The 144,179-nt window shown below is 44.0% G+C and overlaps 1 protein-coding gene across 2 annotated transcripts; it reads right to left on the minus strand.

Moving 5' to 3' along the window:
- Positions 1 to 16,330: 16,330 nt before the first annotated feature.
- On the minus strand, positions 16,331 to 85,352 carry SKI (SKI proto-oncogene). 2 transcript variants are annotated; one of them, XM_083163330.1, is made up of 7 exons: positions 83,939 to 85,352; positions 23,839 to 23,958; positions 22,986 to 23,101; positions 22,534 to 22,799; positions 20,495 to 20,796; positions 18,948 to 19,178; positions 16,331 to 17,623 (listed from the first exon to the last, which is right to left on the minus strand). In XM_083163330.1, the coding sequence occupies exons 1-7, from the start codon at positions 84,851 to 84,853 to the stop codon at positions 17,435 to 17,437; spliced, it is 2,139 nt and encodes a 712-aa protein (XP_083019456.1). In that variant the 5' UTR covers positions 84,854 to 85,352; the 3' UTR covers positions 16,331 to 17,434. The 2 variants fall into 2 exon arrangements, with proteins under 2 accessions (XP_083019456.1, XP_083019455.1); XM_083163329.1 differs by having other exon boundaries at positions 22,528 to 22,799.
- Between the last annotated feature and the right edge of the window lie 58,827 nt (positions 85,353 to 144,179).

A 144,179-nucleotide genomic window follows, 5' to 3' on the forward strand; every position in this document is an offset into this window, starting at 1 on the left:
TATGAAGGAGAAAAAGCACCCCAAAATCTGTGCCCCAATTTCTCCCGAGTACGGCAATGCCTCACATGTGAACAAAAAATACCAGTTGGGTGCATGGCAGGACTCAGAAGGGAAGGAGTGATTTTTGGATTTTGCAGCACAGATTTTGGTGGAATGAATGGTGGGTGCTATGTTGCACCAATACAGTGGAACCCCCCCACAAGTCACCCCATTTTGCGAAGTACACCCCTCAGGGAATTCATCTAGGGGTATAGTGTACATTTCAAACCCCCAGGGGTTTCACCAATTTTGATACAAGTGGGCAGTGAAAATGAAAAATTACATTTTTTTACACAAAAATGCAGTTCTGGCTCAACATTTTTCATTTTCAGAAGGTATGAAGGAGAAAAAGCACCCCAAAATCTGTGCCCCAATTTCTCCCGAGTACGGCAATGCCTCACATGTGACCAAAAAATACCAGTTGGGTGCATGGCAGGACTCAGAAGGGAAGGAGTGATTTTTGGATTTTGCAGCTCAGATTCTGGTGGAATTTTGGTGGGTGCTATGTCGCATTAGCAAGACCCCCAAAGCACCAATACAGTGGAACCCCCCCACAAGTGACCCCATTTTGCAAACTACACCCCTCAGGGAATTCATCTAGGGGTATAGTGTACATTTCAAACCCCCAGGGGTTTCACCAATTTTGATACAAGTGGGCAGTGAACATGAAAAATAACATTTTTTTACACAAAAATGCAGTTCTGGCTCAAAATTTTTCATTTTCAGAAGGTATGAAGGAGAAAAAGCACCCCAAAATCTGTGCCCCAATTTCTCCCGAGTACGGCAATGCCTCACATGTGACCAAAAAATACCAGTTGGGTGCATGGCAGGACTCAGAAGGGAAGGAGTGATTTTTGGATTTTGCAGCTCAGATTCTGGTGGAATTTTGGTGGGTGCTATGTCGCATTAGCAAGACCCCCAAAGCACCAATACAGTGGAACCCCCCCACAAGTGACCCCATTTTGCAAACTACACCCCTCAGGGAATTCATCTAGGGGTATAGTGTACATTTCAAACCCCCAGGGGTTTCACCAATTTTGATACAAGTGGGCAGTGAACATGAAAAATTACATTTTTTTACACAAAAATGCAGTTCTGGCTCAAAATTTTTCATTTTCAGAAGGTATGAAGGAGAAAAAGCACCCCAAAATCTGTGCCCCAATTTCTCCCGAGTACGGCAATGCCTCACATGTGAACAAAAAATACCAGTTGGGTGCATGGCAGGACTCAGAAGGGAAGGAGTGATTTTTGGATTTTGCAGCACAGATTTTGGTGGAATGAATGGTGGGTGCTATGTTGCACCAATACAGTGGAACCCCCCCACAAGTCACCCCATTTTGCGAAGTACACCCCTCAGGGAATTCATCTAGGGGTATAGTGTACATTTCAAACCCCCAGGGGTTTCACCAATTTTGATACAAGTGGGCAGTGAAAATGAAAAATTACATTTTTTTACACAAAAATGCAGTTCTGGCTCAAAATTTTTCATTTTCAGAAGGTATGAAGGAGAAAAAGCACCCCAAAATCTGTGCCCCAATTTCTCCCGAGTACGGCAATGCCTCACATGTGACCAAAAAATACCAGTTGGGTGCATGGCAGGACTCAGAAGGGAAGGAGTGATTTTTGGATTTTGCAGCTCAGATTCTGGTGGAATTTTGGTGGGTGCTATGTCGCATTAGCAAGACCCCCAAAGCACCAATACAGTGGAACCCCCCCACAAGTGACCCCATTTTGCAAACTACACCCCTCAGGGAATTCATCTAGGGGTATAGTGTACATTTCAAACCCCCAGGGGTTTCACCAATTTTGATACAAGTGGGCAGTGAACATGAAAAATAACATTTTTTTACACAAAAATGCAGTTCTGGCTCAAAATTTTTCATTTTCAGAAGGTATGAAGGAGAAAAAGCACCCCAAAATCTGTGCCCCAATTTCTCCCGAGTACGGCAATGCCTCACATGTGACCAAAAAATACCAGTTGGGTGCATGGCAGGACTCAGAAGGGAAGGAGTGATTTTTGGATTTTGCAGCTCAGATTCTGGTGGAATTTTGGTGGGTGCTATGTCGCATTAGCAAGACCCCCAAAGCACCAATACAGTGGAACCCCCCCACAAGTGACCCCATTTTGCAAACTACACCCCTCAGGGAATTCATCTAGGGGTATAGTGTACATTTCAAACCCCCAGGGGTTTCACCAATTTTGATACAAGTGGGCAGTGAACATGAAAAATTACATTTTTTTACACAAAAATGCAGTTCTGGCTCAAAATTTTTCATTTTCAGAAGGTATGAAGGAGAAAAAGCACCCCAAAATCTGTGCCCCAATTTCTCCCGAGTACGGCAATGCCTCACATGTGAACAAAAAATACCAGTTGGGTGCATGGCAGGACTCAGAAGGGAAGGAGTGATTTTTGGATTTTGCAGCACAGATTTTGGTGGAATGAATGGTGGGTGCTATGTTGCACCAATACAGTGGAACCCCCCCACAAGTCACCCCATTTTGCGAAGTACACCCCTCAGGGAATTCATCTAGGGGTATAGTGTACATTTCAAACCCCCAGGGGTTTCACCAATTTTGATACAAGTGGGCAGTGAAAATGAAAAATTACATTTTTTTACACAAAAATGCAGTTCTGGCTCAAAATTTTTCATTTTCAGAAGGTATGAAGGAGAAAAAGCACCCCAAAATCTGTGCCCCAATTTCTCCCGAGTACGGCAATGCCTCACATGTGACCAAAAAATACCAGTTGGGTGCATGGCAGGACTCAGAAGGGAAGGAGTGATTTTTGGATTTTGCAGCTCAGATTCTGGTGGAATTTTGGTGGGTGCTATGTCGCATTAGCAAGACCCCCAAAGCACCAATACAGTGGAACCCCCCCACAAGTGACCCCATTTAGCAAACTACACCCCTCAGGGAATTCATCTAGGGGTATAGTGTACATTTCAAACCCCCAGGGGTTTCACCAATTTTGATACAAGTGGGCAGTGAACATGAAAAATTACATTTTTTTACACAAAAATGCAGTTCTGGCTCAAAATTTTTCATTTTCAGAAGGTATGAAGGAGAAAAAGCACCCCAAAATCTGTGCCCCAATTTCTCCCGAGTACGGCAATGCCTCACATGTGACCAAAAAATACCAGTTGGGTGCATGGCAGGACTCAGAAGGGAAGGAGTGATTTTTGGATTTTGCAGCTCAGATTCTGGTGGAATTTTGGTGGGTGCTATGTCGCATTAGCAAGACCCCCAAAGCACCAATACAGTGGAACCCCCCCACAAGTGACCCCATTTTGCAAACTACACCCCTCAGGGAATTCATCTAGGGGTATAGTGTACATTTCAAACCCCCAGGGGTTTCACCAATTTTGATACAAGTGGGCAGTGAACATGAAAAATTACATTTTTTTACACAAAAATGCAGTTCTGGCTCAAAATTTTTCATTTTCAGAAGGTATGAAGGAGAAAAAGCACCCCAAAATCTGTGCCCCAATTTCTCCCGAGTACGGCAATGCCTCACATGTGAACAAAAAATACCAGTTGGGTGCATGGCAGGACTCAGAAGGGAAGGAGTGATTTTTGGATTTTGCAGCACAGATTTTGGTGGAATGAACGGTGGGTGCTATGTTGCACCAATACAGTGGAACCCCCCCACAAGTCACCCCATTTTGCGAAGTACACCCCTCAGGGAATTCATCTAGGGGTATAGTGTACATTTCAAACCCCCAGGGGTTTCACCAATTTTGATACAAGTGGGCAGTGAAAATGAAAAATTACATTTTTTACACAAAAATGCAGTTCTGGCTCAAAATTTTTCATTTTCAGAAGGAATGAAGGAGACAAAGCACCCCAAAATCTGTGCCCCAATTTCTCCCGAGTACGGCAATGCCTCATGTGTGACCAAAAAGTGGCAGGACTCAGAAGGGAAGGAGTGATATTTGGAGTTTTCAGCACAAATTCTGGTGGAATGATGGTGGGTGCTATGTCGCATTAGCAAGACCCCCAAAGCACCAATACAGTGGAACCCCCCCACAAGTGACCCCATTTTGCAAACTACACCCCTCAGGGAATTCATCTAGGGGTATAGTGTACATTTCAAACCCCCAGGGGTTTCACCAATTTTTATAAAACTGGGCAGTGAACATGAAAAATTACATTTTTTTACACAAAAATGCAGTTCTGGCTCAAAATTTTTCATTTTCACAAGGAATGAAGGAGAAAAGCACCCCAAAATCTGTGCCCCAATATCTCCCAAGTACGGCAATGCCTCACATGTGACCAAAAAATACCAGTTGGGTGCATGGCAGGACTCAGAAGGGAAGGAGTGATTTTTGGATTTTGCGGCTCAGATTCTGGTGGAATGAATGGTGGGTGCTATGTGGCATTAGCAAGACCCCCGAAGCACGGTGAAATTATGAACCTAATATTCCATAGATGTGTGGTATATTTTAAAACACTCCTTTATACATAGGCCGGGTTTGTCGGGGCAAGTGTCACACTGGAAAATAGTTTGCTTTCTTATTCCCTTTTTATAGCAAACTTTGCACCTTTTTTGTGTCCTGCCCTTTTTTCCAGTGGAGGGGATTTCATCAGGAAAATGCTGCCCTGGTACAATACGGGGGCCAGTACTAGAAGTACTGGGGCCCTCTGCCTGCTGGTTCCCAAATATTAGGCCCTTTATGACTTCCTCTTGAAAGTGCATAAATGTCCCCCTCTGGCCGGTAGAACGGAATAGCACGTAAGCGTTATACAGTGCCATCTGGATGATATACACGGCCACCTTCTTGTACCAGATTTTTGTTTTCCGCAGGGCACTGTACGGCTTCAGTACCTGATCTGAAAGATCCACTCCGCCCATGTACCTATTGTAATCCAGGATACAATTAGGTTTTGAGGTGTGGGTACTGGTACCTCGTACAGGGACGGAGGTGGTACTGTCTCCGTGAATTGTTGTCAGTATAAGGACATCCCTCTTGTCCTTATATTTGACCAACAACATATTTTCGTTGCATATTCCCCTGCTTTCACCCCTTCTCATTACTTGGGCAATGTGCGTTTTTGGGAGGCCTCTTTGGTTCTTGCGCACAGTACCGCAAGCTGCTGTACCTCTTGAACCAAGGGCCTTAAACAGGGGGATGCTAGTGTAAAAGTTATCCACATAGAGGTGATAACCTTTATCCAGGAAGGGGTGCACTAAATCCCAGACAATTTTCCCACTAACACCTTTGAGGGAGGGGGGGCATTCTGGCGGTTCAATTCTTGAATCCTTCCCTTCATAAACCCTAAACCTGTGGGTGTACCCTGAGGTGCTTTCACACAGTTTATACATTTTTATGCCATACCTTGCCCTCTTACTGGGAAGGTACTGGCGGAATTTAACCCTTCCTTTAAAATGTATAAGGGACTCGTCGATACAAATAAATTTTTCAGGGATGTACACCTCTTCAAATTTGGCACTGAAATGATCAATGACCGGCCTGACTTTGAATAGCCGGTCAAAGGTGGGATCATCTCTGGGTGGGCACTGTGCATTATCGGTGTAATGTATAAATTTAAGAATTGTCTCAAATCGAGTCCGGGTCATGGCCATACGGTAAAATGGAGTACTGTACAGAACATCTGTACTCCAATATTGCCTAATTTCTGGCTTTTTTACTATGCCCATATGAAACACCAGACCCCAAAACGTCATCATCTCTACTGCATCTACAGGGGTCCACCTAGCAAATGATGACGTGGGGTTTTGAGCAATAAACTGCTGGGCATATAAATTAGTTTGGTCCACCATTAAATTTATAAAATCATCAGAGAAAAATAATTTGAAAAAGTCAATTTCTCTGAGACCTGTGGAATCAAATTGGATTCCTGGCATGGCCAAAAACTCAGGAACCTGGGGCTCAAAATTGTCTGGTGGTGGGGTCCATACGAGATCAATTGTTGGGGGGGGGTCTCAGCTGCTCTACGGGGGCGTCTTTGAGGGGGTCCCTCATCACCAGAGGAGGAAGAGGAGCTTAAGACGAATCCTTCAAATTCCCCGCTTGCATCACTGGCTGTGTCAGAGTCAGAGGCAAGCATGGCATATGCCTCCTCCACTGAATACATTCTCCTGGATGACTGGGAGGACATTTGGGAGGACATTTGGGATGCCATTTTTATTTTTGTGTTACTGGTAGTGAAATGTTTCAACACGTGTATAGTGTAGGGGGGGGTACAAACTTTATTTCAACCTGGGGGGAATGTAGTGTGTAATGTGTATGTAGTGCAGAAAAAAAAAATACTTTATACCAAAAAAAAAAATTGAAGGGGTTAAAAAAAAAAAAATTGAAGGGGTTAAAAAAAAAAATTGAAGGGGTTAAAAAAAAAAAAGGTCCTGCGCCAAAAATTGAGCACAGATGTTGGTCAGTAACGTCTGTCACTGAACAGCGCTCAAAGGCAACAGGAATTTGATCAAAAAAAAAAAAAAATAGATCAACCCTGTGCCGAAAAAGCTGATCAGTGATGTACGTCACTGATCAGCGCACAGTGGCCACAGGACACCCACAAAATCACAGTGTGTAAAAAAAAAATTAAAAAAAGACCCCACAGCACCCACAAAAAAAAAAAAAGGTGATCAGTGATGCGACACTGATTACCAGTGAGGGGCAGCAGGTGCACAACCTTTGGTGCAATTGGCAGCAACTGACAGGTATATATAAAAAAAAAAACCTCGGCGCCCCCAAAAAGTTGCTGATCACCTCAGATATGGTGATCAGCACAAAAGGCGGGGGTAGCAGACACAAAATATACACTCTCTATCACTCTCTGTCACTATCTCTCTCTATCTCTCACTATCTATCACTATCTATCACTATCACACTGCAGCAGCAGCACTGACAGTTATATGTATAAAAAAAAAACTGCACCCCCAAAAAGGGGGGGTAGCAGACACAAAATATACACTCTCTATCACTCTCTGTCACTATCTCTCTATATCTCTCTATCTCTCACTATCTATCACTATCTATCACTATGACACTGCAGCAGCAGCACTGACAGTTATATATATAAAAAAAAAACCTGCACCCCCAAAAAGGGGGGGTAGCAGACACAAATCTCTCTATCTCTCACTATCTATCACTATCTCTCACTATCTATCACTATCTATCACTATGACACTGCAGCAGCAGCGACATTTATATATAAAAAAACCCTGCACCCCCAAAAAGGGGGGGTAGCAGACACAAAATATAGCTCTCTCTGTCACTATCTCTCTATCTCTCTCTATCTCTCTCTCTCTATCTCTCTATCTCTCTATCACACTGCAGCAGCAGCAGGAAGTCTCAGGAAGTCAGATCCAGGAAGCGTCCAGCACGCTACAAGCAGTGATCAAGTGATCAGGTAAGGTATTTGCAAGGATCAGGTAAGTATTAGCAAGGATCAGGTCGGTATTCACGGCAGACAGGCACGGTGACCGTTCTGCACGCTATTCCAGACCGGAATGGCGTCTGCAGCGCAGTCACCGTTAGTTTAAATGTCGCGCCTTGGCTGTGATTGGTCCGTGGGTCCCACGGACCAATCACAGCCTTGGGGGCAGGTGGGGTGAGGGTGGGGTGAGGTGTCATCGTCACCGATGACCCCCTCATGCCCCCTGACGCCCGGCGGTGATTGACACCTGTGTTACCGAGCGTCTGATTCGCTGGTAACACAGGAAAACGCTGTAATTGGCTGTTCACACTGAACAGCCAATCACAGCGATCGCCGACGGGGGGGCGACATCGCAGCCCCCCCTGGGCATGCAGGGACATGTCTGCTGTCAGGGACAGCAGACATCGTCCCTCTGTCACTGCGTCTCGAGACGCAGTGACAGTTTAAAGTCATGACGTACATTTATGCCATGTGTCGGGAAGTACATCCCGGCCATGACGTAAATGTACGTCAAATGTCGGGAAGGGGTTAATGGAAACATCTGTCTTGAACATATGCATACCTCAGAAAATGGTACCTACATGCCTTCGTAGGTGTGATCCGGTAGACAACAGCTGGGCAAAAATATGCAAATATAACAGGATTTATATTGAGATGTCCACTGACGGCATCTCTGAACCACTACTGTGTACAAATACACAACCATCAGATGCACATCGGTCACACATTGACCTTCTGAGTAACCGTATGGTCATGCAGCACTGAAGCTGAAAGTAAGATGATGGAACCATATAAACGGAGTACAGGATCACAGTCACAAGCTGTACCATGCCCAGAAAATGGTTGTGACCCCGGAGTAGGATGATGATACAATGACAAGCCTTTATGAGGTGTTTTTTATTATGTTCAGATTAGCTACAGAGGCCAAAATATGTAATATATCCATAACATCCATCTTTGGCAGAAAATTCCTAAGCGCTCAATTGTCATGGTTACTGTACTTCTTGAGACTCCCCATCTATCACTGAAGAGGGACTTGAGGATTACGAACTATGGAAAGGGCCAGCAATGGGAGTACCCTTTAATAAAACTTTGGTCTCCCTAGATCCCGCACTGTCACTATGCTGATAGTGTTTTGGCTGTGGGACTCGAGATACCACACTACAAAATTGGCTGCAGTTGTCTAATAGCATTTAAACATGTTTAAAAAACAGGAGACCTTAAGATTCTTAATCCTTAGCTGTTACTTTGTTTAAAACTATGTTAAATTGGAGCAACTAATCGTACCAATGCCATGCCACAAATATAAATTTGCTTACCATGTACATTATATACTTATGACTCTTGTAAGTATATATTTGCTCTGATGTTTATTTAGCTTTCTGAAAACAATAAAAAACACATTAAAAAAAACCCCAAGGAGATCTGCCCGGTGTCCAAGATCGAGGGAACAGGACAGTCAGTGGAGGGTACACTCTTGTTCATTGTCGGACATACAGGTCATAGATCTCCAAATGTGTACCCAGCTTTAATGTAGGCAGGTTAGAGATGAAGTGGCAGCAGGGTCAGACCGCCCATTACAACAGGTATGTGCTTGTGTAACGCACCACAGTGAGGAGGGTTTCGGGCAGCCTGACCATACCCTTAGCCTACCTGGAAGCCCATGCTGCATCACCAGCTCTGGCGACTCCTACCGTGTTCCCTTCTCCACCACGGCTCCCTCTAGTTGCCGAGCGAGAGGATGCACATACAACCCTTACTACAAATTGAGATGCCACAATGCAGGAGTATATTGCCATGTTCCGGTCACCCCTGCTTCCCCAGTCATTCACAATCTCCCGGTCACCACTACCTTCCTGCCACCAATGCCTCTCCAGTCACAAACACCATCTCCATTACCCCTGCCTTCCCATTTCCCACCATCTCTTTTCACTCTATATCTCCTTTAAGATCCATACACACTGGACGATTTTGCCCAGCATGTACGGACAGCGATGATGTAAAAAAAAATAATCGCTAAGTGCATACACACCAAGCGATTTTCACACTGGGTGAATGGCTTTCCATAACAGGATGCTAAAGAAAGCCAATCAGTATGCTGGTAAAACCAGCAGGCGAGCGGTGGCTGCTGGCGATGATGCAGGAGTGTGCATCAGGGCTCATCGCCTGCCCATACACACTTGGCAACTTTGGAGCTGAAAAACTACAAAATTGACTGCTTTCAGCTCAAAATCTCACAGTGTGTATGGGCCATTACCTCTGCCTTCACAGTCCCCTATTTTTTTCATACTTAATAAAAAAAAAATAAAAAAAAAAATAAAAAAAACACGTGGCAGTTTTGCTATACCATATTTTTGATGTGTCCTATGGTTTCAAACTTTATTAATCTTTTAATTTGTTATTTCTGCACTTATAGTTATCAGCTTATTTTACAGAAATGTAAGGCCTTCCTAACTCCTAAATTTGTTTTCCCGAGTCTGGCATGCCAGACGCAGATGTGTTTGGAAAGTTTTAACGTTTCTGAAACACTGGTTGCATGTCAATCGAGCAGACAAAAAGGATTTACAGATGTGCACGGAGGATTGCACAGAAGGCCCTGAAAGATTGAATATATATTGTGAAGACTATTATGTCCATCACAAAGGACTCGCATGCTGGCGTTTGACCATACATCCGCCCGAGGGGCAAAGCCTTGCGTTCGCTGCATGGTGAACACAGCTTGATGTGTAGTTAAAATAGGTATAATTGATATATGACCAATCAAAAATAATACAAGCAGTGTTCATGATCGGTCATGTTTGGAAAAAAGAAAGCGTCATATAGAGATAAATTATTCTTATTTTAACCCGTGTATAACCTCCATTCACAAAGTGAGGAACAACGCAGTGCAATATGCCATGTGGAGTTGCCAAGGTCTATGCACCCCTAAGAGCAGGCAGCCTTGGAGCATCTCATGTGTACACCAAGCTTATCCCCCTTTGTGTTCTATGCATTCAAAAAGAGGACAGAGGCAGGGGGCACACTGAAGGATGAGATAAGTTCCATGGAGATTAACCTCTATCATTTAATAGGTCAAGAAGGAATTCACGTTTCCCAGCTGTGTAACAGAGTGAGTGATTTTTATTGCCACGCTTCTTTATTACCATAAACCTCTGGTCTTCACTGTCCGTTGTTCAGCTGTTGTTTAACCACAACATGAAGACTAAAAGGGGCAAGTATGGATTGAAAAAGTTGTAGTCAGACATCTAGAAAACCCATAAACAATTAACAAAACATTCAGAGGAAAACAAACCACCCCTTAATTTTTCGATTTCCTTTTCAATAACCAAAACACACAAGCAACCTTAATTTTCTGGACAAACATTTTATTTTAAGTAATGCATCTATACACTGTACATTCAGTCACTGTGGTATATAAGCATAGCTATTTTCATACATAATCTCATAAAGTCCTATATTTTACAATATTAACTGTGATGGGAAAGTATTTAAAAAAGAAAAAAAAAAAAGGAACCAAGTACACAGCGAAATAGATAAATATGCTAAGCTTTGTCTTACTTTTTTTTTTAATCAGGCATTTATAAACAAGAGAGCATACAATAATTACATAAAAATAGTTCTAGAATAGTTGAGTAAGTTTTTAATATTGTCATTAGCAGCAGCATAGGATAAAAAAAAAAAAAAGAAAAAAAAAAAAAAAAAAGAAAATGTGTTGAAATGATATTGGCTATAAAATATGCAGATGTTTTTCTTCCTCAATGGAAAAAAAAAAATTGTCATTCTTGTGAATTTTTCTGATACAAAAAAACTCCCTCTAAAATGTGAGAAATGGATGAAAAAAAAAAAGCGGTTTTATAATACAAATACTTTACAATGAAAATATGGACAAAAAAAAAAGTGATGAAAAAAGTTAAACTACTTTTAAATTGTAAAATGTATTTTTTTTTCTAACATATTCTTCATAGTTAAAACACAACCAATTAAAACCAGACAATTAGCAAGTAATAAAGAGCTTTCGAATAGGGAGAGGGGGACAAAACAAAAAAAACACCATAAACACTTATAATACAACTGTGTAAAATGAAAAACAAAAAAAATAAAAAATAAACTATTTACAAATAGGATTTCCTTTGTACAATTGGCTAGTTTGATGTTTAAAAGTAGATGAATAAGAATTATCTGCTAAATAGATATGTTATTGCTGTTGGTTTATGTTTCCCTTTATATTTTTTTAATTATAGAAACATTGTTATTAACTTGAACGTACATATATGAAAGTAATGCTTTTTAAGTAGAGAAAGTTGTAGAGTCCTCATGAATGGGCCAAGCAGTAATAAGCGTCAAACAAAAGATAATTCACAGCAGCGCAGCAAACAGTACATAGAAATTACACAACAGACCCCCTGTGCCAATGACAGAACAACTCAGATCTGGGGTTCGTCTTCACAAGAAAGTGGTAGCATGTGCTGGACTGAACAGGTGTCATTCAATGTACAGGCCCCTAATGCCTGCTGGGCCCCTCAGATCTAAGCCAGCAAAAAGTTTTGTCCCGATCTAGAATACAAATCCCCAGAGCATTCCAGAAGAGAATTTGGAAAGCTAAAAAGCAAGTCTAACATTGTAAACACAATATATTCTGAGGAACGAAATAACAAATGTGTGTAGCAGCAAAACTGTTAGTAAGGCAAACAAGAGTATATGGTAATTTAATAAAACTTTACAATGGCTTTACATATCACATATAGATCAGATAGTGAGTGCGATTCGCAAATGTCCAAATTTTTTAGGCGTTGCCTATGAACTGTAGAATGGTGTAAGATTTTTATGCAAAAAATAATATATATATATATTTATATATGTATTACACGGACATAAAACAACTTCTGGACAATGGTAATTAAACTAAGAAAAAAAAGTTAGCATAAAATAAAAACAAGCATTGATCTGTTGATTTGTCGTGGTGCGTTTCAGAGGCTTAGACCACAACGTCATAAATTACATTAACAGTGGTAAAGCAAAAGACAGGCCAGCATGTTACATACACACATTTATATATATATATATATATATATATATATATATATATATATATATATATATATATATATATATATATATATATATATATATATATATCTTTAACACAATAAAAATATCTGGCTAGCCATAGAGATGGGCTGCCTACGAAACGAATTATGGCATTTCAATAAGAAAACATCCTGTTTAAATCCAAATGTATTTTGCAAGAATTCAAGTGTTTTGTAAGCTGCAGATGATTACAGCAAGATTATGGCTTTTTCTTTATTTTTAAGTGAGACCTACCCACCCCCACTTCCTCTACAAATAACATGAAGTATTCAAAGAATACTGCTGCCCTGCAATGAGAACTCATGCAACGTCAAGAGGCCTTTAGATTAATCCAAGCGAAAAAGGCGATTTCTTGCGCCTTGTATTGGGGCAACTTTTGCACTGACATTGGTGGGAAAGTTTATCTGAGAACTGATGCTATAAACAGATTTCAAGGCACAGACATCCACAAGGAAAGAAGGCACGGTAAATAGTGTCCTGTGTTTATGACCAGTCCAACTGATGCCAAAACTCAAAATATAGTCGCTTCATGGAGAAGACAAGTAACTTGAAACAAATCAACCACTTTATAGAACCCTTAGACATCAGTCTAAATACAGCGGAGTGCACAGTTTCAATGTCACTTGCAACATGTTAATGTTAAAAAATGCTCAACCAGCGGGGTCTACTCTCTGTGTAATCGCTATTCGCTGCTATATATGTGCACTGCATAATGGAAACAGACAATAAAACAAGACCAGGCAGCTGAGATTGCAACCACCTTCTCTCCACCGTAAAAAACAAAAAGCCAGTGTAGTGGTGCACCTGAAAAACCAAAAATTGTGGTACGGTAAAATGTATTATAAAATGTAACTACTAATTAATGCCCTTACTAGATTTATAAAAAGGTGGCAGAAATTTACATTGCATTCCCCTTCCACCCCCTACCCCCCTTTCAGTTTAATAACCATAAAAAAAAAAAAAAAAAAGCCAACTCCTAACAAAAAATATGCCGACATGATCATCACAATTTTTTCTTCATTGCACTTTATAAAAAGGAGAAAGCATAAACAGCTGCAGGATTTAATACATGCAAATGTGATGCAGGACCCTCCGGTACCAACGGCATTTGGGAAAACTGCTCAGAGGACTGTACAATAAACCTTGTTGTAAAGCGGTTTCTCATTGGGGGAAACATGACCTGTAGCACAGCCTTTATGTAAATACATTCTATATGTTGAGGAACCCACTAGCAGCAAAAGGGTGAGCCCCAAGAAGACAATGAATTAGGTAAAAATATGTATTAAAAAAAAACACTTGAGACGCTGCTTCATTGCATTGTGTGTGCGCAGAAATAGGTGACCAACCCAAGACAATGAGTGGATATTATCAAAGGTGCAGTGACATTGTAGGCATAAATAATAAGCAAATAGCCATGAGAGTGTACTCTAGCAAAGTTTTAAGAATGGCTAAGAAAAAGTACACCTCCATAGCTTTTGGAAAGAACACTGGACTTTCAGGCGACATTGTGCTGCTATTACCAAGGCAAGTATGGCAGCCATTTTTGGTGCCCATCAGGAAATACTTGCATTAATATGGTCATCCTGAAGGTAAAATAGACAATCTGTTGGTCTTCCTACTTTAAATATTGGCTATATAAAATTTTTATATTGCTGAAGGCCCTTCCTTCAACTAGACAATCTTAAAAAAAAAAAAAAAAAAAATTTGTAGGCTATTCGATTCCATCACTTAAGGATTATGTAAGGAGATTCCGCATCTCAGAGTGGCATTGCACCTTTGAAATGACGCAAAGGGTTGCTCGTCGGCCATTAAAAGATGAACCAATACCCTCAAAAGAAAATAAAAAACCCAACATCTGCTTAAAATACCAGGGATGAAAAGAAAAAAGGGGTTTGGTGACAATTAAGACCAGACTTCCGCAGTCTCTTAAGCAATGTATCAATTACTTAAGTATTTTATTATTATTTTTGTTATTATTATTAGTTCTATGTATTGTTAATTATGACATCTTTTTTTTCCATTAAAGAATAATTTTCTTTTTATTACACTTTTTAAAAGAGCGGTTAGTAAACTTTACAATAGAGTATAAATATTTCCTGTACATATGTAGCGTGAAAGCCCGATAAGTAATTTAACAACTTTTAAAATGAAGCCTGAGGACGCCTCACGGACATATTATTGAAAACAACATAAAAGAGGAACCTGAAGTGGCAAACAAGAGACACGTTTTTAGTATCGAGGCGCTTGATCAGATGATGATTATCTGATTACAAAAGCTGGACCAGTAAGCACCACAGAGTGTTGAACTACAAGTAACAAAATGACCAGCGCACCACAGACTAAAAAGCTACTTGCTTGCAGGGCATTATGAGACAAGTAGTTCCCCACCTGCTGGAGATGCACAGGATAACCGGCACCAAGTCACACTATAACCCTGTCCATCTTCGAAGAATGATTACAGATGAAAAACCACAAATCACAACGTAGCCACATCTCTGGGTCACAACTTTCATACACACGTGGAACCTTCATTCGTTCGTTCAAACTGAAACCTTTTTAGAGACAAGAATTGTCCCATCTTAACATAATCACCTTCCAAACCTCATCCGAACATTAATTTAACTAAAAGAACAGTTACCCTTCCATAAAACAGTACAAGCCATCGCATGTCAAACACCCAGGATGGTTTAATTGGCCAAATCAGTACCGAAACTTTTTGGACAGGCTTTAATTCCAATGTAATGAAATACTCCCCAGCACCAGAGCTGTAATTTGAGTATAGCACACATCCTCTTTAATTTTGTATGCATATTGTTACCTGTAATGCATATGTCCCTTTGTATGTCAAGACCTATACACATCAAGATGATCCCGCCGATGCCGATATTGGAGGCAGCGGGATGGGCACTGGCAAGTGCATACACTTGCTGATGCCACCAATGATGGAGCCGCGGTGTGGGAGGACGGTCATGCAGCACCGGTCATGCAGATATTTTGTGACCAGTAGCTAGAAAACTACTGTAACATGCAGTTTCCTTAGTAATATGCAGCTGCGAGATGCATATATTAGCCAATAAAGTAAAATGCATACTTTGTGTATTCAAATGCTGAGTGGTACACAGTGGTGTCCGGCGTTGTGAGCTGAATGACTACAACTTCGTGACATCACCGCCCACAAAAAAAAAAAAAAAAAAATCAGCCTATATGTAAATGCATTTTGCATACGGGGTATTTTACTTAATGTGACTTCTGGCACACCAACTGTTCAACTGTTAATGTGACCATACAGATTTATCTTCAGATCTGGCTGGTTGGAACAAACACCTGGTAATATCTGAATGACAGTTTGGCAGTTTTCCAGCATTTCCAAGCAACTGGTCAACAGTCATTTGCTCTCATCCATAACCATGTTTTTGTTCCAACCAGCCAGGTCTGAAGCTAAATCTGTAGGTGTATGGCCAGCTGCATTGTGTGGGATATAGACCAGCAACATCAGGAATAAAGAAGGCTGTGCAACCTGATCAATAATCTGCATTTAAAAGAATCAATGTATGAAGCTCTGTCAGTAAATGAAGGTTTTGATATAGCTACATAAATGGTTAAAAAAAAATGAGATTTTACTTGTGTGCAGAGATACCCAAATTACAGCTATTAGTCTGGGATTGTTATCTTTGGTGGCAAAACAGTGTTTACATCACCTTTGTATTCAGCATTAGCCAGTGTGAGCAGTAGCAAAACACTAACATATAGGTGTACTTGAAGATTAACTACAGAGTCACGCCAAAATAAGACAAAAAAAAAAAATTCAAAAATATATATATTAAAAAAAACAAGATGTAACCAATTTTTGAATCTGATTAAACAGTTTAGAATATAGAAATCCTCTGCTCTTTTCAGAAACTTTTAACCATCTCTGCACGAATCTTCCAATCTGACAGTTTCCTTTCTATGTGTAACGAGCTGTAGGTTGTGCACTAGGTATACCCAGATAATCATTTTCAATGTGGAAGTCAATACTGCGCTTAACAGAATGAAAATATATATATTTTCATAAATTTTTTTTCTTTTTTAAAACATACACACACAGAATATTTCCAGACAACAAAATCTGATAGAGGCCACTTTATGCAGCTGAGTCTATAATTAACAGGGTTCAAAAATTGATGGCTTGCTACCAATACATTGCACAGTCGACGTGAATATGGCGTTAAAACTGAGGGTGGGTTGGTTGGTTCCAGCGAAAGGGAGGGGAGGATTTATATAGTTGTAATAAGCCTGTAACAAGTCAGTTAAAATTGTGCATTAAAGTTTGTTTCATTTTTACAAAAATCAGATGCCCCCCCCCCCCCCTCTGTTTTCAATATCGAGTCTTTACAAATGTCCTCATCATTTTAATATATTTTGTTTTTTTTTTATATTAAATAGCTTATAAGAAAATGTAAATCTCAAAATGTTCCAGGCAAGCGTAAGAATGATTTTATTTAAAAAAAAAAGGACTGATCATGCTTGCTTTTTATTTTTTTTTTGCCTTTTTTTCTTTAATCTTCGACTGTAGAATGCTGCTGTTCCATCTTGTAGTTTATGTGTAGAAAAAGTTGTGAACCTAAACGGCTCGATTTTATAAACACTCTGTCTGAGGCACAGTAAGATGTTGTGCTGTGTGGGTTTCAAACGAGGCATAGTTCAGTGCTTCTGTTGTATAGGGTAACTTCTTCCCCTCCGACTCTTGATAAAAAGTTTATATTTATACGTGTGCGCTCACTGCACACACTCCATACACTCACACATGCACCTATTCATGCATACATCGGGACAGCCTCCTCCTCCTCTTCCTGTGCATATACGTAGAATTTGTATATGAATAGATAAAAGGTATGTTTTTTTAGTCTTTATTTTTTTTTTTCCGCTTTAATTTTCAATATCTTTTCGTGTGTGTTCGGTGCTGGAAAAGTTGCTGGGCTTGGCCCAAAGTTGTTCTTGTAGATCTTTCACAACTTTTTCTAAGTGTTCTCTGGCTTCCCGCTCGTGTACAAGATCTGTCCGCAGTTTATCTCTGTCGCTATCTGCGTGCTGTAGTTTTGTTTGCAGTTCTTCTATCTGAAATGAGCAGTGCGGGGAAAAAAAAATTAATATATACATATTAAACATTTCATACACTGGCAAAGCTTTACTATGCAACATGTGAGCTATTTCCATGTAACCATATAATCAGTTCATTTCCAATTTAAGAACAAGGTTTTCCAGATCGCCGGGTGAAAAAAAAACATCTGACCATAATAGAATTAATGGTATATTGCGTGTTCACAAAAACAAAACCCCCACATCTGATTTCGTCACCTGAAGTTAAATACCTCAAACATTAAATACTAATTAATCACGACCTTTATAGCAAAGGAAGCAAACTAAAAGGACACTTCTGTAGTAATAAATACAACATGCTTATCTATCCGTTATAAAAGGATGCTGGTTTACTGACCCTCTCCTGACCTTGACAGAGGAAGTAGTGTGTCCCTGACTGCAGCCTGTCAAACAACATGGAGATAATTCCTGCACAGGGTAAAAGTATATTTATTTTTAAAGTACTGTGCCATGAACCCAGTTGCACTGGAACCTTCCTCGGGATTTTGGTGTATGCGAGTCGGACACAGTGGTGCTTTACGCTTCCAAGGTCTTGCTTACCTTCGTATGTGTAGTGCCCTCTACTACAGTGATGGCTAACCTTGACACACTCCAGCTGTTGTTGAACTACACATCCCAGCATGCCCTGCATCAGTTTTACTATTTGGCCATGCTAAAACTGATGCAGGGCATGCTGGGATGTGTAGTTCAACAACAGCTGGAGTGTCAAGGTTAGCCATCACTACTACTACTAAAAAAAAAACACACATACTGGTAATGAATTTAGCATCCCAGAGAAGAACCGGGTTACAGTTTTTAGGAAGCTGGAGGCTAGGCTAGGGTGTACCTCGAGGCAGTGTCACCAGAGACACATGCAAGCTAAAAATACAACATAACAAGCCAATATTTCCAATATGCACCCAGCTACGGCTTGGTCATTTAGACTCTGTGGAAGCGAGCTGCAGGTAACACCCATTGTACAGTTCTCACTGCAGTCATGTTTAGTCTGGAGGCCTCTTATCAGCTTGACGCTGGGGAGGAAGCCCACATCATTTCCTGGTTTGGCATCAGCAGAATCAGTCTACTCCCCTTCCCGTTATTGACTGAGTATTTTCAAAGAAACGCAAAATGTTCACTTTTCGTCACCCTATTTTTTTCCACTGCTGGGGTCTTAAGCAGTTGTTTTTGCAAATACATCGCTTATATCAATGTGTACACTGCCAAAGAAAGGATAAGGGGGAAAAAAAAACACACCACCACCACCAAAACTACAATGAAATCCAAGTTTAAATGTTTTGATTACCTGGGCTGAGTATTTAGTCCGTATCCTGCCAGCCTCACAGCCCTTGTCGCACACTCTTATCTGTCTGGCCTGCTCCAACTCCCGTTTAAGACGTAAACGTGACTCGTTGGCCTCTTTCATTTTCTTCTCATTCTCTGCTCTTAAACGTTCGATTTCTTTTCTTAAGTTGCGTTTTGCCTCTGTTGCTTCCCTTAACTTCTCTTTCTTGGCAACACGGAGGAACTCCAGCTCCTGAATGACAGAGGGGAAAAATACTTAGCACCGACTAAGAAACACCCAATAGGGATCAGAATAGGAGCTCCAAAAACATTTAGATGTAATAGAATGGTGTAGTAATACAATGGGTAACGTCAATAAGCGGCTCATTCTGCAAGCAGGTGTAGCTATAGGCTGTGTCCATAGGGCTGCATACAATAATCCATGTGTCCAGAACAAGATCAAGCCATTAGGGGGCCAAGTTAAAAGATGCCATTGGCAGAGTTTCCACGTGGTTACAATGGCAAGTCGTCACCCGCTTGCAACCAAATGAATTGGCTTTCACGGTCTCAATATAGTTTGGTGTCAATACACATTCGAGTAGGTCACACTTATGGTACCCACTGACTTATTGTCTTGGAGCCACAGAGGCTGCAAGCAAAAATGTTAAGAGTTTGTCCGCAGGGGTGCCGTTGCCGCCATTTAGAAACCGCTGCAGCAACAGCAACTCGCTCTATAAATTGACTGTCATCGAGAGTAGGCCATAGATATTGAAAACCAGTTCACCATTAAAGTACTGCATACTGGTGTAGATACCTTTAAAAATCAATTAAAATTGTTCCAGCAACAATTCCAAATCACAACGTTGGAATTCACATAATGGAGAAAAAAAATGGGAGGACGTAAACAGAACCAGAAATTAGACTTCCTGTCACTCACTGTTACCAATACGCACAGCATATTTCTGTTCAGCAACACCCTGCAGCTAGGTCATGGGAAATCCTTTTTCCTTTACAATAATCTGACATCCTAGCCAAGCCATTGTTAACTCCGATGCACTCCTGACTTTCTCTCAACCAAAATTAGGAACTCTGTAGAATGGGGAAGGAAACTGCCACGATTCATCTTGCAGACAGCAAGGAACAGAACAGTCTCCTGTCTGGGGCAAACGCATCAGAGGACAGGTATTGGACAGAATTAAAAAAAATTCAGAGATGCAACGGATCACCCAAGCCGTGATGCAAAGTGTGCCATTATCTCCAGAAACGGTTTCCGCGATGGCTTCCTTTGGGCTACCCCAGAAAGGAATGGGCACGGAATGAATCATTAAAATGGGGTCGGAGAGAAAATTCATCTGCATGGGTCACAGCTTCTAGTTTATTTAAATACATCTAACAATACATTTTATATTAGGAGTTTTAGAGTAGGAAGGAGGGATTTGTGCTGCCGAAGGCAATATTACAAAAACATCCTACTCCGTAGTATCAATTTTACCTTCAGTACCAAAGCGAAACCATTACCAAAAATGTGAATAACCAGATGGCATTAACGGGTAATTTGATATTTATTACCTGTTGAAGGCTTCGTTTGGCCTGTAAAGCAGCATTCAGTTTCTCTTCCTGTTTCACTCTCATTTTGACTACTTCATGAAGGAACTTCTCTTTGGCTTCCTTTGAATCCAGACCACTGTCCAGGGCTTGCCTTAGGTGCTCCAACTCTGCCTCAAGTCCGCTGCTGTGGAAGTCACCGTGAGGCGTCACCTCAAAAGGAGGGTTGATCACAGTTGGGGCTAACATGCCCGGGGAACTTAACTCCTTGGCGGAGCTTGAGGATGTGAAGGAAGGAGAAGAGAGCGAGGAGAGCGAAGAGGTAACTAAAAGGATAAAAATAAAACCAAAAAAATCAGACTGATCCTTGCATACTCAAAAAGATACAGTCACATACAACTTGCAATTATAGTTTGTCAACTATGCTGGACGAGGAGGGGTGTATTAAAGCAGGGGCGGTGTAATGGTTAGCATTACTGCCTCACAGTACGGAGGTCATGGGTTCGATTTCCACCATAGCCGTAACTGTGTGGAGTTTGTATATTCTCCCCGTGCTTGCGTGGGTTTCCTCCAGGTACTCGGGGGTACCTACCCCTCTCCAAAATATGCTGGTAGGTTAACTGGCATGTACATGTGATAGGGAATATAGCTATATAAATAATTAAGTAAGGAAAAAAATAAAAGTAGTGCGCACAACATAACGCAGGATCACAGAGCACCAGGATATTCATGGAACTGTAAAAATATAATCTCTTATAATGTACAAGTCAGCTCCAGTTCCTACATATACTACTACAACCTATCATAGGGCGTACATGACACAAAGCGTGATGACCTGCATTTGACCTAAATGATTCATTTCCCAGGCAAGGTGATACCCGGCTGTAGAACAACAGCAAAGATTAAGTGTTGGAACTCTACTCGTAAACATAAGCCATTTAATCTTTGATCTGTAACTTTAATTTCATCACCCACGCCATATGTGTAAAGCAAATATCTACAAGAATTTTTTGTTGTTTTTGTTTTATGATGTTCCCTAAAGGTGTGTACACACGCATCAATTTTCTTTCGATTTCCCCAATTCTACCCCCTTTCAATTAGGCCTTTGTGTTCCATTTGATTTCACATTGGATCTGCGCTTTTGCATTCGCTATCAAATTTGATTTACATTCAAGGCACAGAGTACACATTTGATTTACTGGATCGAATTTGACACTTCCTTGCCTACGCAGTTTATTTTTGTTTTTGATATAGAGAAAACAGGAGCTTGCATCGAATGCGGATCGGAAGTCTTAAAAAACGTTCGATTTTGATTCGATTTTGCTTCTATAAGCGAAATCAGATCAAAAACCTGTCAAAATTGAAGCGTGTGTACAACCCTTTAGAAGATAGCTGTACAGCAAGTCTAGACTGCCATATTGCATGAAAATTCAGCTTCAGATAGTAAAGAATATAACACATAGGACGGGGTGCACTAACATCCGCAGCACAACTTTGACAGCTGACGCAGAGATAATTAGCACAGATGCACTAACATATGTGATAATTATCACAAAGGAAAGCTGTAGTTAAGAGCTGTCCTTTATGGATGTGGCTGGCAATGTGCAGTGGGTTCCGGCGGCTCCCCCCTCCTTCCCTTACCTGGCCAGATGAAGCTGCGGGGCGGGTTTTCTTCATCCGCCCTCCACCCGGAAGAGGATGTACAGTGCAGGGAGGAGGCGTCACTGGTCCGGGCAGCACAGCGCTGTGCTGCCCGGACACAGGTGAAGGGGTCGTCGGGGGTCCATTCGGGGCGGCAGTGGGTCGTGGTAGAAGCCCATAGGCTTCTATGTGGTATTGCCAGTTTTTCCGGCGATGCTCCCCGTCACGGTAACCCGGTGGTGGCGTTTAAGTGCATCACACAATGCAGTAAAAACCCTGGTAACTGGGATTTTACTGCATTTTTGCATTAGTGCATCCCCCCCCCCAATAGAATGGGGTTCACGTCTATTAAAACTTTGGACAGCAAATTAAGAAGCAAAATAAAAAAAGAGTAAATAAAATGAAATTCAACTCACACTTACATTCTTCTCGACTTTCAACTTCAATCTCCGTTTCAGATTCCTTCTCCTCCTCCCGAACTGTTGAGGGAGGCGCTGGTGCCTCAGAGCCTGGGGGCTGTTCTGCGGTAGGCCGCCGTTTCCGGGACTGTGCAGGGCTGCCTGATGCTGGAGTGCTTCTTGGCACAGCAGGGGCACAGAGAGGGCTTGTGATGACTTTTTGTTGGGCAGGGGGTGTCAGAGCAACATTTGGAGCAACCAGGTTCTCAAAGCTCTTATAATTATAAAAACTGTAACAAAAAAATAAATATATATATTTAGATTTTCTAGTGAAGGACTACTACCGCAAAAAGCAAAAAGTTTTCTACAAAAAACTTATGTAGCGTAAGTGGTTCTAAGAAAGTAATGAAAGAACCGCTGGCTTAAAATAAAAACAAAAAAAAACCACAAGTAAAGTATAATAAAAAAGTATTTACCTATCTCTGATCAGGGCAGGCAGATGAGTCGAGAGCTCCTTCTCATTTGCTGAAATGGCGGGGGACCAGGGCCGGAAAGCAGAGAGGCGCTGGCGTGGGTGAACATATCCCGTGTTCTATGGGTAAAGATAAATGATATATAAAACACCGCTACCGTGATTTGAGGACACTTTCGGTACAAATGTAAAAGACCGTCCTAGCTAATATTTTTGACGAGAATATTTTGCAGTCGCTTTCGACAAGTTAAATAACACAATTTTTGTAATAACTAAATGTTCACATCACAATAGGAAGACTATTGCAATAATAATAATAATAATAATAATAATAATGTCAGGAGTTATATGGCCGGTTGGCTTTTTCACCTGCGCCGTACACCTGGCCGGACACATGACAGCCTGTAGTTTTTGGCTGTAACTTGTATCCACATTCATTATAATCAGTCCCTGTTTTACGTCCCTTGATCCCTCCTTAGGTTGCCGTGTTGGCCCTAATTGCTTAGCAACTTTCACTGGAGAGGATGAGCCGGATTAGATTTAAAACCCGGTGCAGTTGTTGCCTGCCAATAAATTATATGAAATTTGCAAAAGATCCTGTCGGTTTATGGGATGGGGACTTTGCAGCGTCCCTGAGGCATTGGACAGCCACTTACCTCATCCCTTACATGTGCCAAAACACTTTTTACAGAGCAGGAAAGGACGCTTTCCAGAGTAGGTAGACATGGCGTATCAAAAACACACTAGAGCATTGTTTCTATGACAGCTAGAGGAAAACACCTAACGGCACAACTCTCCTTCCTCGTCGAGCAAAACCATGTTACATAAGAGCGTGAAACACAAACACACACACTTACTTTGCTGGAGTTCGACAAATTCCGTAACCAACTAGACGATTTGTCTTTCTCGGTAAAGCTTGGGGAGTGGATGATGGAGTCCTCGGCTTTTGCCTTTTTAGCGGCAGGTTCAGAAGAAAGCTGAAAGAAAAAATATGAACCATTGACATTTAGGTTTTTTCATGTTTTACTCCTATATATCAGTGCTCCTACAGAGGATTCTCCAAACATTCACATGAGCCCCCCCATCCCTATGCGTCCAAACAATGTACCACTCGGTTGAACATTAACCCATCAGCGTGTTTCTTTACTGTGCGGAAGAAACCCTAGTGATACCAATGTGACCGCCACACTGGTTATACCCCTTTCACATTGCAGCTTTAACACGGTAAATTGCTGTTTTTTTACAGTTTTAAAACGGGAACAGCTGCAGTGTGAAAGCTCCATTGTCAATTTACTGGTCAAAGAATACCGGTATTTTGAAACGTGTTAAAAAGCAGGATCCTACACGTTTCTGTGCCGTTTTCCCTGCAGTCTGAACAGCTCGGAAACTGTATTTGCTACAAAGATAGGTTATCTCCCTGCATGATCCCCGCCCACAAGCAGGAAATAAACATTTAAAATGACATTGTATGGCTTTCTATGGGTGAATCTGAAAGGTACAAAAACGGTATTGAAACTGCAATATACCGTTTGCAACATGCAATATGAAAGGGGTTTAACTGACTTTTGACCCGTTTTAAGACACATTTACAAAAACGGGTTGAAAGCAGGTTTGCAATGTGAAACCAGTATTAAAATATTTCAGTGTGGTCATCTGATGAAGAGTGCAGCCTCGTATACCTGACTATTTCCGTAAGACACGATTTTGGTTCAGCTCCTGTCCAAATCAGATTTACTCAATTTACAGGTCCCACCCAGAAATATACCCATCATTGTTATACATAGAAAAGCTACAGAATATAGCCACATCTGATTTGATAAGGCAAACCGAATCTAGGAAGGTCTGGGTGCATTATACGAATTAAAAAGGGTTAACTATCCTTTGCTGGCACTAAACGATTATTCACCGCACAGAAATCTTTTTCCGAAGAGCGTTGACCTTACGAGACGCCAAATATGACTTCACTGTGCTACCGATTTTAGCAATGATAGAAATGGAACTGGTCAGAATAAGTGCCCCCCTCTAAACCCGCCCTTAAAATGACAAATGTCTGATTTTGCCAGCACATAGAAGGAATATTTTATGTGGTGTGAATCAGGAACAGCATGAACAACGCAGACCGTGTTTATTTGTAATGGTTGTCATGCAGATGACTTCACTCTACCACAGCTGCACTGGATTCTGGGTAACATGCCAAATCCTGCTTTGACTTTTCCACAAGTGGTTTGACGCTTGGACTGTAAATCACCCTAAAGCATAGAAAATACCTCCTGGCAAGAGCAGTATTCCCTTCAACACACTCACCGAGGTAAAAACTACATGGTGACTTGTGAGCAGGTGTGGAAAATTCTCCTTTAAAAAAAAAAAAAAAAAAAAAAAAAAAAACACACACACACCTCTTACACTTCTAATGGTGGATGACGCAATGTAATCAATTTGGGAACATAAAAGCTAAATGGAAAGATACAAAAAATCATGTACCGTATATATAGCTAGAAATACAAAAAAAAAAAAGTAGTCCCAACTGCACTGTTAAAACATATTCTAAAATAAAAACCACCAAAAGGAAACCAATACAATTAAAGTTTAAGATTAAGCACGGGAAATTTTAGCATTTTGTTCAGGGGGATGCATGACAGGATATTCATACTATAAGCCCATGCGGGCTGCTTTTTGGAAATACCTAGCAGCTTTTCAGAGTAAAAGAACATGCTAGAGCAAGCCAATGGAAGGATTTTAGGAAGCAAGCCTAAACAAGCTACAAGAAAAGCCTTTTCACCAAAGGAAGGCTGACATGGAACGGTGTGGGTCAAATAAGTTTACAGTCTTGGTTACTGGCTTCTCAGCGCCACCTGTAATTACGTCTGAGTTGTAGATAATAGCAACAAAGACCACAGCGAGAAAACACAGATTTGAACCAATGACCTCCAAGTGGAAATCTCTATACTCACAATGGCAGAAGTACACTTTACAGGGAAGCCTGTTATTAAACTTCAACAACTTAAAGTCGTGGCTTGGCGCCGATAGGGACCAATGTTCTAAAGATCAGCAAAAAAAACGATTTCCATAAACCAGACCGTGGAAACCTTGTGATCACAAGCCAACCAATAGAAGAATTCAACGAGGTGGCCATCTTCAAAAATTACATTCTGCTAGGAACTGTAACAAGCTTTGGAAAGAGGGTCATGAAAAGCCAAATCACAGCCATTTACCTTAGGCACCTTCCTAGGTTCTCCTAGTGGTAGTGCCCTGGGAGGAGCAACATAACACTGCATAGTCACATGCAAAAAAAACGATTAGCCTCCAAATTCAAACACTTCCAGGAAAAAGGGTGCCAAAGTCACATTTTTGTCAAAGATTTTTTCTTTTACAGTATTAAAGTCTTCCTGTTTTGGTACAATCTTGAGTGCAACGTAAAAGGTTCTCACCAAGAGAAAAACCACAATACTAGGCGCCTGTCTGATAGTATTTATTTGCTTAATGCAAACCTCAGAGTTGTTGACTTTATTTTTCTTCCTCTTAAATGTCAAAAAAAGTGCTAGACTTGAGTATCAGTTGGGTATGTCAGCGGTTTATCAAGCAAGAAGTCCAAAAGTGATAGACAGAGAAGGTATTCCTATTACAGAGTACATGATTTTAAGCCCAAAGTTCGGGGGTGGCTGGTTTAAACCAAATGGTATTTTTTCTATACGTTATGACTGCAGGAAGAACACCAACATCTAACATTTTTTTTTAAAGCCTATTGTAAGGGAATCCCTTGAGTTATTCCACATTATTGTTGCTTGTGTTCTTTCAGTAATCTGAAACAATGCAGTAAATAACTCACACCAGACATATAGGGTGGCGATTAAGATGAGGTGCTAAGTCTGCCTAGCATCAAGCTTCTCCACCAACATTCGTTAATCCGAATGTATTTCCCATTATTGAACAACTACTGACTGATGAATCATCTTCAGCTAGTATAGAAAGTTTTTCTTCCTTTTGGTTTAGTTCATTCGAAGCTTTGAAACAGACCAGAAACTGAACAGACGTCTAAACTAGTGTTTTAATTAAAAATGCTTAATGCCAGTGACATATCCAATGCTTGACTCGTATTCAGTATGAAATCCCGGCGTTCAAAATCACGACGCCGGAATCCCGACAGGGGGGGGGCGACGTGGATCGGGAGGGGGGACGTGGATACATATATATATATATATATATATATATATATATATATATATATATATATATATTCTGATTGGTTGCTATGAACAACCACCCATCTTCAATAGAACTTCTACCTTATTATATTATTAATAATATATTAGAAAGCACAAATACAAAAAACATGGCTGAGCAGCGTTTCACAATTATTATAACAAAGGGGATTAAACTTTTTTCATTAAAACTTTAAAGCAAAAAAATAGGTACTTATGTAATATCTGGGCTCCCGTTTTTCTTATGAGACCGCGACCCCTCGCGGGGCTCGCTGCGCTCGCCACGCTTCGGGCACGGTGGCTCGCTGCGCTCGACACACTATATAAAATCAACTCCATGCGGAATTGGATAGTAGGGGTATGAAAAAATGGGGTGCATTTAACATGGGAGCCCAGATAATACATAAGTACCAAAAAATAAATAAAAAAATGGTACAAAACAAAAAAAAAAGCGAAGTTTTCTTTTTTTTTTTTAAACCTGTTTTTTTTCTCATCCGACCCTGCTACAGTTGCAGCTACCTATGTATAATTTCACGCACACGAGAAGCAGATTATCAGGTCTATAAAAGTAAATTTATAAAAAAATTAAAATAAATTTGAAATAAAAAATAATGCAAAACAACCGATGGGTTTTGTAAACAAAATTTGTTCTAAAAAAAATTAATGGAAATTTAAAAAAAATAAAAAATCCAGGAATCCGCCTCTTGGAGGAAGACACAACATAGCATGCAGCTGCTTCCAGGCAAGCGGTGTCTGGATACCATTGTACTAGACAAAACAGACTTCACCACTAAACTTTGAGAGGCAGTGTGTGTAATCAGAGACACTCGGTGTCTGAAGTGTGGATGAGACGGCAAGAGAAAACAATGGTCCTATTTAAATGATGTTCCTCGACCTAAAGCCTCCCCCTTCGCTCTGTACTTTGTCCCCAGCTCCTGGTCCTTTTGTAGAGTTCTGTGAGCATACATACAGTGTATAATGCAACTGTAAGCTGATAGCAATACTGTTCCTCTGCACTAGACAAAATTAAATATTCACCTATAGTAAAGTGTGACTGAAAGCAGAGCACCATTTCCAATCAAAAACATTCCAAAAACTGACATTGGGCCGTTACACTAAAAGCAAAATCTAGCACTACATACAGCAGGGATGGAGAACCTTCGGCCCTCCAGCTGTTGTCCAACTACACATCCCAGCGTGCCCTGCAAAAGTTTGAGGATGGCCAGACAGCAAAACTAACAAGGCATGCTGGGATGTGTAGTTCCTCAACAGCTGGAGGGCCAAAGGTTCCCCATCCCTGACATACAGAAACAGTCATCATATGAATGTTCCCTGGACATTTCCCTTTATATTATGGATGCCTAAAAATGATGCAGAAGAACTGGAATAGTTTGTCTTCTAGGAATTTTCCAGGCCGTAACAGCTTATAAACACAACATTTTTTATTTAATTTACTAAAATCAGCTTTTATTGAGCATTTATAAAAGCAGAAGAAGACTTGTAAGTTATTGCCATAGGTTACAGCCAGCAAGCAAAAAATAAAAAAAAAATGCACCCATCTGATACTTCTAGCTGACTGCAGAGCAAAGAATGTTATGTTGGCATTTAGAAATCATAATGAGTGTTAATAATTTCCTTCTTTAAGAAATAGTATCTGTAATGAGTAATGTTTCATAGGGAAAACCTTTAAAAAAAAAAAAATTCTCTAATATAATACAGGTTTCAATAGTGAAATGCTCCGGTGCCTTCTTCAAACTTCCGTTCAATGTAGTAGTAGTAGTACAAGAAGCGGCACTCACAAGACTTCTCAGCAATCTCAAAAAGTAGGGGTTTATTTGGAATAAACCCCTACTTTTTGAGATTGCCAAGAAGTCTTGATATTGCATTTTTTCTACAGGCACATCCTAAAAAAAGACACGCCTGATTTAGAACTGCACCCACAGTAGCAAGTGATATATAAAATTTTGCGGATGTGCAGGCTATTCCGGAGCCAAGTGCAAAGATTACATCTCTACTCACAAAATTATTGGGTGTAAAGAGGTAATTGGGCATGAGCAGGTTGGATCTCTGCAGTGGGTGCGCAGACAGAAACCTAACTGGTCAGAGGATGAGTGTACAAGTGATCTGAGACCAGACAGATCTCGGTGTGCAAAGGATAGGACTGCTGTACACTTAAGGTGTGAGGGATGACTGCCAGCATCAAAACTTGATATCAAAAGGGTGAGATTCCCAGTTCTATATTCGCATCAATACTAATGCAAGCCCACGTTTGAAACGCACCGAACGAGACATACAAGGCTTCCGGATGCCGACAGGCATCACAAATAGAATAAATGGCACAAAACTGGATTTTATTTTACCTCCTCTTGTACTTTGACTACTCCAGGCACAACTCAGGATTGCTATACATACATGCTTTTTATTTTATTTTTTACATAAAGGAAGGAAATAACCGTCTCTGAGCAAGCTGGAGAAAATGTGTGATCTTGGTGGTTTAAGTTGAGTCATCATTGCCAAGTCATAGCTGGGTCAAGATAAGAGACCACCAAGAAATAGTTAGCTGGTGAGCTGGTAATCTTTATGGCATCAGATCTATTCAGATCTAGATCTCACACAAAAAGAAAAAAAAAAAAAAAAAGAACTGCAACTGGCAGCATAAAATGACTGCTATTTGAGATGTGAAATGTAATAGCAGACAAGTTGCATTTCCCATGGTCTCAACTCACTGTATGCATCCAATTCAGTGCTGCGAAGAGCAACAGTGAAAGACCAATTTACACACACAGCAGTGATGTGATCCACATTTAACCTAAACCATTTAGCTTGAATAGGAGGAAAGATCCAACTAAGCACGCGTTACTGCAGAGGAGTGTCGTCCATCTTCACTGCAGTCATCAAGGCCTGGTATCTTTTGGTTAGATGGAATTGTAAAGTGATACAATCATTCTGATCGGCAGTAGGAAAAAATATCATCCCCAAACATAACTGCTGACAGGCCTTGGATTTCATTTTTTTTTTTTACCTGGATGTTCAGCTAATGGACATTAAACGTATTGATTTGGGATCAACAGAAGCCAGTTTAACCTGCATTACAATCCTGTGCTTTCCCGAAAGCATTAACAAATTACACAGTAAACTTCATGCTTCATATATTTACTCTGGCCAATCAATATATTTCCACTGCATACAACCAAGGCAGCAGTTTACAGTTAAAAGGGGGAAAAAAAACCTTGCGCTTGGAACTTATTTAACTCTCGGGGGGAGTGTAATAGGGCGTACAGACGAATCGATGTGGTCTATTTTTTCTATTAGATTTTGCTTATAGAAGCAAAATCATATCGAAAGGAACTCCAAAGCATTAGATTTTGATCCGCAAAGCTGCAGCATCGAAATCAAATAGAAGAATAGACTGCAGGCAATAACACATCTCTGAACTATGGTCTAATTCAAATGTGTACACTGCCCCGTGCGATTCGATCGTGAACGAACCAGGATTGAATAGCAAGTACATTGCACAGCGTGTACACTGTTTGTGTGCCCAAATGGTTGCTGATGGGGCACGAGGGCACCCCAATACTCATCAGGCACCCATTATTAAATCTGTATCCCCCCCTTATACCCTTTTCACATTGCAATGCTGTATCCAGCGCTTTCACGTTAAAGCCAGCTCAAACAATTGATAAACCAGTTTGGTCGTCATCCAGGAATGTGATCCAAGACTTCATATCCATCCATTATAGAAGATGATAAAATTGACAGAATAGGGAAAAATCTGTTTGTCTCCTGGAATTACAGGGCGATAATCACTCCCCCTGTGAATGCCATCTTATTTGGCATTATGGACAAATTCCATTAGGGACAACTGGCAGCTAATACAAAAAAAAAAATTATCGGTAGAGAAATTTTATATGAAGGATGTGGTGCAACAGTACCAGACGCATAAATAGAGCGAGGAAATCTCAAGAAGCTTAATTACTTTAAATTATCAAGACTTTGGAAAACTCCACACGGCTCGGACAAAGCTAGTCAACCAATTACAGTCTTAGACATCCAAAGCCTCTTTAGCCGTCTTCTGGAACATCACGTGTGCACTGTACAAGATGCTGTACCCAGGGGGGGGGGGGGGGGAGCCTAGCTGCTAGTCTCCAAGCAATTATCCTATGCAGCACGGAAGGATTTCATTTTTCCCTGTGCTTAAAGGGATGGGACTTGTCTTAACAGGGTTGCGGGAAAGCATTTAGGTGCTCACTTCATGTGCTTAGACACACACTGAACAGCTTCTTAAAATCATACGGCAAGCTGAGGCTCGTGGGAGATTTAAATGGCAGTCTAGCAGGCGCCTGGGTAGACTAAGGACTTAACTAGTCTATTTCTGAGGGGGGGACATTTAACCAAGAAGGTGCCAGTCAGATCACCCTAAAGTAGAAAGACCGTCTGGTGAATTGTTTTTTTTTTTTTTTTTTTTTTTTTTTAAGGTGGGGGGCAGTATCTAGAATTGCTATAATCTTGGACTATGCTTTATCGTATTTTGAGGGGTCAGTAGCAAAGCAGACATGATTGATTTTAGAAAGGGTTAAATTTTTATGGGACAACAACCACCACAGTTGGTTGCAAACAGCAATATGACGATTTCTGGTAACTTGCTTTTCCGCTGAGGTTATTGTGCGACTAAGGCTAGGGAATGTCATTTCCAGGTTCAAGGGGAAACACGATTGTTAAGCAGATTTCTCTGCGATGAAAGGATTTGCTCAGGTCAATGTAGTGATGAAATCCCAGACAGATCGTTCAGTCCTTGCAGGTCCGCCTGCTGTATTAAGCCTCTCTTTTCAAGACCAATTACATTTAATGTCTGCTTCCAGGGACAGCGGAAGGGGACGATAACGCCAGAGAGGTTTCTAAGCCTTTTACAGCAGACATATGTTCGTAGAAGGGAGATCCTTTATTTAAAAAAAAAAAAAAAAAAAAAAAAAATTCACCCACAGAGACAACTGGAGGCCATTTGTGACATCCCAACTGTTCCCGAACCTGCAACGGGCGAAAGGATATGCGTTCTATTCTGGGAGTCACAAATTGTATTCTGGTTCTCGCACAGGAATGGCAGCTAATATTACCTCCGGTGCAAAGGCATCAACTTGGTTAAGACTCTTTTTGTGTATTATAATTAAGAGGCGGATACCCTGGTAAATGTGCTTTTCCCCCCCCCAATCTTCCAGTATTAATCCACAAAGCAGCTAAATCTGCACTGTTGAAGGAACACGCTCAAACATCAGTCCATCCAATAGCGCATTCATAAAACACAGAGGACAGATGGATGCAAATTTTTTTATTATTTAAAAAAAATATATATATATATATCACACTAAATTGGTCTTTGTACTGTCTACATTGTAGACGCTACATACCACAAAATCAAGTGGGCAAAAAACTACAACTTGCATTATTCCCAGTGAACAGGCATCAAGAGTTGAAGGCAACACACATTACTGCCTGTACTTAAAAGAAAAAACAGTCAAGTCTGAATGCTTGTAGGATTATTCATATATCAGAGCTGCACTCATACTTGTGGGTGCTTCACATGGAAAGTGTTCACCAAGTGGCTTACAGTACAACAGCTAATATAAATCTGTGAGAGCAGACCCCATAAATATGCAGTGCGTTTACATATGACCACCTTGAACGTGTAGCTCTCAGATGCTCAAAAAAACCCACCCTACGCAACTGCAAATATGACGTCACCAACTTTCTGACCGGACAGAGCACCGTTCACTGACCAGAATCAGTTAAAAGGCAATTCTCTAAATAGGAACGTAATTCTCCTCGAGCGGTTGCAAAAATTGCAAATCATCAAAGTTAACCTTGAAAACAGAAAGGTCATGTGTAATATAATTTCCTACTTGGATGAAATTTAAATGGGTACAAAAGTGACCTTCTTAGAAAACTACTGCAGTGATCAGACAGAACGAAAAAAAAAAAAACTCGTACCAGACAGCTACATGTCTGCAGTAGTACAATCCAGCTCAACGTCAGCAAGCCTGGTGGGTTTATTTGTACAGCACTCTTAATAAGGGCTGATTGTAATCGACCAGTATTAAGCATGTTGCCCAACGTGTGATCTCAACAAAATCTGTTCTAGTCCTAATGGGGGGACTTCTCTCAATAAACCCACAGAGTCTCCTAGACTATAGAAGCACCATTCATCCTAATATTACTGGAGGTTCCTCTGACCCCCTTTTTGGTAAGAGCTGTGTAAATGCATTTCCTGAGAAGAAATGGGCCAGCTATAAATTCTTTCACATCAATGCTGCTCTGCTAATGCAGTGCTGAGGTTGTAGCTTTTCCCTGTCCTCTCTTTCCACTTTGCCTTGTGTCAAATCAAATTACATGAACAATCAATTTTTCTGTCTAGCCATTTTTTTCCCGTACTCTCGCGCCTCACGGTGTGGGAGGGGGGGGGAAGCTGGGTGGCTGGCTTCTTGCCAGAGATTCATCAATAGGCAGTCTCCACGTGTGGTGGAACTGCATGGCGACAATCTGTCCTCTCTCTCCCTGCTTAATACCTGGCTGCAGTCCAAGCCTCACACCTGCTTGGTTACAGCAAACCGCACTCAAAGTTTAGCAAGAGGTATGAAAGAAAAATCAGGCAACGGTGCAAGAACGAGCTTAGAAGTCCAGCGGGGAAGTAGTGCATTATGCAGAGTCGTCACAGGCTGCGTTCTCTGCAAACATCGGTGCTTCAATTAAGCCATAGGGAAAGAACAAAACTGGAAAATCTGTAATTATGTGGGAGTCTCCAGGCAGACTAACAACGGTAAAATCAGTAAAGCAAAACGGTACGGAATTAGTTTATGAAAAAAAAAATAACCATTAGGTCACTTGTGAGGTTATTGTGCTAGACCTTAAGGAACGTGTGCGTAGGTTGGTGACTAATGGTGCGTACACACAGAGCGATTTGGCAAACGATCTAATGTCTTTAACGATTTCCTCTGAACTCCCGCACAAATGATTTGGTGTCAAATGATGAACGATTGAGCAAACGATTACACATGAACGATTGATCATTAACGATGGTAAAGGGGAGTCAATCAGCTTTACCAAATCGTTCATCCTGCATACACATAAAACGATTGATACACATCGCTAACGATTGGTCTATGATCTTTCTGAATGCAGGAAAGATCGACCTCTACCAACAAACGTTGGTAGAGGTCGACTCGCATCGTCCAATATATCATTCATACACACGGATTTGAGATTGGTTGTCTTTATCGGTCGGGAACGCCCGGATCTTTTGCCATATCTATCTGTGTGTACGCACCTTTAGAGCATAGGACCAAATTATTATTGGGCAATATAATATACATTCATTCTATTCAAACTATCCAAGAGGTCTTTAAGAGAACCAGGAAAACTGAAGGGTTAATTATGTGCATTTAATACAACATACATTGAAGGGGGGGGGAATAAAAAGAGGGGAAAAACAATTTACCCCATGAAGGAAATTACAAATATTAAAGAGAAATTTTGCGTTAAAATATACAAAGCTCCATGTCGACTGAAAGGGGGTGAGCAGAGGTCACAGCCTTTCAGGGCCACTCTAGAGGGTTTGCAAGGGCCTAAAGAGATGTTCAAACCCACCAGGGTCACCATAACCCTGTGTTCTGGGCTGGAGTTCAGCCTGAGGTAAATGGCTAGACAATGGGCAATAAATACAGCCTCTCTTTCACTAAGAGTACTCAGATTCTTAACTCTTTGTTCAAGTTGATGACCAGACACAATAAATGCTTGGTGGGGAAGTTGAACTGTACAAAAGGCAGATTAGAGCACAATTTCTCATTCACCTTCTATAAAAAAGGGGCATACACACTGAGATTTTGGCTATGTACCACTTTGACTTGCGATTCCTCGGGGACTCCCTAGAGCCCAGAACCAATATTGACTATTTACTCAAGTATATTGATTTGAGATTTTGCCTATACTAGAACACTAGTGGGAATACAATATAATCAAATTTGACTTACCGGCGCAATTTTTTCTTGCGATGCAGATCCCGCGAGGGTGAGCCTCAGCATCGATTTTAACTATATTATTTATTAACTGTTTCTTATATAGCGCACACATATCCCGCAGCGCTTTTTCAGAGAACATTCACACCAGTCCCTGCCCCAGTGGAACTTACAATCTATATTCCTTACCACATGTACATGCACACACAGACATTCTAGGGTTAATTTGTTGGGAGCCAATTGAGATACCGGTATATTTCTGGATGGGGGAATAAACCGGAGTACCCCGGGGAAACCCACACAAGTACGAGGAGAATATACAAAGTTAGGGCCATGGTGGGAATTGAATCCATGACTTCAGTACTGTGAGGCGCTAATACTAACCATTACACCGTCTGTACTGCCCAACAAAATGCATGCGTTGCGATCATCAGACCGTGTATGGGCACCTCCAGACAGTGGGAGGGATCAGATAGATCTATGAAAAAGGATAGAATGGATGGAGATAAGTCTCAATCAACCAACCAGCTCATAACGTCCTTTTTTAAACCGTTTTTATTTTTCAACATTTTATGTCCTGTGTCACGTGACGAGTGTCACAAGGCACAACATTTTGGCACAGAGGTGGTATATTTAATTTGGTGTGAACCATAATATACAGAGGCCATCCTTCTTCTAGTGTAAGCAAGCATGTGTTTGCTAGGGTTTGCAGCATATACCTGTATATAGCACAAGTTTATTCATTTAAGCCCCTACAGGTCTCTATTTTTAAAGCCACAACAAAATGGAAGCCTTTATTCTCAGCAATCCCAGTGGAGCTGGTGACTGTTCTTTCAAACTTTTGAGGCTGTTTCACATCACATTCCAGTGACATTACTTGCCAAAGTTGTGGGGTGTACAAGTTAATGGAGTTTTGGCACGGTGCCCTTCCTCACAAAAGGATCAATATGCAGCAAGCAAGCTTTTCCATTCAGGATTAAAAGGAAACGTTGCCCAAGATGAGACCGGCAGAATGAAATACAGGATGTTGTGGTTGCAACACTTGGAAGATTTATATACTAGGAATCCAAGTTAATTAAAAGAGAATGTTTAAATATGAACATCAAGGAAGCGCGACTGTTTATGCTCTGCTGCTTAAAATATATTTTCAGAGACAAAAATAAAATAAAAAACAGACATGAAACCATCAACTCTAGTTGACCAGTGTTACATTCCATGATAAGCCACATTTTTAGTACCTTCTTGAGGGAGGGGAGAGACTACTACAGAATACAGGGATGATTATGTAATCATTTCTACTGTGGAATGCTGCAGTATTTAGTCCAATGGTTCCCAACCTTGGGAACTTGTACCCCACTGGGGGTACACTGCAAGCTGTTTGGGGTTACGTGAAAGTAATATTGGTAACAGCAGATGAAATCTCCCATTAGCATGGAGATGATCCACATTGCGTCACTTCCATTTCCCTCTGCAGCAGCGTCTCCTTGTGTCTCCTTTCAGACATCAGCAATCGTCTGCCCCGCGCTGACACAGGTGGAGGAAGCGGCGGCATTAATCCTATTGGTGTAAGTGGGAACCCAGGAGACCGTGCACAGTACAGAGGCCCGGCCAGCTCCCGAATTCCTGACCACACAATGCTCCTCCGCTACTTCTTAATATATAAGGACATGTCCACTTGTAAGTTCTGTGGAAAATGGAGAGGAGGGCGTACACATAAATGAGAAGCCCAATCAAGTGGTACGGGAAAAAAAAAAAAAAAAAAAGTAGGAAACCCCTGATATAGTCCACAAGAAGTTTTTGAAGAACTGCTGCCTTTTCACAACAATAAACACATCCCCCCTTTTTGCAATAGGTTCTCCTAACACATACAAATCTGGCACCAATTTCAGACCCAAATTGAAGCGTTAATAAGATTTCTCTTTAAAGTTTTAGGAGGATGTGATTATATATACATATACACACACACACACACACACACACACACACACACACACACACACACACACACACACAGAGTAAATGCACATATGCCAGGTGTATAAAACCACCTCCTAATTAAAGAGAACACACTGGTGGTGCTAGTAAACAGTTGTAAGACATCTCAACAAGGTAAAAATAAGGGCACATATCTTTTCAAGTGGGAGCAGTACGGTAAATTCTTACCACAGCCTTAACGCCTCAACTCAAGACTTAAAAAATGTAGACAGAAAATTCCACCATAGTTGCCTCAATGTATATTCAATCAATCATATTTTATTCCCCCCCACACATGGGGAACAATCATATATTATAAAGTACCTTCAACAAGGTGGAGTTGGTTAGAAATACATTGTAAATCAAATATAGGGGAATATTTTAAAGGGGAGATTTAAATCAAAGCATGAAAGTTGTATTAAATAGAAATGGTGTTAAAATGAGAACACTGCATAAAAAGAACACATACAAAAAAAAAAAAAAAAACAAGTGCACAAAAAGGTTTCAAAAATGTTTTACTTTTGTACACAAAAAAAAAGTCATATTATCTGTGCTCCTTTCTACGCACACGCATATGTAATTAAATTAGACTGAAAACAGGAGGGGCACTGCAGGAAACGTTTGCTGGGCAGTGAATTACAGCAGAATCATTCATGAAAGTCGATTAGAATACCATTTAATAATATCTAAATTAGAAGGTGTAAGGGTGTCAAGTCAATAATCTATGCAAACGACTGTTTTGCAATACACACAAATACAAGTCCCATTAGTCTACAATGTACAAACAGACATTTGCATTAACGAGCCACCACAATCTATTGAAGAGGAGGGAGGAACAGGGAGGGTGTGTAGGGAGAGCGTGACAGACACTGAGACCAAAGGCAAGTAAAAAACTGGAATGGCAGCATTAGACAAGCCAAAAGATCCCTAAAAACAATCACCGCTCGTACCAAGCAGCAATGTCCCATGCAGGTCTGCTAACATCAAGCGGTTTTGTTTTTTTTTTTTCTTGAAAATGAGCCTTAAAGTCATCACAATAGGCCTCTGATGCGCCAGAAGATTCTCACGCAACATGGCGGTTTGGCGTGACTGTAGTAAATATGTACGAGGACACCTCTATTTCCAATGCACCACTAGTACAGATTGGGCCAAGAACAATTCTAGCACAGGAATGTACATGCTACAAAATAACAACGGTTATTTTCATAAATAGAAGAAATAAGCTAATTGGTTAGAATGCTGTATATTTTAATTTCATAACATTGTAATGTAGTATCTTCAAGTCAATGTAATGTTCATGACAAGGTTTGTCAGGAGATGTAAGTGTGGTTTCCAATCACCACAACGAAACTTCGGAAGCTGAACACTTGCGTTTTTTCACTCATTTTACCGGTCTTTATCCAATTAGATCGCCTGATAAAAAGCATAGGATTTTCTCCCAAGAACACACAGGTTAAATGAAACCTATGGTTTTTGGCTGCAGCACAAGCTACATTTCAAAGACGGGGCTGCTTTGGGGGATTAGGTTTTACCTGCCGGAGGCTTAGCAGGGATTAATGTATAGCCCCCAGTAAGACAATTAGGGATCGCGGATAATTGGATATCGGCATAAGCATGCTTTTATGTGGCACTTCTCTTGTGGGTATTCAAGGAAGGCTCAACCACATTCAGCAGGCCTCTCTGTAAGAAACCAGAGGGTTGACACATCATTTGTGTCCGACCAACTCTTCAGCCTTGCACCTATTTTGGATTCAACATTACAAATTACGAAGTGTACATACGAACTTTAAGAATCTATCATACAATAAAAAATGTGTTCCGGTTTGCTTGTAATAAAGCCTGTTTATTGGAGCTAACAGAATACTCATCCTTACCCATATACTAGTAATGACAGAGGCCTGTCTGAGGAATGCTCCCAGTAAGTTTATAGTCAACACTGGTAAGTTAGCAATGGTGCCTCAGAACAAAAAGGCCAATGGTTTGAAGTCTGACGTATTTCTGTTTATCATTGCGTTCCTAAAAGTCACCATACACTAGGGGGATGTACATGAAATTTCGGCAATTTACATGCGATTTAAGCGTTAAATCGCATGCACAGAGCCCAGATTGCATGTACGTGACAAGAGGGGCGATGCAATGCACGTTCCCGTGCACATTGCATCGCCCCTCGGTCGCAACTTGCGTCGGAGAGATCCATTGTCACACCCCCAGGTCATCGCCGCTGGGAGGACTCCCATTGAGTCGGCGGCAGCTGCAGCAACCTCAATGAAGCAGTTTGTAAGCATTGGTGGCCAGTGTCAGCAGCAGCCTCAAATATTGAATGAGCCTCCCCTTGAGGTGGGACCCCTTTATTGGTGAGGTCCCCACTCCCCTAGGGACCCAGCTTGGGCTGATCAACCAGGGTGTTCATGCTTTGGCCTGGGGACCTAATGTAAAAAGTGTCCCCTGGCTATGGCAGGACACTGCTGGCTGCTTAAACCCGGTGTTGGTTTCTGAAATACGGGGGGCCCATACTCATGTCCCCCTGTATTTTGGGAATCAGGACTGGGGGGCCAAGAGCCTGGTGCTGGTTATAGAAATACAGAGGAAGACCCAGTTTTTTCCCCCCCCTGTATTTCAGTAACCGGGACCGGCTCAATGAGTCCGGGGCTCGTTATAGCCAGACGGGGGACCCATGCCGTTTTTTTTATTATTATTTATTTTTCTATTTTATTACACAAAGAAACCTGCACGAGGGGGGAGGAGATTGAGGGAAGGTTGATCACGTGTGCGAATGTGTACAACTGGGATCGGCCGAAAATACAGCGGATTTACCAAACCGTCGTAATCTCCATGGTCCGTATTTACAGGGCTGTGATGTCCCCGACGTCAGTGGCCCGCTCTCCCAACACCCGGGCAATGCCTGTGTCTGACATGCGGGACCCGTTCAAGGGAAATCTGATGCTATTTCAAGCCTCAGGTAAAATTTCCCTAGTGTATGGCCCCCTTAAGGGGATTCGATTGCGACCCAAGCTCAATGTGGATTTTACATCTTCTCCCCGCACCGGAGTCTCATTTTCTCCCACAGTAATATACAGCAAAATACTGGAAGTCTAAATGGCTGCCGACTATAAAAAAAAGGACACTCGCGTGTGTAGAATGGTTTAAGAAATCTACATAGAACGCCACACATCTACATATGCTGAACTTGTCAAAAGCAATTAATAGTCAGGAAACCTAGTGGGTATCCTCTTACATTCAACAAACGGCACAAATTTATCAAGGGAACTTTTCCGCCTAGTGACACATTGTCGTTGCCCTTGACTTTGAAATGGGTAATGAACAACCGTAAAAAGCGCGTATTTGAGTCAATGGTTCCTACTTGATAAAGAATCCCTGTAAGATTTTTCAAGTAGACACACAATACAAAAGTGGAGGCCTCCATCGGCTTGAAGTTTCTGAATAAAGCCGGAATGAATAGAACAATTGAATAGTTGTTCAACCTGTCTGCCCGATTTTACGCCCCATGTCGGATTTGCTAAAAAGAGGCGCTGGTCAGCTTTGCCTGGGGAGAACAGGAGAAAAGAGGAGGCAGAGGTGAAGAAACAACAGGGGGATAAAACATAAAGTAAGGGCTAGAAGTAAAAAGTGTACTTTTATGAAAGAAAAAGAGAATAAAGCCTATAAATCAAATCAGCGTTTTCTGTTCTACATAATCCCTTCTCAATCATCTACACCACCCCCCCACCCCCCCCCCCCCTCTCCTCCCAGTCTCGGCCTCCACCGCAGCAGCAGAGAATGCTGATCTGTGCGTCTTTTGAAACATTAACATTTAACAGAGATTTTGTGTCTGCTGAATTCCAAGAAATCAAAATAAACTGCAGTCTTGCAAAGCTTGCCAGGCAGAGGCCTCTGTTTACCAAGGGGAATGTTTGTTCTAACTCTTCAGCGACGGCTCTCTCCGGGGTCTTCGGTACACCTTGGTACATGACGCAGCTGCCTCAGATCGCAGGATGCAATTCTATTTTTTTTTTTACACCTTCAGGGAAAACAGGACATGACTGAACCATTTAACGGGAGAACAGCTTCCAAGCTGACTGTTTAAATCCATCAGCCACTCCATAACGTGCAATGGTTGGCTCTGTTTAATAAGAGATCTTTTTGTATACAATATATGGAGACAGTTTGTGACTATAAATACAAAAGATCAGCAAAAAAAAAAAAAAGAAGGATTTTAAAGAGCCACGTTAGTCCTTTCAGTAAGCGAATGCAACAAAGCTCTCTGGGGTTGGTGCTTTAACTGTGAAGTTTGTATGTTCTTCCCCATGTTTGGGGGTAGACTCTTAGCACTCCAGTTACCTCACACAATCCAAAAAAACATACTGGTAGGTTATTTGGCTTTCATGTAAAAAACAAACTCTAAAAAAAAGGAGGATCACAAGGCATATGGGAACCCTGTAAAGAATCGAATTTGGTTAGGCAATATACATAGTAATGTGAGGAACTCAGGAAGCATTCTGGGTAATAAGTGACGTATACGAGAAAACGTATTAACCGTACGTTCGCCACTAATCAATCACCTTTGTACGGCCAAAATAAATCCTCACCTCTCCCCGAAATGCCCGCGAACACACATCGTGGAAACGTTCTAGAGAATGAAAGATCATTTAAAATGGAGAGAAAAGTACCAAGCCATTGGATATAAGTTGGTGAAAAATTGATTTTGGACATAGATCTAGGGAAAATCGCATGCTGCTGTGACCATCCTAACATTAGAAATATAAATAAATGTTATTTAACGTACTAGCTCAGCAGCAGATTTTACTGGTTCTTGGGAACAGCATATAGCAGAGCAGAGGGTGAGAGAGTGTAATAAAAACAAGTACAGATGAATATCTTTAAAATTCAACATCTGAAACCGAGGAACAGTGTGTTCTTAGCCAAAAAAAAAAAGACAAAAAAAAAAAAAGGGAATTGAAAAACAGCATTGCTTCAAGGAAGGAATAATTCTACATTTGTTCCCACTACAGAGCCCTAATTTATAACAGGTTAGGTTCCAAGGGACAAATGACAGAATTCAGAAAATTGTTCGTTAAGCAGCCGTATTCCAAAGGGGTAAGGGGGGTCATACAGTCACCGTAGGTCACGTAAGTAGATTTATGTTTTTAGCGGTTTATATTATACATGTATATTTAACGCATGACTGGCTTTTAATTGAGAGGTAAGGAGGAAAATATAATGATATAGTTCGCCATGCACACGTGCTAGACAAGGAGCAGGGCACAGGGTGTCATTACATGGAGGGCGGTGCCTGGAGTAGTGACGGCTTCTGTAATGTGACGTGATGCAATAAAAAAACTTCTGCAAACTCTGTTGACGATTGTTAAAACCGACCCCCCCAAAAAAGGCATATTATCTGGTGCCCCTGCAGCATGTATTAAAGTAAAAAAATAATCACGTACGCCCTGCTGGAAAGCATTTTACAACTAACTGACCCAATCGTATTCCTTTCTCCACTTCATTTTTTTTTTTCCCTACCCTCCCAAGTCTGGCAGGCGGTGTGTTTTTACTGCTCGCCATAGAAACAGACATAACAAGAGGCCTTGAGACAACTTCATCTATAAAAGAAAAGAAAAAAAAGCCCATCAAAACCAGCCAGGCCTATGACAGCTTGCCAGCACACATGACTTGCAGAGGTATGTGCCAATTGTTTCCCTTACTTCCCCATTACAGTAACATGCTGTAGCCCCGCTTCCATCTCGTCTTCACCTCATGGAGGTTGCATAGAAGATGGAGCACCTGCACCAGCATTTTCTCCTTGTCTGGTAAAAAGTAAAAACAAAAACAAGAACTATAGGAAAAATATAAAATGTATTACCATAAATGTAGTGCTGGAAGAACCATTACAATAAGTCCCATTGATGCCGAAATCTCCTATTAGGTCTTGATATGGTCACCGGGCCTGTAGACAGTATGTAGCAAACACACCTCATGTTTGTATTATGTCCCTGTGCCTCCGGGGTAGAAGAAGTACAAATCCCATTAAGTGAGGGTTCTCCCTCAGACATCAGAAAAGGCCCACAAATCATCCATGAGAGGCTTGTGTTACTTAAGAACACCTTAGACTAGCAGCACATACACGGGTCAAGCGGCTCAGATGTTAATTTATTCCGAACGCCCCAGGGGACTATTAAATACTTCAATGCATTTTCTGGTACTGCAAGGGTTAAAACAAATGGACTCACCGAGGGCGCAAAGTATTGTGTTCACAATTGAAACTGAGGACCAACATCTCCCACTGATGTCACTTTTTGGCAGAAGGGCATCTTGAGAGTAAGTAGCCGCAGGTTATCAACTGTAGTAAAAATTGTGGGGAACAACAAATGACCTTCATCCCTTCCAAGAGGCTTCCAAACCACCTCTAGTATCCAATACCTCCCCTTTATACCAATTCCGGATTTAGGGTTTCAATACCAGATTGGAGACTCCAATTCCGGGATTTTGGGATCAAAACGCGCATTTGACAGTTTTGTGCTGGGCAGCACGTAGCTTGGTTCCGATGCTGTACGTTTATGTTAGAGGTCATGTTGCGCAGTCACGCATCTGCTTGTTTAACCATTTAAGTGCAAACTATCTGCTAAAAATGCCAGCGTCGCTCACGTTGGTTATATAAATTCAAACAAAAAATGTTGTTTAAAAGAGATTATATTTCCTATATAAAAAGGTAAACGTTACAGGTCATTATGATGAATACAAATGGTTTGCTCGCCAATTTTGACACTTTGACAAATTCACTTGGCACACAAATGGGTTGATCCTTTTAACTCTGAAAGGTGCGGATCAATCGCAAGTTGCGTATCACCATGACACGGGGCCTTATTTGCTGAAAAGTGCTCACACCTCCATAGGGGTGCAAGCAATTTTCAGTGAATTTGGCCCTGAGACGGGTGCGAGTTAGGGTTAATTCGGGTGCCGTTATCAGCGTTACACCGCCACTCGAACGGCAACTTGCACCCTTCGGGGTTAATAGGATCAACCCCATAGGGTTAAGGACTGCTTTACGGCAATTCACAGCATGGCGTGCCATCCAGAAGCCAATCCCGGGTACCACAGAGGTGAGTATTTTATTCCAGACATTGAAGAAAAAAAAAATGGCCTGGGGAACAGCCTCCCTACTTCCTAGTCTTCTAAACTTTACAAGACGCATGTGTATTTGTTCTGACTTGCCAATCCGCTGGCCTCGGAGATAATGACTAGCATAAAAGTTGCAGACACTGATGGACAGAGCAGTCTGTAAAATGATCCTGGATATTTGATGTTTTATGACGAGAGGCACCCAGTTGTGTGAACTCGTGGTTTGAATGTTCCATGAAAGCGTACGAGTCAAGTGTTCGGGGGATTTTACATGGCTACTACTAGGCTTTCGTGTCAATGCAGCATGTAAAAAGGACAATTTGCTATTTCCTCCCCGAAAAGCTTTGATGATCCAGGACATAAGAGATTTATTGAATTGTTCTTCTGTCAAGATTCAAGCAAAGGAGTGGTATCTACAAACACAGTCACAGAAGGGGCAACATTGCTTGGATGACCAGAAATGATTCTGGCCTTTATGGAATTTAAGAATGTAGCGTGTTTTTCCCTGCACGCAAGGCTGCATTGTCCATGAACGAAACAAGAGGACATACAGTAAACTGTGGCGCCAGAGTTTATAAATACCTTCAAATCCCCCCCCCCCCCCAAGAAAAACAGTTTCACAAGAGCACAGTGCTCAAGATGATCAATTACTTTCAAACCTATAATTTCTGCCACATGAATGGTTGTGTAGACCTGTTTACAGCTGATATATACAGAATTGAGATCCATTCACCATCACGCAAGTCCGTTACATCTTACTATTTGGTTGCATGCAAAATGGATCTATTGACTGTTTGAATCCAGCCTCCAGAAAACATACTAGGAAGTGGGTTTAGGTCATCAACAGGTGTGATCTCCCTTTGGCCCGAGAAAGGACATTCTTGATTTAAGTCCATTATACTGCTGAAAGCAATCAAGCCTATGCGTTACCCAGCTTTCATCCGCTTTGTCTAGGACATACCAATATTATATTGTTTATTTAGATTATGTCTGCTTAAAACAGGAAGACAACTTTCCCAGCACACATGCAATTAATAGTACAACTGTGGTTGGGTAGAAAAGTAGACAGTTGATATCAAAATCCTCAAGGATAATAAAATGGTTGAGGGGTGTATTCAATGTTTAGGTCGCGGCGGTCGAGCTTGCTCGACCGCCGTGACCCTGATCCGTTCTCGGTCAGCTTGACCGAGAACATGCAGGCGGGATTCAATGTCCCAACTGCCAGGGGGCGTGGCCGCGAGTTGTGGCCGGGAAGAGGAGAGCTGCAGCCGGCAGCTTGTGGCAGAACGAGCCCGACAGCTTGTGAACTCAGGCTCGTTCTGCAGAGAAACCCTGCTTAATGCTGTCGGGGATGACAGCATTGAATAGGGCCCGGCGACTATCTCCTCCCTGGGAAAGATGGTCGCCGGCGATTGAATACCCCCCTTAGTGTTAGTACAGTATATCCAGAAAGCTATGACTATTATGGTTTCACAATTCTGGTGCATTTCTCTCCCAAATGAGTCTTTACACTAAAGCTGGTCATACACTACTTTCCCCTTGATACCGACAGATCGGGCTGAGAAATCAGGTAAAAATTTATGGAAAGAAATTTCAAAATAGAAAACAAAAAAATCTCTGATGTCATTTTGCACTTGACCAGGTCCTTTAAAAAAAAAGCTAAATATGCAGGGAATGAGTCTACCGTCTCCAGCCTTTGGACGGACCAACTTGATTTGGCCAAAAAAGTGAATTTCCATTGCTGTGACTCCCTCCTGCACAACTTCTACCATCATGTGGACAGCTGGGGATGTCATTATAAAGGATTTTTATTTTGCATTTTCGGCAGCAACTAAGAGAAACGGATAGGGGGAGGAAGTTTGGATCATGACACCACTAAGGGGGCCCCAAACTGCTCCAAAGGAACACAAAATGTACTTTGCTAATACATCCTATTAATCCCTATTGCCTTGATGGAGGATTATTGTCTATTTGTGTACCAGCAACTATTCAATCTCAACGCAACCACTTCAGTGTCAGTAAAACATTCTATGTAAGTTTCTCGGACATATCAAAGTTTTTAGCTGTATAAAACATCACCAGTGCACTGACTGTATACATTTTATCCTTCACATCAAAACATGCTATAACAGCCTCAAAAGAAAGTCTGACAAGAAACCATCTAACTTCTGAAGACAATTGCATTCATTTAAAAAGCAGAATGAATGTTCTGTTACATTATTTTAGCTGTAGAACAAAAGAAAAAGTTCTTCTTTAAGACTGCATTGTAAAATGAAGGCAGAAGAGCGCAGCACTCTGGGAAGATATATAATCTAACATTCTCAATGACACTGGAGACTAAACAAATTCCTGTGGTAAAGAGGCTTTCTCGCTCACTAACAACATTCCTCTTTCCCTCCTAGACTATATTTATATTACTGCCTTTTTGCTCTCAGGAAGAATACCTTTAATCATGTTTAACATACAGGGAGATAGGAACCTCTATTTAACAGTTTGCTTTAATACGGTTACTCTGAACAGTACATACATATTGTATACAAACTGGATTGGGGCAGTACGGACGGTGCAGTGGTTAGCATTACTGCCTCACAGCACTGAGGTCATGGGTTTGATTCCCACCATGGCTCTAACTGTGCGGAGTTTGTATATTCTCCCCGTGCTTGCATGGGTTTCCTCTGTGTACTCCGGTTTACTCCCACAAACTAAATATATACTGGTAGGCTAATTGGCTCCCAACAAAATTAACCCTAGAATGTCTGTTTGTGCGCGTGCATGTGGTAGGGAATATAGATTGTAAGCTCCACTGGGGCAGGGACTCCTGTGAATGGTCAAATAGTCTCTGCAAAGCGCTGCGGAATATGTATGCGCTATATAAATAACTTAATTGTTCTAAGCATTGCTGCAAGATGCATCTCTGAACACCCTTGTTCAGAGATGCACTTAGCCAGTGAAATCTATATGCAATACATTGCTTCCATAAAACGATCTTCACATCTGTGTTTTTAATTGATTCTTGGGCAATCTATTTAGGTTATTTTAAGGTGGCCTGGCAGAATAATTGGATGGAGAGGGATAACAGAACACTTAAAAATGGAAACTGCATCAAGAGCTCGTGTAACATTGCAATCATTGAACTGCATAAAACAAGGTTGGGTATCATTAAACATTTTTCAAACGGGGTTGACGTTTATAAAATGGGGTTAGATTATAGGTTCCAAAAATATTAGACTGGCCTATTACAGGACAAGTGCACCCCATATTTAAGGTGGTAAAGCCTCAGAACAGATTTCCGGTTTACATTTATCAGTGGACCCACCTAAAATCACACCAGTTGAGTAATCTGGTCCTGGAGAGATGGTGTAGATCATTTCCCTCTGCCACCCAGTCCCCTCTCCCCCCCCACCCCCACATCCCTCTTCGCCTCCCCCCAATTAGGAAGAGCCAGAGCAGGTGTAGGGGTAGGGTTTTTTGGCACACACATGCAAACTATAATGCTTTTCTGATAAAACTACTCTACAGGGCCAAGGTGGGTGTTGACCCAGTTCCACCTCACCTTAACAGGAGGTATAACTCAGTTCCACCTGGTTCCCACCACTTTAGCCTCAATGTCTCCAGGTACAAAGCCTGGGTACTTACGTGCAAACAGTACCAGTCAGACTGGCAAAAAAAAAAAACCTGTTCAAATGATGCATTCTCCAAGCCCTCTCCTTGACAGACTAGGAGCACAAGGACATTCTATCATGAAGGGTCTAGTACATGCAATTACTGTGCAGGTCCCTTGGGAGAGTGTGCATCTCAGCAGTAGAAAGGGCACTGTGCTGCCCAGTGTGGAACGAGCTAGATATATATATATGGTATGCATAGGAATGAGGATAGGATTATCCCACTCATTGATTTTTTTTTTTTTAGTTGCTATTGACACCTCCAATCAAGCCGGTTTAATCCTTTGAGAAAACTAATCTATCCTCATCTTTAAATGGTCTCTGTTCTGAAATGGGGTGACAGTAATATGTACTTGGCAGGAAGCAGAAGATAACAATGCAGTCTGATTTGGAGACTATTTATTGGGTCAGAACAAACTGCGCGCTCTCCGTGTACAGATTATTCTTCCTCCCAGGGCAGAGGAAAAGTAGTTATCTGATGCATGAAACTATGCAACCTGATTACCATCATAGAACGCACAGATTAACACATTCTATAGCATACAATGACCTATTGTTTCTCCATGCACATGCAACATGAAAGCATTCCCACTAAGCAGAAATTGCTACATATACTCAATATCCTTACACTATAAGGGTTACGCAGAGCGCACACACACACTATAAGGTGTATATGGGTAGAACACATCTGTATTATGACCCCATTTTGAAAGTACATAATAGCAGGGGACCCTTATGTGCTGTTTAAGAGGGGTGAAGTCCCAAATGCAACGAGCCAAAAACCATCCAACCATTTGGTAAATGGAGATGGCAACTGTTCAGGTTATAGCCACTTCCATACTGCATTATTTGCATAAGGAAAGCCACAAACATTTAGTGGATGGAAATAAATTCTACAAAGACACAATAACCTTAAATAGGGCAAACAAAAAAAGCAAAAAAAACAATATTCCTCACTGTATAGAAAGGCAACAGAGTAAATCGGGAGAGAAAGAGGTCTGGTGTCAGTTTGTGTTTCTCAGAAACACTGCCACCTATTGGCAGGGAGTGAAACTACATCTATCTCTCTCACACATGCACAAACAGGCCATCACAAGGTAAACTAGCTTTCGAAGCATTTGCTTCGAGCGGGCTTACTAGTATCTCTATAGATTTATATATTACCCCCCTTTAATCCATTTCCGAACAAAGCTGCAGTTATACTTCATGCCCAACTAAAAGCTAAGTGAATTTGTCAAAATCGGTGTGAACATTGCCAAGCAAACATTTTTATTCCTAATGACCTGTAATGTTTAACTTCTATAGGAAAAACAAATCTTTTCAAACACATTTTTTTTATTTGAATTTATATAACAAATATGAGCTACGCTGGCATTTTTTAGTGGATTTTGGACCTCTCGGAGATGTTGGAACTCAAAAGTTAGCCAATGACTTTTCAAGCAAGTGGATTAGGCAAACTGATCGTCTAGTGTAAACCTTAAAATATCTTGCCCATTGAATACCCCCCTTTCCACACCCACAACCTCCAGGATCACTGCCCTTTATGAACTAGCAAACAGGGAAAAATAAAGCGGTAATCCTAAATCGAGAATTTCTATGTCCCACGTATGTACGGTCTCCTCTTTTACACCCTAGCCTGCACAGATGCATTATTCATCCGACTACTCTTTGTGAGGGAATTCAGCACTCGCATGCGCCTTGCCAGGGAAGCGGAGAACGAGCCAATTTCAGTGGCAGAGCAGGTGGAATCAGGGGGGAATGGATCAGACACTTCCTCTTTTGCCTGTTTTGAGCTATTGATGTACTGTTCCTTCACTGTGCTTTTAAAAACAGGTGCTGGGTTACCATATGCTGTAAGCTAAGCAACACTGTTCAGTTTTAACACGAGTGCCAATCTCTTTCCTACAAAAGAAAAAAAAAAACACAATTTCCGTACAATTGGCGAAAGCTACCAAAAAAATAAATAAAAGTACTGTATTGTTTTAATACCTTGATTTGAACTGGCACACAAGCAACACAGTATGACACGGAGATATTCTTACTACCCTCTGCTCTGGATTACAAAGTGGACATGATGGGAAACAATGCAGCAGGGTTGGAGGAAAACCTTCTCACAGCTAAAAGATATCCGCCCGGCAAGAGTGGGCCTGGATCCACAACTTGGGAAACAATGAATCCATTTTTAGGCATATCCTGTATTAAACTTGTCTTTACCCAGTACTCCCTTCACTGCCATTCCGTCCCCCCCCCCCTCCCTTCAACGTTTGCCCTTAACAAATATGATTTACTGCAACGCAGGAGGCTCGGTACCCGAATGCTTGAGAGTCAGTTTCACAGGACAAGTGGCTGGACAAGAAATTCAGGATCTCCATAGAACACACACACCTCCATTGAGGCGCATCAGATTCCCAGTGATTCCTATAAACAGAGGGAAAGTGGCCCTAAATATACCCTAGTTAGTATTTATACTACAGCTATTGTGTTATGCAGCACAACGTGTGGAAACAAATATAAATAAATAAAAATAAAATAAAGAAGCAATCTACACTAGATATATTGATGACAAACTATGGTAATCATTTCAAATTAAGGTCAGTACACACGTCAGTGAGCAGAGTTACCAATTTTAGATTACAAATTCTGGAGGCGGCATCTAGATTATAGTACAGCAGGATTTGTGCGGTTTGCAGCGTTCGTTGGATTTTTTGTGTTTTTCTTGATCGTTTTACGTAAGACAGGTATAACCTTCTGTCATTAAACTGACATCTCCTGAAACACTTTTTTTTTTCCTTCACCCAAGTGCAGAGTGACTGTAAAAATTCCTGCCTGCTATTTGCAGGCAAGGTCACTGTGAAAGGGCATGGCGGAAAGCCAGAGTGTTTTTCAGCTGAGCTGCAGGGAGGGGAGGAACAACTCAGGAACTCAATTATAAGTTCTGCAGTCTAGCCAGGAGGCTGGGAGCCCAGACTGTGGCTGTTCTGTCCTCCGTGCCCCCTCCTTCCCCTTCCTCCTTCTCCTCCCCACCACCTCTACACGCCTCCTCCCTCTCCTCTCTCCACAGTCTGCCAGAGTTGTCTGCCGCCTGAAGCTGACGCACACTGCACAAATACTTAAAGCTGTAGTATACCAAAAGACACAGAACAGTGTTTTTTTTATAAGGGGGGAATAGTGTTAAGTTCAAGCCTCCAAGTGGTGAAGGAACAATCTGCACACTGCAACACAAATACATCCACACACAAACACACAAATGCGATTATTCTGAAAAGGAGACCTGGTAATAGAGAATGCACATCTTTTACATACACACGGTCAATGCCCTGTGCCCTGCTAGTGTGGCCGTGGAACATGTGTTAAAACTTTGGCGGACTGTCAAAGTTGTTAGACGATAAAACAACACTAGGAAATTTCTGGGTCAGACGCTCGCCCAGCTATTGTGCAAGGAGCGTAGTTCAGCGTAAGCACCCAAGGGTGTTATAAGGTCAGGTACAGAATGTTTTCAGTGAGGTAGGGACTGACAGTACACAATCAGGGCGCCACTCTTTACACACATGCCAATTGTTCACGCTGAGCTTTTTAAATCCCCGACTGCTTAAGGTGCGGGCTGCTTTCAGAATTCAAAGAGGCACATCAGTACCCAGGGCTGACCGACATAGAGCAGGAAGCATAAATATACTGCAGGGAAGTCTGGCTTCAGATGCAAGGCGTGTTGTGCTGCTCAGAACACAAACCACAAGATTACTGCAGCTGTGTCTTAAAATCAGGCACACTCACAATTCCCTCAGTTACATTTCCAAGACAGCCAGACCTTCTGGGAACAAAGGTTCCAGCGAAACTGCAGAAGAGGCAGAAATAAGCATGTATTGTATATATAGCTTTGTGATAGCACGCAAGGCTTCTGGGATGGTGTGTGTGTACTGTATGTATGTATGTATGTATGTATGTATGTATGTATGTTCCTTTAATAGTAAACCGGACATTTCGTTTTCCATTTTTTTCCCAGCATCTAAAAAGGTGCCCATGCACGGTACAATTATTGTATGCAATTTGGACTAGATTGCATCACATCTTTTGCAATGCGATGCAAACTAGTCCAAATTGCATACAATAATTGTACCGTGTATGGGCACCTTCAGATCAGACATAATCGGAGCCTTGAGAAAAAATGGATGTTTTCGGATGAAGACTACAGTCACTGCTTGTAAAATCAAAAAGGTTACAGTCACATTTCCAGCCAACAGAAACTATTTTATACCAGATTTAAAGATCGATTGAAGACTGATTGAATTGATAACTCGAGTTCATCATAAAAGGACACCGAAATCTGAAACTTTAATAAGCTGTATTTTAATGGCCCTTGCAAGACCGACCCCCCCACCCCCCTTAAAGCTCTTCATAAGCATTTAGCAACCCCCCCCCCCCAAAAGCAGAACTGTTCTGGAAAGCGTTATGTAACTGACACAGGTAACCAGATGGCTGCAGATTACACAGAACATTTCCATCCGATCCCAGCTTGCAGCTTCATCCACTGCCTACTAACTGCAGCAGTACAGCTAGGCGGCCAGTTACAGGAAAATGTAGTGCTCAAATAAGCCAGCGCCCACATGCTCTCGCTCCCCAACGTGGGGCTATCTAGACAGAACCCATAGGACACTGTGAATCAATTGCACAACCACCTCCTATTACAGATAATCCATCTAGAACTAGAAGCTGAAGACCTTGTTAGCAGCACTGCAGGGAAGTGGGGGGGATGGGAGGGACTGCAATGCCACTAATAAGAGTAAGAGAGCGGTCGGGTGTACCCAGGAAATATGTTTTCAGTCTGTCTCATCAGCACGTTTTTTTTTTCTCCTTCCTCTCGAAGGACAATTTATAGGACGGACGTGGTTAGGGCACGAACTCAGCGAATGAGCATAAACAATACAGTAAGCCTCATTTTTCCCCTGAAGTGTAGCAAAAAAAAGAATTACCTAAAGGTGTGGGCAACCCTGCCACAATACTTCTGCTTTTTTTTTTTTACTGGAATCTGAGGGCTGACCTATTACCTCAATTTGCATACAGTAAAATAGTTCTCACCGCAACCACGTGTCAATGATCCATGGATTCAGATATAGATACGATACGGGATTTTATTTTATGATCATATGCCTGTTTTAGGGCTTATTACTTTTCTAATACTTAAATCTCGCATTAAAAAACATGGACATATACTATCTAACTAATGTACTAAGAGCAATGCCATATTTAACGATGAGACAGTGAGGCCACCATGGAAAGCGGTCACTGAAGTATCGGCTAAAAAAAAAAAAAAAAAGGAACAGTTACTAATATTCCAGTTTTCGTGCTCATGTCAGAAAACCATCGAGAGTGCCTTATTTTCTAAAAAAGGACCAATCCTGCAAAAGAAGCAATTCTCAAGTGTTACGACCCAGATGTTACGCGGTTTATTGTTGCAAAAACACACTTTGTGTGGTTTCTGTCTACCAAGACTGTGGTTTGGTTGTCTGCCCTGCTTCTGGTCAATCACAGCAACACTGACCTCTGGCCTCTGCCCTCTGCATGCTCCTTGACTAGTTCACCGTCCAGGCACCCTGAGACATTAGTTTTATAGCCGTAATTACTGTTTTTACTGATAAATCAAAGAGTTGAGCAGAACAGGCTGGGGTAGGATGACTTCATCTGACACACAAGGGGTCAGGACAGAGCCAGCCTAGAAATCGATGGTTTAATACGTTCGAGGGCATTGCAAAACAGGAACGTTTCACAAAGGAACCAATGATCAAAGCTCAAAAACAAAACCGGAGCCAAAACAAAATTCATGTTCAGTCCTCATTTTATTTATTCTGTGGAGGATCCCCAAAATTTTAAAATATTCAGATTTTCTGGTTTTGAACAGGACTAGATTTTCGCTCAAACCCTATGCCAAAGCCAAAACAATAACTGCTAGAACACAACAGAAGCCATTATCCCAGTCCACTTTCAGCAATAAAATTCCTTTACTATTTTGTCATAGGAAACAAAAATAAAAAAAAACACAGTCCACAGACAAGGGCCTGCCTAGTCTTGGACAAGTTGGAGAACTCTGTGCTGCCTCTAGCAGGGTATAAAATGGTTTCATGTGTGCACAGTCTCCAACGTTCCTTTACCATTGTGTCATTTGGAAACCATCTGGTTCAGAATTCTCTTAACCCAGGGAGGCAATGCGATGTGTCTCTCACATTTCACAACCTAAAAGGGGAATTTTTTTTTTTTTTGTCTTATGTGAATCATTCGATGAATGAGTTTTCAAGAGAAGAGGCGGGTGGGGTCAGCATAAAAGTAGGAAGTATCAGCAAAACAGCAATGTAACCGGAAATACTTGTGACCAGAAAAAAAATTGCAGACAGGACGCTGCTCTGTGCAATGTACGTCAGTCAGCAAGTCTCCGAGATTCATGTCATAGCTAAAAGGGATGTATGATTTGAACTTGACCGAAGACTGATATAGCACACAAGTAAATGCCTTAACATTAAGAAATAGTTAAAGAAGGGTGTGGCGCAGACATTAAGGCACAAATTACACAGTTGCTTCACTGATTAGCGGTCTAGAATTTTGGAATGTCTGCTAGTAGTGTGCCATTTCTTTACGCACTTCTATTAGGTAACGTAGAAGAAAAGAAATTGCAATGTCCATCTTGAAATAACTTGTCCCACAATCCTTGAAACGCCTGTTAATTAAACAACCTCTATCATTCAAAATCACCAAGTAACGTGATGGAAGAAATGGACACCTCCATCTAAAATGCAAGTTCCATTTAAAAAGGAGCTCGTCACTTATAATCTGGAACCTCATTTTTTTTTATATGTATTAAATTAAAAAAATTGTTTAACTTAGCAACAAAAAAAATAAATAAAAAAAGCATTGGGACCGTTTCTTTTTTTAAATTTAATTTCAACACTGCAGCTTCAGACCCCACTCTTTCAACTGATGAAATAGACCTTCATTCTGCAAAAAGGTTCTACTGGAACAGAAAAGGGCTAAAAAGTTATTGGCTACATTGTAATGTAATGCTGTATGGCATTTGTGGGGACTTCTAGCAATCATTACTACTGTGGAGACAAAAGTTTGCAACAGTCAAGTTACTGTACATACATAAAATAAATCCTGGACTCTTCAAGCTACTTTAACGGGGGGAATCAACTTGTTTTCCCTCACAGCTACCACTAGATGGCGACCAACAGAGCAATTCAATTGTTGCTCCGTTTGGGCTCAAGTTATAAGGGATTCTGCTCGCAGCCTCCTAAAGTGGGGATTAGAAAAGTGAAAAACCTTTGTGGATTGAGTGCCATTACCAGGAGTTTAGACAGGTTTACCTGCATCTGTCTAACTGGAGACGATAAGTAACAATTTAATGGGAGCCTGGAACAATTGTACCGGGACTTGTGTTTTTATTTTTTTTATTTTAGCTGTCTATTCAACATCTGGGCATTTGCGGCTGGATCTTTGCTCCGATCCCAATGAATGGTGCACTATCAGAAACTGATCTGCAGATGGTTATACTTAACGCAGATTAAAGTTCATAATGGGAAATAGACAGCTAAGATGAGCTCATGTTGTTTCCAAATACTGTACTGGTTGCTGATCCATGTTAAATATAAACAACCATGCATTTTGGAAAAGCTACATGTTTTCAGTAAGACACACCCTAAGAAGGCAGTCCTACAACCTATTAGGTAAAGCAGGGATGGGGAAACTTCGGCCCACCAGATGTTGAACTACACATTCCAGTATGCCCCGCGGCAGTTTTTCTCATTGGCCATGCCAAAACTGCTGCAGGGCATGCTGGGATATATATAGTTCAACAGCTGGAGGGCTGAAGTTTCCCCATCTTGGAGTAGAGTAATCGCTTTGATTTAGCTTTTCACACCAAACCTAAAAGCTATGTAGAAAGTTTAATATTTGTTGGTCTCTGTAAAGTCCTGCATTCCAGTAATGGACATACTAGTACTTCTTAGAAAAATGCACATCAATATTGCCGACAGTGTACACAGTCATTATTCATCAACTGCTACACACAAACACCTGGGTATCTGGACCCTAGGTCGACATTCATTAGGTAGACACCACTAAATGGTTGACACTCATGGTCGACACATGGGCGAGCGAAGCAAAGGGACGCAGTGCACCTTTTTAGTGCACATGTCGACTGTTGACACTTGGGACAAAAATGTGAAAAAGTTGTGTCAACCCAAAGCTTATGTGGACCTTTAGACCACGAGTATGTTGAACATTTAGTGGTGTCGACAATAGTGTGTCGACCTAGCATACCATAACAACACACACAGCTGAAATTTCCTCATCTTGCAACAGGACTGGTTACTATCGCATTATATGCGAACAGATTTATGTTCCAAGTGCCTCATGCATAATTCATTAAATTAAATTGTGATGCCTTTTATAGGTTGGCTGGGACATATTGCCCATTGGATTCTAGGAATCGGAACACAAGGCAGGCACTCATGACCTACATTTCATTTTTAAAACCTAAAGTGTGTACACTATAAAGCCAACTGTACAAAAATGGTCCAATACATAAACTTTACAGTAAAGGTTTTTGATGTGGTTCTGACGTGAGATAATACAAGAGTGCTACTGGCAATTAAGTGCACCAGGATTAGCTGTGTGATGCCTAAAACCAGTGCCAACTACAGCGTGCACAAATCGGGCAGATTTCTGTTGCCACCTCAGGAGAGTTTAAGCAGAAATAATGGTTGTGTGCAGTACTCACACTCAAAGGCACAGGACTATAAAACAACAGAATTGGTTGATCTGGATAAAAAAAGCGCAATTTATACACGCCACGTTGTTATAAGCTTAACAAAGCGCATTATTCCTATATTTAATTAGCTGTCAGTCTAAAGCTAAAATGATTTAAATAGCTCCGCAAAAAACCCTGCTAAGCGCAATTCCCACTGCGCTGAAATCACCAACGGTCACCATTTTGGAAATGTAAATAAAGATAACGCATAACCTACCACTTACACATTAAACAAAGTCAAGTGTTTTAAGAATCTAAACAGAATACACAAAGTAACTTCGTGCAAACAATGGGTGGTGGTCTATTGTTCTATTTGTAACAATGGGGTTCTTAATAAAGAAGAATATAGGGACAAGACGACCCAATCTTTGACATTTCTGTGCCTAGTTCCGCAAAAAAAAAAAAAAAACTGCCATGGTAAATCAGTAAAAACAAAATGAAAGAATGCCAGTCACTTTGGTAGCACCCTTTATGGAATGGATCCAAAATGCTTTTTTGCACAGGCATCTATGCGCCACAACACGGAGAAAATGGTAGCATCTGAGCTAGAGATCAGTCTATCACCGCTTCACTGACTAGAATGACCAAATGAGCGCAACCTCTCCCAGAAAGCCAGGATTTCCAGTGAGGATTCAGCATTGGATTGTTTTCTCACTTCCAATACATTTTCTCCAGTTACGCTCCGGGTACCAGTGGCCTTTGTCATTCCCCCGAGGGGCGGAGCTACTTCTATATCAAAGATGACAAACCTGAATACATAGCAGCCAGCTCTATGGGTGTGGGCGCCAGCATCTGCGCAGGAGCCACACAATCTGGGTTACCCTGCACATGGCATGTTACGGTAATATGGGTGGGTGCTTAATGTGAGCCCCAACCAATCATTTTGGCCAAATACATTATAGCTGCTGGGGGAAGAAATCTTGTCTAACAATAATTAAATACATTTTTGAAAGAAAAATAAAAATATAAAAATAATGTCCAATTTTTGGGGAAGCCAGAAGTGGAATTCGCTTTTGCATGGGAGAGGTAAACGGTGTACCTGAGCGAAGGTGTAGGTGTGTGGGACAGACAACATACATCAAGTCTTACCTGTTTGCCCACATCGAGCACAGGATAAAAAAAAGGAACATGAAAAAGAGAAAGAAAAAAAGCCTTTGTTAGAACTTGTAATGAAACCAAAAATGTAGTCGCGATTGTGTTATGTAGGATAATAAAACAGAAATAATAAAATATATATATATATATATATATATATATATATATATATATATATATATATATATATATATATATATATATATATATATATACACATACACACACACACACACACATATACACATATACACACACACACACACACACACACACATTGAAGCAGTTGTAAAGCAGAATACAGGTTGGATAGAGATCTGGCTGCCTCAGCTTTCTTTGTAGTCCTGTCAGTCTTATTTGTGGATTCTGGGAAAGTATTTTTATGGGCACCTAGAAAAAAAAAAAAATGAGCAAGATGGCTGCCCTTAGACAGACGCTGCTGTAAAACAGATAACACAGCTGACCTGTCTGATGCCCTAAGGCCGGGTCACCACAAGAACACATATGGGAGATAAAAACAAGAAAGGGGGGTGGAAAGGGACTGAACTTTTCAACTTTATCCTTTAAGATAATATAAACAGGAATGTAATGGGGATTTTGCATCATTGCAGGCACTATCAGTGGTGGTCATAAATGGGTATTAGGTGTTTTGGCACTTACTGCAACTAATGATAGGAGTTTGTGGATCAGATTGTCCTCACTTGTAAATAAACAAAGAAAGGAAAAAAAAAAGGACAATAGCCTCTATTAGATTCAAAAGTACTATTGTCCAATAGACACAAAAGTACGGGCCTCTATTAAAAGGAGTTTCTCTTCTTTATTATGTAAAGTAGAGGGGATATGGTCGCTAGGTCAACAATATTAAGGTCAACATAGATTAAAAGTTGACCACTAAAGGTCAACACGCCTACAGTAGACAGGGTTCGGAAGGTTGACAAGTTTTTCCAAAATTTTTTTCAAAAACAGGCAGTATTTCATACCCTACAATACACTAGGGAGTGGAGAGAGAATAGAATAGCGAGCCACGCGAGGGGGAACATTACACTGATACAGTGTCCACGTCGACAGACAGAAAAAACATCATGTCCACCTAAAGCTTGTGTCGCACTTCCGACCCTGTTGACCTTAGGTCTGTCGACCCGAACCCTGTCAACCTTTTAGTGGTCGACCCTACGACCAATGCCCCAAGTAAGAGAACTAACATTTCCCAAAAGGGACCAAAGTAAAAAACCTCAAAAGTGCAGCTAAATGAAATATTTTTTTGCAACAATAATACAGGAGACTTCTAGGGTTTGTAGATTACTCGAATTTAAACGCAAAAAGGCCTTCAAAGCCTTCTAATCAAAATACTATCTGGATACGTCTGTTCTTTAGAAGGGAACGCCCATGAAATGACTAGATAGACCAGGGGTGGCCAAACCGGTCCTCGAGATCTACCACCGGTCCACGTTTTCCAGGTCACCTAACTGCTGCACAGCTGTAGTCCTTACTAACTGTCACATTTTAAAACCTGCTGCATTCATTCCTACTATAGATCCACAGGTTGCCTGGAAAACATGCACCGTTGGTAGATCTTGAGGACAGGTTTGGCCACCCCTGAGATAGACATTCAGCACCTATCATGGAACTCCCTTTGCGTGTAGCTTCCTCGTATTACCCATTTCCAAACATCACATTCCCATCTTTCACAAATATACAAGTCTTAAGACTTCATTATTTTATTCAAAATGTGTTTATAGATTACACCTACGTGCATTGGAGTTTGATTTGAAAGTTTACAAAATAATTAATTTCCTAAGTATGTGGCTTCTATTTTTTTTTTTTTTTACTACAGAGTATCAGTGACCGGCAATGCATGGTATGTGTATTGGGAGGAGTGATGGACAGACACTTTCAAAAAGTTTGCATTACAAAACCTTTAATTGGTAAATACCTGGCCACCACCCAGCAGGGATTTAAACTTTCTCTTCACAGGGAATATAATCTCATGTAGTCATGAAGTGCTAATTTACTCAAAATGAGTCAATTCTCCTGCTGGTAGGTGTATGAGTGACAATTGTCCTATGGCTGATAACAGCCCCTAACACTACTTTAGATAATTAATTCTGATTCCAGAAACATGGGAAAGGAGCAGGGAAGTATTGAATATGCAAGCTTGTCTAATTTGCAAACGCAAAGCTCAAATTACTGAAATTTGCTAAAGAATTGCCATTAGACGGGATTTGTCTTCTAAGTTACTGACATGCAACTGGCATAGGTGATGTGGTGGGTTCAACTCCTCAAACACCCAAAAGGCATTTATAGAATATTTTTCTAGAATGTTAGACTTGTAACACATTGTACAGTTCTTAGACAGAACTGCGGAAGGTTTTCTATTTGTTGCGTGGTCTTCAAAAAGGTCACAGAAATAGCAACTAGGGATATAGGAGATAAACATTCTTCCACACTACAGCCACACATATGGAAGTGTCTGTGCAATTAGGTTAACATCCTGTGCCAACTCTGCAGCTATGGCATGCAAGTATTGGGGACACACTACCATATGCTACAAACAATTACCATGCAATTAATCAGACTGTCTCATATGTTGCCACACAACGGATTCAGCTGGGCACAACCAAATTAGAACACGAAAGCCAGTTCCAAATTTCAGACAACCAAGCTAAAAGAGGGGGTGCCGGACGGGGTCCCGACAGTCATTTACCCGGGTGCAAGCCAGTATATGAATGTATACAAGTACACATAGTAGACAGTTGATCAAATGAAGAAAGTTATGGAATGAAGGGGTTGATGTATCAAGCAGTAAAACGAGTGGAGACGAGGAACCAGTGAAAAAGTTGCTGATAAGATCTAAAAAAAATGTATAGGTTATTTTAAAATGGACTTGATAAGGGTTACCTAGAAGCGTATTCTGCTAATAGGCACTATGGCCACAGACTAATTACTTGTTCCACAGAAATGCACTGGGTTTAGATGTATACAGCAGCTAAACCACTGCAAAGTACTAGGAGTGCGGTGTTTAGGCACTCAAAAGCTCATTTCTACTCACAGCTTCCAGATTTGGGAATATAAATAATGGTCACCCCCTGCCTATTGGAAAAACATTTAAATATTGCCAATGACTTACAGGCACCCAAAAATTTAATTCCCTAGTGCCTAACTTTTCTTTTGTGCATTCTGATCACAGATGCTACCAATAGGCAAATATCTACATCTGTTCTGTATTACTGTGTTGCAGACACTCCTGCCAAAAGCTCTGGGGTTTTTTTGTATTTCTGAATTAAAAAATTCCCCCCACTGTATGTAACATTAAAAAAAAAAAAAAAAAAAAATGGACAAAGCAAACCGTTTCGATGACAGTTTATTGGTCCTTTACGGAAGCCATTTTGTGGTGTGGAAAAAAAAATATTTTAGGCAACAGAGTCCTGTGTGAGGTCACAATATATTAGCAAATTAGTCACTGTTACAATGGAAGTGATTGAAGAAGCAAAACTGGATGTCCAACATTCTTCTTTACACGCAGTTTCGGAATAGTCTAGTGTACAAATTAGTCACTGCACACAAACCCCCTACACACTCCAAATCAGAAATAACTTGTGGGTTATTCAAGTATTTGAATTCTAAAATGCTGCCTTGACCAGTGTCCACACAACAGACCGAGCTAGTCTGGATAAAGGGAGGACAGAATGGAGTGGGAGGAGGGGCCAGCACTGACCAGCCATTTGCAGTCTTGGCATTCCTACTCCCTTTTCCCCACTTGGCCTTCTATCTCAAGGGGGCAGGGAATGGGCAGTCTGAACTTTTGACCCACTCTGTCCAGCGGTGGAGTTAAATTAGATCCATAAAATGGTGTCTGCTAGTGACAATCAGCTGTATCCTTCAATTCTTAACACTACTGCTCTCCTCCCCAGACTGGCCCTTGAAAAAATAAAATAATGATGTGTATTGCCTCGTTATTTTATGACTGCCAGATGGCAGAACCTGCCCCCTTGTCACCCAGTGACTGTCTGACCACTTAAAAAAACTGAAGGCTCTGCCAGTGGACAAAATATTTACAATGACTGTCTGCAATGTGCAAATAACTTGGCTTTATTAAGACCAAAGCAAGTCACACGGGGTAATAAAAACATACTAATACACCCTTGAGGACTTGCACCCACACCGATGCACAAAGAAACTAGAATTTGATAAAAACATTCAAGATAACACATTTACACACTTATACCATACCATACCATACCATACCATAAAGGGTGGGATTTACTAAGGTTCACTTGTGCTAATTGGTACATTCCACCACTTGCCGCATCTATATTAAAAATTGAATATATGATTAGTAATGCAAAGAACAGCTCCGACGATAAGAGAAGTCCTTTGCAATTGCTGCTCTTCCAGGTTTGGGCCCTGGGAGTCCCACGGCGCATGTGATTGTATGCCTCATGACACAATGTGGAAAGAAGCCCACTTACTTTAGGGGCCTGAATGTTTTGCAACAGCCACCATCTATTATTAAGGCTAGCTCAGAACTTTAAAATGGATAATTGGCTTTTCTGACTAACTTATGACTGAAAAGTGCATATATATTTATGGGCTAGTTCTCACCATTATGTTCTTCATTTTAACAATGCACTTAACATTAGGAGCATGGTGTGGTCACATTTGGTCAAAATTCATGAATGTTTTTTGTTTTTTTTGTATTAGTTTTTTATTATTATTCTATTAATATGTTCTATAACATTCTACACTCTTTTTCTAATATAATAAAAATGAGTAAACGCAATAAGAAGGGCCATTTAGGAGACCATTGTTTAAAATAAATAAGACTGAGCCGGCTCCAGCAACCGAAACCTCTAAATAATTGTTTTTCCTGATCACTACACGGCCAAATAGATAGCAAAAGATTTCAGCTGCACATATCCATAAGATTCCAAGTGCACCCATTGTTTTGGCACAGTCAAGATGGCAATGTGGTGTGATGAGAAAATAGCCATGAAAAGATGGGTGACATCACTGAAGAACTAGGAATCATTTTCAATCAATTAGGAGAGGAAAGAAAGTTCCGGCAATAAAAATAAGGGCCACTCTTCCAGAAAAAGAGGCAATGGCAGACACATTGAATACATTAAAAATAAGGTTGGACAAATATCTTATGGAGGAAAAAAAAAAAAAAAAAACATTCAGGGGTACAACTAATCAGTCCATAGCTGGAACAGATGAAAATACTAAAATGGGGATATCACATCTAGTCTACACCACTTAAATAGTCCTGTATAAAGTGGAACTTGATGGACCCAAGTCATCTTTCAACCTCAACTACGATGTTACCAACCTATAATTTGCTTTACAGGAAATGGCTAATAATAAGAGTTCATGATTGACCACAAGGGACAAATTTTCATTGGAAGCAAGAAGTGAAATTTAATTTTAAAGTCATTCAAATGTTTCAAATAAGTTGGGTTCTTGGTCTTCATTTAATTACCTGGTTTAACGAAATGCAAATTTAAAAAGTTGAGAAAATGAATCAAAACCATTGGCAATTAAAAAAAAAACTAAATTCCATATCTTATATCTTTAGCACTCATCGCTTTTGCATTGGAATCACATTCCTGTGTCTTGAGTTTGCATTATGGGACCTACACATGGAAAGATGTGCTGAGCTTTCTGAGCGAAGCAATGTACCACTTCCTGGAAGTCCATGCTCCCTCCCAGATTTGTACAAGAAACCAATTTTCTGTTTAGCTCATTTTTGCACCTCTGATCTTAAATCAGTATAAATCAGTCTGCTAATCTGCATTTTTTCATTTCACCCCTCCCCCTAGTATATTTAAAAAAATTTAAAATCACATATTTTCATTTGAGGTTTTGAATTACTCCTTATTCAATGATCACTCCACTCACTGTTTTCTATTGATTAGCAGTCAAATACTAAAGGACACCAAAATCCAATGGTCTTGGCTAAAGATTTACCTGCATAACACGATACAATATTATTTTGCAAAGCCATAATTATTAGGCCTTTGTTTTCCATTACTGTTCTCTATGTCTTCCAAATGTAATTGCCATAGACATTACACAGTGTAGGTAGCAGAGGGTCTCCGTTGGTGGGAAAGACTGCTGGACTTGTGTAGTCCTCTGTCTATACATACTTTGTTTTTTTCTGTGGTGGGGGTTAAAAAAGAAAGACTTCAAATTGGAAAGACGTGGGAGGATACTGGCTGAAATTAAAGGTTTCCAAGCTTACAGAAGCGGATATTTTTCACACATTTTCATGAGTTTTCATGTTTCCTAATACTTGCCAATGGACTAAAACCTTTGCACTTTTCCTAAGCTTTAGATCATTTTACCAACTCTTGCCCTCACTTTCTGTTTCTCATTGGCCAGGAAAGCTTTTAGTATTTCCGGACTCTGGGGAGGGAAAAAAAAAAAAACCCACAAAACACATGTGTCTCACTCTTGCTGGTATTTTTTAATGCTATTCAGAAGGCCTGTGCCATGTCATTTAATGATCGCCTTGCACCCCCCCCCCCCCTGTCTGCTCAAAATGCGCTCCAGGCACTGCTGTAAATTCTCTGCACAAATAACCCTCCCCCCATGCATATTTGCCCCCCTTGTCTGACTCCAACATCTGGCCAGCAGAAGGGATATATCCGCTTATATATTGCGCTGATGTAATTTACATCCTAATACGAAACAAAAACCATATGAATAAACTGACTGGGAACAGAGTAGGATGCAAGTTTAACTGCTTCAATCCCATAAGGTTCCAATCACTCGGAAGATCTTAAAGATAACTGCGTTGGGGGGAAGTGCAAAAAGTTGATGAAAAAAAAAAAAAAAGATAGGATTTGCGTAAAATGGGATTGAGGTTTGAGTGGTGATGGCAATAGGTTAAAAAAAATAATAATAATATAAAATATACATAAACCCACCCCCCCTCCCCCTACCTACATGAGTCCATTTCACTACTGACAAATGACAGTTCTACAACATCATTGGTGGACCTAAAAAGGTCCACCAATGATCTCAGCAAGGCTACAACATAAAATTAGATCAAACTGTAGAGTTCCCGTCGGGCTAGATGTCTATTACTCAATTTACAGTTGAACAAAACTCAAGAAAAAAAATAATGCTTTTCTCTTCAGACTGGGGTCTCTGCATCTCAGATGTAAAAATCCCTGGGCTTTCCACTTGTTTATACTACAGTGCTCCTTGTCTGCCAGAATGCAAATGAATTTCCCTATGGCGGAGGAAGTGATGGTTACCTGGGTGGACCTGTTAATCCCTAAAGCAGCTTTAGATTTAATTATACTCTACAAAACCTTCCGGTCTACTGTGTTAGGCTTTGCTGCGTGCGTTAATAGAGTGCTGAAGGATGGAGCAAAAGGGCTGGAAACAGATAAAATAAGTGGGCGGGGGTCGATGGGAGGCGATTCCAAAGATTGCATTCTGAAGAAACGAAGCAGCCACAGAATGCAATGCTACAAACAGCAGCCTGTCTGTTAATCTGCACACAAAAAGACACACCTCATAATACACACACTGTAGTAACTGAGGGTCTCATTTAGAGTCAAGCAAAACTTGCCAAGTGGAGTACATTTGCACATGGACATGTTTTTGATAGAAAGGGTGTAAAAGGACAACATTAAGAAAAAAAGGAAAACAAAAATCAGTATGGAACTCAGCCCCACACCCCTTACCTTCCGTCCTTTAGTTTGCGATTGGAATGGGAGTGTCTTACAGAAAGCCAGGGGCAATGAACTAAACTTTTGTTTTAACTCTAATCCTCATAGCTGCCTCAATGTGCCCTTTGCAAAAGACATAGAAAATCCTCCCAGGCAGCCTCCAAGAGGCGATGAGAAAAGCTGCCATTGAGACAGCTGCCTGAAATGACCCCTTCCTGCACAGAAGACAGTTGCGTAAGCTGGTGAGGACGACTTAGAAAACCACTGGGAGCCAGAAGCCTAGGAAAGCGAGCCCTTGGCTTTTTTTAGGAGAAGCGAATGAGATCTAGTTAATCTAGCGGTATGCTGCAGGAATCATAGTTATATTAGAATTTTGTATCTGAGGATATGCCGAAGAATGAAAAAAGGTTGCTCTACCGTAAATCGGAATACCCATCACTGGGAACTGTATTGCCCACTTAATGTTGGCTTCCTACCAAGATCGATAGCATAAAATGGGGCTATTCAACTCTCCCATTTAAAGCGACATGAGATCGTGAGTCGCAAGTAAAATGTTTTAGGTTTTTTTTTTTCCCCATGTTGATCGTGCCAAAAGGTTAGGATTTTAGGGCTAGGATTTTGCTTACAATCTATTAGCTAGTGTTCATTCTAGCACCCTCTTCCCTGCCTGGGGTGTAACTCTTGGCTGTGGTGCTTATAGCACAGAGTGGTCTGTATTTGAGCACAGATATGCAGACCAGAGTGGTGCTAGAAGCACCACAGCAGAGATTGACACCCCAGGCAGGTGAGCGGAACTGAATGGGTTTTGGAAGATGCAGGGTGCTAGAATGATCACTATATTACCTGAAGCCCCCCTTATCGTGTAGTTTCTACATTAAGTAATCTAAAAAGTATACAGCATTGTTTCGCTAGCTTTGGCTTTAAAAAGGAAAAACTTTTCCACTAAACTTTCTCAACCTTCTTTCCATCTCGCTGACACTGCATTACTATTAAAACCTCCTCCAGCTGGAACCTAGAGCATTGTCTTGGATGATTTGTTCCAGTAGAAATGAACCCACAGAGAGGCCAAGCTGTGAGGACAAGTCAGTGGGCGCTGTCTTTATACCAAGTGACTTCCAGGCGGCTACAGGCAGTATGCGCTGTTCTAGGACCATCAATGGGAGGGCAGAAGGGCGCGTAATGACAGTTGTCGTGTAGGTTCAGTTGTCGCGTCAGAAGCAAAGCCCATAACCATTGTGTTGTTAGGAGGAGGGGAGAGGAGACTCAACAGAAAGCATAGTTATTATAATTAATAACCGCACCAAACATGAAATCGCCCCCACCCCAATTTTCTAAGTTAAATTTGCATTTTTAACCTCCTTAGTGGAGGTTAGTGCCCTTTTTATGTTGGTCACACAATTCACATTTCCCCCAAATTGGCTCATACTGAACAGTACAAGATTACAAGAAGTGACCTAACTTGTGGTTGCACAGCATTCACAACGGTTCTATAGGTGCCAAGAGCCAATATTCGGACAATAAAAAAAAAAATAATGTTTAAAACCCCTCCATTTAAATAGGGACAGGCAGAAAGAAGGCATAAAAAAAAAAAAATAAAGGCGAGTCTTTTGCATCGTGAATACCAAACGCACATTTCTGCATTATGAAATATCAGCTTGCTATTTCACACACAAGAATGTGTATTTATGACACCTTTAAAAACCACAGTGAACGTGACAGGATTAGATCAGAGATGGCGAGACGTTCAGGAAGGACTTCTTGTGTGGCAATGAGAAGTCTCAGACAGAAGTTACGTCTTCAGAGGAAAAAAAAAAAAAGAATGAAAAAAAAAAAAAAGCTGGGGGTGGCTAAATGTAAAAACAGACAGCTGCAGAAAGGCAAAAAAAAAAAAAAAAAAAAAAAAAAAGGACATTTTCTATGTATTTAGGATGCTGGGGCTAGGAGAATTAAAGAAAGGGTTATTGTAGCCAATGCTGGATCGGAAAGAAAACAGAGTTAAATGCTGTTTGCGAGATATCCTGTCACAATGACCTGCCCACACTTGGCAGGTCAGGCAATGATCACCATGTGATGTGCAGACAGCTACAGCCTGTCAGAATTCCAACAGAACACAAGAGACTGCACAAACAATAGCTCTCCTGAACTCGGCAGGCTACAGAGAACTCCGTCAACAGCTGTAACCTGGCCTGAGCCCTCCCTTTTGTGTGCAAAACAGTGACCACTTCACAGTCAGCGGACCTCCCTTGCCTGGAAAAAGGCAACCAAGTGACCACCCTGCCCCCATTCTATACACAAAAACTCCACACTTGTGCACAAATCTGCTTTTGGAAGAGTCTAGACCACCGCCACTTCTCTGCCACAGAGTCATCCCACCACATTAGGCGTCTGCATAGAGGATTGCAAGAGGCTGATGTTAAAGCAAGTTAAATAGACCGATGAAGTGAAAGAGTCAATGTGATTATAAAATACTATTTTGCAATTACTGCAACTTCTCAGCGCTGGTAAGAATATGGGTTTTCCTTGAATCAATATCACAGAACTTCGCGAAGACAGACATTTTGTGGACTGATGAAATATGCATAAGAACACGTCATCACCATTCAACATCAATTTGTGAATTTTCTAGCTGAGGCATGAGGCGTTGGGTGTCTCTTGCTTCTGCAGAGTCACTTGTTTTCATTGACTCCATGCATTAACACTGGAGTCCACAAAATGGATGTAAACCATGTATGCAGGCCATTGACAAGATCACATCATTTTACACAATGCATTTAATCAATAGAACCATTGAGCACTCTAAGTTTGTCACCTGTTCATATGTGATACAAACAGGTCAAATCAAAAAAAAAAAAAAAATTTGCACAGAAATTAAATACTTGTCCAGCTTGTCCATTGTTCTACAGGTTGAGTATCCCTTATCCAAAATATGCAGATGTACAGTGTATAAAGCAAAACGCCGAAGCTTAACATTGGTCTGGTTCCATTAGGATATATTTTGTTTGAAGTGGTTTTAAAAACACACAGCCATGCAAAAAGGAAGAAATGCAGTTTCACGAATGTACGAGAGCCCGGCCAAAGATCCATTGAGGTCACGGATAAGAGCGGGTGTAGTTAAAGTTTAATCTGTGCACTCAGCTTCAGGAGCTAACAATTGTACAGTACGTCCAGTCTCCCTTTACAACACAGCGATATTTGCTTGATAGGGCCATGTTAAGTGAAGACAAACACAACAGATGCATCTAAAAATATCTCAACGTAACTTGATGCATTTTGAATTTCCAAGTGAAGCGAAGGCAGATACTTCGGAGATTAAAGAAAAAAAATTAACAGCTAAGGAAAGACTTGCACACGGGTGTCGATATTACCCCTTCAGCACATTCCTAAAGCAGATTAAATGAAATTTCAGGCCAAAAGCCTCAAACAATCAAATAACTTGCCTTCTCACCCTTGCAAATCTTTAGGGTAATTTTACACACTGCATAACTACTAACACTAGGGACATTTTAATGCCACCTAATCAGAACATAAAATGGAGGACACCATTTTGTAGTCTGAACCTAGACATTCAGTGCAGCCACTCGTCATGAACCAGCCTCACCACTAATGCGCGAATATCGGCCTATCCTGGAAAATGGCCACCTCCACTGTGAATCATCGCCAATGGCTGCATTTTCAATACAATAATTTCTTATGAAAACCGGATGAAAAATGGAAGCACCGAGAAAATAAAAAATAAAAAACAGACCAGTCGAGTACAATAAGTAATTACTTTCTATTTGCAAAGAAATGTATTAATGCCAATTATAGGAATTTTTTTAACAAAAACTAGGTCTGTGCTGAAACTAGCAATGTTAAATGAAAAATGTGAAAATAAATAAATAAATGGAGGAAGTTATGACAGACTTTGTGGAGACAGCAAGCTGCCTTGTTATCAAAAGAACATCAGTCAGACGTTGCATTTAAAGACCAGTTCTGTTCATTACATCAAAGACAGACACGAGAGAGAGAGAGAGAGAGAGAGAGAGAGAGAGAGAGAGAGAGAGAGAGAGAGAGAGAGAGAGAGAGAGAGAGAGAGAGAGAGTTTTTTTGTCTAGATCGCTGGCTGTCTAGTCAAAGTCGCTGGTACTCACTGCTGAGGGAGTTATTCACTAGGCAATCTGCATCAAGTACTGTACCAACCAAGTATGTTAATTCTAGTATAGTCAAAATCGCTTAGTCAAAATCGCTGTTGTATCTAGTCATAATCGCTTAGTTAAAAAGTCGCTCACTAGTATAAAAAAAAAAAAAAAAAAAAAAAAAAATCGCTCCATGTGTACACCCCTTAACCCGGAGTAGCAGTCAGTCTATACCAGGGCTGGCCAATTGCGGCCCTTCAGATGTTGATGAACTACACATCCCAGGATGCTTTGCATTAGTTTTGCTATGTGGCCATGCTGAAACTGATGCAAGGCATGCTGGTATGTGTAGTTCATCAACATCTGGAGGGCCGCAATTGCCCAGCCCTGGTCTATACTGTTCACAAAGCCCAGGACAGACCAAAAGCATAGGACAGGCTTCAGGAGATAACGCCAGGCCTTGTCTGTCAAGGATCCAAATGAAAAACTGTTCCTGCAGTGCATGGGAGGAGAGACAGATTACCAAGGGAGCAGTTAAGTTTTGTTTACCATTCTCATGTTATTTCCAGATACTTGGGTTACATCCTGTAGGAGGCTTGAAGGATGCAGTCCTGTCACAGGACATACAGGAGATTTTGTGCTCGCTCACCTATTCCAAATGTTGTAATTGCGCCTTACCTATTACCTATAAATATATATATATATATGCGAAAAAGGAAGAATTTGGTAATCCCAATTACAGAAGGTTTGAGTGCTGGGATAAATTGCCGAGTTGGGTGCTCGGTTTTAAATTTACCATTAATTACAGCGCTTGCCACGCTTAAAATTCCTTAGGCTTCGACGCGGTGTCAAGACTGGTCTAAATCCGCCCAAATACAGGCTTTGGGGGAGATTCAGTAGCAGAAATGTGGTAAAAACCCAGTTTTCGGGGGTTTTACCGCATTTCTATATGCTATATGGCCCCTCCGCCAATGGGCTTCTTACCACAGCGCTGTTTGAGGGATCCCTCCCAGCATGCCCTGCGGCCGGCGCGTCACTCTGCGCATGCGCAGATGGACTCCCGGGTCACAGCCCCGGAAGTCCAGTGCCGGCGCGGCATCGCAAGGGATAGCTCTTATTGCAAGAGCTGTCCCTTGCGTTAATGATTGCATATGTTACAGCATATGCCGTTATTAATAATGCGATGACGGGCAATAATGGGCGCGGATGTTACAACATCCCGCCCTTTGTGCGAGTAAAAATTGACGGCACTCGTGGCATTTTTGCGCCGATCATAGCAACACTGCACTGAAAGCAACTGAACTTCCCCCCCCCCCCCCCCCCATACACTGTAGAAGAATAATGGATCAATAATTTACAAAATATGCACAGACCCCCTACTATGGCAAGTGGTCCTAAGCCATTAAGGGTCAAATTCAAATAACATTGCGCCCAACCTCGTCTAAAGCAACAGGAAGTCGCTGGCCGACATTCAATTGATTTTTTTCCCTGCACTGATCGTGCGATGTGCGGTTACAACTGACCAAATAGATGCACATCGAATAGTCTGGTTTGGGGGCTCAAACAGGTGACTTTTGTGCATTTGAGGAAAGGAGACATGAATTTCAGTACTAGGTTTTCAAAATGATCTTTTGCCAGCCCTACAAAGCATGGCGCAAAACCACCCATGAGACTGCGCCAAGCATTAGTGGATGGGTGCATAAAAATGTCCAACTTAAGTCTACAGATGCACCCAGAAAGCCTGGCCCACTAGCGGTACAGATATCTGTACTACTGGATTAAGGAACAATGAATGAATACATTTTCCATTTTTATAACCTTGTAACGGCAACAAAAGGGAAACACAGCTGCTCTGGTCATCACAAGTGCAGAGAGACAGAACTAAATCTGACAACCACGTATGTTTTCCTCAATGCCAATATTTGCAAAACAAAAAAAAGAGAAGAGAAAGGGGGGGCTGAGTGTTGCCCCTTCACCTTTTGAAGCACCAGCGACTTGTAACCAGGACTTGCGCCCCCTTTTCATTAATATTCAACAGTGTAAAACAAAAGTGGACAAAAGGGATGGGTCACCCCTGCACCCGGGGAATTCATTAATCCATTCATTTTTTCAATTCACCAGGCACTCCGATTCAATCGCGTGAACCTGGAGAGAAAGGCAGTGACCAGCGGTTGGCTTTGCTCTGGGTCACAGAAGGGTAGCGAAAATCTCACCATAAATCCAGCGTGCTTTGACAACCAGGGTCCCCTGATACCTGGGGGACATTGTCAGGGCAGCAACTATGAGGGGCCCCGGCATTCACACCATTTGGAGAGTAACTGACCAGAATGTCACCCCTGTTACTCATATCTCCACGGAGTCAAAACAGGAGTCACAGAATGCCTAAAATACTACTTAAAAACAGATTGTTCTAATTGTAGGTCTTAAAAAGGCCTCAAAAATATGGGGAAAAAAAAGATAGATATCTGTACATATAGAACTTTTATCTATACAGAAAGCAAAATGGAGGGTGACAAAGTAGAATATGCCATCCAATCTTACAAAAAATATATAACTATTCACCTTCTGTACAGCGATAAAGAGCACTTTGAACGTTAATGCAGTTCGATATAAAAGTGGGAGAAGGGACAGGCAGCACAATATAAGCTTAACACAGGATTTCTGGAGTGTGGCCGATTCATTTAAACCCCCCCACCCCCCAAAAAAAAAAAATCCCAAATAGACAGCCTAATTTCATCACTTAGAGAAAGAGTCAGGAGCCAAAGAAAGGGACTGGAAAAGGGAGATGGACAGACAGTGAGGACTTAAATTAGGCATAAGAAAAGAGACAATGTTGTCCCTTCTATCTCCTGCTGTTATTTACCATCTGGGATGTTAAAGAAAAGGGTGATGGTTGTGTGCATCTGACAAGTCTGAAACGGGGCGACTATGTCCAGGATCTGTTTATTTCTGTGAGCAGGCCGTGTGTCAGTGGCACCTTAACAGTATTAATAAAGAAAAGAAGACTCAAACACACAAACACAAAAAAAAGACTCCACACAATCCTCTACCAAGCCGATTTGAGCAATCTGCTACAAAAATCTTTAGATTCCCCGTGGTTAAGCCAAATGATCTACAACAAGCTACATTTCCTTTAAAAATTACAATTGCGTACACCCTACCCACAGGTACTGCAATAGTTAACCGGGAGAGGATGATGGAATATTGACTAAGTGTCCTCACTGCCTGCCCAGACTAGCTGTCTGCTGACTAGAGAATTTCTGACAATGTGGCTTCTGTAGACAACTCTGCCTGCACTTGTTAAATTATTCACAATCCCCATCCTATGAGAGGCTCAGACGTGAGAAGAAGACCTCAGAACACATACATACTGAAGGGAATTTACACATCTACATACGACATTTAACCCCTTCTACAGTAAGGACAGTTGCGCACAAACGCTGCAATAGATTGGGGGGGGGGGGGGGGGGGGATCTTGGGCTTTGGATAGTAAATGGTGTGCTCCACAGTAGTGCAGAGGTTCCCAGAAATAAAAAGGGAGGGCAGACAAATGCCACAAAGCCTGTGTTAGAACCTGTGCGGTGTAATTTGAGGTCTGTCCAGGAAGGGTTCCCCAGACACAGCCGAGAGGACGGATCCTGTTTCTGAGGTAAATGCCCTTGTCTGCAAAGTTATCTGGGCTGCAGTACAGAGACTCTTTCCACAGAAAGGCAAAAATATACTGGAATGACGGGAGGGGGAGGGGGGTCTGTCGTAAACAAGATATTTCCAGATTCATAAAAAAAAAAAAAAAAAAAAAAAAAAAGTATGTGCCTCAGGAAATCCCAGGCTAAAAAAACAAGATACGCCTCGACAACAGTTGCTCTTGTAAATGCTCAATGAAATCTAAAAAGGAAATCAGAAAGCGCACACACACGCACACAGGGTGAAAACTATACTGATGTAAAGGCTTCCACCACATTGCACCTCTCCCACACTCAAGGGAAATTTAGCTCATCGAAATGGTAACCACCAGGATGACCCCCGGGACCACAAACTTTCCCTCCACATCCCATAGAGGTGCATCAGCAAAATTCCCATGTAAAGGCCCCCAATTCGCTAGTGCGACTTGGGCCTCTTTCACCGAATTCTAACTAATGGGGGGGGGGGGGTCAAATCACATGAGTTTCACCTCCGCTTCTGGAGATCACAAGGGCTGCATTCAAGATTTGTAGGATCCAGCAGCCCTTGCCAGGATCGCATAAGATAAATTGTATGCATAAGCACAGCATATGGGGTATCGTTTGCAAGTCTGCCACCCAAAAAGCTCAAGAGAAATCTTAAATGTGACTTCTACCTCTGGGAAGTCTCATAAGCGTGTGGGGGCCTTAAAACACTACCATAAGTGGCCAATATGGGTGCAACAGGGCATCATGTATAACAGGATTCAATAATGAGACACACACAGAGCTGTCACAGTTATTATCCATGCATGCCTACAGACAGTAATGGGTAAATCGAATCCACTCTAAAACCCTTAAATATATCTTTACCTTGGATGGCTCAGTTCTCCAGTTTTCTGTGCTTAAAGTATACACATTGGGTGATGTTAATCCTTTTAGATGTAAGGCCTGTTGTAAACAGGAAGTGTGAAAGTGCAGGAGCGCTATATATATATATACACATACACACACACACACACACACACATACACATATACACACACTATATATACACACACACTATATATATATATATATATATATATATATATATATATATATATATATATATATATATATATACATATATACATATATACATATATATACATATATACACACATACACATATACACACACACACACACACACACACACACTTGATCAGTCATTTTATATACACACACACACACACACACACTTGATCAGTCATTTTATATTGGAGGACATTTGTTTCTGCCACAAACTCAATAAATTCAGGGCTGGGCATTGACTGGGTCATTTTAATTCCTTGGTTCATTGTTTTGTTTTGCAGCCATTCAGTTGTAGATTTTGCTGTTGTGTCCTTTTGCATAATCCAATTTCAGCCCAGCTTCAGTTGCTGGACAATAACGCTCAGACCTAAATACAAGGCCATGTGGACTGCACAGTGTCTAGGACCTGTAGCTGGCAAGAGGACTCCAATCCATCACCTCTCTACCACCTTACCAGCGGTTATGGAGGTTTTTGCGGCAATAAATTGCATTTGGTTTTCACAAAAACAGGGTCACGTTTTGTCACTTTAGTATGGGCTACTACAGTGTAGCCCAAACTTGGTTTCCAAGGCACACTAAAGTAGAGTACACACCTAAAGAGTTATCCGTCCAAGCTGGTTGGTGGCAACAAAAATCTGATAATGTATGGGAGCAAAATGACAACCAACCGGGGACCCGGCAAGTGCATACAAACTCGCTGATACCGGTGACGGCCGGGCTACAGCATGACCATCGTTAACGATGACCTCCCTCAACAATATCGATTAGTGTGTATGGGGGCTTGAGAAGGTACTTGTGTAGTTTCACGGCGCCAGCTCGCCCACGCTACGGACTTGGTGGCTCGCTACGCTATCAAAAATCAACTCCATGCCAACATGGATAGTGGAGGTATGAACTATCCATGTTGGCATGGAGTTTATTTTACATAGTTTGTGGCGAGCGTATAACCCGGAAGTAGCACAGCGCCATTAAACTACACAAGTACCCTTGAGAATCCAATAATTAGTGACCTCCATGCTTGAGCAGATTGTTAATTCAAAATAACTGGAGTACTAATTAAAATTGTAAGAGTTTAAGAGCTGGGGGGGGGGGCACACATTTTGTCTAACACCTTTAATACTATAGAACAATGATTCATTCTAAACATCCCCTTTTGCCTTTTAAGGATGGGTACATACTCATTTCTTCACCAAGCTTAATTAACCATTACTGGCCAACTTGGTTGCACATTTGCTCACCAAACATGACTCGCTGGGTTGATGAGAAGAAAAAAAGGGCATTAAAAAAAAGAGGAAAAATCACAGCTTTCATAGACATTCAGAAACAGCAAAAACTTCACAAATTAACAGCAAAACTGTGAAAAGTGATTAAGGCGAGGCAGTTCACACATGAACTTAAAACTGCTAATTAAAAACCTCCCACTTAAGTGACTATATTTGCATATCACTCAGCCTAAATTGATAATTAAAACGGGGCAGACGGGAACATACCTAAAGTGCGGAAAGTGAAGAACATTGTCATTTATTCTACTAAAACGAAGTGGTAAAATTAAAAGTAGCAAATAACAATCCAAAACAAAGCGGTATTCAGAATAAGACATGCAAAATGGCCTAGAATCTGTGCAAATACACAAAGAAAAAAAAAGTACACAGACACATTTGAAATTCAAAACCGATTATGCAAAATAGTCTAAAAAGCTCAGAAACTTCAAAAGTTTTCAGCTAAATGCCTGTCCAGTGAATCGTTTGAGTCTGTGGTGATAGACAACAAAAAAAAAAAGGGGGGGGGGGTATTTAAAAGCTGTACACTTCCAAATGTTTTCAGGGACCTTTTGAAGAGAGTTTTTGACCACTATCCTTTAATCAAGCTACATTAAAGACTTCTTAACTCCAGCCTCCTTTAAAAAGGGACCCCTGTAGATCCAGCATTAATGCAAGTAAAATCAGGAGTGTATCCTATTAAAAGCTGCATTTTGGTGTGCTGAATTCACTCGACGCACTGCCCAATTACAAAATGATCATTAGCTTAAAGAGATAAGCTGGGTGCACATGAAACCATTTCTGTGAATGACAACAATATTTTTGCACAAAACGGCTAGTGTGTACGCTCTATCGTTAACGATGTGCGATACCGCAGGTTATTAGAGACCGCCCTTTTTAGCGTGTACTTGCAGTAAAATCCTAACTTTAATCATCAACAACAGAAATCTCCTGGGTGCGGCCACTGAAATATATAGTTTCTAATATATATGCACTACATTGTTTGCTATGAAAGAACAGCCAGTTAAAGGTAAAAATTGATCATTGTTTGCGGTGTTGTCGAATGTTTGCCCAGCTTAAGAATTACACAGGTAATACCTATACAACAAAACCAATGATACATACAACCGTGATGACTGTGGCACCAATTATGTCAGGATATCCCTGCACATATCTTTCTTGGGACTTTTCTGAAAGTGCTAGTTTGCATATTAAAACAGGACAACCCCCCTCCTCCTCCTCTACCCTACAGAGAGCTTACTTCCTCCCCCTTAGACAAGCAGTCCATTCAGCAGAAACAGAAATCCCATGATGCACTGCAGCAGAACAGCAAGGAAAGATTAAAAAAAAAATAAAAAAAGTTACAATACTGCAGTGAGGTAAAACAAAAAAATAAAAAACACAAATACAGGCCATTGAGGTGTCTGAAGGTCAAACTATATGTAAAAACTGTTAATTTAAGAATAAGGTTTAAAATGGGAGGACTATTACAATAGTGCTGTATTAGCTCACCATTTACAGACCACCGTTTCTAACAGGGCGGCAGCCATAACCGTTTCCCCTCACAGGCTCGTCATAGCTTATTTCCACTGATAACTATATGCCACTGTAGGGTGACATTTCTACCTGGGTTGTGATAACCGCCATGAGGTTCAATTGACACTTGAGGCGTTACAAATGGCTTGTGAGAAAGATAAGGCTTTGCTTAGCATTCAACTTTGCCCTCCTAAGCAAAGCAAATGGCCTTTTCCAAGAATGCGGGAACACTGGTGGACCCACCCTTCCCCCACCCCCAGCGGAGATTGGCTGTTAACTCCGCTTGGCAAGTGCTGCGGGTCCGGGTTATGTTGGTACAGTAGTGTTTAGTCTGTCAACTTGTTCATGACCAGACATGAGTTAGCACATTCGGCATACCTGCTTAACATTAAATCAGTCATTCTCTACGGCCTGAGCCTGAAATTCAAGTTCCTTCAGTCACTCTACAACTCTTTTGTTTGGGTGTTGAAAAAAAAAAAAGGGGGGGGGGTTGATGTAAACAGCCTACAGCAGAGATATGAAAGGGATGAATGGCTTAAAGGACTGGGCAGCGCTGAGAAGAGAAAGGGTGCAGGAGGCTGAAAACTTGGCAGTTATATTTACCAAATCTTTGTTAAGGTTTCATGGGGGGATTTAGATTTTTTAATGCTATTATTGATTCGATGCTTAAACCCCGAGATTAACCAGAAATAATACACCTTGTCCACATGAAGTGAAGTGAATGGGGAACTAGATAGGTTGGCTTTATTGCTTTTGTTGGCATTGCTGGCATGCCGCATTAGCGCCGTGTTAACCCCTTGCTGAAATGAAAATGACGGATTCCTATAGTGCAGGAGAATGGCTGTCATGTGGTGTAGCACAAGTACATTTCCCAGCAGTATATGCGGAGCACAAGACGCGGAGGGAAACACTGTGCAGGTCTGGCTTACAGACGTACATTAAAATCCAGTAACAAAGCAAAAAAAAAAAGAGAAATGATGTTGGGTGGGTCATGCCATTCCTGTTCTGTAGGGTTATGGAAAAACAAAAAGTATTTGAGAATGAAAGGACAAAATGCATGCAAAGCACTGTGCACTAGTCACATGAAGTCACCTGCATAAAACCCTCACATACTGGGAATGTAGCTTGATACCACTATTCCTAAATAGGTCTAAACAAGCTTGGAGCGCAGACGTCAAACATGTAACACCATACATACAAAACAGACATCAGTCCGACTAGAGGGACATTAACACTTAATTGCCATCATTCATATCGGTAAGGACAAGCCCACTACTCGCGCTGCAAAACAGCGATGAATTGAAATCTGTGCACATGTAAACAAATAGCCTACACAGCCTTGTGAGAGCATTTCCTCCATGCATTTGTCTTGACACATTAAGTGTAATTGGCGGTTTAAGCAGTCTTAAAAATTATCCCTACCGCCGTAAAGCAGCGTGATGTCAATTTAACTCATTTTATTTAATATTCAACTCTGTATAATTAACAAAGAATGAAAAAGGTTACTTTTTACCAATTTTTTTTTTTTTCTGTCATGCAACTGTAAACGCCAGTTTAACCCACTTTGCCTCTGACGGACAGAGTTAGGACTATCAAATATTACAAAATCTCCTGCTGACCGCAACAAATTACTAGACAACTCTGTGTACAAAATCCGGTGTTTGGACTTGCTTTTTAAAACTTGTAATAAACGTGACTACATAGCAGGCTTCCCACAGTGCTGAAAGGGTTACAGTTATGAATTGAAAGGTGAAGCATTTTCCACCAAAAAAAAAAAAAATTCTCTTGACCTGATCAGATGGGTCATAATACAATGCTCCAGTGTACAGGGTCATCCTGCAATGTAGACTGCCCAGGATTTACATGAGGATATTATGTAGCCACAACCGCAGCCCACGTAGAAAATGTCTGGCTCTGTACAACTCTGAGGCAGAGTAGTCTTGAGCAATCCCTGTAATTTACCAATCCTCAGATGCTATTTTAAAATGCTTTTAGGGAACTTGAACTAAAAAGACATTTAGGAACGCCTTTACTTTCAGTTTGCTTCAGTACAGACTTCAGCAGAGCGAGGGAGTAAACCTTTATTTCACATTTTGTCCACCACAATCGAAGACTGACATACTGAATATCTTCCTAAAAAAAGTTTTTTTCTTGATTTCAATGGTTTCTTTTTGCATATTATTGTATACCACTCCCAGACCTGGAGAGGGAGTCAAAAGTGTGTGTCTGGGGCAGAAGACTTTATAACAGCCTTGCAGTAGGAAGACTTCTATCCTTTCTTTATTGCAGACATTTTCTAACATGCTATTTTCAGGGTTCTTACTCCACACAAAAACAATGCTTTATACCTTCGGTCAGGGAGCACTTCAACCCTGATCTGATTGGGCCAGCAAGGCACCTTTTCAAAAACAAAAAGTTGAATCAAACGTCCACACAGAATTCAAAAAACAAACTGTATCCAAAATAAAACATGCAACCTAAAGATTTTTGTTATTATTGACACACCCTCCACTGCTGTAAAGAGTAAACAAAAATAAAAACACCAAGAACACACATCGGACTCTTAACGGAAAACAATCTAAAAAAAAATTTTTTTCTTATTAAATAAAAAAGGGGGAAAAGGAACTCGGCCCACCCCGCAAACCACACACATTTTTGTATATAAACACAATTAAGTATAATATGTGAATATAAGCACAATAATAATGATTTGGGAAACTTTATGTAGTTTACAGACCAGCAATGGACGTCTACCATTTTTGTAGAAGCGCCTAAATTCAAAATGCAAAACAGGGGGCTGAACCAAGATGCTAGTCTATGAAGTGGCAGAAAAAATTTTCACTGCTGGCAAATTGGATTGGTCAGCGATGAAGTAATAACTCGGGTGGAGAACAGAGGCTGGGGGGGGTAATTTAACCCCCCTCTTTTTATACACTAGTTTCCAGCCACAGCATAGTAAAATTACCACAGCAAGACAAAAGCAGAACGCACATTCCTGGTCTAATGAATAGGTAAAACGGTGACCATTAGCACATAACTGCATAAAATATATACACAACTGTAAGCTTCCTCGCCTAACAATACAGTCGACAAATATATGATAATCTAAAAAAAAAAAAAAAAGACGACTTATTTAAAGATTAGAAGCCATTTTCCTGCATCGTCTGTAGACATACTTGCGTGCCTGCAACATTACCACTATTCACTCAGTGGCATCACTATTTGCCACTTGTACTCAGGGACAGCTGTCACCAATCTGTTGTGTTCCCGATATTAGTTTTGAAGGACTATTGAACAAGCTGTACAAGTAGTATGGAAGACATTGTCAGGCAAGTGCTCCAGTCTTATTTATTCTCAAGAGCGCCTGGCTAAATGCAACTAGTGCCATTTAGAGGATATACAGCACGAGCCCTTTTCCAGAGAGAAGTGAGAAAAAAGGATGGATAATGGGAGGGGGAGGAATGCCCGGAGGGAATAAAGCCAAATGAGATTTACATCTATTGAAAGAAAAAAAAAAAAAAAAAAGTGGAAACCATAAACCCAACCATTAGGTTTGCAAAAAGATAATTGACAACATATTTAAAAAATATGACCAACCCCTAATTCCAGCTGCACTGTAAACCGAGGAAGGGCTTTTATTTATTAAATGTTAGTTTACTTAAAAAAAAAAAAAAAATAAAGAGTGGTATAAATGTGTCATTTGTACACCACCATTGCAAATTGGGCAAGAACACAGAATTTTTTTTTTTTTTTATTACAGAAATTCAAAAATATAATATTTGCTGCTTCAACCACAAAGCATTCTGTGGTAGTATAGTCTAGGACTAATGATACTGCGGATCGGCAGAGGATGGAATATACAACACAGGGGATCTAGACAACTGGAAACAATCTATAGTGGCGGGAGTGTCTACATTGACAAGATAGCACAAAAATGTGCAGTCAAAGCAGGTTTCAAAACAAGCGGAGAATACAGGTTACTGAAAGACAGCCCATTCACAAGGTCAGGAGGTAGCTTGTACGGGGTTGGCTAGGACCTCATCACATATCATCCTTACTATACGGAAACAGACACAAAGGTATTCCTCCCTGAAAATAAAAATACAAAACAAAAAATTCTAAGCACTGAAAATGCTCAGTGCATGAAAGGTCCACTGCAACGAGCTTGACTGCAACAATAGCAGATTGGGGTCTGGCTTAAAATGGGTTAAACAATGTTCTCCCAAGCCAGTCACAAATGAGCCCATTCTCGCCAGACAGGACTATTCAGAGATTCTACCTCAATCCTCGATTAGATGGGGATAGACAAGCCATTAAAAACGCATCCACCTCCAACTATGACAGATAATGTGCCTCATTAATGTTAACATTGCCACAATGGCTCTGACACACAGTTGTAAGAAACTCCCAGTGAAATTGGGAAGGAGTCTATTCACAGATAATAAGTGGGGGGAAAAAAAAAGGTTTTAAGTAATAATGCGATTTAATTGGCCGCCCAAGTAGAGATTGCAACTTTATTATTCAGCAAGAATAATCAGCCAGGAGAAACAAGAATGGTGCACACATCTTATGCCGAATGAATAGCTACGGAATGGGAGGCTCCACTGTAGTTACACAACCGCACAGGAGCACAGGTCCCCTATGCTGCAGAAAAGCGTCACATTTCTGCATTAATGGATAAACCAATGCAGGGTGGCATCAAAAAAAAAGTTGACCCTCTTGCTTGGGAACACTACAAAAATTTAAATAAAAAAAAAAGTTCATGGATTAAAGGTTTGAAATGGTCCTACAGAAAATCTCACCTTTCACCAGGATGTAAGAGAAAATAGTTTGTGTATACAATTGTGTGTGTGTGCTCATGTGGCCAATATAAAATAACACCATCATTTACACAAATGAATTAAACCTTATAAAGGAAGGGTGACATTTTAGACAAAAAAATAAAAAAAATAAAAAAATAAAAAGCACTTTATGGAAGAAGTTTGTCAATGACCTCAAGTAATGTCCATCCTGTAGGATCGATGCCAGCTACCAACTTGCCTTACACACACACACGAGACTAGACACTGAAAATAAACCGCTTGTGTCTGGACGGACAGTCTGGGTGGCATGTCGTCACTGAGCTGCCCCAGTTATGTATACACCACCTACACACAATGCAGTACATCGCAACCAGACTGGTGCCAGGTACTCAGATCACTGGACTGCAAGATATACACTGTCATTCCTAGAAAGAATTGATCATATCCAGCCATTATGTTATGGGTATGCACCTATATATAGGACACGTCTCCAGCTTAACCAAACACTAGACAAAGTACATGTTATATGGAAGATAAAACCAATACTCTAGGAACTGGGGATATGAAAGGTTGGAGCTGTCTTGTCTACAGTAAAAGCAGAATCTGACAACACCTTTATTACTACATAGTGGCTGGGCAGGGGGAGGGAAAGTGGACTCTGCACCTGTAAAATGACCACATCTGCAAATACATACATGGTATTTCCATACACTAGCATCAACCACAAACACACAATTATGTGTAACATGCAGCAAGCTGCGACGTGGACACTGGAGAGTGGTTGCGATCAGGGCACGATAAATACCACTATGGGGCATCTGTTTGTTATCTGTACGCCACAACCTGGTTACCTTTACTATAGAACATAACACAACAGTCACATTGGGTTACTGGGAGGTCAACTCCGCACTTTTTGTCATGCTCAGTGTCTCAGCCTAGTTAAATCTCCCAACAGCCCTGTCACCCAGTCCCACAATCTGGACAAATGCAAGTGACACCTTTATAGCCAGTTATAACTTCTGCCTGAATGCCCCCAAACAAACTTGAACTGCAATTAACCTAGCCATTGTACACAGGCAACAACAATAGGGAACAATAAAATACAATCATCTGTAACACTGTAGTAGACTAAATACTTTCAAATATAGTTTAACCCCTTAGCTGCCAGAATCGAGCAGGGTGACAAACACATAGAAAAAGAATATGCAGTTTAATAGTGCCAAGTGACAGTTTAGGGGTAGCCACACCTGAAGTCATGCTTTTTGTAAAAATGCCACCTAGCCATGGGCGCGCCACCCTGGAAGCTGTACCCCTCCCCTGGTCACCTACTATGTAAGCTCTACCCCTGGGCACTTACCAGTTTCCTATGGACACGCATCCTGGCAGCTCTACCCCCACCCCCAGGGCACTCACCCAGGCAGCTCTACCCCCACCCCCCGGGCACTCACCCAGGCAGCTCTACCCCCACCCCCCGGGCACTCACCCAGGCAGCTCTACCACCACCCCCCGGGCACTCACCCAGGCAGCTCTACCACCACCCCCCGGGCACTCACCCAGGCAGCTCTACCACCACCCACCGGGCACTCACCCTCTCAACTCTACCACCGGGCACTCACCCTCTCAACTCTACCACTACCCCCACCCCCCTCCGGGCACTCACCCTGGCAGCTCTACCCCCACCCCACCGGGCACTCACCCTGGCAGCTCTACCACCACACATCACTCCGGGCACTCACCCTGGCAGCTCTACCCCCACCCCACCGGGCACTCACCCTGGCAGCTCTACCCCCACCCCACCGGGCACTCACCCTGGCAGCTCTACCCCCACCCCAGCGGGCACTCACCCTGGCAGCTCTACCCCCACCCCACCGGGCACTCACCCTGGCAGCTCTACCCCCACCCCACCGGGCACTCACCCTGGCAACTCTACCCCCACCCCACCGGGCACTCACCCTGGCAACTCTACCCCCTCCCCACCGGGCACTCACCCTGGCAGCTTTCCTCTTGTACTTGTTGCTGTAGTCGAACTTCTCCTTCATCTCCTCCAGCACCCGGCCCAGCCTGGCCTGCTCCTCCTCGCCGGCATAATCCTGGGCCAGGAGGATGTACGCCCTCCAGTTGGCCGAGTCAAAGCCCCAGTGGCACGTCCGGTTCTCCAGCGCCTTGTGCGAGTGCACCACGAACTTGTGCGGGGCGTAGAGCAGGCGGCAGTCCAGGCACTGGATGCACGGAGCGCTGGGGTTGGCGTACAGCTCCGGCACGAAGAGCCCCTTGCACTTGCCGAAGCACTCGTGGTAGACCCTGAAGCTCCGCTCCGTCACCTCCAGCTCCAGCGCGCCCGGGAAGTCCTTCTTGCAGCGGGGCGGGTAGCTGCCCCCGTACAGCAGCGCGTTGCACAGGCGCTCGGCGTCCGTCTTGGTGATGAGGCCGCAGGAGGGCGCGGAGAAGGGCAGGATGCCCATGACTTTCAGGATCTCCAGCTGGTCGGCCGTGCAGCGGGAGCAGTACACGTGCAGCTCGTCGCACACCGAGTTGATCTGCTGCAGGCTGAAGTCCCGCAGGACGGAGTTGAGGATCTGGGGCAGGCACAGGCGCTTCTCGCCGCCCACCACGAAGCACGAGATGGTCTCCCCCTCCAGGATGGTCTCGCACCTCTCCGTGGAGCGGTCGGAGGGCATGAAGAGCGGGCCCCCGGGGAGGACGGGCTGCGGGGGCAGGTGCAGGACGGGCTCGGGATCCTTACCCCCGCCGCCGCCGCCGCCGTCCTTCTTGTACATGTCCTGCGCCCAGCGCGCCGAGAAGGCGGCCGGACCGCCCAGGGAGCTCATGGAGCTCAGGTGGAACTGTTCCAGCGTCTTCTGCAGACCCGGATGGGGCTGGAAGCTCCGGCTCACAGCCTCCATGATGGAGCTTCCCAGGGGGGGCAAATCCAGGGTAGACCAGGGGGTGGGTGGTGGGGCGCCGAGTACAAGATCGCAGGCTCACAAGGTCCAGAGCGGAGCTCACAGCAGCCCCATCCCCGGCTCCAACAAAACTCTGCGCAAGTGCCCGGGGGGGCTGGTTCCTGTGCCCGGGGGCGGGGGGGGGGTAACTCCTCGGTCAGCGCAGGCTCCTACACGTGCCCAGCCGTCACCCTGCTCCTGTCCATAGCGGCGCCCGCACGGCTAGTGAAGGGGAAGCCAACAGGATCCAAGCCCGCACGATAGTTCCAGAGGCTGGGGGTAGGGGGGGGAGCCGAGGTCCTGCTCAGTGCTCAGCGCTTCTCTCCATCCCGCTACAGTGCTGGGTCCCGGGTGTGGAGCGGCGGCGCTGTACTCCCATGCACACAGCCTGGCTGTCCAATTCAGAGTGCCCCAGCGCCCAGCTCATGCAGCCAGTCTCTGCTGCCGCCCCAGCCGCCGCCTCCTCCCCCGTCTCTCCCCTCCTCCCTCCTCTCCCTTCTCCTCCCCCTTTCTCTCTCTGTTTGTTGGTGTCTGCCTCAGTCATTGAATCCGAGCCAAGAATGTGACCAACTCCCCAGGCCGGCTCTTCCAGGAACAGCCGCCCCCCCTCCTTCCCCGCTGGCTGCTGCTGCTGCCGCCGCCGCCTTCTTTTTTTTTTTTTTCCTTTGCTGCAAAGCGGAAAAAAACTTGTCTGTAGAAAGCAGAGTAAATATTATGGTTTGCGGGCAGGGGGAGGCTGGAGAAAAGCGAAGCGGTCGGGCAGAATATCGCTACGCCACTGGCTAGAGGTCAAGAGAGGGGGTTGGGATGGGTTCAATCAGGTAATCGTTTTCATCTGTGCCTTTTTGACCCCGGCAGTCTTTTCTTGTAGGCAATACACATTTTTTTTCGGTTTCTTTTATTTATGTTTTATTATTTGCAGTGGCAATGGAGTCTATTGTATTACAACTTGGGAGAGAGATAAAGTCGGGTGGATGGTGGTAAAGTACCAGCCAACCAGCTACTGTTATTTTTCAAACACAGACTGTAACTTGAAAGGGGCTGGTTAGCTGTAAGCCCTGTACACATGCATCGATTTTTTTTTTTTCCCCCGATGTTCGATTCGATTTTGCGTATAGAAGCAAAATCAAATCGAATCCTAAACGAAATCGAATGGTTTTTGTGTCACTTTCGATCTGCATTCGATTCGATGCGCGCTCCCGTTTTCACAAAATCGAACAGAAAAATCTACTGTGCAGCCAAGGAAATATCGAATTCGATCTAGTAAATCAAATGTATACAATGTACCATGAATGTATATCGAATTCGATATCTGATGGAAAAGTACAGAACTAATGCCAAATCGAATGGAAAGATCTAATGCCAGATCTAATAGAAAATCGGATCTAAAGCCCTGTACACACACATCGATTTGCTTTTGATTCGATGTTAGATTCGATTTTCTATTAGATCTGGCATTAGATCTTTCCATTCGATTTTGGCATTAGATCTGTACTTTTGCTTGAGATATCAAATGCGATGTACATTGTACACATTCGATTTAGTAGATCGAATTCGATATTTCCTTGGCTGCACAGTAGATTTTTTTGTTTGATTTTGTGAAAACGGGAGCGCGCCTCGAATCGAATGTAGATCGAAAGTGACACAAAAAACATTCGATTTTGTTTAGGATTCAATTCGATTTTGCTTCTATAAGCAAAATCGATTCGAAAATCGGGAAAAATCGATGCATGTGTACAGGGCTTTACATCGAATCAAAAGCAAATCGAAGCATGTCTACATAGCTGTACATTATCTCCATCCACCACTTTATCTAAGTACACAGACCACAAAGGATTGTCATTTAAACATTTTAGTTTTAGTTTGTTATGTACAAACACACCCCCCCACACACACACACACACACACACACACGCACGTTATAAACTTGTATTTACAAACAAAATGAAAACAAAAAGTGTTAATAATAAAACTATAAAACAGTATGATTTCTCATTGATAATGTCAATTAGTGTATACAGAGTTGTAGCCAATCTCTATTATCTTTTTATTCTGAATCCATTATAATAGTTGTGTAAACGTGCATTTTTGCTATAAATGGATTGCGGTGCTTCTAGTGATTATAGAGATAGGGGAAATATTCATTAGTCCTGAATAATATATATATACATATATATATATATATATATATATATATAAATACACAAATATGTAATATATACACAAATATATAATACAGGCTCTGTCCAACGGACGATATACACGGGCACAGTACAGTGCGAAATATATTGTAATCTTGTAGTCTGAAATCCATCTGTGCGGATGCAGCAATAAGGTGCAAACAGGAGGCCGGTCTTTCACAAATGAATATAATAAATTGACTATGGATCTCTAAAGTAGGTTAATTGGCAACCTATATGTCTATAAGACATTCTATAATTATTCCAATGTGTTTCCCATAGCCTGAGCACAAATACAACAGGAGACATTTTATTTTTGTATGTTGTTATTTCATATTTGTAATATTATTTTGTATTTTTGCATACCTCACAACTTTCGTCCGGAGGAAATGGGGACACTCGCGCGGCGAGGCGAACCTCATTTTCATACGAGAATAGACGCTGTGCGCATGCGCACAGCGTCTATTCTACTAGATTGGGGGCTCTCCCAACTGCCACCCCCCGCAGCGGGACAATGCCTGCCGCGGGTGGGACAGCGGGACAGGACCCGAAAATCGGGACTGTCCCTCCAAAATCGTGACAGTTGGGAGGTATGTTTTTGTGTTTAAATATACTTTTACTTTAGTAGTCTATAATATCTATCTATCTATCCAGAATCACTGTCACCTGCCAATCACCATATACAGCATATATATATATATATATATCCCAGTGTTCTGGCACTCGCTGATAATCTGCAGGTAACTGCTCCTGTTGCCTTACTCGGAATAGGACTACACATACAGTGTCTCCTAAATACAATGCAGGTTTGATGGCGGCACTCAGGATAAACAAATACACGACACACAGCCAGGACTTTGCCAACGTTTCAATCGCCCTGACGAAAATGCACCAGCATTGAAACATTGGCAAAGTCCTGGCTGTGTGTCGTGTATTTCTTTATTCTGAGTGCTGCCGTCAAGCCTGCATTTTATATATATATATATATATATATACACACATACACCCACCCAGCCAGCAGCTCCTATGTGAGTAGTGTCCTTGTGTCTGTCATATTGACAGGATTTAGTGGCGCATTTATCAATGATCACGTTTGCAATGCGATCTGGGCGGAATATTACCGCCCAGGATTGCATTGTAAAATGCGATCAGATCACTGGGATGTATCATCCCTGGCACTGCAGGGCCAGGGCTCCGAAAGGAGCCCGTCCCTGCGAAGTGCTAAACCGGAAGCCGGTAGGTCAGCGCATGTGCGGTTATGCGCTGACCCCCGCCGACCCCTCTTACCGCACTGCCCTGCTCGGGCAGTGCGATGTGTAGCCATAGGCTACAATGGGCTATCGCCATATCAGCTCAACATGGCGATAGCCCAGGGGTGCGATTCCAGGCTGCCTGATGTTGATACATCGGGCAGCTTTGCATCCCCCATAGAAATCTATGGGGTATGCGGCCGGCGGTGCTGCTGCTGCGGTCCCCCTTTAATACATTTAGGTGAAACTAAATATTTGCGGTTTTAGCAGCAGATATTAGTTGATAAATGGGCCCCTGTAACTAGTTTGATTATTTACTGCATAACTAGTCCTGCATAAAGTAGCTGGTTCCACGACCCCTTGCCTGTTTACATCCTGCTATCTAGCCACCACCCACTAGCTTGCACCTCTTGTAATCGGGTGTGGTATAATAGTCAGACGTCGGAATCCCGACTGCACAGCGTGGGGAGCGCAATGAAGCCCCTTGCGGGCTCGCTATGCTCACTACGCTGCGGGCATGGTGGCGAGCTGCGCTCGCCACCTATTTTATTCTCCCTCTTTGGGGGTCGGGGACCCCCACGAGGGAGCAGTCGGAATCCCGACTGTCGGGAGCCATCCAGCTCCCTTGTAATCTGTCTGTCTCCCCTTCCTACTAGATTGTAAGCTCCTCCGAGCAGGGCCCTCTCCCCTCCTGTTGTCAAAGCCCTCTTCTCTTCACATTTCACTCACAGCTCTCCTTTACTCCAACACTCAGTGACCATCTTCATACTCATCTCCATCATTGGCCTCAAGCCTCTAGTTGTATGTTGATTGGGTCCTCACTACTTATATTTAAGCTGTAATGTGTATTGAACTGTGGTGCTCTTTATTTGTACTCTCTTTTTGTTATTTATTCTATGTTATACCAAGTTTTGTCTGCCTGTACTGTTCCTTTGTACGGCGCTGCGAAACACTTGTGGCGCCTTATAAATAAAATTCTAATAATAATTATACTTACAAGACCCCTTTCAGGATTTCCTCCTTATTCATAATCTGCCGACATCTTGACCGATGGTCACCTGTATGTATCCCCGGGAGTGAAGTAAAAAGACTGTAATGATACAAGATATTGTATGGGGGGGCTTTAGAAGCACTTCAAGGTTGGGGAAAAGGCAGATCAGGGAGTTCCATAAGAGAGGAGCATGACTGAAGAAGACTTGGAGGCAGGAGTGAGATGCGATAATCAGAGAGCAGAAGTGGCGCCATCTAAAGGTGCCCACACACTAGAAAGATCTACGATTTTAAGATATCCTTCCTGGACAAAAGATTTCAGGCAAGCGCACATCTTCACCAAAACTTCTCTTAAGATCCCATGTGCTAAATCTTCCGATCTTTTATGTAGCATGTAAGATCAGAAGAGTTAGCAAAAGATCAGTGTAAACGATTTGCGGCCGGTAGGAAATCGACTGATCGGCAAAAATAATTGTTCTAGTGCATGGGCACCTTAAGAGAGGTGTGAAGATGTGGCCAATGGTATGGCATGATAACATGGCAGGCATGTTAATATTTAAATCTTTATTTGAGATAAGGGTGCCGGACGGGATCCCGACAGGCATTTACCCGACGTCGGGATCCCAACTGTCAAAACACCGACAGCCGGGTTCCTGACGGCCACCTGCTATTTTCCCTTGCGGGGGTCCACGACCCCCATAGAGGGAGAATAGAATAGATGGCGAGCGTATCGAGCCACCGTGCCCACAGCGTGGCGAGCGCAGCAAGCCCGCAAGGGGCTTTGTTGTGCACGCCATGCTGTCTGAGTCCGGGCAGTCGGGATCCCGACGTCGGGCTAATGACTGCCGGGATCCCGACTGTCGGACCCCTGTACCACTCCCTTGAGGTAATAGGTACAAAATATTTAATTGTAATACTTCTAGCTGCACTACAACCGTTATTGTTGTAGGCGAAGGAGTGATTGTCAGGAATGATAAGAATCTGTAATGATTGTGGCTTCTAATGGCTTCTATTGCTCTTGCCTTCTGTCTGCAGCTTTAGACAGCTCTGATCTTTGGCTGGGATTTTCAGATGAATATCTGAGCCTCTGGTAAAATAGGGTAGCTTCCAGAGATTCGGGAAGAAGCTTGTCTGCACCAGGAGGAAATGTAGCTTTCAAAGGAAAGTAAATGTTGTGAAAATCACAGGCTGATCTTATTAATTGTGGACCACGAGACCAGGGGCATAACTAGATAGTTGTAGGCCCCATAGCAAAAGGTGGTAAGGGCCTCTATATACCAACCAATGGGGACACATGTCACATACACAGGGAAGATGGGCCCCCTCAGCTTTGCGCCCTATAACAGCTGCACCCCCTGCTACTATGGTAGTTATTACATCCTTGCACAACACATATGCTAAGTTCAAGGCAAACGTTTCTTCCCTTATTAAGTCACAATAATGAAGTAATTTTTACTCCCCAGTTGAGAGGTCTTTTACAACACTAGATCCACCATTGTTTTAATTTATGCAAAACACTCAAAAAGTTTCTTTCCTGGTCTGTGTGCTCAGCGCAAAAGGTGTTTGATCATATAATCACCCAATGGGTGCAACATCTGGAGGAGAGGCCTGTGATTGAGGCTGACGTGCTATCTCTGTCCAGCCTCCACCGTAGCTTCCGCATTGCAGGTGGACCATGAATCTGTTCTCTCGCAACTGGTAATCCAGATAATTCAACATTATCTGCAATAATGATTGACGATACACCATCTGGTTACTGATCAAAAGATTAGGCTGCGGGTGGGATGGTTAGGCACTAGTGGAAGGGGTAGGTTTCAGTTTAGGCATAGGAGAGAAAGACCGAAAGATTGGAGTTTTCACCCAGAAGTGATAGTCACATGACCATCGGGACCCGGAAGACTCCACCAGAGCCGATGTAGTCTTAAGGAATAGGAAAGTCACTGCTGGTGAACCAGAGTTGACATTTTAACATGTCGATATTTGATCAGCGTCTACATGATGGAAGTCAACAAACATGGTCCACATTGACATTATGATCAGGTCAACATGTTGACTGAACATGCTGATATGTCTATTTTAAAATGGCTGCAGGGTATTTCTCATGCACAGTATGTCCCTTATTCACATCTGATCGCAGTACAAATTTGTTTGGAAAATGGGCAAAACCATGTGCACTGCAGGTGGGGCAGATGTAACATGTGCAGAGAGAGTTAGATTTGGGTGGGATGTGTTGAAACTGAAATCTTAATTGCAGTGTAAAAATAATGCAGCCAGTATTTACCCTGCACAGAAACAAAATAACTCGCACAAATCTAACTCTCTCTATACGTTACATCTGCCCCACCTGCAGTGCACATGGTTTTGCCCTTTCTCCACGTTGTGAGTAGAAATACTCAAATAAGACAGACACTAAGGAGGCTGATGCAGAGATAAAGGCAAGATTATGTTCTGTTTTCCACACCATGCATTCTCTGTGTCCCAGCATTTGCAACTAGAGGTAATGCAGAGTCGTACATTGGGTCTAAGGCCCCGTAAACATGTGGCGACGGGAGCTTTGTGCTGAGCGTGCTAGCATTACCCAGTACAGATCGCTCAGCATACAACACAGCACCAGCGATGTGTGCTCAGCAATCTGTCACTGCCTTGGTTCTCAATAGAGAGAACATGGGCGATGACTAGATTTATATTGCATACAGTATAAATCTAGTCAGGCGATAGCGATGCCATTGCCGGGGGTCATACACACTGAGCCTTCCGTGCTCCATTTCTAAGTGATCTAGTCAGATTGCTTAGAAATGGGGCTAAAATTGCCCCGTGTGTATGCCCCTTAATTCAGACCTGATCGCAGGACACATTTGACTTGGTTTTGGTTGAGTTATTTTGTTTCTGTGCAGGGTAAATACTGGCTGCTTTATTAATACACTGCAATATAGATTTCAGTTTGAACACACCCCACCCAAATTTAACTCTCTCTGCACATGTTACAGCCGCCCCCTTGCAGTGCAGCATGGTTTTGCCCATTTTGAGAACAAAGTGGTCTTGCAGTGGGTGCGCACAACTATGCAAACAGGTGAATGTATGCATTAATGGCCTGATTCAGGCCTGTTCGCTAGACTGCGTATGTTCACAGACTAGCGACCAAGTAAACGCAGTTCCACTGAACGCCGTTCCACCCCCCACCCCCTGCCACCCATGCCCATCAAACACTGGGCGGTCACCTGCGCCCGGCCCCTGCCTGCCCCTGCTCGCCCATCCTGGAGCGAACGCCCTGGCAAGTGTGAAACTCGCCGAAGGCACTTGCTCTGGGGTTTGCATGTGCGCATATTCGTGCACCGTGCAGGGCTGAATCGCCCCTATGTTTCGAGCATGCAATGCTGAAACATTTGCATCATCGTGCATTCCACTGCGCATCAGCCCCAAAGTGCATCAGGAAAACATCTTTTTATCTCCGACACTTGGCAAAGAAGCACTGGCAGCTCCCAGGAAGCCGGCACGCCTCGCACCCCTGCTGGCATTGTTGTAATCTGCAGATGTGTGCAAGCTTGGACTGTCTAATAGTCTGCCAGTTTACAGAGAACTGTCCTCATCTTTAATCCAGTTGACAGTGTACAGATAAGAGAACACATTTTAGTTCTGGGCCTTCTCCAAACTTCCCCGCAGCATAAATATTAGGGATGGCCATCAACAATCGATGATTCGAAATCATCGATGGTTCATGGCCGATGTTGAATACTTTTGCCATCGATGGGGGAGAACCAGATGGTTTCCCTCCATCTGACAACCATCGATGGCAATGGCAACGATGGCCATTAAGTCACAGATTCTTCTCTCTCATCAGTCCGTGGTGATGTATTAGCCAAACAACAGCTCTGCACGTGCAGGGGGCTAAAGCAGGATGCAGTGTTCTTACACTTTACAAAAATAGATGCGGCTGTCTGTCATGGGGGCGGGGCTTGGTGACGTCAGCCTCGCCCCGCCCTCAAAATGAAGCCTCTTCCCGCCCCCCTTGTAAAGTTTTTTACACCATACCTGCCCACTTTTGCAAACTCCTCTCCCGGATAAGCCAGGAGAGGAGTGAAAGGGGGGCGGGAAGAGGCTTTGTTTTGGGGGCGGGGCGAGGCTATCACCAAGCTCCGCCCCCTTGACAGACAGCCGCATCTATTTTTGGGTCCTTGGATGGGGGAAGGAGCTAAAATTATGCAAAATGTTTATTCTGGTTGATTCACTTGGACGCAAATTTGACCCTGCGCATATTCAGAAACAAAACATCGGACCCCTTGCCATTGAAGGGGTAGGACGAACGTACCTGAATAAGCTCCAATGTCCCTAAAACTTCTGACATCTTAAAAAAATGAAGTGAAGTGACTTGCATGAAGTTTATGCGCCTCTAACATGGTCTGAATTAATTCTATGCAGAATTTGAAGCTTTTTGACTAAAACCAGTGAAGGCTCATTGAGAGCTGGACATGTTGAAGCATGTGAGGTGCTATTGTGTCACTACAAGCATTGGATTATGGTGAACAAAACACGGCCGCACCTTCACACAGCACCTAGTAAAGATCAGCATTTACTAACAAAGTCAGACATGATCGATTTTGTAGCATTTACAGTAGCTCAGCGCCGCATCTTTAATAAAGGCCAGTTAGGCTTTGTTATTAATGATTCCTTGCCTACTGTGTACAAACACCACTTTAGTACGCGTTCATGCGGCCATTTCTGCAGGAGCTACGTTCCCCAGACTAAATACTGCACAGACATATGCGGCTGCCCAGGGGCTGACTCACACTTACAGCTATGGGGCACAAAGCTGATAGGGGCCCTCCATCCAGGCAAAGTAACATGTACTATATTCATTTTTCGGTACTTCTTCATCTTTGCGGCCACCGCTAGGCCAGTTACATTAGCCGCTACTTAACCATTACAAATCTGCTCTAGAGGCATTTTTGAAGATAAGATTGGTGGCCTGGACTTCCAACAACATCAGCACCATCGCTTCGCTCGCCACAACTTTACTCTTGGTAGTAGATGGTGGCGTGGACACAGGAGGGTGGCTTGGATCCAGGGTGGTGGCGTGGACCCAGGGTGGTGGCGTGGACCCAGGGTGGTGGCGTTGCTTATTTTCGGTGATCCTCGCTCGTAGAGTACGTAAGTTCTGTAGCGCAAGCGGTAGCCGCAAAGATGAGGAAGTACCCATTTTTCAAAATTAAGACTCGTACCCCACTATTCCTCAGTGTGGGCTTGAGTACCACATGGTTTTAAAATAAGTAAAGACCCCCGGTCACCGCCAGTCTCCTGGCGTGTGTTTCTGGAGTCCTGCTGCGGCATCTGGGGATACGGCAGTGGGGGGGGGGTGTATATTCACGGCGGCAGCTTACCGAATCAACCAGAATAAGGGCCTTTATGCTACACAGTAATGTTAATTAACATTGTGGCATAGAGTCCCCAGTTCATACTATGTTTCATTACAGTGCCCCCTGTGTAATTGTGCCATATTACGGAGGCTTCCAGTACAAATTATGCCACGTTAGTGCCCATTACCATTATAGCATTCATTACACACTCCTCTCACTTAAAATGTAATTTCACAAACTTCATGCTGGATAATGGACCAGACCCAATTGCAACTTCATAACCTGGGACCAGACCCCCTTAACCCTTTGAGTGCCGAAATCGCTGTGAGAGATGTGCAAAATATCCGCTAAAAATGCCCCCCGCTCACATTTGTTATATAAAGTCACATGTAAATATAAATTCAAATAAAAAAACGTTGTGTTAAAAAAAAAAAGATATTTCCTGTAAAAGGTAAACATGACAGGTCATTATGACGAATAACAAATGGTTGCTTGGCAATTTTCACACCTATTTTGACAAATTCACTTGGCACTCAATGGAATAAGCACCAATGGAATAAGGGCAGTGGGTGTACAAAGGACAGCAATGCCTCTCTCCCCCACTCAGTGCCATATACTGCACTGAGGAGAGAGGCAGGGGCAGCCTGTCCCCTCTCTCCCTAAGCAAGTGTCCCACGGTGGGCCGCCGGCACACAGCCCGCACCACCACCAGCAATTTTTTTTTAAACAGGGACTGTTGGCCACACCCCTACTGTTGGCCATGCCCCCTTTTTACCGGGGCCCAGCAGCGCTTTCAATGGCCCTGCTCATAGCACTGAAGTCATGGTTTGATTTCCGCAACAGTCCTAACTGTGTGGAGTTTGTATATTCCCCCCATGCTTGTGTGTGTTTCCTCTGGGTACTACGGATTCCATACTACTTTTCTTCAATAAAATAATCATTAAGTACATAAACAAATATGCAAAACAACAAAACAGTGACTGACAGTACAAGACAATATAGGACATGTATAGGGTACACAAAAATAGCTGCGTCAGCAAATGACAATGAAAAAAGTATCATGGTGGCAGAAAACAAAGGGGAACTGATGCTGTTGAAGGGAGTATGGAGTAGTAGTATAAAACATAATTATTGCAGGATGCAGAGGCACTGTATAGGCCCCCATACACTTCTGCGATTTCAGACGATTTCATCCGATGGATCGGGGTGAGAAATCGGGTGAAATCGGCAAAATTGCATGTGTTTGACATCCCATCCAATGCACGGTTCACAGTGCATGTAATACATCGTATGCGTATGTAATTTTTGATGCTGAGCAGCTAGGAAAACCTAAAGGAAACCCACACAAGCATGGGGAGAACATACAAACTCCACACAGTTATGTCCATGGTGGGAATCAAACCCATGACCTTAATGATGCGAGACAGTTATCCTAACCATTACACCATCCAGGAGGCCCAACTGTGTACAGCTTATATTCTAGCCATAATACCCTTATGCAGACTTTGCAATAACGTAATATAATATCTTAGTGGCTGTGAGTAAAACATCTCTCTTCATTTACACCTGAGACGAGGTTCTCATTTGTCAGCAAAGAGGATGCCGCATAACACCCCCTTGTCTGACATGAGACTTTACGTTCACTTATGACACTGTTTTCATTCACTTTGGAAAAGACTTGATTCTTTCGGAACAAAATTTTCTGGTTGCTCTGTCTGTGAGCCCTCCCTTGTTTGCTTTGACAGCAGTTAGATGGCCCAGCATTTCCAGCTCGCTCAGTAACTTCATTGGCTGAATGTCCCCTGTGAATTCTAATAAGTGAGTGAAAGTCTTTCATAGCTTTATTAAAACAAACGTCTGCTTGTCGCAGAGGCTGCATGTACCCTATAAGGTCTGATGGACGCACACAATTACCTAGTGTGCAACCTAGATACCAACATTTACTATTTTCTGCATAGATCTATGATAGGTAAAGGAATTTCAATAATACCAGAAAATGCATTGGATAAATCAGAAGATTGCCAGACAGGAATCTAAGAGCAGCTAATGATTACTCGGTACTTATGTAGTATCTGGGCTGCCGATTTAGAAATCGGATCGGATCGCATCGCATCGTATCGCATCGCATGCGACCAAATCGTATGCGATGCGATGGTCAAGATTTTTCCATAGGATTCAATGTTAAAATGGTCTGAGTCCATTTTAACATAGAATTCAATGGGAAAAAGGGGTCCTTTTCCTTTCCCCACTATCCAAGTGGGCATGGAGTTGGATATAAACCTGTGGCGAGCGTAGCGAGCCACCGAGCCCGAAGCGTGGCGAGCGTAGCGAGCCCCGCGAGGGGACAAGGAATACTTTTTAAGAAATATGCGTCCCCTCGCGGGGCTCGCTTCGCTCGCCACGCTTCGGGCTCGGTGGCTCGCTGCGCTCGCCACGCTATATAAAATCAACTCTATGCCCACTTGGATAGTGGGGAAATGAACAGGACCTTCTTAACATTGAATCCTATGCAAAATCGTATCGAATCGCATCGCATCGCATCGCATCTGATTGTATGCCTTAAGGTAAGGCATACAATCACAAAATCGGCAGCCCAGATACTACATAAGTACCGATTACTCTTTAAGGGAAATCTCAAATGCAATGTTGTTACCTATTACTGGAAAAATAGTTTTAATTCTATATGTTATTGTTGTTGCAAAATAAAATGGCTTCGTAAAGGAGACCAGCTTTGGCAAGCAAATATTGCATGTCAATGATGATGGTACATAATTATACCCAGGGCCGCTAACAGGGGGGTGCCGTGGGTACAGCTGTCCCGGCTCCCGGTATGGCTCACCCCTCCCCCCCCCACCCACACCCCGCCTCCGGGCCTCCCCCACCAGGCAGACCCCTGCCAGGCACGCACAATACACAGTGCAGCCTGCAGAGCGCCGAGCCTAGGACCCACAGGGGCTCGGCGCTCTGCAGGCTGCACTGTGCTGTGTGCGCTCTGGACCGTGAAGGATGGAGACGGAGATGCCACCATCGTTGCTGCTGATGGATGCTGGTAATTAATGGGGGCAGGGTGCACGTAGGTGCGGGTGGGGGGTGGCGCTGTGCTGCTGGGGGCCCGGACTGAAGGTCAGTCTCGGGCCCCAACATTTCGAGTGGCGAGCCTGATTATACCTGGGAACAGCGGCTTGTGGGTGCCTTGGGCTCAGCTCCTCCAAGGCTCGAAAGTGAGATGGGCCCAGGGTTTCTGTGGCCCTCGCAACACCACCCCAGCTAGCTCCGGCTTCGGGGCCTGAGTCATTGCTGATCTGCAAAATCGCAGATGGAGCGGTTATCGGGATATTAAACATGCTCAAAAATCCAGATTCTGCAGCAGGGATTGGGGAATCTGGACTTTTTTTACATGCTTAGGGGGGTATTCAATTGTTGTCGTGCACCCGTAGCCATCTCCCGACGGGGCCCTATTCAATGCTGTCTTCCCCTACAGCATTGAACAGGGTTTCACCGCAGAACGAGCCCGACATCACAAGCTGTCGGGCTCGTTCTGCCGAGAAAAGCCGGAAATAGGCGAGCTCCTGGCCGGAGCTCGTCTATTTCCGTCATCAACTCGCGGCCACGCCCCCTTCTCGCCGCTCTGCGGCGGGGACATTGAATTCCGACTGCCGAGCTCCGGGCGAGCTGACAGCCGTTCCCCTAACATTGAATACCCCCCTTAATATCAGCAATCCCCCGACAATCATCGCTGCCCACCGATCAGCACATGCTGATGGTTCAGGGGGATGGAAGCTTGTCCCCTGCTGGTGTTTGGGCCCCATTACTCACATTTGCACGGAGTGGAAAAATCATCTGATGGTTCGGGAACTGTGTATGGAATTGCGAATGATAGCAATTTGTGATCTTTTCGCAATTCAATTGCATATTTAAACAGGGCTGGATTTCTTTGTGACTGGGTGGCGTCTATCTACCCGCATTCATCTGCAAACTTTGCAGATCAGCAATCAGGTCAGGTCTGAATCAGTTATTCTGGCACGCACGGAGGACCGATGTTTTGACATAACTGTGGTGTTGACATTATAAATGCTGACATTGTTATTATTGTTGACCTATTGTATATATCTCAGGAGACATTGTTATACTGTAGTAAGCACGATGAGAAGCTGTATTTGAGCTAAGTGATGTCTCTACTTGGTTATCTGTTGATTTTGACACTTGGAGGAAATTCCTGATTTACAGGTCTTACACTGGGCCATGTAAAGCACCAGACTGAAGAGGGTTCTGCCAGTCACATAACTGCCGTGGGAGCCCGTCACAGAGTCCAAGTAGAAACTACTGAGAGAAGGGACCTGGTAGCATCAGCTGCAGGCGGGTAATGGGTCTGTTTGAGTCAATGCTAAGGATAACCATCGACCATCTATGATTCAATATCAACTATGGTCTATAACCAATGTGGAATACTTTTACCATCGATGTCGATAGTACAGAAGAATTTTAATAATATTTCCCTCCACTTTAAGTAATGGGGCATGAAGCTTAGTTCCGCCCCCAATGCATACGTGAAGCACTGACCCTGGGCTCTGATTGGCCTGCAGCCACTTGCATAGGAAAGTAGGGTGCAACCAACGATGGATAAAACCATTGATGGTTCCCAAACAGATAGTTGTGCACCATCGATTCTATCCATTAATGTTAATAACGATTAGCTGAAACTAGCAACAGAGGTTGACCAAGAACAGGTGCGCAGAATTTAACACACCGGTGGTGTTCACCAGGACCTCCCGCAAGGAAGTATGGACTTTTGCAGCACCCGACATGCAGCTCACCGCCTCGTGCCTGGGCCCTGTATGCTAGCTCTGGTTCTAGAAGTCTCAATATGCAGCAATGCTGGACCAGGACCCAGAGCAGACTGAAGACTCAAGAACACTTCGAAGGAGAGAATGACCAAATGGAGAGGGTTGGATAACTGAAGAACTGGCAAATACTCAGAACTGGAGAATTGCCAGACAGACTGGACCGGATGACTGAAGAATTGGCAAATACTCAGAACCATAGAATTACCAGACAGACTGGACCAGATGACTGAAGAATTGACAAATACTCGGAACCGTAGAATTACCAGACAGACTGGACCGGATGACTGAAGAATTGGCAAATATTTGGAACCGTAGAATTACCAGACAGACTGGACCGGATGACTGAAGAACTGGCAAATACTCAGAACTGGAGAATTGCCAGACAGACTGGACCGGATGACTGAAGAACTGGCAAATACTCAGAACAGTAGAATTACCAGACAGACTGGACCAGATGACTGAAGAATTGGCAAATACTCGGAACCGTAGAATTACCAGACAGACTGGACCAGATGACTGAAGAACTGGCAAATACTCAGAACCGGAGAATTACCAGACAGACTGGACCGGATGACTAAAGAACTGGCAAATACTCAGAACCGTAGAATTACCAGATAGACTGGACCAGATGACTGAAGAACTGCCAAATACTCAGAACCGGAGAATTACCAGACAGATTGGACCGGATGACTGAAGAACTGGCAAATACTCAGAACCGGAGAATTTTCAGACAGATTGGACCGGATGACTGAAGAACTGGCAAATACTCAGAACCGGAGAATTACCAGACAGACTGGACCAGATGACTGAAGAATTGGCAAATACTCAGAACCAGAGAATTACCAGACAGACTGGACCGGATGACTGAAGAACTGGCAAATACTCAGAAACTGAGAATTACCAGACAGACTGGACCGGATGACTGAAGATCTGACAAATACTCAGAACCGGAGAATTTCCAGACAGATTGGACAAGATGACTGAAGAACTGTCAAATACTCTGAACCGGAGAATTACCAGACAGACTGGACCAGATGACTGAAGAACTGGCAAATACTCGGAACCGGAGAATTACCAGACAGACTGGACCAGATGACTGAAGAATTGGCAAATACTTGGAACCGTAGAATTACCAGACAGACTGGACCAGATGACTGAAGGACTGCCAAATACTCAGAACCAGAGAATTACCAGACAGACTGGACCGGATGACTAAAGAACTGGCAAATACTCGGAACCGTAGAATTGCCAAACAGACTGGACCAGATGACTGAAGCACTGCCAAATACTCAGAACCGGAGAATTACCAGACAGACTGGACCGGATGACTGAAGAACTGGCAAATACTCAGAACCGGATAATTACCAGACAGATTGGACCGGATGACTGAAGAACTGGCAAATACTCAGAACTGGAGAATTACCAGACAGACTGGACCAGATGACTGAAGAACTGGCAAATTCTCGGAACCGGAGAATTACCAGACAGACTGGACCGGATGACTGAAGAACTGGCAAATACTCAGAACCGGAGAATTACCAGACAGACTGGACCGGATGACTGAAGAACTGGCAAATACTCAGAACCAGAGAATTTCCAGACAGATTGGACCAGATGACTGAAGAACTGGCAAATACTTGGAACCAGAGAATTACCGGACAGACTGGACCAGATGACTGAAGAATTGGCAAATACTCAGAACTGGAGAATTACCAGACAGACTGGACCAGATGACTGAAGAATTGGCAAATACTCAGAACTGGAGAATTACCAGACAGACTGGACCGGGTGACTGAAGAACTGGCAAATACTCTGAACCGGAGAATTACCAGACAGACTGGACCGGATGACTAAAGAACTCGCAATTACTCTGAACCGGAGAATTACCAGACAGACTGGACCGGATGACTAAAGAACTGGCAAATACTCTGAACCGGAGAATTACCAGACAGACTGGACCGGATGACTGAAGAACTGGCAAATACTCAGAACCGGAGAATTACCAGACAGACTGGACAGGATGACTGAAGAACTGGCAAATACTCAGAACCAGAGAATTACCAGACTGACTGGACCGCATGACTGAAGAACTGGCAAATACTCTGAACCGGAGAATTACCAGACAGACTGGACCGGATGACTGAAGAACTGGCAAATACTCAGAACTGGAGAATTACCAGACTGACTGGACCGCATGACTGAAGAACTGGCAAATACTCAGAACCGGAGAATTACCAGACAGACTGGACCGGATGACTGAAGAACTGGCAAATACTCGGAACCTGAGAATTACCAGACAGATTGGACCAGGTGACATGAATACTCAGAAACAGAGAATTAACAGATGGACCGGACCGGATAACTGGAGAAGTGATGAATTTTTAGAACCAGATAATTACCAGATGAATTGGACTGGACGATTAAAGAACTGAGAAGCTGATGGATACTTGGAACCAGGGAATTACCAGATGGATTGAACAAGATGACTGAATAACTAAAAGAACTGCTTGGATGCTAAGAATACTCAAATGCATGAATCGCAGTGAAAGAAGCTCACTTGTACACAGGCTGACTGTGAAAAGCATGACTCTGGCAACTGGGAATCCTCGAAGGAACCCAAGATCTCTGAATCCTACTACCATATGGTTTTTAAATCTGGTTACTGATATCAGTGTCTGGGGGAGACCCATTTGTTTTTTTCTTACTCAGTATTACCCCATACATGCACCTGAGTAATATCACTAAACTGATTGATCAACTGCCAGTATGTATTTCTGTTTCTGAGAGGCATAGTGGAGCCAACCTTTATGCTGACTACACATCAGACCAACTTTCCTCCAACTAGTTGGTTGGATGGAATAAAAACCTGGTACTGGATAGGAGCAAATGTAATTTGTAATGAAGTCATTTGTTTCCCAAATCTGAAAATGGACAACTGTCACTCAGACAATGGCCCTTATTCTGATCGGTGCGGATATATCCGCGTGCGTTCGGCCCGCCGATGTTTTGTGTCTGCGCATGTGCAGAGGCGTTTCTGCGCATGTGCGAGCGGGGCGTACGGCCAAATTCCGCATGATATGTGAACACTCCGAACAGGGGGTGGAGAGGGGCGTGAAGGGCTATTTGGGCTCATTACCATATGTATACGCCCCGCGTTTCATGGGAGTTCCCATGAAAACGCTGGGCGTACGTATGGTAATGCGGCCGTGACGCACGTGTAGGGGGCGGACATATGACATCGCCGGATGTCAGCTGCCCGCCCAGATCTCTGCTTTTGCACGGAAAAATGTCCGTGTGGTCTGAGGTTGCGGGTGCTGGTGGAGCACTCGGTCCTGCATTCGATGGTCTGCGACCATCGAATGATGGGGGAGGTACCCTTAGATGGAGGAGGCGTATTCCGTGAAAAATACACGTGCGGTCCGTTCGGACAGCTTCTTACCGCATACGGACGGAGTTGGCGATCCGTATGGAAGGCGGGGTTTCGCACGCACATTCCTGGCCGCATAATCCGCTCCGGCCGCACCGATCAGAATAAGGGCCAATGTACCGTAATTGGACCTATTTGATTTAAACAATTTCACTGAATGTTTTTGTCCATTCTCCTGAGTTTGTAAGATAATTGCTTATTGGCATTTGCCCCCATACAGTACCAGATTTTCAGTCCAACCAACCAACTAGTTGGATGGTTGGAGGAAAGTTGGTCTGATGTGTGGCCAGCATTAAGAGGCATAGTGGAGCCAACCATTTTGCTGGCCACACATCAGACCAACTTTCCTCCAACCATCCAACTAGTTGGTTGGATGGAATAAAAATCTGGTACTGGATAGGAGCAAATGTAATTTGTTATTAAGTCATTTGTTTCCCAAATCGGAACATGGACAACAACTGTCACTCAGACTACAGTACCAGATTTTCAGTCCAACCAACCAACTATTTGAATGGTTGGGGGAAAGTTGGTCTGATTGGGTTTAACATGGGTCGGGTGTGGTGCCCCTAGATTGGTGAGCCCGGGTGGCTTTGAGGTGGCACACTATTACATTCTAGCTAACACTTTTATTTTTATTTTGTTACTAATAACCTTATAGCTATGTATTTGATATGTTAATCATTTATCACTTTTGTATCACCTTTTGTACATAGCTCTGGATTCTTATCATTTACTAACACTTATTAACACTGTAGTTTTTTCACTGGCTTGCTGCCCTGAGCTTTCTGGCTAATGCTGATTTATTGGGGTGCACCTGCACCTAGATATAACAATACGAAACCCCAATACATATGGTTTGGAGGCTTACTCATGTATTTGCATATATATGTAACCAAGATCTCTTAATCCAAATATGGTTACTGATGTCATTCAGTGTGCTTGGGGTAGCCTATTTATTTTTACCTATACAACTATGTAACCAGCAAGGAGGTGACTGTCTCCTCCTATTACATTAGTTCCCAAGCTGGGGTACTTGTACCTCTAGGGGTACTCTGCGGACTGATTGGGGGATACTTGAAAATAATATTGGTAATGGCAGAAGAAGAAAAAGTCTCCTGTTGCCATGGAGACGAACTACGTTGCGTCACTTCCAGTTCCATCTGCAGCATCATCAGCGTCTCCTCATGTTTTTGCCCGACCAGCAATCCACTGGGAGCTACCCACTCTGCCCTCAGACACCAGTGTTCATCTGCCCAGGGGCTGACACAGGTGGAAGAAGCAGCGGCATTAATCCTACAGGTGTTAGCGGAAACCCCGGAGACAAGTACACAGCCGGTGCGCAGACACAGAGGGACCCGATTCCTGACCTCACACTACTCCTTTCCCTACTCCTTAATATAAAGACACGTGTAAGGATACGCATACCCTCCAACATGACCCATTCCATTAGGTACAAAATGCTCTGATCCTGTACTTCCCTGCCAGTGGCAGTTACAGATGTGAGCCTGCAGCACAGTCCAATATTCCAAAAGGGGAGCCAGACCTACTGCCACCCCAAACATCACTGTCGTGGACTCACTGGAAGTTAATGTGACCCCCCTCTTTCAATATTTGACTGTGCTGGAGCCTCACCACTGTAACTGCCACTGGCAGGGAAGTCCAGGAACAGAGCATTTTGTACCTAATGGAATGGATCATGTTGGAGGGTATGGATACGCTTACCGATTACTTCCACTCCATTCATAAGCACTGTGGATATTTCAAATTGAGAGGAGGGGGTGCTCATAAATGAAAAGCTGAATCAAGGGGTACAGGACAGAAAAAAGGTTGGGAACCACTATCCTAAAAGATTAGGGGCCTTATTCTAGTTCACTCTCTCTGACAAAATTCTTCTTAGATGGACAAAACCATGTGCACTGCAGGGGGCAGATGTAAAATGTGCAGAGAGAATTAAATTTGGGTGAGGTATTTAGTTTCTGTGCAGGGTAAATACTGACTGCTTTATTTTTACACTGCAATATAGATCTCACTTTGAAGTAAAATTACCCAAATCTAACTCTCTCTGCACAAGTAACATCTGCCCCACTTGCAGTGCACATGGTTTTGTCCATCTAAGAAGGAATTTGTCAGAAAGAGTGAACTAGAATAAGGCCCTAGGTCACATGCTCCTTGGAATAAGCAGATAACAACCAGCAATAGAAGAAACCTTTTTTTTTTTCTTCACAGTGGCTTCCATACTGCAGAGCAGTTTTGCAAAGGAACCACTAATTTATTGGACAACTTTATACAAATATTATAGGTTCTTCATTTTAGAAAGGTACAAAAAGTACGGTCAAGGAAAAATAACAATCTATAAAAATTAATAGATTACAAAATAAGCAAATGATTCAGGAACAATACAATATCTTTCATTGTTAAACTGGCAATAGATGATTGCTGGGTAACATGATGCTGGTGGAATAGTTTCCCATCCTTTGTCATTTTCTAGTTAATCTGATAGCTAGTACAGGGTCTGGGAGAGTCTGGGACAATATTTGAAACAGATGCACCAATCCGTCAAAAATTGCTACACAGTATTGGAGAATTCTTACCAGCAATATTTCAGCTAGTCTCGGTTATGTGGAAACTTGGTGCAATAAGGAAGACCTAATAGGGCGGTATTCAATGATGCTGATTTTGTGCTGTAAGGCGAATTTCTGACTAAAACGGTGAATCACCCTATTCAATGACCAGATGGCGAATACATTTTAAGGTTTTTTTCGCCATGATTCACCGAGTAGCAATCGTATGGTGAAGTGGAATGTGAACTTTTAAAATAAAGTGTTTTGTTTTTTACAATTGGTGTAAAAAAATCTGGAATTTTATTCTGAGGATGGGCATGCTATTTTTATTCATGTGCTGTAAGCACATGAATATATATTTAATTAAAAAAAAAATTATAATTTTTTTTTTACACAGACCAGCCAGCAGGGGGCCGGAGCCGAGCCGCTCATTAGATATTCATATATTCACTTCACCCGATCATTACATATGCATGATCGGGTGTAGTGAATATACTCGGTCCCCTGCTGGCACCCCCGGGGGGGGCAGCCTATGCTGCCTGGCACCCGGGGAGCCCACCTCCCTCCCACAAACGTTCTGGGGCAGACAGGGAGACTTCCATCTCCCTGCCTGCCACCGTCCTCAGGCTCCCTGCGGTGTCCGCCGCAGGAGCTCAAATTCTCCGGTCAGGGGCAGCGAGCCCCTGACTCGTTGAATACCGGAGCCGGCGAGGCTCCGGAATGCAGCGAGCAGTGGCGAATGTACAGCGAATCCTAAACAGGATTCGCTGCACGTCGCCAGTATTCACATTGAATACTGCCCATAGTGACCAACTAATGCAATATTAGGACCTCTTTTGCATTTGGGGGTATTTGTTTGGCCCATGAATAGTACCAATGTGCCCAACACTGCAACTGGCTAAGATGTACTGTGCAAATCATTTTATGCATACAAGAATGCAGCAGTAATTAAGAACAGTATACAAATAACAAACTATAAGAAGAAATATCAAAATCAATTGAAGCTTGATACATCTGGACCTGGCTCAGTTCTGTGAGGATGAGTTGTAAGAGATGGATCCTGTGATGTCTGCTGGCATTCAGGGGGTGGGGAGGAGGCGGGGCTTCTGCTTGTTGCTGTCTTTTAGATGTAAAATGTATGAGATCCGGATATGCGTCCCATTCACACTGCAAATAAACCTGTGTTAAAAGGCAAATTTCTGGGTCGAACTGCTAGACCCTGGAATTTGCCTACAGTGAGATCGGGGTATAACTGTCTATATTCTCAAGTTACCTTGGCCCCAGATTCCACTTCTTCTGCTGTACCAGTTTAAATGGCAAGGACAAGTATGTAGCTGATGGGATACTAGACTCTGGAGAAAGAGAAAGGTGCCTGCATCTTTCGGTTGCTTCTTAATATGAAGTAAGTACAAAGTGCTGCTTGTTTTACACGTAATATCATTGCTGCTTTAAATTTCCAGATCAAACCCTCCGAGAAGCAGTTGCGAAGAGGTGAAAGTCGCAGGGCGCAATGTCGGGGCTGTACGACGGGTGCGGCAGAACCTTCTTGAACTGCAGGCACTGCACTCCTCTTCCCAAAGATGAAAGATCACCTTATGGGTCAACGCTTTAATTGATGACGTGGTGAAAGCTGCCGTACAGACCTGGTGTCGACAACAACCACCAGCTTTCTTATCCGACGGGTTTGCCGGACTAGTCAAGCATTGGCGCACATGCGTGGAAAGGGAAGGGGACTATGCTGAAAAGTGAATAGTGCATTACATAGAGGATAAACTGAGTTATCATGTACAAAAAAAGTGTTCAAATGGGTTCACAAATAAAAAACTTCTAGCCGTGGAAGCATTACTTTCAATACAGCCTTGTATATTTATATATTGAATCAAACTAGCTCACAGCTCTACTTTACTCCAACACTCAGTGACCATCTTCGTCTGCATACTCATCTCCATCATTGGCCTCAAGCCTCTAGTTGTATGTTGATTGAGTCCTCACTACTTACATTTAAGCTGTAATGTGTATTGAACTGTGGTGCTCTTTATTTGTACTGTATTTTTGTTATTTATTCAATGTTATGCCAAGTTTTGTCTCCCTGTATTGTTCCGTTGTACGGCGCTGCGAAACACTTGTGGCGCCTTATAAATAAAATTATAATAATAATAATAACTAAGACTTAGGCCACCAGAAGAGGGAAAAAAAAAAAAGTGTATGTATGTAATTGTATGTAATTGTGTTTCCTTTTTATGTTTGTTATAATTGTAAAATTAATAAAGAATATATAAAAAAAAAAAAGACTTAGGCCACCACAACGCACAATACACAATATTTTTTTTTGTCCCGGAGGGAGGTAGGGGGAGGAATAACACACTGGACTTGGTGACGGGTGCACCGCTCGGCTCATCTGACCCGGCCCCTGTACGTCCATTCTATGCACAGCAATAGACTGTGTGTATAGTATATCCAATGTGTGCTGGGCAGTATTGGCTCAGCTCAACCTGAGCCAGTGAGCAGCAGAGCCCCCAGTACACAGGGCCAACCGTGATTCATGTTCATGGCCGAGCAGATGGCTGCGAGTGATGAGCGGCGAGTGGTGAGTGGCCCATCATCACTAACCGCTGCCCACTCGGCCACTTACGGCTACCTGCTTGGCCATGCTGCTGTCTGGTCATTAAGTCACTCAGTCTGGTCACAGGCTGCCGCCCATAATAGGTGCCTCCGCTAGGCCTGTGCCTCGTATATTGGGTCTCCCTCGTGGCTACGCAGAAAGGGGGGAAAGCCTCCTTGAATGCTGCCATCTCCCACGGTGAGGGGGGGGCCCGCGGGAGCAAATTGTGCGAATCGCATCCTTGTAGCCCCCCCCCCCCTCACACTGTGCAATGCCTGAAAAAACAGAATTGCACAGTGGGGGCTGTGGCCACACCCTCACACCAAATGTTCTGCCAGCCTTCCCGCCACTGTTCCACCCCATCCATGCCCCCCATGCCTCGCTGAACTGGCAGCCAGAAAGTAGGCAACTGCGTTCTAACAGATATAGCATTTCAAAAGGTCATTGGTATTATTTATTATTATTATATAGAGCAGATGCCCATGTGGGTCACATCATTTAAATGTAACTTACATTACTGTATATAACATGCATTATCCATAGGGTGATTTTCACATAAAAGTTATTCAATTACATTATCACTCTGGGGATGGCAACTCCCAGCTAGGATTTGTAGTTATTTGTTTTGCTGTAATTTACTTTAAAACATTGAACATACAATTCCGTCCTCACTTTCCTGCAGAGATGCTCTTTTACCCTTTCAACTGATTTTAACCTTAACAAAGCCCAATGGTATAAACTCTGCAGGCAAAACACTTACTGTATGCTGGCTGCACATGTACATGGCCATTGAATAACTCCGGGATTTCGAACAGAGCTGTATGCCTTGATCTAGTAGCTGATGCCAAGGTTAAAGGTCTTAAATGAGTTATTGTGCACTTTGCATGTTGGTATATCCGCATCATGGTGAAAAGGTTTCTCCTGAAAAATGTACTTTTTAGTATGCAGAGATTGGGGGCAGATTTGATGACTAGTATTTATTTACCCTGTCATTCATGGTTCGGTTTAATATTTAGTGTGTTCCTTTGCATTCTGCAGCTGTCACACACTACAGGTCTGAGGTCACTAGGCGAGCCTGTTACAGTGCCTTCATTTCACAGCCACCTCCTTTAAATGTAGCTTTGTCTAAAAATAATGTTGGCTGACTTGTTTTGTAGGATTCTAAGAGTTATATTTATTTTTTCACTGCATTAAAACCACTTACTCCCTTGTCTAGAAAATCTCTGCTCCAAAGACAGGCAATGGGAAGTACACATTGCCTGCGCTTACGGAACCAGGCCAACTATAGAGGCGATTCAGATCGGCTCGCTGCAGGCAGAATTCTCTCCCCTGTCCAATGGTCGGGGTTGGCGCATGCACATGTGTTAATATATACGCATGTACAAACCCCAGGAGCGAAGGTCTTTGGCGACTTTCACACTCGCCAGGTCACTGTATGGTGGGTGGTAAGGGGGCAGGCATGGGGTGGAAGCATGGGAATGCCTAGAATGTTAGGAACGTGCCCATAAAAATGATGAGCATGCCCCTGTTTACACAGGCATGTCGATGGCTGCTTTTGGGCGGTTGGCTGACATCACATGATGTATATAATCTGTTTTTCTTGAAGAAGCAATGGGAAAAGAGTATGCTTCAAACAGTCACTACAAATAGCCAACGCAGCAATCCCATGCGTAATATTGTTTTATTTCAATATAAATCTCTGTAGTAGGTTACAGGGGTATCCAATTAGCTCCAAATTAACATTGGGTGTGAAAAAAAATTGTCACAATTTTCCTGATGTTTCAGACTGTCCAATTTGGTCTACACCCACCCCCCAAAAAGTCCCAGGCAAAGAGCATTTACCACCCCAGCAATGAGGGTTTACCACCATCCTGGCAAGGAGCATGTTACCCCCAGGCAAAGGGATGTAACCCATGGTAATGAGCATGTGACCCCTGGCATTGATCAATGAAACCCTGGCAACAAGCATGTAACACCTGGCAATGAGCATGTAACTCCTAGCAACATGATTGTAGGTAAACTGCAGTAATGTAACATATGTAATAGGTATTATGGTGTATGGTATAATATGTAATAGGCATTACGCTGTGTTCTATAATATGTGATAGGCATTACAGTGTGTGACATAATATGTACTAGGCATTACAGTGTGTTGTATAATATGTAATAGGCATTACAGTGTGTGGCATAAAATATATTAGGCATTATGGTGTGTGTCATAATATGTAATAGGCATTATGGTCTGTTGCCAGGGCCGGCGCCACCACTAGGCAGGTCTAGGCATTTGCCTAGGGCGCCGGCCACTGGAGGGCGGCAGTTCACCCCCCGTGCAAAGGGGGTACCTGCTCCGCTGTCTGGGGAGCGGGCAGGGGGGTCCATGCCGGCTTCTGACAGGAGCCTGCAGTGGTGTCCTTGCTGCGCGGGTACCTGCGGCGCTGTGTATAAAGCTGGCGGCGGAGGGGGGTCCCTGCAGTGAATAAGAAATAACTAGCGCTATCCGCCGGGCTATGCGGCGGCGCGGGAAGCGCTGCCGGGTTTGAAAACACTGGCCGCATGCTGATTGGCTGAGTTTTCAAAACAGAAGCTCTTCCCGCGCCGCCCCATAGTGCTAGTTATTTCTAATTCACTGCAGGGACCCCCCCTCCCCTGCCGCCAGCTTTCTACACAGCGCCACAGGTACCCGCGTGGCAAGGACACCACTGCAGGCTCCTGTCAGACACCAGCATGGACCCCCCGGCCCGCTCCGCAGACGGCGCAACAGGTACCCCCCGCCCACACCCCCTGGCACCGGGGCACCCCCACCTGACTCGCCTGGGGAGCTCCGGTTCCTTGCACCGGCCCTGTCTGTTGCATAATATGTAACAGGCATTTTAATGTATTGTTTAATAAGTAATAGGCATTATGGTGTGTTGTATAATATGCAATAGCCATAATGGTGTGTGGCATAATATGTAATAGGCATTACCTGTGTTATATAATATGTAATAGGCATTACAGTGTGTGGCATAATATGTAATGGGCATTACAGTGTGTGGCATAATATGTAATGGGCTTTGCCATGTGTCACAATGTGTAATGGGGATTACTGTGTGCGTAATTCTGGCACCGTGTGTCTAAAGGGCTCTACCTGGCACAGTTTGTCTAAGGGATCTACCTGGCACAGTGTTTCTAAGGGGCTCTACCTGGCACAGTGTGTGGTGTAATATGAATTGGTACTAATATGTGAAAACGCCCCTTTCCCACAGCCTACATATAGTCAAAATCTTAAGGAAAGTTAGCCTTGCCTGTCACCGATGTCTCTTGGTATAGTGATGTAGTAATCCCACCTACTGTTATTTTGCCTCCACCCATTGTTGATTTGGTGCCGCCCCCATGAGGCCAGTTCCAGAAATTTTCCAGGGCCACTTTTAGTCCCAATCTGCCTTGCATCCAATACAAACATTCTACAATTTGGTGCCATTTTGCTTTATAGAACCTGATATTATGTTAACTGGGTTAAGTGCCCGGTATAACGTTGTTGCTGTATGCGGTAACACCATGATGAGCTCAGCGCAGTTTTCTGCTTGCAATTCAGGAGGGTGCGAACAGAAATCTGCTACTTCCAGATTTACATTTTCTAGGTTTAAAGATATGTGGCCCTGTGGTTTTACTAATTTGAGGGATCATCTGTATTTCCATTTTAACCGTTTGAGTGCCAACATCTCTGTGAGAGATGTGCAAAATACCAGCTATAAATGCAAACATCACTCACATTTGTTATACAAATTCAAATAAAAAAATGTGTAAAAAAAACCATTATATTTTCAAATACAAGGTAAACATTACAGGACATTATGATGGATAAAAATGTTTTCTTGCCAATTTTCGCACAAATTTTGACAAATTCACTCGGCACTCAAAGGGTTCTTACCAAAAACACCACATTTCATCATTTTTAGAGTTGCAATAGCTTTATAGAACAAAGTGCAGCGTAAAGTTTATTTACAGCTCACACGTCAGTTATTATTGAGGTGTAATAAACCACCTGTATTTGCAATCAGAATTATTGCCGAAATTATATTTATACTATGGGACGTTATGCACATTTATACTCTGTATAGACAACATCACACATCGTATGTAAACAACTGTAAGTCTCAATAAAACAAACTGGGATACACCTATGCCTTCCCCATATATTTTTATTACTGTGTACAGTACAACATATATAATCTCAAAGAACAAGGTGAAAACTGTTCGGTTTTACTACAGAGTTACAGTAAATAATTGGTTACTATTTGCATACACATACTGTACGGTACATGCTGTTTAAACCTGAAACAAACTTCACGAATGCTGTTCATAGTAAACAGAAGTCAATCATTGAATGCTTCCTAACCTGTGAACCGCTCTGATCCAAAAATAACTCTTGGTTGCTTCATATGGCCATAAGCAGAAGTGGAAGGAGGGGTCAGCATACAGTTTGCTAGAAAGCAGATAAGTAAATAGTGTCAGGAAAGCATCACAGATCTGAAGCACAAATATATAACTACTATGTAACTACAAGACATGACGGATGAAGGAACGCGCTATTAATCACAATACCTATCGTTATTAAACAACAAACAGACAACTGTGGAAGCTTAATATAGCTCTTGGGCACAGAAGAAGGGAACACCAGGAACTAGTTGATGTGACCCAGGACAGAGGCACAAATTCTAACCCGTCGGATAGTCTTCACCAAGAACCGCAGCATGGTGTGGGTCTCAGCCCCTGCCTGGGCAGTCTCACTAACTGACATGGAGCTGAAGACTGGAGAATACTAGGGTGACTGGACGGAACTGAAGACCAAAGATACAAGTAAAACTGATCCAGAGAATTTCCAGCTGGACTGGACAGGAGCTGAAGATTGAAAAAATGGAGAAGTACTGACTGGACTGGAGCTGGAGACTGACAACATGAAGAATGCTGATACGGATAATTACCATGCTGACTGGACCGGAACTGGAGACTGAAGAAATGAAGTCCAAAAAAGTAGTCTAGGCCGAATATGCAGAACCACAACTATTTTCCCATAGAGTACTGAATAAACTTCTGTTGTTTGCAAAGACAGTGGGACTGAGTACCGGATTACATTCAAAATTCTCTTGCAATGAAGAAGATCATCAGACCTTACTATTAATGGAAAAGATAGCAAAAAAGAAAACCTGGTTAAAAAAGAAGGACCAACGAGCCAGTCTTGGATTCTACACTGAGCATTTTGAAGTGATAGCAGATTATTGTTGTCTGTAAATAAGACATAAGGAATTTAGCCCCCTCCAACAGATAATGCAATTCTACCAAGGCAAGTTTCTTGCTCTCCTCTTGAATAGTACTTCTTTTTAGCGGGTCTTTTTGTCTTTGACAGAAATAGCCGCATGGATGAAGCCTTCCTGTCACACGCCGCCGCGGTGGTACACGGTGGGTACTGTACTCACCCGCCCGTGTCCGCCGCCGGCTGCCGTGTGTCGGCCTCCATGTCAGGTGAGGCGGCAGGCAGAGGTCCGGCAGTGTTGGAGGGCAGCATGGGAATCTGCAGCGTGGTCCCGCTCTAAGGCTATAGATGCCGAGAGACCAGCGCCGCCATCTTGCTTGAGGACAAACAGGGGATTGGGCCAGGTCAGGTATTCTCACCTGTTTCACTGTGACAGCCAATGGCAGCCGCCTTCTATGCATATAGGGGATCTGCCTAGGTAGCTCAGTGTCAGTGCAAAAAGTCTTCTGTGCCGTGCACTTCCTGGAAGGCTCCTGACTCATTGTGCCCTTGCTATTTCCCGCTGTGTCCGTCAGCTTGCTATTGGCCATAGACCCCATCGCTTCCTTCCAGTCACACTGGTCACCAGCTTCTCTCTGGTACTCTTGGGTGCTACCTCCTGGATTCCTAAACTCTGGTCCCGCTCCTGGAACTTCTAAGAATCCGTTTCCAGCATCTTCAGGTCTCAGCCATTCCTCATAATTCTTTCAGTCACCGGATCCACTATTGTTGTCATCTTTCCACTTCTTTGTCAGGACATTCCTCATCATTGTAATCTGGACATTTCTCATCATTGTTATCTGGATATTCCTCATCATTGTTATCTGGATATTCCTCATCATTGTTATCTGGATATTCCTCATCATTGTTATCTGGACATTCATTATCTTTGCTATTTATTATTATTTTGCCTGCCTTTTCTCAAAGAAGTATTTGAGTCCCTGTATGACATCATTTATTAAACCCGCTCGTTTTAACCCTACTACTGCTGCCTTGTCTCCAGTCCCTGAACACCACACGACCCCATCAGAACCTTCAACCGTGACACTTCCTTCACCAGATCTTTGAGACAAGACAGGCCCCTCCACTACAGAAGATGTGTCTACCTCTGAAATTAATGGTTGGTTGGTGTCTGGTTGTTGGAGAACTGGTGCTACGGTTTAAAGCTAGTTTTAGCTGAGGAAACCTGAAAAAGCTGTGGTAGACCATTTAGATGGATCTGCTCCTTTTGTAAGGGCCGTTATTCGGACTGACTATGGAAAACAAATCCTTGATGAAATTTCTATAATATTTGGAAAAACAAAAACTGCTGAATAGATCTGAGAGTTGTAGGAAGAGTCCAATTGGGAACAGCTTTCACCTTTTTGGGATCCATCCATCTAAATACTCAACTACAGTTTAATTCAGAAGATCACAGAAGATTTCATTCATGAACTGTTGGAAGACAGCAGGGGCATTACTAAGTCTAAATGGCATTACGCAATATTGGTGTTGAATGCTGTCTTCAACTTGGCCCCGGAAACAAATACAAATTAAATGATAAGCTACTCGAAGATCTATTTTATAATAAATGGTGGCTCCCTTGATTCTGATAAATAACTCAGTAATTACCAGCAATGGATAATAATATTTGACTGTGATTGCATTCAGCCAAATCCAACTCCTGCTGGAGAAATAGATGGTCTGATGAAATCTTTTTGCAAATCCTCTTTAATATTTTCAGCCATATTTCCCTGGAAACATTATGATAGGACAGTCTACCATTCGTATGGGGAGACAGGGTGTTGGCAGCCTTTTTGCTAACACATCAGACAAAGATATGGGGTTGGTATACCACAAAGGCCACCAGGTTTAATGGAATGAAGAGGCCCAACTTTTTGAAGACAAGACTTAAGACATGAATAACACGAAGAGGCAATTTGCATGGCGTTCCAATCCAACTGTGGACAGTGTACCTAAAGCCAAGGGTAGCAAAGTACTAATGGGTATGAAGATTTGGGAATCACTTAGAAGTTAATTTCTTCAAGGGGTAATGCTCCAACGTGAAGAGTAAGAGGGGCAGTCTGGTGAGTAACTGATGCTTCTGGGATAAAACTTCCAGCTACTGTGGAAAGAGTGTCTCTTTGGCTGTGGATGGGAAGGATGCTATACACTACATAATATCTAATATATGACCATTGATGGTTTTGACTATCAATGGTCATATATTTCCTTTGACTGACTGGCCCATGGGCCAATCAGAATATGGAGATGGGACTTCACTGGTGTTGGGGTCAGAGCTATACTTAGTGTCCCTGCACATTTGGAATAATAAACAAATTGGTTATGCTCTGCCATTGGGGGGGGGGGGGGGGGAATACTCTGATGGCAAAAAAATCTACATAAACCATTGATGAGTATGATTCATTGATGGTCAATGATCATCGCTAGACAGAGAGAAGCACGGCACCAGGAGCCTTTTTCTTTTTGTAAGAATGCAAATATTACCAATGAGAAATAAACTACATAATTAACATACTAAATGATTCATTACTACTGTATAAGAAAAAGTACATCAGAATACAACTTCTAGTTCTAAGGGAAGAGAGGGCTCCTCTGGACACCGGTAGCCAATTAAAATGTGGTACGGCTGGTGAGCCAATCAGAGCGTCTGTCGGTACGCGTGCTCTGATTGGCTGCCAGCGTCCGGAGGAGAAGAAGCTTCGATCAGCGCTCTGAGAGCACAGGCAGCAAAGCAGAGGCAGTGGCAGGGGTGCGGTGGGCAAAATGAGTTGCCCGGGTCCTTCTCTCTCTCTCAGAGAGGCTGGGACCAGGACAGCTGTACCCACAGCACCCCCTAATGGTAGCCCTGCACACTATGAAACATGAAGCGGGAACCGCCTGCACTTACAGCTAGGATGTATGATCAAGGTTCATGGAATAAGGGCAGCAGTCCTCATGGACATGAATTCTTTCCACAGTGGTGGTATGAGAGAGTATGGGCTAAAACTACAACTATGGTGCCAGCTATCCTAGTACCAGCCCCAGCACCAATATTTAGCCAATACCAGCTTGAATTGTTTCCCGCAGTAGTGTGCAGATAGAATTACCAAGCTCTTGTACTGATAAATCTCAAATAGGTGTGTATTATACAAAAGCCCATGTTTGCTCAGTATTTCCAGCCACTTGTACAAGAAGAAAGACTGCAAATATCACTGATGTCACAAGTTTCAGTTTAGTGTTTTCACTAACAAATCTATACACGCATTTTGTTACAAGTAAATGCAAGTCAAACATCTGGCATTCCTTTATGTATTGTGAAAGACGTGATTGTGGATTGCATTGAATGATACATTCCTAGGGCCTCGCTTACTTGAAAGATTATACAAAAGCTAAACAAAATATATAAAAAATCAGATCTGAGAAACTCTACTGGAAGAAGTAAAGAAAACGAGGTTGGACTAGGAACCAACAACTGAAATAACTGCTGTACCGGTCATGTAATAAACTCAGGCAAACTTGCAAGATTAGCAGAGAGGAGGGAAAAATGAATTTCTGATCTTTAGGTGGCCGCACTTGTTGCTTCTTCTGGGCCTTGGAGCAGAGCCGGCCTTAGGCATAGGCCAACTAGGCAATTGCCTAGGGCATTTGGAATGCCTAGGGGCATCAGCAGCTTCTGCTGATTAAAATGATATGCAGCATGCCTATTTTGTGTGTGTGAGTGAGGCTGTTAGCGGCTGTGCGAGTCCTGTCTGTGGGTGGGTTGGTTGTGCAATAGTGTTCGGCATATGTGTAAGGGGCATTATGTGTGTCATGTATAAATGCATTAATAATGTGTGACATATGTGTAAGGGGCATAATGTGTGTCATGTGTATAAGGGCATTAATAATGTGTGTCATTATGTGTATGAAGGGCATGAATAAAGGTTGGCATAATGTGTAAGGGGCATTATGGTTATAAGGACATTAATAAGGTGTGTCATGTGTAAGGGGCATTACTGTGTGGTATTATCAGGGGTGCCGAGAAAAAGGGATAGGGGGTACAAATTACCCAGGCCAAAGTCTGATGGAAGGGCCCAGTGGGGGCCCCGAACCCCCTTCCCCTTAAGTGACAGCAGCAGCTGCAGCTCTTCTCCTCTGCCCAGCACACCCTGCTTTAAGCTGGGTTGCAGTGTGGCCATGGAAGTGCTTAAAATACAATAATATTTTCTAATGGTATAACGTGAATAATATGAGGAGTAATGTACATAAGGTAAAGTGGTACTACTGTGTGATGTAACGTGAATAAGGGACACCATCGCATGATATAATGTGAATAAAGTTGCACTACTGTGTGGCATAATTTGAATTGGGGGTACTATTGTATGGCCATGCTGTTTCTATTTAAAATATTGTGGGTAGGAGCACCAAAATGATGACTGCTATGATGAGGGTTGATGATGCTGGGAAAGGGGAGCAGGGTCAGAGACGGAACTAGTGGCGGTGCAAGGGGGCAACAGTCAAAATCTTGCCTAGGGCGTAATTTAGGCTAGGGCCGGCTCTGCCTTGGAGCACCTTGAATCAAAGGATAAGTTAGGTATATAACCGAACCTTATAGAGTACAAGCAGCAGACCAAGCAAGGTAATGGGTGGAAAGGGTGGGATCTGTTGCTAGGTAACAATCCTATTCCCTAGAACAAAGAGAGTTTGCAGATTATAGATTACTGCAAACGAGTTTTTAGAAGAAATGCGCACGCGCAATCAAAAAACATCACCCCTGTGCGAACAAATGTGCGCTTGCGAATAGACCTGAATAAGGTCCCTTATGTTATACGCTAGTATAAATCTGCCACACAGTGTGGTCCCTCACACTTTATGCTTCATATTAGTAATGCTCTTATGCACATAATGCCACACAGTAATGCCCCTTACACATTATGCCACACAGTAATGCCCCTTACACATTATGCCACACATTTCCCACAGACACTGCTCCCTGCTCCAGTGCTCATGCTGCTGCCAGCTTAGTTGTATACACTGACACCATAACGTAGCTCAGAGCTCTGATTGTGGTAGAACGGCTATGTATGGCCCTGCGGACACTTTGTGCAAATCTTCCAGCGTTGTACGCCCAGCCCGTGGCTGCCCGCTGTGTCAAGCTGACTTTGAACCAGTCCCAGGCTTGGAATGAATAAACATTTCAAATGCCATAGGTATTTGCACAGTTTACCTGTTCCTAGGACGGCTCTGACTTTTTTATAATTAGAATTAACAAAGAAAATAGGGTACTTGTTTCCTAGCACGGCCACCCCGATTTACATCGGGGTGGTCGTGTCGGAAAAATCGCGTCGATCGCATCGCATGCGATTTGGTCGCATGCGATGCGATCGACGCGACCGACCCGATTTTTTGATTGAATGAAATGTAAATCGGGTCCCTGGGACCCGATTTTACATTGGATTCAATGTAAAATATGCCCTAGACCCCAAAATTTTACGATGTAAACCCCACTCCACGATAGACGCGAACCCGAAGCGTGGCGAGCGCAGCGAGCCCGCGAGGGGCGGCGGTGCGCGTCCTCCGACCTTTTCATTCCCCTACTATCCACGTCAGCGTGGAGTTGAGAATATATAGTGTGGCGAGCGCAGCGAGCCATCGAGCCCGAAGCGTGGCGAGTGTAGCGAGCCCCGCGAGGGGACGCGTATAACTTCACAGGTATACGCGTCCCCTCGCGGGGCACGCTGCGCTCGCCACGCTTCGGGCTCGGTGGCTCGCTGCGCTCGCCACACTATATATTCTCAACTCCACGCCGACGTGGATAGTAGGGGAATGAAAAGGTCGGAGGACGCGCACCGCCGCCCCTCGCGGGCTCGCTGCGCTCGCCACGCTTCGGGTTGGCGTCTATCGTGGGGTGACGACGGGGACATCTATAATGTGAAATGGGTCATATTGGCCCATTTCACATTTTTCACATTGTTTTTAATGTCCGATGGTCTTAATCAAGTCCATCTCATCTTGTGCCATTATAATGGCACAAGACCGACGCGATCCTCACGATTTCAATGTTAAAAAATATTTTAACATTGAAGCCTATGGCAAAATCGGGGGCATCGCGTCGGTCGCGTCGGGACCAATGTTAATGGTCCCGACCGACGCAATGCCCCCGATTTTGTACCTTTGCCGGCAAAATGAACCTGATTTCAAAGGAAATCGGGTCCATCGTGTGGATCGTGTACCTTAACTTAAAGGTACACGATCCACACGATTGTGGCCGTGCTAGGAAACAAGTACCGAAAATAGTTTAGATTTGATTTATTTTTTAATACAGTTTGACTAGAGCCTACAGCTCCGGCATCTAAATAGTTACATTGTTCATTTATCTTTGAGCTAAATATATTCTTACCAGCCTTGGGTAATCTAATTGCATTTTTTTCTGAATCTGCATTTTCTTGCCCCAAATCTGCCTTTCATCCTAGTCTCCGTGGGCACACATAGGACAAACTTCATGCTCTACTGCTTGGAAGTTGTAGATCATTTCTATAGCTGTTTCTGTATTACATGTCATGCTTGATATAAAGGTTTGTAAATTGGTCTGTGTGCAATTCACCACAGTACTCTGGAGAACTGCACAAGTGTGTCTTCATTCACTGCATACATGCAGGGCCGGCGCCACCACTAGGCAGCTTTAGGCATTTGCCTAGGGCGCGGCCACTGGAGGGCGGTACTGAGCCGCCGAGAAGAGCCGAAAAGTTATACAAACACTAAGCTACAACTCCCAGAATGCTCCTGACCAGGAAAAGACCACAGCCTTTACTGATTGGCTATTGCTGTGACTGTTGAACACTGATTGGCTGCTGTATAACAGCTAGAGAGTGCAGGCACTTCGGCCGCTCAACTATTTACCACCCGGGATATGGCAGAGTGCGGGGGCCCAGCGTGCAGTCTACTGCTACGGGGGAATATCCTCCTCGTTCCTCAGACAATGGCGAACTGTCAGGAGGGGCTGCGCTTCAGAGGCTGCAAATGAGGCAGTGAGAAACCCCCCCATCCAGAGCCAGACTCCCGTCCCCCCGCGCCAGCCTCCCATCCGTAATCCACCTTCCCTGCTGTTCATCCCACGGCAATCTAGCGCCGCACTACCTCCGGAGCACGCCCCCCCCCCCCCCTCAGCGGCAGGCAATCCCCAGAGAGGAGTGGGGTATGTTGCCTTAGGCGCTCACAGGGTTTGCACCGGCCCTGCATACATGTTGAACATACATGGTTGCAGAGTCATTTCCTGTATAACAAAGTGCATGGCAATAATGCAAATTCCGCCCATCCATGTATAGAATACATCTACAAGGTATACAAGGGAGCATAGGTGCCGATTCTGTGGGTGCTTGAGGGCCCGAGCACCCACAGAAATTGATGAGCACCCACCCGATCACCAGGCCCACCTGCCCGTGTCCCACTGCACTGTGGGGGCATTTATGTATTTGGCACTGTGGGGGGGATTTTTGTACCTGCACTGTGTGGGCATTTATGTACCTGCACTGTGGGGGGAATTATGTATTTGGCACTGTGGGGGCATTTATGTATTTGGCACTGTGGGGGCATTTATGTATTTGGCACTGTTGCCATAATTTGAATATTAGAGACAACTGTGCTGCGTAATATAAATCAGTATTATTTTGTGGCCACGCCCCTCTCCCATGAAGCCACTCCCCTATATTTTTGGTTTGAGCACCCACCAGCAAAAACATAAATCGGCACCTATGCAAGGGAGGGAGGATTTCAGGGAGTCAGGGAGATTGCTGCAATTTTAGGGAGTCTCCTGCAGAATGGAGGAGGGTAGGTAACTATGTTGTAGAGTGGTTGTATAATGGTCAGTGGTTGAGTCCATGATGTAAGAAAGTAACATCAAAAATGCAGAAGGGGCAAGTTCTTTTGAAAGGTGCCTCAGGCTGTTTATACAGCAAGGCCAAACATCAGCAAGGCTGACAGCAAAATAAAGCCTTTCATATGATGTGAAAGTAAAACTAATCAATCACTGGATGCCAACTAATTTGGCGGACATGATGATGATGATGCAATAATACAGATCTGTAGTATATACAGTACCTGCATCTGACTTTTTGCAGGGTGTATAAAAGTACAATCACTCTTTATGCAACCTTAAATGCATACTTCAGGCCAGGGCCAAATTTAGCTTTAAGTAATGTGCCCACTGGGAGCTGGTCTTGCCTGCTACAATGCACATGTGACTGGAACATCAGGATTGTAAAATGAATAAACAAAATGAGAAAAATCCTTTCCTTGTAGCATCTTATAAGATTCTTATTAATAAATATGTAGTCTCCATGGACAATAACCTACCACAGATATATGATGTACAACAACCCACCACAGACATGTGATGGACAATAGCCTACCACAGACATGCGATGGACAATAGCCTACCACAGACATGTGATGGACAATAGCCTACTACAGACATGTGATGGACAATAGCCTACTACAGACATGTGATGGACAATAGCCTACTACAGACATGTGATGGACAATAGCCTACCACAGACATGCCATGGACAATAGCCTACCACAGACATGCCATGGACAATAGCCTACTACAGATATGCCATGGACAATAGCCTACTACAGATATGCCATGGACAATAGCCTACCACAGACATGTGATCGACAATAGCCTACCACAGACATGTGATCGACAATAGCCTACCACAGACATGTGATGGACAATAGCCTCCCACAGACATGGGATGGACAATAGCCTCCCACAGACATGGGATGGACAATAGCCTCCCACAGACATGGAATGGACAATAGCTTACTACAGAAATGCGATGGACAATAGCCTACCACAGACATGTGATGGACAATAGCCTCCCACAGACATGGGATGGACAATAGCTTACTACAGAAATGCGATGGACAATAGCCTACCACAGACATGTCATGGACAATAGCCTACCACAGACATGTGATGGACAAAAGCCTACCACAGACATGCGATGGACAATAGCCTACCACAGACATGCCATGGACAATAGCCTACCACAGACATGTGATGGACAAAAGCCTACCACAGACATGCGATGGACAATAGCCTACCACAACCATGTGATGGACAATAGCTTAATACAGAAATGCGATGGACAATAGCCTACCACAGACATGTGATGGACAATAGCCTACCACAGACATGTGATGGACAATAGCCTACCACAGACATGTGATGGACAATAGCCTACCACAGACATGCCATGGACAATAGCCTACCACAGACATGCCATGGACAATAGCCTACCACAGACATGCCATGGACAATAGCCTACCACAGACATGTGATGGACAACAATCTACCACAGACATGTGATGGACAATAGTCTACCACAGACATGCCATGGACAATAGCCTACTACAGACATGTGATGGACAATAGCCTACCACAGACATGTGATGGACAATAGCCTACCACAGACATGTGATGGACAATAGCCTACCACAGACATGCGATGGACAATAGCCTGCCACAGACATGCGATGGACAATAGCCTGCCACAGACATGCGATGGACAATAGCCTGCCACAGACATGTGATGGACAATAGCCTACTACAGACATGTGAAGGACAATAGCCTACCACAGACATGCCATGGACAATAGCCTACCACAGACATGCCATGGACAATAGCCTACTTCAGATATGCCATGGACAATAGCCTACTACAGATATGCCATGGACAATAGCCTACTACAGATATGCCATGGACAATAGCCTACCACAGACATGCCATGGACAATAGCCTGCCACAGACATGCGATGGACAATAGCCTACCACAGTCATGCCATGGACAATAGCCTGCCACAGACATGCCATGGACAATAGCCTGCCACAGACATGCGATGGACAATAGCCTACCACAGACATGCGATGGACAATAGCCTACCACAGACATGCGATGGACAATAGCCTACCACAGACATGTGATGGACAACAATCTACTACAGACATGTGATCGACAATAGCCTACCACAGACATGTGATGGACAATAGTCTACCACAGACATGTGATGGACAATAGCCTACCACAGACATGTGATGGACAACAATCTACCACAGACATGTGATGGACAATAGTCTACCACAGACATGCGATGGACAATAGCCTACCACAGACATGCGATGGACAATAGCCTACCACAAACATGCGATGGACAATAGCCTACCACAGACATGCGTTGGACAATAGCCTGCCACAGACATGTGATGGACAATAGCCTACCACAGACATGTGATGGACAATAGTCTACCACAGACATGCCATGGACAATAGCCTACCACAGACATGCGATGGACAATAGCCTACCACAGGCATGCGATGGACAATTGCCTACCACAGACATGCGATGGACAATATTTTAACACTGAGCACGCTCTAAATTGGATTACATGCAAGTACAAGTGAGCAATTAAAGTGCATCTTAAATTCTAACTGAAGAAATGTAAGGGTGTCAGAGTGTGTTGTCACAAAGTCGGAGTTTAGTGAGTGTGTGTTTACAGAACTGTGGGCTATGCTACGGTGAACAATAAATAAATACTTCTATTTTGCACCAACACCCACACTGCTGCAATACTGTACCACTGTCGCCCCACATTACTGCGATACCACTGTCGCCCCACACTACAGTAGTATATTATAAGAATCTAAACGTACTGTAAATGTCATGGATATTGTGTGGGTATGGCTGTTCCACTATAACAACGCTTTAACGAATCGTCTTCACATTTTGCACACTACCTTATCATCTTATGGGAAAATCTAAGTTTGAAGATGGGTTTAATCGGACGAGCCATTAAGGGTGCTGTCATACGGGTCCATGCTATTTCTGTTGTTTGCATGCATTGTGATATGTCATTGGAAATCTTATGACATTCTGAATACAACCGAAAGTGCTGCTGGGACCCAGTAAAAAATGGTGTGGTCAATGGGAGGGGCATGGGCAATGGAAGGGGGCATGGTCACACCCCTGTAAAAAAAATTGCAGGGGGTGCGGGCTGTGTACCGGCACACAGGCTGCAGCTGCCTCTCTCCTCCGCTCAGCACACAGCACTGCGTGAGTTCAGACGCTGTCCTGCTGCGGCAGTGTCTGAACTCTATTCCCACTGCCCGATCTCTGCATCAAAGGGGGGGGGGGGCGTGACCGGGGTCTCCATAAACTGGTTATGTATTTGTTTACTTCAATAATTCTGTTTACTTCTTAGCTTTATTGTCAGAGCTAAGACTGATTCTGACCCCTGCAGCAGCAGTACCTTGTGGTATCGCCACATTGTTCCCCTTACTGGAATCTCTTCAGTTGTCTGGAATTCACAAATGGCTCTATGTGCGTATTGCTGTGTATTTCTCTGCATTGAATAATAGCTGTTTTCCACCCACATTCTGAATTGGAGGCTGATAAGGCAACGTCTGTGACCCCTGCTTTATATTTATATGTCATATGAAATAGTTTCAGAGAAAACAAACAGCGTTATATGTAATGGCAATGATTTCCTGTTTATGCCTATATAGCTTTATGCATTAACCCTTACTAACACAGCGCAGTGCAAATGTCTGCTGAAAATACATATTTTTAACTACTTCACGACCAGAGCGATTCTCTTTTTATAAGTCGGATGTATCTCTTGGAATTACATTATTAATTTAATTCTCTCTATGCAAGCACTTTGTAGATTCATTTTCCCAGGGGGAGCGATGTTTGGGCCTGGTTCTGGTTAACTTGCAAAAGCAAATTCTTTCTCTAATGGACAAAACCATGCTGCACTGCAGGGGGGCAGATGTAACATGTGCAGAGAGATTTAGATTTGGGTGAGTTATTTTGTTTCTGTGCAGTAAATACTGGCTGCTTTATTTTTACACTGCAATATCATACCTCCCAACTGTCTTCTTGATGGATGCGGGACTCCTTGTGCATCACAGGTGCGCAGCGATTTTTACGTGAGGCCACGCCCCATTTTCACGACTGTGGGGGCATCACTATCTCCCCAGCCCCTCAAGCTGCAGGACAGACGAATGCGCTGGAACGTCCCCAAAAAAAGGGATGTTCCCGCGAATAGTGGGACAGTTGGGAGGTATGCAATATAGATATCAGTTTGAAGTACACACCCCACCCAAATCTAACTCTCTTTGCACGTGTTACATCAGCCCCACCTGCAGTGCACATGGTTTTGTCCATTAGAGAGATAATTTGCTTTTACAAGTGAGCCAGAATCAGGCCCTTTGTCTTTGGTATTATATTTTGGAATAAATATACTTTCTCGACTGACTACACATCCCAGCATGCTCTGCTACAACTGTTGCAGTACATGCTGGCATGCGTAGGTCAACAACAGCTGGATGGCCAAAGGTTCCTCATCAAAAATATGAATATTTAAAATAAAATAGCATTTTTTATGAAACACCCCGGGGGGGGGGGGGGATGTATAAAACCTTCTCAAGAGTGGAGAAGTGGACAGGTTACCGGCCCGATGCAGCAACCCCCTCCGCTGCCACCACCGCTGTGCTCATCCCCCTCGCTTCCGCTGCCAATCGCCATCTCCGCGATGGGGTCGACCCATGCGCCAGCCCCCAGCCTCTATGTGCTGCTATTGCAGCAGCTCCCAAAGGCATAGTCCGGGTCCGGCGCATGCGCAGTATCTCCCTCGTACTGCACATGCGCAGCGCCTGGTTTTATGGGCTGCCGATCAGAACGCGAGAGGATTTGTAACGAAGACATATCCCCTCTAATGTCTCCGCTGCAGGAGCATGGAATGATTCCCCCTTCCCTGTGGGAACTGACTTTTATTTGCGAGCGCCGGCACAAAGACAGGGTGGGCGGCTGATGTCCTGTGATGTCAGCTGACCACCCCAGGCACGCACCGGCCTGCCCGTGTATCCATGGGAACACCCATCATTTTAATGGCGATGCAGATAAAACGTTGGGTGTTCCCATGGGCGCACTTGTCATTGCCACTGTCCTCTCCTGGCCCGCCCCTATCCTTGCAACGGCTCAACAACTAAGAAAGTCGCCAAAGCTGTTCGCAAAGGGGACCTGCACATGTGCATAAAATACCATGAACATGTGCAGTTCCACAAACATCGGGACAGGGTTGAAAACGCAGAAATGCAAGTGTGACACCCACGAGTGTTATGAAATGGCAACTGTGTGGCTTTACCTCATTACCTGGGTTTCCGGGCCTGGTTCAGATTCTCTCCACTCTTCAGAGAGGTAAGGAAGATCAGTTGAGACAAGGGATATGTTAAACAGTTTCCTCCGCAGAGAACAGATTTATTATAGACCATTGCAATTTGGTGAATACTGGTTGTTGGATGCTACAAGCCAGCTGTTCACTAAAATAGGAACCAATTCAATTCTTTGCTAATACTGTAAATATTCAAAAATTACTTTGCATTTTATGTGAAAACTATTATCATATGAGCAATACTCTCCATACAATAAATGATCCAATATAGAATGACATTTAACTGTCAACAGTATGAATTGGTGTTAAGCCCCTGTATTCCTGCATCCAGGAACAGTGTCCCTAAGTCTTCATCGTACGATCACGTTGGGGCCCAATTGATTACGTAGGTGCATTTTAAACATAAAAGAATCCTTTGCAAACGGCTTGGAGAACTGCTGTCTATAACTATAAATGGCTCCTGCAATACGGGATCCAGCCACAGGGGTGTAACAGGGACAGTATTATAGTTCCTTTCAGGTGCTGATAAACTGGACAGGACAGTCATGAGTTCCAGCAAATAGATGAAGCCAAAGTCATGTAGCAAACAAGTGTCTATGGGTGATGCCAGTATAGCACAATGTTATACAGTCCATGACTCATCACTCTGAGGCCTGCTGGCTTCTGTTAGTAGTACTGTAGTCTGTGTTAGTTACTGTGGTAGCAGGGTGACCTCTCACTGCTGGGGTTCTGTATGGAGCTGCAATAAAGATGGGTATGTGCTTGCCTGGATAGGCACTTTCTGCTGAAGCTATATACTGTCCTATACAGGGCTGCAGTTGTAAGAGAAGTCTCATTGCTCCCCTTTGGTGCCCACACAAGCCTCTGCTTCTGCTGATCCCAGTTTCTGTACCTGATGCTGCACTTCAGTCTCTGGGACTTGACTCACACCTCTTGCATCCTTTGTTGCAACTTTACACAGCTCAGGGTCCAAGACTTGCTCCAAATACAGCTTTCAGCACTGCCTGGTACTCTCTTCCCAGCTCCTCAGAGCAGCAGCATGCTTCCTCCTCACACAGACTTCCTGTCCCAGCACACTCTCCTTCCAGTGCCCTTGCCCCTGCAGGCAATGCTGGGTCCTAAAGCCCTCCTTGACAGCACAAGTGAACACTAACCCTTTCAATCTCTGAATAACTGTGTGGGGGTACCACACAAGAAGACTGGAATCACCCCAGAGGTCTAGGTTGCTTTTGTGTCTCAATCATTGCTGAGTGCTGACAGTAAAAGCTCTATTTTTATTTATTGCACCTAGAAAATCTGCATTTTGCCCCTTTGTCCACCTGGACACTGCAACACTAAACGCTCTGCCCAGCTAAATACCCCTGAGTGTCACCTTCTATAGAAGATCCCTGGAAAATAATAAAAATTCATGCGATTGTAAATTTTATTTAAGTGTCAGCAACTCCAGTAAATGTGAGATGTAAGAATCCAATTAAATTCAAATGACTTATCCCTGGATGTAATTAAGCATTTTCTCATGCCAATATGGTTATTGCTATGTCGCAGCTACAGACAGTAAGATATACGAAAAGAGTTTTAACCACTTAAAATGCTTAATGCAAGATTCACTGAAGCATGTCCAGTTTGTATCCCTCGGATTAATTAGGGGATGTGTGATAAATCAGGGAAAGATCCGTAGTTGCTGCACAACCCAATTAGATTTCACTAAATAGGAGCCTGATATAACATATAATACATGTAAGTGTAAATATATACAATCGAGTGGTCCTCAAAGAGATGCCCATTCATAGAAAGGCCCATCTTCCTTCTATAACTAGCAACAAGACCTGTCTCTGGTGACCATTCTAAACATATTACCCCTGGGGGGAGATGCAGATTTATCACTACAAGGGGCCAGGCCAGACAAAAATGATGCTGTCACCAGAGGAGTAGCGAAGTGACGTGGAGCCTGGAGCAGGGGTATGTTTTGGCACCCCACCCCCATTTTCCCTTTTTATATTAATACCCCTTATACAGTATGCAACACACCACATTATGCCATGCACCTTAATGCCCATTACACGTGCCACACAAACCGTAATGGCCACTGCAAATTATTCCACACAAACCGTAATTCCCACTAAGCAATATGCCACACAAACCATAATGCTCCTTACACATTATGCCACACAAACTGTAATGCCCATTGCATATTATGCCACACACCGTAATATCTATTACATGTTAGGCCACATACAGTTATGTTGCTGACACCATTTTTTGGCCCAAACACAAAAATGACCTTTACAAATGATGTCCCACAGAAAGGCTTCTACCCCATACATAATTACAGAAATATTTTTACCTACATGCTCCTTGCCAGGATTTTAATGCTCCTTGTCAGAGATTTCTTGCACATTGCCGGGGGTTATTTGCTCAATGCCAATGCTTTCATACTCATTGCCAGGGGGAGTGACATGCTTGTTGCCAGGGGGAGTTTCATGCTCAATGCCAGGGAAAGTTTCATGCTCATTGCCAGTGGGAAGGTCCATGCTTGTTGTCCTGGAAGAGGCGGCGGTTGCATGCCTGTTGCCAGGAGGAATTATGTGCTCTTTGCAAGGAGGGGGTTGCATGCTCATTGCCAGGGGGAGTTACATGCTCATTGCCAAGGGGACTTACATGCTCATTGCCATGGAGGGGAAGTTTACGTGCTCATTGCCCAGGGGTTCCCTACTAATAGTGCACCATTGCTCCCAGAATCCACACTTCTGGGTAGTGCTGGGCACGCTTGCACTGCTCTGACAGACACTAGAGGTCCAGCAGGACCTCTAGTGTCTGTCTCCTCCAAGGCAGCGGCCATTATTGAAGGGGCTGCCACAGATAGGCAGCATCAGCGCAGTGGAGGAGGGAGGATAGGGGGCCTCCGCCATGCCCTCTCTCCTCCCCAGCTCCTGGAGGTTGAGCTACCCTTGCTACGCGCCTCTGGCTATCACCAGTCAAAAAATGTGTCACTAGGAAGCGACCTAAATCCAGCCCAGTTCTGAAACATTGAAACTAAGAGAATGATGGGAAGAAAAGAATATGGAAGAGGTTGGAATGACTCTTCTGTTAATTGTGTGATGACATGCGCATACATGATTCCACTGGCACCGGGCAGCCTCCTTCTGCATTGTGTCAGCATGTGGAGAAGAGGGCCGAGTTATGACACCTCATACACTCAAACCTATCTAACAGAAAATTGATATAAAGGAAAATTGCCGGATTTGGGGAAAAATGGATCTTGTGAAGTTCTAATAACTGGACGTGATTCTTACACGTGTCACAACCATTCCTCCCCACCTACAAGGAGCCAAGAAAGGAAGATCAACAAACCGGGCCAAACCATGCCATGAAGGGAAGGTGGTTTGAAATTTGGAAGACAAATAAGAGGCCTCAGAACAGACAAACACAGATTATATTTACTCTCAACCGTTCCCAAAAGCCCTCCCACTCCAATCCATTGGTTCAACTGGCTGATATTCAAATAAAATAACTAGACATTAAACACAGCGGGGCAGATGTATGAAGCCGTGATAAGGGAGTAGAAGTGAGCCTGTGGAGAAGTTGCCTATGGCAACCAATCAGCACTGAAGTAACATCTATAATTTGCATAATATAAAATTATACAGAGCAGCTGATTGGTTGGCATGGGCCGCCTCTCCAGTTGCTCTCTTCTCCTCCCTTCATACATCTATCCCACTATGTGATAAGGCAAAAATCTGACAAAATGTGCTGCAACCTCTGAGTATATCAGTCTTCAGGCTTCTACTGCCTTCTAATAGGCATTTTAGCTCAATAGAAATACATTAGAGAAGGTGCAAAATGATCACAATCAGCAATTGGCTGCGCACCTGCATTACAAACAAACCAAGGAGCAGAGCTGTTTGCTAAATGCCTGCGAAATGTTGTTTTTAGCATTGGATTGTGACAAACAGAACCCTATATCCTTGTGTGCAAAAATGTATATCAATCATAATTGCCTGCTGTTTCCTTAATTGGTTCCTTAATCATTTCCAGGGACAATCGAAGAATAAAAAAAAATGTATTTTAGAAATTTCTGTCCTTGACAACGTTTATGGTTTCCAAGAAACTAAACGTCAAATAAGCCGTTGAGTACATTTGTTCCTTTGTTTGTATTGTATACTAGATACATTTCTTGCCATCTGATGTTGAAGAACAATATTTAAAATATAGCGACATACAGTTATTGAAGTACACGTCATGAGGGGGCTAACCTGCACCAAGAGTTGCATGGATACCCGCGAATTTCAGCAAAACGTTCCAGGAAAGTATACTTCCATTTTTAGTTTGAGAGCCGTGTTCTGTGGGCCTGATTTCGCATGGGTTTCTAATTAGGGAAAAAGCAGTTGACTGCAATCAAAAAGTTGCCCCCCCAGAAAGAAGGAATAAACGCCACTTGCGAAATTGCGAAGGCATCACAAATAGCAATCCATTCGCAGATCCATTTGCAGAAAAAACGAAATATGGAATAGTGTTTTCCATGAGTAAAGTCTAAAGCTTCCACTAATCTGCTAACGCAGTGGTTCTCAAACTGGGTCCTCAGGACCCCACACAGTTCACGTTTTCCAGGTCACCCGACAGGTGCAGTCATTACTGACTGACACATTTTAAAAGATCCACAGGTGGAGCTAATTATTTCACTGGTGATTCTGTGAGGAAACCTGCAAAACACGCACTGTGTGGGGATCCAAAGGACCGATTTTGAGAACCTGTGTGCTAAAGAACCAGCCTGGGTTTGGTCATCGATGTCGTCAGAGACCCACCCTAAAAACACTGAAACACCTGCGTTTCCACATCAAAACGCTGGCTTCCCGTCAATCAAACTGTGACTACAATGCATACGGATACATAGTAACATGGTAATTATGGCTGAAAAAATATGCATTCATGCAAGAGCAATGTGAATGCTAATTAGTCTTTATGGGGTAAATTTACTAAGATGGGAGTTGTATTGAAGTTGGGATGTTGCTATGGGCAGTCAATCAGATTGGCTGTCAAATTTCGCCCCCCCCCCCCAATAAAGCCCGCCCCCTTAAAATAAAGCCTGCAGCCCACCTCCAAACCCGCTGCTTACCTCTCTGCTTGCCGCCGCGGCCTGCAGATCTACTTGTCTCTTGTCTGCGGTCCCGGCTCTCCTCCTAGCAGGCTTCTTCTTCTGTTAACAGCAGACCATTGTTGAGGATGCTAGCATCCTCAAAAAGTGTTTGCTCTATGGGGGGCGGCCATTTTGTGAGAGTCATTTTCATTAACAAGCCTGCCAGGAGGAGAGCTAGGACCGTAGACAAGTAGATATGCGGGTCCCGACGGCGGCAAGGTTGCTCCCGGGCCCCAGCAGCGGTGCAGCAAATGATAGCCCAACAGACCCCCGGCGCTTACACTTAATCAGCACCTCCCCGCGATCGCAGGGTCTGCGGGTTATTGTTACGCAACTGATCCAATCGGTTTTTAGTCAAAATCCTAAACATATTGGGTGAAATTTAATAGGATGAGAGATTCAGAAAGTGAGAGACGATGGGCGAAATGTAATAGGGTGTGATTTTTGGACGAGTTCCAAACTCGCCAGAAATCGCACCTTTAAAAATCGCATTTTTTGCCGCGAATTCGCATATGTAATGAGATGCGAATTAGCGGCAAAAAATGCGATTTGCCGCGATTTCGGGCGATTTTTAGTCATGAAAATGTGCGCATTTTCATAAATGCGATTTTGTGCCAAAAAAAAAAAGTTAAAAAAAAAAACGGCGTGGGGTCCCCCCTCCTAAGCATAACCAGCCCCGGGCTCATTGAGCCGGACCTGGTTCCAAAAATACGGGGGGACAAAAAGCATAGGGGTCCCCCGTATTTCTGAAACCAGCCCCGGACTCTTGGACCGGTCCTGGTTCCAAAAATACGGGGGACAAAAAATCTGGGGGTCCCCCGTATTTTGAAACCAGCACCGGGCTCCAACAGCCCACGGTGTCATGCCACAGCCGGGGGACACTTTTTATACAAGGTCCCCCGGCCAAAACATGAGCACCGTGGCTGGTCAGCCTTGGACGGGGTACCTGGAGGAGTGGGGACCCCCCCAATAAAGGGGTCCCCCCCCAGGCTTTACCCGTCCAGGGCTGAAGCCCGGGGCTGTCACCGGCGTCCGTGGCCAGTGGACGCCGGCCTGATAGGGTTAAATCGATCATACATATCATTACATTGCTTTATACCGGAGAACTACAAGTGCCAGCAGACCTCCCCCGCATGCTGGGACTTGGAGAACCACAAGTCCCAGCATGCGGGGCATTAATGGGCCCGCTGGGACTTGTAGTCCACCTGTAAAAAGAATGTTTATAAAAAACACACACAGAGAGAAGTAAAAGTTTATTACACACACACACCTCACTTTTACACCAGCATTACTTACCATTCCTGGATCCAGCGCTGGTCTGGCTGCTTTACAGCCGGCTCCCCCCGCACTGACAGGCAGCGGGGAGAACCGGCTTTCTCCGTTGCCTCTAACAGCTTCTGTAGCGCTGTTCCAGCGCTACAGAGGCTGAGAGCGCGATTGGCCGATACGTCTCCATGGAGACGCATAGCTCAGTCCTGATTGACTGAGCTATGCGTCTCCATGGAGACGCATAGCTCAGCCAATCGCGCTCTCAGCCTCTGTAGCACTCGGACAGCGCTACAGAAGCTGTTAGAGGCAACGGAGAAAGCCGGTTCTCCCCGCTGCCTGTCAGTGCGGGGGGAGCCGGCTGTAAAGCAGCCAGACCAGCGCTGGATCCAGGAATGGTAAGTAACGCTGGTGTAAAAGTGAGGTGTGTGTGTGTAATAAACTTTTACTTCTCTCTGTGTGTGTTTTTTATAAACATTCTTTTTACAGGTGGACTACAAGTCCCAGCGGGCCCATTAATGCCCCGCATGCTGGGACTTGTGGTTCTCCAAGTCCCAGCATGCGGGGGAGGTCTGCTGGCACTTGTAGTTCTCCGGTATAAAGCAATGTAATGATATGTATGATCGATTTAACCCTATCAGGCCGGCGTCCACTGGCCACGGACCCCGGTGACAGCCCCGGGCTTCAGCCCTGGACGGGTGAAGCCTTGGGGGGGGGGACCCCTTTATTGGGGGGGTCCCCACTCCTCCAGGTACCCCGTCCAAGGCTGACCAGCCACGTTGCTCATGTTTTGGCCGGGGGACCTTGTATAAAAAGTGTCCCCCGGCTGTGGCATGACACCGTGGGCTGTTGGAGCCCGGTGCTGGTTTCAAAATACGGGGGACCCCCAGATTTTTTGTCCCCCGTATTTTTGGAACCAGGACCGGTCCAAGAGTCCGGGGCTGGTTTCAGAAATACGGGGGACCCCTATGCTTTTTGTCCCCCCGTATTTTTGGAACCAGGTCCGGCTCAATGAGCCCGGGGCTGGTTATGCTTAGGAGGGGGGACCCTACGCGTTTTTTTTTTATAAAAACACTTTTACACATTTTTATTAACAGGACCATGCACAGATCTCAATGATCTGTGCATGGTTCTGTCAAATTCGCCTGTCAGAACCTGGTCTATTTTTTTTGCGATTTTTGGTAACATTTACCAAAAATCACACCCTATTACATTTGCGAGTTGTATACTTTATAATGGGAAAACATCTGGATGCGAATTGAAATGTGACTAAAAATCGCACTTCTAAAAGTGCGATTTCGCGGTAAAAAGTGCGATTTTCAACCTATTAAATGTGCGATTTTCGGAAAATGTGCGATTTCGGCCGTTTTTGACCCAAAATCGCACATGTCCAAAAATCACACCCTATTACATTTCGCCCTTGGTAAGAAATCTCCAGTTTTTTAAATCAAACTGTTTTTGCCGTGCAAATGATTGCCGCATTAAAAAATCTGGAGATTTCTTACCAAATCTCTCATCCTATTACAATTCACCCACAGTATACTTCATGCACCATAGGTATCTTTCTCTTTTCTACAATCTGGCTGAAGGCACTAATTAGCTGCCTATGCTGCACAGGAACAATCGCCTTTGCAGTATTCATACAGGGCTAGTCAGTGGCGTAACTACTGTAAGGAAGCCCCAGCAGCCGCTTGGGGGAGCAAGCAGCAGAAGGGTCTGTGTGGGCACCGGCACCCGCTCAACGCACTGACATGCTGCTGCCTCCCGCTGCCCACTGACTGAGCACTGGAGGCGAGTCAGCCACAGCGCGGGTGCGGCCATGGCAGAGATGACAAATCCCCCCACTGATTCAATTTACTGTACACAGAGCCAGCTATTGGCTACTGTGTAGAGGATGGACAGGCGGATGGGCATGCTGGGGCGGCCTGGGATGTGTCGTAGTCAAGGGAAGCAGCAGTGTATGCTGGTCTCTCTCCCTCTCTCCTGCTTCAGCTTCTCCGTCATCACGTCACACGCTGGAGAGGAGCCTGGGGGGGACACAAACATTTTGGCAGGGGGGAGCAAAATTTATAGTTACGCCACTGGGGCTAGTGTGTGTGCTAAATCACTTCAGTTGTTAGAAAATAAACTCCATTAATATGACCTGCGTCTTAGGACACAGAATCAGACACTGACTCACCATTGGATGGCTTGCAGCATCCCTGGTGCCGCGCAAGCCAACTGTTGCAGAGGCTTAGGAAATCTCTGTGCAACCATGGAGATCCATGGCCTCTTCCCTTCCCCCAATGGCATAAGATAACAAAAAAGGGGGGTGGAGTAGAGGGGTGCCGACAGTCATTACTCCGAAGTCGGAATCCATACTGCTCCCTCGTGCGGGTCCACGACCCCCATAGAGGGAGAATAAAATAGGTGCCCGCAGCGTGGTGAGCGTAGCAAGCTCGCAAAGGGCTTCATTGCGCTCCCCACGCTGTGCAGTCGGGATTCCGCCATTCCGCCATCTGACTAATGACTGTCGGAATCCCGACTGTCGGGTAATTATACCACACCAGAGTGGAGTGCTAAAAAGTGCTAAAAAGGTAGATCTATTGGCTATAACAATAATTTATTAAATAAAATGCAATTATGCAATTAAACACAATGCATACCTCCCAACAGTCCCAACAGTCCCGAAAACCGCGGGAATGTCCCGGTTTTTGGGGACATTCCCGCGTCTGTTCCGCAGCCGGTGGTGTCCTGCGGTAAGGTGGGGCTGTTGGGAGTCCCCCCGGTCGGCTACTGAGCAGCGGTGAATAAACGCTGTGCCTCTGGGTCATGCCCCCATAGCGTCAAAACGGGGGCATGGCCTCGCAGGGGAGCCGCGAATACAGACCATGCCCCCGAAATTAGGCCACGCCGTGAATTTTTGCCTCGCCTGCAGCGCGCAGCACTCTGTCCCTCCTCTGTCTCCCTGAAAGTTGGGAGGTATGCAATAGAATAAAAGACATAAGTACTGCAAATAGCATGATCAAATATGGACACATATAGGTATAGTAAATGATAGGTATACTTAGGTCAATCTAATTCATCCTCACCATTGTGAATTCGCAATGGTGAGCAATGGGGCGTGGGGCCATAGACATGGGAACACACAGCATTTCATGCGCATCCCCATTAAAATGCTGGGCGTTCCCATGGTAATTCGCCCGTGACACAGGTGCCGGGGGCGGGCAGCTGACAAGGCGCCGCATAGCTGTCACCAGAGAGAGACTTAGATTTGCGAACCACTTAGAAATCGAATGATTTTGTCCATGCACGCAAGCTGCGAATGGATGTTTACGTAAAACATCGCTTCACATGCGTGTGGGTGAAATCGTCGAGCATGCGCCGGGCGTTTGTGTGGGCGGTGGGCAGCATTTAGTTGACTCACAAAGCTGCGAATTTCATAGCTTTGAGAGTCAATCAGATTGACATCCTTAGTGTTCCTCAGTCCTTTAAATAGGTGAAGTCCAAAATTGAATCCACCAATGTGATCAAAACACCGTTGTTGTCAGTGGTGTAACTATAGCTCCGCAGCCCCCGCGGTGGCAGGGGGGCGCAGAGAAATTGGGGGCGCCGCCGGGGGGGCTGCGGGGCTATAGTTACCCACGGTCTGCGTCTCGCCCGGCTCTCTGTCGGGACCTTCCTGACGTCACGGTTCCGGCCGGCTCCTGCTGCAATGAAAACTGACAATTAGAAAATGGCTGCCCCCATACTGCAGACAGTTTTCTGTCTGCAGTATGGGGGCAGCCATTTTCTAAGAGTCCGTTTTCATTGTAGCAGCAGGAGCCATCCGGGACCGTGACGTCAGGAAGGTCCCGACAGAGAACCGGGCGAGACGAAGACCGCGGGTAAGAAGGGGGGGCAGGTTAGGTGTGTGTGGGGGGGGGCGAATAAACATGCGGCGGGGGGCGCTAAATAGTTAGTTACGCCCCTGGTTGTTGTACTTCTTGTACCCGGTCATTATGCTCCAGGAGTTGGAGGCAATCTCACAATGGTGCAGATGAGTTGATCCAAGGATTAAAAGCAGGGTTGCCTACCCTCCCGGAATGGGGGGTAATCCTCCCGCATAGCCCTGCATCTCCAGCACGGGTTAAATGGCGTGTCATTTTAGCCCCGCCCCCCGCAGTGCAATGCCTGAAATACCGGCATTGCGCGCCCCCCCCCCCCCCCACCTAACTGAGCTGGCTGTCCTCCCCTGGAGAGAGCAGCTCAAAAGTCAGCGAGTATGATTAAAAGGTGGTAATATCCCAAAGGTAATAGGTAGATGGGGAAAGTTTCCACCTCACTTAGATGACATAAGGGTTTGATGTCTTTTTTTCTAATGTGTATAATTCATAGTTGCCTACCCTCCTGCATTCTGCAGGAGACTCCCTGAAATAGCAGCAATCTCCCTCTCTCCCTCACAAGTCTAGCAATTTCCCTCATGTCACCTAGCTCACATTACACTGTTACATCATAGTTACCTCCCCCCTGCATTCTGCAGGAGACTCCCTGACATAGCAGCAATCTCCCTCTCTCCCTCATTAGTCTAGCAATCTCCCTCATGTCACCTAGCCCACATTACACTGTTACATCATAGTTACCTCCCCTCCTGCATTCTGCAGGAGACTCCCTGACATAGCAGCAATCTCCCTCTCTCCCTCATTAGTCTAGCAATCTTCCTCATGTCACCTAGCCCACATTACACTGTTACATCATAGTTACCTCCCCTCCTGCATTCTGCAGGAGACTCCCTGAAATAGCAGCAATCTCCCTCTCTCCCTCACAAGTCTAGCAATTTCCCTCATGTCACCTAGCTCACATTACACTGTTACATCATAGTTACCTCCCCCCTGCATTCTGCAGGAGACTCCCTGACATAGCAGCAATCTCCCTCTCTCCCTCATTAGTCTAGCAATCTCCCTCATGTCACCTAGCCCACATTACACTGTTACATCATAGTTACCTCCCCTCCTGCATTCTGCAGGAGACTCCCTGACATAGCAGCAATCTCCCTCTCTCCCTCATTAGTCTAGCAATCTCCCTCATGTCACCTAGCCCACATTACACGGTTACATCATAGTTACCTCCCCTCCTGCATTCTGCAGGAGACTCCCTGACATAGCAGCAATCTCCCTCTCTCCCTCATTAGTCTAGCAAACTCCCTCATGTCACCTAGCCCACATTACACTGTTACATCATAGTTACCTCCCCTCCTGCATTCTGCAGGATACTCCCTGACATAGCAGCAATCTCCCCCCTCCCTCATTAGTCTAGCAATCTCCCTCATGTCACCTAGCCCACATTACACTGTTACATCATAGTTACCTCCCCTCCTGCATTCTGCAGGAGACTCCCTGACATAGCAGCAATCTCCCTCTCTCCCTCATTAGTCTAGCTATCTCCCTCATGTCACCTAGCCCACATTACACTGTTACATCATAGTTACCTCCCCTCCTGCATTCTGCAGGAGACTCCCTGACATAGCAGCAATCTTTCTCTCTCCCTCATTAGTCTAGCAATCTCCCTCATGTCACCTAGCTCACATTACACTGTTACATCATAGTTACCTCCCCTCCTGCATTCTGCAGGAGACTCCCTGACATAGCAGCAATCTTCCTCTCTCCCTCATTAGTCTAGCAATCTCCCCCATGTCCCCTAGCCCACATTACACTGTTACATCATAGTTACCTCCCCTCCTGCATTCTGCAGGAGATTCCCTGAAATATCAGCAATCTCCCTCTATCCCTCATTAGTCTAGCAATCTCCCTCATATCACCTAGCCCACAATACACTGTTACATTTTTTTGGGAAAAAAGGAATGAGAAACAGATACAGCTACATTGAATCATCAGCACCATTTCCCAGCACTTTACCAAGTATAGTAGCTCTTACTAACTGCTTTGGGGCTCATCTACATTTAGATATAAGTCATTTTAAAAGATTCCTCTCAGATGTAGCAGTGCACACCCACGCTTCTAGGTGCCTACGTTCACTATCTCTTTTCACAATCTCCCCATATATGGAAGTAGACACGCCCTTTAAGTGGAGCATGACACGCCCCCTCAATGGGGCGCTGTGCAAAATTCTGCTACCAACTATAATCTCCCTGAAACTAACCTTCAAAAGTAGGCAAGTATGGTTTAATTGCATAAATGCATCGTTAATACACGATTGTTATAGCCAATTGTTCCTACTCACAGTTTTTAGTGTTCTACTCCACCCCACTCCCTTTTTTTTTTACCCTGCTCTGCTGTAATGCTGTGCGGTCACTCACATGCAAGCGCTGCACCTGGATTGCACTTGCACTGCAAAGAAGAAGCTTATGTGCGTTTTCATGATAACTCAGTTTATCAATCCACTAGGAACTAGTATTGAGTGACATCAATGAAGTACAAAACATTATAAGTTAATTAATATTCCTAAAACACAGCCTAAAAAATTCTCCAGCAGCCTATAAAAAAACATAGCCTCCTTGTGATGCCGGAGGTTCCTGGAGAATTATTGGGCTGCATTCTCATGAATGTTTGTAATTCTCACAAAATGGCTGCCTATGGACCTTTAAGTGTAACCATTTAAACATGTTCTTTGTTAGAGTTTAGTACTTGTTCTGTTGCAGAATAGAAGCACAATGATGTTGTACAGAGCTCTCTACCTGAACAGTTGCCAAGATTCCTTTCTACAATCAGACAGCGCCCCCTAGCATACATCCTGCTATGTGCACTATATCTGCACAGACTGTGATGGTGATATGTCTGCTCAGCTTGTGAAGTACATAACAACCAGAGCAATTAAATGGGTTCTTGTTAATAAAAAAAAATAATTGGTGGCATTCCCTTTCTCTTCTGTGACCTCATCTCATTTTTCAGCCTCAAATCCGGGCCCTGCGGGCACCGTAAATGCAATCATTTCTTTTATTTAATACCAGCATTTTTATTGACGTGACAGCTCGAAATTTAGTTCCATGGGAAACTGTTACATAGGGTAAAGCTTACCCATGTATAAAAAGAGATGCGATTTCCTCAGCACAAAGAAACCATTGACCAGTAAGCCAACGCACTACAAAAGAAATTACGTTTTGATTTTAATCTCTTATATATTTAGCCAGATCTGTCACTCAACCCCTGTGGAGAACGTTCCTGTGTAAAACAGTTTCACTTTCATGTGTCTGACGTTCCACCCCCTTGACATCACCTCCCCCCGCCCAGCCAGGGCTACAGTACACGCCCACCATCCACCATTACTCCACAGCCACCATCCACCATTACTCCTGCACATCCCTACCCTCTGCCAGGACCCCCGCGACCCCCCCCTCCCGCGATTTGCGTGACCCCCCCTCCCGCGATTCGCGGGACCCCCCGTGACCCCCCCCTCCCGCGAATCGCGGGACCCCCGCGACCCCCCCCTCCAGCGAATCGCGGGACCCCCGCGACCCCCGCGACCCCCCTCCCGCGATTCGCGGGACCCCCGCGACCCCCCCCTCCCGCGATTCGTGGGACCCCCGCGACCCCCCCTCCCGCGATTCGCGGGACCCCCGCGACCCCCCCTCCCGCGATTCGCGGGACCCCCGCGACCCCCCCTCCCGCGATTCGCGGGACCCCCGTGACCCCCCCTCCCGCCATTCGCAGGACCCCGCACCCCCCCTCACGCCATTCGCGGGACCCCCGCTTTCCACCCTCCCGCAAGTCGCGGGACCCCCGCGACCCCCCCTCCCGCGATTCGCGGGACCCCCGCGACCCCCCTCCCGCGATTCGCGGGACCCCCGCGACCCCCCCTCCCGCGATTTATGGAACCCCCGTGACCCCCCCCTCCCGCGAATCGCGGGACCCCCGCGACCCCCCCCTCCAGCGAATCGCGGGACCCCCGCGACCCCCCTCCCGCGATTCGCGGGACCCCCGCGACCCCCCCCTCCCGCGATTCGTGGGACCCCCGCGACCCCCCCTCCCGCGATTCGCGGGACCCCCGCGACCCCCCCTCCCGCGATTCGCGGGACCCCCGCGACCCCCCCTCCCGCGATTCGCGGGACCCCCGTGACCCCCCCTCCCGCCATTCGCAGGACCCCGCACCCCCCCTCACGCCATTCGCGGGACCCCCGCTTTCCACCCTCCCGCAAGTCGCGGGACCCCCGCGACCCCCCCTCCCGCGATTCGCGGGACCCCCGCGACCCCCCTCCCGCGATTCGCGGGACCCCCGCGACCCCCCCTCCCGCGATTTATGGAACCCCCGTGACCCCCCCTCCTGCCATTCGCAGGACCCCGCACCCCCCCTCCCGCGATTCGCGAGACCCCCGCTTTCCACCCTCCCGCAAGTCGCGGGACCCCCGCGACCCCCCCTCCCGTGATTCGCGGGACCCCCGCGAACCCCCCCTCCCGCGATTCGCGGGACCCCCGCGATTCGCGGGACCCCCGCGACCCCCCTCCCGCGATTCGCGGGACCCCCGCGACCACCCCGGTATCCGGACTATTAGACAGCACTTACATCGACAGCCATTACATCGACACCATTAGTTCGACACCTCAATAGGTCGACATGGTTTTAGGTCGACATACCATTTGGTCGACATGTCATTATGTCGACAGCTCATTAGGTCGACTGCTCATTAGGTCGACATGTTTTTAGGTCGACACTGCCATTAGGTCGACAGTGTCTATGTCGACAGTCAAAAGGTCGACATGGGTTTTTTCACTGTTTATTGAGCCGACATGTGCCGACAGGCGGTATTTCATGCCCTACTATCCACTAGGGCGTGGTGGGAGAATAAAATAGTGTGCCGAGCGCAGCGAGGCACCGTGCCCGAAGCATAGCGAGCGGCTGCGGTACACTTCAAACTGTGTCCATGTCGACTGTGTCGACATTTCGGCCAAAAAAACAGTGAAAAAACCCATGTCGACCTTTTGACTGTCGACATAGACTCTGTCGACCTAATGGCAGTGTCGACCTAAAAACATGTTGACCTAATGAGCTGTCGACCTAATGAGCTGTCGACATAATGACATGTCGACCTAATGGTATGTCGACCTAAAACCATGTCGACCTATTGAGCTGTCGAACTAATGGTGTCGATGTAATGGCTGTCGATGTAAGTGCTGTCTAATATCCGTCCCAGACCCGACCACCCCCTCCCGCGATTCGCTGGACCTCCGCGACCACCCTCTCCCGCGAAACGCGGGACCCCTGCGACCCTCCCGCAAATCGCGGGACCCCAGCAACCCCTCCCTCCCGCGAGCCCCCTCCCGCGATTCGCAGGACCCCTGCATCCTCCCCTCCCGCGATTCGCGGGACCCCTGCGACCCCCCCTCCCGGCATTAAAAGGGCCCCCCGCGACCCCCCCCCCCCTACTGTGATTTGCGATCCCCGTCCCGCAATTCGCACCGCCCCCTCTCGCGATTCACGGAACCCCCCGTAGCGCCCCCCTCCCGCGATTTGCAGGCCCCCTCGGCACTTCTCGCGATTTGCGACCGCCCCCTAATTCACACATTCGGGGACCCCACCTCCCGCGATTCATGCCCCCCTCACGCAATTCACGGCACCCCCCACACCCCCCTTCCTGCGCTTCGCAACCCCCCACGACCCCCCCTCCAGCGATTCATGCCCCCTCCCGTGATTCACGGACCCCCTTCCCACCCCCCTGCGCCCACCCTCCCTTGATTCACGCCCCCCTCATGCAATTCACGGCAACCCCCCACACCCCCCCTCCTGCGATTCGCAGCCCCCCCACGACCCCTGCCTCCTGCGATTCATGACCCCTCCCATGATTCACGGACCCCCGCACCACCCCCCCTTGACTCACGGCACCCCACGCGCCCCTCCCGCAATTCACGGACCTCCGCAACCCCCCCTCCCGCAATTCACTAACCCCGACAACCCCCCTCCCGCAATTTGCGGACCCCCCTTCCCACGATTCAAGCCCCCCGCGCCCCCGCCCACGATTTGCGGACCCCCGCCCCCTCCCGCTAACCGCGGATCCCCACACACCACCCCCCCTCCCGCAATTTGCAGACCCCCCAGACCCCCTTCCGTCAATTCCACCCCCCAGCGGACCACCGCGGCCCCCGCTCCCGCATTTCACGTACCCCCGTGACAATGGGGGATCCTGTACCACCACAAGCAGGTACCGCCCCTAGGTGGGAAATCCGGCCCTGGCTGCCGCACTGCAGGTTTCCCCACTGCCCTCTGCACCAGCGCCACAACTTTTATCAATGTCTTGCCCACATACCACTATTATACAGCCTCCTGCTCTCATGCACGCTCACTCCCTCCCAGTGGGAGGAGACGCTCACCCACTGCCGGGAGCTGCATACTGTCCCCCACCCTCCTCCAGTTCTAGGGATGCCCATCGACCATCAATGATTTTCAAATAATCGATGGTTTATGGCCGATGTTGAATACTTTTGCCATCAATGTGGGAGGACACTGCCCTGCCTCCTGTTCTCCTGCCCCGTAACTTCCGCCAGTGGAGACCCGCTCACCCTGTGTTGCCCACATTCCCCTATCATGCTTTACCGCCCAGCCTCCTGCTCTCATGCACCCTAACTCCCACCCAGTCGGAGGAGACACTGACTCCTGTATTTCTGTGCTGCCACGCTGGACCCTCACCCACTGGCAGAAGCTGCACAGTGTCCACCACCCTCTTTAGTCCCCCGTATGCCCACACACCCCTATCACTGCCCAGTTTCCTGCTCTCCTGAACCGTAACTTCCACCTCTGGGTAATCGCTGACGCTGTGTTGCCCACATACCCCTATCATGCCTCATATCCCAGCCTCCTGCTCTCATGCACCCTAACTCCCACCCAGTAGGAGGAGACACTGACTCAGGGCCACCGTCCGGTACTCCTGTGCTGCCACGCTGGACCCTCACCCACTGCCAGAAGCTGCAATACAGGGCATCTTTCATATTTCTCACAATACAAATGTTCACAAATTAAGGGGCGTAGCCCCTTACGCCGGTGTGAAGAGCGCCCGGAGGGCGCGATGAATCACCTAGTTATATAATACATGAATGGTGGGAATACCTGTAGAAACAGCTGAGAAATACATGTATATACCACACAAATGACTTGCTAATATATTTATAAATATCTGTAAATAAAATCTATAAAAGGAGAATCCCGATGTCATTGGTTGACCCTCTGGAGTGTCAACATCTCTGTGAGAGTTGTGCAAAAATTTTTCAAAAAATTCCAGTCACTCACATTTATTATATAAATTCAAAT

Source organism: Crinia signifera, chromosome 19 (genome assembly GCF_055691185.1).
Source record: "Crinia signifera chromosome 19, ASM5569118v1, whole genome shotgun sequence".
Classification (NCBI taxonomy): Eukaryota; Metazoa; Chordata; class Amphibia; order Anura; family Myobatrachidae; genus Crinia; species Crinia signifera.

What these genes read in the sequence shown, in the direction of transcription:
- SKI (XM_083163329.1), bottom strand. Translation starts at nt 84,853, where the DNA reads ATGGAGGCTGTGAGCCGGAGCTTCCAGCCCCATCCGGGTCTGCAGAAG. An exon ending in CCAAACGAAGCCTTCAACAG is followed by an intron (nt 19,179 to 20,494) that starts GTAATAAATATC and finishes TCTGTCATTCAG; the next exon opens with GAGCTGGAGTTCCTCCGTGT. An exon ending in GGACTAAATACTCAGCCCAG is followed by an intron (nt 17,624 to 18,947) that starts GTAATCAAAACA and finishes TGCTCATTTCAG; the next exon opens with ATAGAAGAACTGCAAACAAA.